The following is a 141,866-nucleotide window of genomic DNA, read 5'->3' on the forward strand; positions in this document are numbered from 1 at the left end:
AGAAACCAAGTGCTCAGGAGCCCAAAGAAGACCTTCAGTCTGTGCCCCCTGAACTTCAAGAACAGATTTGGGGCGCTGAACACTATTGACGGTGGGAGAACATCAAGACCATCCTTCATGAAGAAAGTAAAAGGTGATTAAAAGGACAAGGAAGGAAGAAAAGATCAAAGTGGAGGTCAGAAAGGACGCTGGAACTTGCTCTGAATCATGGAGGAGCTAACGCAAACGGAAGAAAGGATGAAGTCAAAGAGCTGAATAGAAAATTTCAAAGAGCAGTGGAGAAGACAAAGACAAATGTTACAATGAAATGTGCGAGGACCTGTCCTTAGAAAACCGAATTTGGGAAGAATATGCTCAGTATACCTGAAACTGAAAGAAGTCAAGAAAAAAAATTCAAGCCCCAAACTGCAAATTTGAAAGATTCTAGAGAGAAAATACTGAATGGTGCAGGAAGCATGAAGAGATGATGGAAAGACGACGTAGAGTCGCTGTACCAGGAAGGGCGAATGAACATCCCAGTGTTTCAGGAGGTAGCACATGAGCAAGAACCAGTAGTGCTGAAGGAAGAAGTCCAAGCTGCACTGAATGCATTGGTCAAAGACTCGGCATGGTTCATAAAGCTGAAGAAGCACTAGTTCGTTTATGCCAGGGAATTTGGAAAACAGCTACATGACCAACTGACTGAAAGAGATCCGTATGTGTGTGTGCCCATTCCAAAGAAAGGTGACCCAACAGAATGCTCAAACTATATCACTGATATCACACACAAGTAAAAATGTCCTTAAGATTATCCAACAACGGTACAAGCAAGGCATTGACAAGGAACTACCAGAAGTCCAGGCCGGATTCAGAAGAAGACATGGAGCAAAGGACATGATTACTGATGCCAGATGGGTCTTGCCTTAAGGCAGAGAATACAAAAAGATATCTACTTATGTTTCACTGACTGTGTGGTCAACTGTAGATAAACCTAAGAAAAATGGGAATTCCAGAACACTTCATCATGCTCATTTGGAACTTGCACTTGGATCAAGAGACAGCTGTGCAAACAGAACACGGGAATGCTGCATGGTTTAAAATCAGGAAAAGGTGTGTTTCAGGATTGTAGCCTCTCACCATACTTGTTCAATCTATATGCTAAACAAATCATCGGCGAAGCTGGATTAGATGAAGAAGAACGAGGCATCAGGAATGGAGGAAGACTGAGTAACAATCTGCGGTACACAGATGACACAACCTTGTTTGTCGAAAGTGGGGATGATTTGAAGCTCTTGCTGATGAAGACCAGGATTGTAGCCTTCGGTATGAATTACAACTCGATGTAAGGAAGACCAACATCCTCACAACTAGACCAATAAGTAGCATCTTGATAAATGGAGAAACAGTGGCTATCTTGTCAAGAATGTTTTTGGATCCATAATCAATGCGCATGGAAGGAGCAGCCAAGAGATCAAAAGACATGCTGCCTTAGGGAAATCTGCCGCACAGGACTTCCTTAGAGTACTGAAGAGCAAGAATGTTTCTTTGAGTCCCCGGGGGTGCCTCACACAGGCCAGTATTCTCCATTGCATCGTATACCTGTGACAGTTGAACATTAAATGAGTAAGACTGTAGAAAAGATGCATTTGAATTGTGATGCTGGAGAAGGATATTTAAAGCACCACACCCCAACAGGACAAACGGATCTCTAGTGGAAGAAGTAAGACCAGGGTGCTCTTTTTTTAGAGGCAAGGATGGCAAGATTTTGTCTTACAAACTGTGGGCATGTTGTCAGGAGAGACCAGTCCCTGGAGAAGGACATCCTGTTTGGTCAAGTGGAGTGGCAGCCAAGCCGAGGGAGACCTTCAAGGAGATGGGCTGACACAATCCAGGGGCTCAGGCAGAGGCACAACTGTGAGGAGGCACAGCAGGACCGTGCAGTGGTTAGTTCTGCTGTTCATAGGGTCGCTATGGGTCACAATAGACTCAGTGGCACCTACAACAACAATGACATAGAATTTGCCATGTGATAAAAATGCTACTGCAAAGTACACCAACATCCGTGATCCAAGGATTATACATTATATCATCCAAATCCAAAGGAGGGAGTAGTGTCAGAGTTTAAATTGTGAGCTTCTGGTGTGCAGAAGGCGATGGCTGACAGTGGAAACCCAAAATACCTTTGCAGGGTCCACACAGGGACTAGGCCTCCGGTGATTTCCCTCTAATGTTAATGGAGGGATACGTTGAAGTGGTAATACAGTGGTTACACGTTGGGCAGATCCTCTTAGTCAGCAGTTCTAACCCACCAGCAGCTCTGCAGGAGAACTGGGCTTTCTACTCCTGTAAACTGTTGCAATTTCAGAAACCCACAGGGGGTCAATATGAGTCAGGACTGACTTGATGGCAGCGAATTTGGGTGTTTTTTGGTTTTTTGTTGTTGTATAATTGAGGGATGGGATTAACCTGGTTAACAGACAGAGAGTATTGGGGGCATGACTGGAGCAGATTAAAATGATAAATCTCATTTGAATGGTAAAAACCTTGTCAATTGACCTCCCTTCTGGTACATTTGGAGCTTGATCTGGTTTTTAATATTTTCTGTGGGTTTTTTTTCATATTAGGGTTTATCTCTGTTGCACTTTGTCATTGTCAGTTGCCTTCTTGACCCTCTGTTATGTTTTTTCACATTTGAAAACCAGGATAAGGTGACTCCATAGAAACAACAACTAGAATAAGGGTTCTTGGAAAGTATGATGGGGAGAAATGGGGGGTGGTAAGGGGAGTATGATGGGGAGAAATGGGGGGCGGTAAGGGGAGTATGATGGGGAGAAATGGGGGGCGGTAAGGGGGAGTATGATGGGGAGAAATGGGGGGCGGTAAGGGGAGTATGATGGGGAGAAATGGGGGGCAGTAAGGGGAAGTATGATGGGGAGAAATGGGGGGCGGTAAGGGGAGTATGATGGGGAGAAATGGGGGCGGTAAGGGGAGTATGATGGGGAGAAATGGGGGGCGGTAAGGGGAGTATGATGGGGAGAAATGGGGGGCGGTAAGGGGGAGTATGATGGGGAGAAATGGGGGGCGGTAAGGGGGAGTATGATGGGGAGAAATGGGGGGCAGTAAGGGGAGTATGATGGGGAGAAATGGGGGGCGGTAAGGGGAGTATGATGGGGAGAAATGGGGGGCAGTAAGGGGAGTATGATGGGGAGAAATGGGGGGCGGTAAGGGGAGTATGATGGGGAGAAATGGGGGGCGGTAAGGGGAGTATGATGGGGAGAAATGGGGGGCGGTAAGGGGGAGTATGATGGGGAGAAATGGGGGGCGGTAAGGGGAGTATGATGGGGAGAAATGGGGGGCAGTAAGGGGAAGTATGATGGGGAGAAATGGGGGGCGGTAAGGGGAGTATGATGGGGAGAAATGGGGGCGGTAAGGGGAGTATGATGGGGAGAAATGGGGGGCGGTAAGGGGAGTATGATGGGGAGAAATGGGGGGCGGTAAGGGGGAGTATGATGGGGAGAAATGGGGGGCGGTAAGGGGGAGTAGTGGGGAGAAATGGGGGGCAGTAGGGAGTAGGATGGGGAGAATGGGGGGCGGTAAGGGGAGTATGATGGGGAGAAATGGGGGCAGTAAGGGGAGTATGATGGGGAGAAATGGGGGGCGGTAAGGGGAGTATGATGGGGAGAAATGGGGGCGGTAAGGGGAGTATGATGGGGAGAAATGGGGGGCGGTAAGGGGAGTATGATGGGAGAAATGGGGGGCGGTAAGGGGAGTATGATGGGGAGAAATGGGGGGCAGTAAGGGAGTATGATGGGGAGAAATGGGGGCGGTAAGGGGAGTATGATGGGGAGAAATGGGGGGCGGTAAGGGGGAGTATGATGGGGAGAAATGGGGGGCGGTAAGGGGAGTATGATGGGGAGAAATGGGGGCGGTAAGGGGAGTATGATGGGGAGAAATGGGGGGCGGTAAGGGGAGTATGATGGGGAGAAATGGGGGGCGGTAAGGGGAGTATGATGGGGAGAAATGGGGGGCGGTAAGGGGGAGTATGATGGGGAGAAATGGGGGGCGGTAAGGGGAGTATGATGGGGAGAAATGGGGGGCGGTAAGGGGAGTATGATGGGGAGAAATGGGGGGCGGTAAGGGGAGTATGATGGGGAGAAATGGGGGGCGGTAAGGGGAGTATGATGGGGAGAAATGGGGGGCGGTAAGGGGAGTATGATGGGGAGAAATGGGGGGCGGTAAGGGGAGTATGATGGGGAGAAATGGGGGGCGGTAAGGGGAGTATGATGGGGAGAAATGGGGGGCGGTAAGGGGAGTATGATGGGGAGAAATGGGGGGCAGTAAGGGGAAGTATGATGGGGAGAAATGGGGGGCGGTAAGGGGAGTATGATGGGGAGAAATGGGGGGCGGTAAGGGGAGTATGATGGGGAGAAATGGGGGGCGGTAAGGGGAGTATGATGGGGAGAAATGGGGGGCGGTAAGGGGAGTATGATGGGGAGAAATGGGGGGCGGTAAGGGGGAGTATGATGGGGAGAAATGGGGGGCGGTAAGGGGAGTATGATGGGGAGAAATGGGGGGCAGTAAGGGGAAGTATGATCTGGAGAAATGGGGGGCGGTAAGGGGAGTATGATGGGGAGAAATGGGGGGCGGTAAGGGGGAGTATGATGGGGAGAAATGGGGGGCGGTAAGGGGAGTATGATGGGGAGAAATGGGGGGCAGTAAGGGGAAGTATGATGGGGAGAAATGGGGGGCGGTAAGGGGAGTATGATGGGGAGAAATGGGGGGCGGTAAGGGGAGTATGATGGGGAGAAATGGGGGGCGGTAAGGGGGAGTATGATGGGGAGAAATGGGGGGCGGTAAGGGGGAGTATGATGGGGAGAAATGGGGGGCGGTAAGGGGGAGTATGATGGGGAGAAATGGGGGGCGGTAAGGGGAGTATGATGGGGAGAAATGGGGGGCGGTAAGGGGGAGTATGATGGGGAGAAATGGGGGGCGGTAAGGGGGAGTATGATGGGGAGAAATGGGGGGCGGTAAGGGGGAGCTGATATCAAGAAGTTCAAGAAGGAAGAAAATGTGATGAAACTGATTGTGGTAGCAAAATTGTATAACACAGCTCAATATGGTTGAACTATGGAATGGTATGATGTCTGGATTAGCTCCCAATACAATGGAATTTTTGTGGGGGGAGGAGGGAATGCTACTTCCAATTAGTAACAAAGGTTGAATTATCCCAACAGCTGCATCAGGGGAGCCTGCCAGCCATTTTGGAAAAAATTAATGCCATGCCCAGCCTCACTCCTTACTCTGAAACAAAGTGTAAATGAATTAAATTTTGAATGAAACTATCAAAGCACAGGAAAAAAAATGAGTAAATGCTTCTTGAACTTAAAAACACTAACACAAGAAGGTCATGGGCCATATCAAAAACCCTAAAAGATCCGTGTATATGCTTGTCTGCACTCAAAAATGTTCCCAACTCACCTAAAGGCATCTGCCATGCAGATACAGATCTGTAGAATTAAGAGGCCAACATCGAACTGTGGAAATCATTTGCAATATGAATGATGGTGAGTTGCTGTCACTGATATACTAAGAACTACGATACATCTACCAAAAAAAAGACCATGTTTACAAACATTTCTAATGGAGATAAACAAAAAATTCCCCAAAAGTGGGCCACAGATGCCTGCAGACATTCAAAAAATGTCTAAACCTACAAATAATAAAAGAAATGCAAACTAATCAGAGAAAGAGCTCTCATTTTTGTCTTGTCAAAATGGATAAATATTTCAGAGTGTGACAGTGTCAGTACCCAGGATGAGAGCAGGGAGATGGAGATGGCGATGGAGACATGGACCAGCTCACACACTGTTAGTATTTGTGTGAAAGAGTAAACGCACACTGGCCATATTTTTAAAAAACACCTCACCACCATCAAGTTGATGCCAGCTAATAGCAACCCTCTAAGACGGGGTAGACCTGCTCTGAGACTGTAACTATTTACAGGAGTCGACAGCCCCATGACTCTCCCAAGTACTGAGTACATTTGCCTTTAACTCCAGAAATACCATCCTCAGGAACTTAGTCTAACGGGTCAGGATGTATAGACAAGGATTTTAATGGCCACATTTGTTCTAAAAGCCATGAATTGGGAGCCACCTAAATGCCCGATCCTCTGGAATCCTTAATTAAATCTGCCATCACATGAAAATCTGTCCTCACACGCTATTAAGGGACTACGCGAGCAAAAACGATGAAATGCATGTATGATAGAAGTCTATTTTGGTAAATATAGTTGCATAGACACAGCAATAAATTGTTGTTGTTGTTATAAGGGTTATAGCTTCATCTTCAGCAGTTTCATTTTTTAAGGAAAACTTAGAATTATTTTATTCCCATATGATTGTGCATACAGAACACGTAATATTATAAAAGCAAGCTTTAGAATTGATAAGTGAGTTTAGTAAGGTGGCAGGATAAAATTTTAATATACAAAAATCAATTGTACTTCTATATTGGAAGTTCAACAACCATTAACAAGCGCATGCACAGTTTGTAAAGTTGGGTTTCCCACTCGCCCACCTTCCTGGGATCCACCCACTCTGCTTTACCTGCAAGTCTGTTTGTCGTCAAGTTTAGGAAATAGAAATACCTATTACATGAGACATATCTATACTGAAAGTGTACTTTTTGTTTATCTGAAACTCCTATGTCTTGGATGGCCTGTATTTTATCTGGCAGGAGAAGGGTCCTTCTGATGGAGCTGATATCCAGAGGCTACGGGACGTGGTGTGACATCTGCCCCGCCACAAAGAGCGAAGCAGTTCTTCCAGGGTCACTTTGCTGGGCTTGCATGGTCTGTCACACACACATCCAGGTAGGCCTCCTCAGGGACCTGGCAAGGGATGAGGTCGCCAGGGTGGTAACTCATAATGTCATACATGCCCCCCCCCTGTGGGTTCCTGCAGAATCAGACCATACGTACAGAACCCCTCAGTCATGTTTATTACCAAGTTTCCTGGTAGAATAGCATGTGACATCACTGTGATTTGCTTAAAGGCAGTATTTCTCCAAGTGTATGAACACTCACAACACCATTGTCAAATCTTTGTGTCTTGAATCAGAGTAGTATTAGTAGCAGCAGTATTACTGGGAGGGAGCCTTTCTCTTTCTCCTCCTTTTCCTGTCACCACTGCTTCCTGCTCATGAGGGTTTCTACTCCAGTAAAGATTCACAGCGTCAGAAAACCACAGGACAGTTCTGCTCTGTCCTGCAGGGTCTCTATGGGTCTGATTCAACCCCATGGCAGTAAGTCTCAGAAAAGGTATCGACAGGGGTTCTCAATTAACTATTCCCACAGGAATGTAGTTAAAGCGCCAGAAAACTGGACAAAATCACCAAGTATAAAAACACCGACAGCAAAGAAAACAACAGTGGTTGCTTGTAGCGGGTGTAAACGAAACCAGGTGGTCGGAATCGTCTTTGTCATTAGGTGGGGTAGCTAGTTAATGGTGACAACCTGGCTGATAAACACATGTGGAGTTAATTGAAGGGCGGAGTGATAAATGGCTCGGTGAGTATTCCCTTCGAATTCTCAGGTCTCTTGCTTTGTGATGGTTGGAGTAGGGTGCAGCTGCCTTAGCCAGTTCCCTGCTTCAGCTGGCAAGGCTCACTTCCTGAAGGACATCCCCGTGGAGAAGTCGCATGTATCTACCCCTGTGCAGCCCTGGGTGCCAGAGCAGCTGTGTGGAGACCCCTGCCAACGCCGAGATGCTTACACATTCACTGACTCGGCTTTCCTCCTGCCATCGGCATCATTTCATGTGTTTTGTGAGATGGAGGAGGACTTTGTGGATTGGTGTCAGACATATGGGTTAATGTTGAACTTGTGGACTTAGTCAGCACTGGGTTGGGATGTTTTCTTGATGTGCACTTACCCTTTATATAAAACTCTCTTATACGTGAGTTTCTGTGGATTTTTTTCTCTAATGTACGCAGACTAACACATTAGGTAATAATGACAGTTCTGGCAGGGGCCCATTAAAAGGTAAGTTAGCATAGAGCTTTGGCCTTATAGATATATTGATGTATCTAAGCCGAGCTTATGAAAAATGGCTTTGCTGTTAAACCTAACTACAGAGATATTGTCGTTTAAAATAACGACTCACTGCTGAAACAGTAGACAAACATTTTACCGATGGTCATTTTGGTATCACTCCTCCGACAGTGTCACCCTGTGCAGGCTACACGTTCAGCACCACCACCACTCAGGATGGACATTGTGACGCTGGTCCTTCTGTCACTAGCCAATGATGTCATCAACTTCATCAAACATCTACCATAGGTTCAAAAGGCTCATTGCTATCCAGTCAGTGTTGACCTTTAATGACCCTGCATAGGGTTTCCCAGACTGCAGATCTTGACAGGAGCAGACAGCCTTCTCTTTCTACCACAGGGAGGTTGATGGGCTCAAACCTCTGACCTTACAGTTGGCAGTCCAACTAGAAGCCATCACTTACCCCGTAGCAACACCTGAGTTGGATGTCTTCCAGTGTAGTATCTCATTCAACCCTCTGGCCCAGCGAGGTGAGTAGTCCCATGATTATTATGGATTGAATTCTATCCTGAAAAAAAGAAAAAATGTGCTGAAGGCTAACCCCTAATACTCACGAATGTGAAAGAGGGTTCTTGAAGACTTATAAGTTAGCATGAGGTCATGCCAGGTAGGTCCTAATCGAATATACCGTAAGTGATGTCCTTATAAAAGAGGAAGAAAGACACAGAGACAGGTACACAGAGAAAGCAGACATGTGGCCACGGAGGTCTGCTGTAACTCCCAGCCAAGGAGCACCTGCGGCCAGCCTGGAAAGACCAGGGACGATCGATCTTCTGCTGGAGCCTTGGGAGAGACCATGGCCCTGCCAGCAGACTGATTTCAAATCCCTAGCCTCCAGCACTGTGAGTCGATAACTCTGTTCTTATCAGCCACCCTAATTTGTGGTCCTTCACGATGGTGGCCCTGGGAGACAGTACAGTGTCAGCTTTGCACTGATTCAGACAGGCCTGAGTTAGTGAGAGTTGCTCAAAGTCACCACACACACAGAGAGAGAGAGAGAGAGAGAGAGAGAGAGAGAGAGAGAGAGAGAGAGAGAGAGAGAGAGAGAGAGAGAGAGAGAGAGAGAGAGAGAGAGAGAGAGAGAGAGGTAAAGTCTCATCTTCTGTCTCCACGTGAGGGCTCTTGCCAAAATAGTTCACTTGGGTCCTGACTCCCTGCTCAGCCAGAGGGCTGGGATGGATTTGGCCCAACTCATTTTCCCATCATTGAGTCGTTTCCCAGTGATAGCATCTCACTGCCATCGAGTCAATGCTGACTCACAGCGACTCCTTGTGGGTTTCTGAGACTGTGGCTGTTCACCGAAATAGAAAGCCCAGTCTTTGTCCCAGGCAGCTACTGGTGGTTTTCAATTGCCGACCATGAGGATGGTTGCCCGGCTATTAACCACCACACCACCAGGGCTCACAGCCATAGCAAGATCAACAGTTCAAAGCGACCAGCCGTTCCCCAGAAGAAAGGCGAGGCTTTCTACTCCCATAAAGAATTGCAGTGTCAGAAACTCACAGAGGCAGTTCGACTCTGTGGGGACGTGTGTCTTGTATTGACTAAGGGGCAAAGACCTTGGGGCCGGACTGCCCAGGTTCAAATCAACCGATGCTACACCCTAGCGGGGTGGCTCTGAACAAGGTCAGCCCTCCCCTGCCTCCTTTGCTCATCTGTACTTGCTTTGACTGAGGGATTGGGGGGGGGGGGGTCCATAGGGTGTGTGAAGATCAAATCACTTAATTGATCGAAACACTTAGAAAGAACAATGTTCCTTCCCTGACGTTTTCTCAGCCTCATCCTAATAATCACAAGTCGCTAACAAGAACAGGCTCCCTAATAAAAGATCTTTGCTGAAGCAAGCCTGATTTAAGAGGTTCGTCTGGGAAACTCTGCCCTCTGGGAAGAGGGCCAAAGCTAACAGTCATAGGGGAAGGTCCCTCTCCAGGTGAGAAGACTGTTGAAGAAGCTCCGGCTTGTTCTTTTTTCTGATTTCTAAAGGAAAATCGGCATCCTGAGTCCTTCCCGAGAGCCCTTCCCACCCCCACTCCCACCCACCCCCGCCGCCGAATGTGGCCCTGGTGGTGGTGGGTGGCGGGGAACTGAGGCTGCGACTGGGTCTGTCCCTCCCCCGGAAATGTTTCCCACCCCAGGACTGCAGGACGGCCAGCTGTGTGTGTGTGTGTGTGTGTCCCCACTGGTTCCCATGCAGGAAGATGGTGTCCTCCCTCCCCACAGCTGAGCGCTGGCCCGTCCCCGATGCGAACGCCGCCGCTTGGCCCGAGCGAGGCCGCTGCCCTCTGCGGCAGACGCGGTGCGCGCTCCCCGGGCTCGCCCGCCCGGTGCGGCGGGCCCTGTGACGTTCCCGGATAAATGCCGTGTAACTGTGTAGGCGAATGGGAGCTAAAAATAAGAACGGAAAATCTATCATTAAGGTATCATTGCGCCAGCGCAGCTATTTGAAGGCTCCCATGGTCCCCGGCGCCTGCGTTTGAAGCCCGCCTTCAGGCTTTGGGGGATATTTGCAGAAAACTCCCAGCAGAGGCTCGCCAGTCAGACCTCAGGGCGCAGGGGGTGGCGCCGGTAATTATGCTCAGAATAAAATAAAATACACCTTCCCCTCTCTCCGGCGCACCTTCCCCCTGCATTGTTCTCAGGTCGCTGGGGGAAGCGGCCAGGATCGCGACTAGATGCGGACATGAACGTGACCTGGTCCGGTACGCCGAGATCAGGGCTGGAAGCGCTTACCAAGCGACGTGGGCCCCCACCTGCCCCGTCCACCTGGAATTAGGGAAAATAAAATCCGAGGGGGGTGGGGAAGCCTTCGGAGGAGAAAACAACAATTGGGATTTAACCCCCCCGGGGCGTCAGTGCGCCGCGATGGGGCCCAAAAATCCAAACTCCCTGATTGGCGAGTCTCGGGGGTTCCTGCAGTGGGTTAAACGAAAATTGATCTGATTTGTTTTATAAGCATCCAAAAGGGGAAGGAGGGGAGATCCAGACAGGGGTTGTGTGTGTGTGTGTGTGTGTGTGTGTGATTCTGTGTGTGTGTGTGTGTGTGTGTGTGTGTGTGTGTGTGTGTGTGTGTGTGTGTCCGTCCGAGGAGGAAGGGGGAGGGAGCCGCCGAGGTGCAGCCTGCCAGCGCTCTGCGCCTCGCCGGGGCTGCGTGCGTGTGTCCCGATCCCCACTGCTCAAACGGGCTCTTCGAGGGATCCGCGTCACATGACTCCGCCTGCCCCTCGCCAGCGCGCAGTTCGCCAGTCCCTCAGTTTGCCCGGCGCCCGAGGCGGGTCGGACGGCGCATCCCGGGCCCGGGGAGCGAAGGAGAGGTGCGGGCGGGGAACAGCACGTCTGGACCCGGGAAGCCGCGGTCCCGCGCCAGGCCCGGGACTGTAGCCATTTGGAGGCCCCAGGGAGGGAGGCGACCCAGCGGGCGCCAGAGAGGGGGAGCGCGCGGCGCGCGCGGGCTGGGGTCTGCGGGGTGCCGGGCGGAGAAGATGTAAGCGCGTGGGGTCGCGCTGGCCTCCGAGCACCATGCAGAAGGGGATCCGGCTCAACGATGGCCACGTCGCGTCCCTGGGACTGCTGGCGCGCAAGGACGGTACGCGCAAGGGCTACCTGAGCAAGCGGAGTTCGGACAACACAAAATGGCAAACCAAGTGGTTCGCGCTGCTGCAGAACCTGCTCTTTTACTTCGAGAGCGACTCGAGCTCGCGGCCCTCGGGGCTCTACCTGCTGGAGGGCTGCGTCTGCGACCGCGCGCCCTCCCCCAAGCCGGCGCTCTCGGCCAAGGAGCCGCTGGAGAAACAGGTGAGGCGAGCGCCGCGCCCCGACCTCCGGGGCCGAGACCGCGGCCCTGCGGCTGACCCGTGCGCCCGAACTTTGGCGCCCTGACCCTCGCCGCCCAGGGCGAGGAAGGCGGGTGGGAAGCAGCCGGAGGAGTGACCCTGCGGCGAGCAGAGGGCGCAGGGACTGCGGGAGCAGAGTAGGTGCGGGCTGCGGCTGCCCTGCGCCTGGCGAGCTGCACCCGTGGGAGTCAGGGGCAGAGAGCCCGAGACCCCGAGAGGCGGAGGGGGATGGGGTCCGAGGGATCCGATAGAGCCGATGGATCCGGACCCAAGTCCAGCCAAACGTGGTCCTTCCCTACCCTCCCGCCGGCTCCCCGCAGCCCGGGGCGTCTGGCCGCAGCGAGCCGAGCGACCGCCCGCGCCCGGGCTCGGGGAGGGTTCGCCCGGGGCGTCCGAGCGCCGCGGCCCCCTGCCTAGCCGCAGCGGGGTGGGGGTGGGGGTGGAGAAAGACTGCGCTAGCTCCTCGGAGTTGGGGGTTGCGGAAGCCGGAGGGCAGGTGGGGTGCCACCGAGCGGCGGCGACAGGCGCCCCGCCGACTCGGGGCGGGAGCAGCAAACCGTGGGGTTTGGAAGAGTGCGTGGACGCGACGGAGCTGGGACGCGGGCTTGCTGCGGAGGCCGCGGGAAAAGTGGGCGCTGGGCCCTCCCCCGCCCCCTGCGCCGCCGCCGCCGCAGTCGCCGGGGTGCACAGCCCTGGCGTTCACCGCGCTGCTGGGCTGAAGGGCCAGGCCTAGCCCTGCCGGGAGCCTGGACCGGGTGGGCTGCGCCTTTGGCGGGGGGAGGGGGGCGGGGGGGAGGGGCACCTGTAGTTGCGGCGTGGGAATAGCCAGACCCGGAGAGAGCAATGTCTAAGCTGGATGCGCTCTCAGAAGGCACGGAGCCCAAGCTCCTGCCTCTGGGAAGGCCAAGTAAATAAGAGTGGATCCCAAATGCCACCGCTGGGAGGGACCTGAAATGGGTTGAACTCAAGTAACTGGTAATTGCCTCGAGGAGGACGATGAGGCCGGAAAGAGAGAAATTCGCTGGCTCGAACTTAGGGCCACCTCGTGAAGGCAACCCAGCGCTCCAGAACCTGGCAGCGCTCCGACTGCTGCTGATGGGTTGGTTGGAATAAAGTGGGGTTGGAAGTCCCCTGTCCTGCGGATCGACTGCCCTCTCGTCTCACAAAGAGCCCAGTTCGGTGGGCTCACACAGGCATAAACACACACACACACACACACACACACCTCTGCCTGCTGGTGTTGGGAAATGTTTTCGAGGGGCTGGGAAACAGGCACAGGAATTTTTGAGGGTGGGTGTTGGGGATGGCAAGCCTCGAGTGGCAGGCGGGGGCCTTCCAGATGGCAACACGTAGGAGAGAGCAGGCAGCTCCCTTGCGCTTTGAGCACAGATGGGGCCTCTCCGCTCTGCAGAACACTGCCGGCCCTGGAGAGCCAAGGTCCACGTGTACCTACCAGTGACCTCCAGCCCTCAGCTGAGCTCTTAGCAGGCAGGGAGGGAGAGCTGGGGGCCGCCAAGTGGGCAGTGGGCTGAGAGCATCAGTTCTCAGCAGCCTGGACACAAATCAGGCAGGCCTGAGACTAAATCTCAAGAGTTGCCACTTCCTGGCTGTGTGACCTTGGTTAACTGCACGCAATCGGCCAAATGGTGGTAGTAACACCTACTTTCTGACGTTTGAGAAAGCTACATGAAATACTGTATGTGGCAGTGTACTCAGAAAACATTTGAGCTGAATCTAAATAGATTTTAGTGGAATCTGAATTATACTCACCTGGGCAGTTTAAGACCTGGCAGGTCTCCTTTCCTATAGAGTCCCTATGAGTCGGAATCAACTCGATGGCCTTGGGTTTGCCTTGTCTCTATTTAGTTTGAACCCACCTGTGGAGAAGGATGAGGCAATCTGCTTCATAAAGATTTGGAAGGAGGGGTGTGGAGGGAGGGGGGAAATGAGGTGCTGACACCACGGGCTCAAGTAGAAAGCAAATGTTTTGAGAATGATGAGGGCAACATGTACATGATACAATGGGTGGCTGTATGGATTGTGCTAAGAGTTGTACGAGTCCCCAACAAAATGATTTTTTTATTAAAAATTTTGGAAATCCTAGGGAGCAGGGTCTTTGATCCTCTATCCAATAGGGTGTCTATGAATCAGAATTTATTCCGAAGCAGTGATTTGGGGTTCTTGTGTTTTGTTTTGTTTTTTTGTAGCATAGACACTGAAGACCTGAGTTCATAGAATGCCCAAGCTGAAAGGACCTGCAGAGCTTGTCCGACCGGTCTTCCCAGTTTACAGATGAGGAAGCTGAGGGGAGAGGAACTGAGGACCATAGAGGAAAGGCCATTTCTGAGGTCACGCAGTACATCAATGGCAGAATCAGACCGAGAATTCATAGAATGTCTAAGAATTTCTAAAGACGGGTCTCTCTATTGATTCCAAACGGGCCGGGTACCCAGGAAGCAAGATAAGCATGGGCTTATTTGTGCTTACTTGCTAACCTGTAGTGAACAGTTCCACACGGGTTTCACATCAGCGATGTAGCACTGTTCCCTGTAGGTTTCTGAGGGAGCGTAGGTGAGTCCGTGCTTACCTTACTCTTTGGGTAAGCTGACACTGATTCTAAATCCTTCCATCTTGGCTCCAGGATCAAATCTTGTTAGCAGTGGCTCATGGGAAAGACGGGAATGCAAAACCAGCTGTAGACTGGCACACCTTCTGAGCCAGAAGGGTTGCCCCAGAGCACCAGCAAACTCCTCCAATGCCTGCACGTGGGTAGCCCCCTGCCCTGGTGCACAGAACAGTGTTGAGAGTCACAGGTGCCAGTCCCATGCTGTTCAGGGAAGGGATGTCTTCAGGTCTCATCTCACAGGCATCAACATCACATCCTGCCCGAGCCAAAATGTGGCATGTGTGGAAGAGTAGATACTGCTCCCTTCGCATCTATGTCTATGCAAGAAAATCATGTCCTTCCTAAATACTTACATAAAATCCACGGCCTCGGGGCTGCTCTATGTTTACCCCTGACTGGGGTGCCCACCGCTGAGCCCAATGCAAGAGGCCCAGCTTCAGGCTGTTCTATGACCAGATGTGCCTTGTGTTTGGGCCCATGGGAAACCTTGACTCAAACCTGCTGGGCATCGGGCAGAGTGCCAAAACAATGAAGCCTCAAAGAGGTGGCCGACTGGACTGGACTGGCTAGTATCTACAGGTTCATGGGTGGCACAGGAAGTTTGCCCGTAGCTGATCACCAGAAGGTTGGCAGTGACTCCCCTCTACCCCACCCCACCCAGTATGTCCCATGGGAGAAACGGTCTGCTGATGTTCCATCATGATGAAACCGGAAACTACACACGATGCCACAGAGTCGATTCTGGCTCATGGTGACACTATAGGACCGAGTAGGATTGCCCCGTAGGGTTTCCCAGGCTGCAATCTTTACTGAAGCACACTTTCACATCATTCTCTCAAAGAGTAGCTGGTGGGTTCAAACTACCAACCTTTCCATGAGCAGCCAACACTTAACCACTGCGCCACCAGGGCTCTGGCATAAAGATTTACAGCCTAGGAAAAACCCTCGGGAACTCCTTCACCCATTGGGGTCACCATTGGTTGGAATCAACTCAACAGCACAAGACAAGTTAATATCTGGGGGAGGGGTGGTTTGGTAGTAGACTTTGCACCCTCTATATGAGGAGCTTTCCAGTGCAGTGGTTATGTATTGGGCTGCTAACTGCAAGGTCAGCAGTTCAAAGTCACCAACTGCTTTGTGGGAGAAAGACAAGGCGATGAGTTGGAATTGACTCAATGATAATGAGCAGTTTGGGTTTATGTGGGCGACTAAGGTGGTTCCCGCGGAGAGCACCTAACTCAGGTGCAGCCACCACCCAGCTGTCTGTGGCGGCTTGCATGCTGCTGGGATACCCAACGGGTTTCAGCAGAGCTTCTAGCCCAGTGGTTCTCTACCTGCATCATGCCGTGACCCTTTCATACAGTTCCTCATGTAGTGGTGACCCCCCAACCATAAAGTTCTTTTCGGTGCTACTTCATCACTGTAATGTTGCTACTGTTCTAATTCAGGTGACCCCTGTGAAAGGGTTGCTCGACCCCAGTCCCAACCCACAGGTTGAGAACCATGTTCTAGACTGACAGATCAGGAAGAGAGGCCTTTGATCTCAAAACTCATTCACAAGTCGATTCCAACTCATGGTGACCCTGTAGGACAGGTAGAACTGCCCCTGTGGGTTGCCAGACTTCAACGCTTCACAGGAGTAGAAAGCCCCATCTTGCTCCCAAGAGGCAGATGATGTTTTGAACTGCTGACCTTGTGATTAGCCGCAGCCCAACATGTAACCACCCAGGCTCCTTGCCTTGTAATCAGCTTCCTAGCGTGAGCCACGGAAAACCCTGTGATCACAGAGATCCATCCTCATTGTGTACTGGGTTGCTGCGTGCCAGCAGTTTCCTGGTTGGCCACACCAATGATGAGTTACTATCTGGTGAAGATAGGGCCATACAGAGACATCATGTTCACCTGCAGCTTCCTCTTGGAAGACTCAGAGATGGTTTCCAAAGGACTGGAAACCAAGTTTGGGCTGGGCACCCATCCAGTGGCCAGCAAGGATGCTTTATTACCCAAGGACAAACAAAGCACACAGTTGGCCCCCGGTACTGACCACGCTGGACCCGGTTGTCATGTGTTAGTGCCACATTTCCTTTCCAGGGGACAGACTGGGTGCCGTGCCTCAGACTTAAGAGGCTGATGGTCACAGGCCCTGGTGCCCTTAGTAAGACAGGGGCAGCTCAAGGGGAAACCCAGTGCTGCAGAGATGTGCTGCTAACAAGTCATACAGGTGCCCTGGGAACCCAGGTACAGAGTACGGGGTTCATCTCAATGTGATGCAGTCTGGCCTGGTTGCTCCAGGACTGGTCCATCTCTGCTGGGGCAGCCACAATGTCCTGCAGTCCTGCCTGGTCCTCAGGCTTCATAGAGTCAAACTGGTACAGCCATGCCCCCCATGCTCACAGCCAGCTACAGGACCCCTCCCTGGGCTGAACCTCCTCCCCTCCATACCCTACAGCCTGCGAGCCTTGCCCCTAGAGCTTCAGTTCCACTTCCCTCATCGTTGGCCCTTGGTCTTCGATCCCCTGCTTTTGCGTGGTCATCCTATACTGGCTTCTCCCACTGTCATTGGAAGCCCCCTGAAGTAAAACTTCCAGCCAGATCCTTGGAGTGGGTGGCAGAGGTCACCTGAAATAACCCCAGGACACCCCCAGCTCAGGAGTGGTCAAAATTGGGGACCAAGTTCCTGATCCACTTAGGACAGAGGCCAGACTTTGAAGGGATGTAGCCAAACCCCCCTATGCCAGGCTGAGCCTCCCAGTGATGTGAGTGGTAACACGGACATTAAGAGCCACCTGACCAGTTGCCGTGGAGCCTTCCTGGCCCTGGGGGGTCCCCTGTGTGTCAGGCCGGACTGTGCACACAGGATTTGCAGTAGCGCAGCCTTTGGAAGTCGATCGCCAGGCCTTTCTCGCAAGGCACCTGTGGATGGAGTTGGCCCTCCAACCTTCAGAAGAGCGGGTGAGCACATTAACCACCTGGACTACACAGGGACTCTGGGAGCCACAGGGATCCTGCTGCCTGCCTGGCTGGAGCTTTTCCTCCCAGGCCTGGTCCTCAGTCACAGTACATGTTGCCAGTGGGCCAGGTCCACATGGATGAATCCAAGCCCTGAAGCTATGACGGTGTCCTCTATTCTGTGGTAGAAACTGGGCTCATTCTTTGACTTGTCTCACTCTGCTACTGGGCTCTTACCACTGCAAAGCACACCCTCCTGACCTCCCTGAGGTGGTGTGGTCAGCCTCTCAGCCATCAAGAAACACCAGCTGCACGGTAGTGGAAGAAGGTAGCACTGGAAACTGCCTGCATGGGGTGTTCATTCCCTGCTCTACCCCCAAGCGTCCCTACAGGTGGAAGGGGCTCAGTAATTACACCTTGAAAGAGATGAAGCAGTATCAGGTCCTTTTGTCTGGTGTCAGTGGGACCAGGACCAAGGACAGATGACAGTGGACCAGGGACAGGTGGTACATGCACGAGCTGAAATGGAAAGTTTAGTCTTGTGTAGTCACCCAGTAAACCTTTCATTGCTCAGCACCATGTCGGGGCCGGATCCTGCAGATAATCTTAGTCTTACAAGCCGTCACATTGTAGTGCAGAACTCTCTTCTAGATTCTCCCCCCCCCCCAGTAATAACAGCACCACCCCCCCAAATTTTTTTTCAATTGAAAAGCAGGTTCCGTTGAGTCGATTCCAACTCATGACAACTCCACGTGTGTCGGAGTAGGAGCGTACTCCACAAGGCATTCAAAGACGGATGTCTCAGAAGATGGTCACCAGGCCTTTCTTCCAATGTGCATTTGGGTGGGCTTGAAACACCCGTTTCCTGGATAGCAATGAGGTTACACTGTTCACATCACCCAGAGAAATGGAAAGGCTGGAAGACACTGGAAATTCGCTCTCGCAAAGACTCAGACTCGCTCCCCGCTCCTACCTCCGTTCGGGAGCTCCTTGGGCCACTCTTGATTTATTGATCAACCACATCCTGGTCCCACAGCCGCCCCTCCTTGCTAGCATTAAGTGCCTCTGTGGTCTCTACAGATGCAAAGCAGCATCGTGGTCCTACCCCATCAGGAGCTCCCCAGTGCATTTTCTGGGGGCTGGGGCATCCCACCTGCTAACCAGGACCTGCAGGACCCAGAAACCCCAGCCTCTACCTGCCTCTAGCACTATCCCTCCAGCCACTGCCCTCCCTCCTGCGCCCTGCTCAGGATGAGTCTTTCTGCTCCTCCCCATACTCCTCTTCCTACCTCAAGGCCTTTGCAGACGCTGTTCCCTCTACCTGGAATGCCTTCCCACCACACACTGGGAATGACCAGCTCCTCCATTCTGTTAGGAAGATGGATTGGGAAGATGAGCATCCTACATAGTTAGTCCTGGAGACCCCTTGCCTGTCAGTCTTGCTGGCCTTTCCATTGGTGCAGGGACCCCCTAGTCTGCAGGGCTGGCCTCCCCCCAGCATGGGGTGAAAGTAGCCCCATGCCTCCGTCATGTTCGCCAACAGCAAGCTTCTCTTCCTTCCTGTCACTTGCCACAGTCGGCTATGACTTTATACAGATCTGGCCCGTTGTTTGTGCTTGTCTCTCTTCGCCTCTGGAACATAAGGCCCAGGAGAGCGGACTGAGGGGCAGGAGGCAGGAGGCAGGGTTCGCCTCCAGGGGCTGCTGCTGTAGTGCTCCAGTGAGAGATGCTAAAGCTCTGAAAGGATGGAGGAATGAAGGGCTGTATGAAGGCTTTATCAGGGGCAACTCAGGCACCAAATTGGAAGGGTTTACGTCCCATTCGAGTCCCACTCCAGCAAGGAAAATGCTTGAGCCCTAGGCTTCTAACAGAAAGGTTAGGGGGTTGGGGCTGGCCAGTGGTGCTTCGAGAGAAAGGTCTGGCCATCCATCTCTGGCTCATCCATCCCTGACCACTTTTGGGAGCATGGTTCCACTCACGGTTCCACCCACGTGGATTTGCCATGAGCTGAAGCTGACGCAACAGCAACTGGCGCTGTGTGTGTGTGTATGTGTGTTTGTGTGTGTCGGGGGGAGGGGTCCAGCTGAATGTAACAGAGGAAAGGATTCAACCTTCTGTCCACGTGCCTGCAGGTGCGATGCAAAGCCTGACCCACAAAATTGAGAGGCGGAACAGGTTCAGGGGGGTGGGAGGTGATGAGCCCCGTTTTGGAGAGTGTCTTAGTCCGGGTTCTTGAGAGGATCTAGTGAAATATTTACCTCCACCTAGGAAGATTTACTTCCAGGAATCAGCCCACACATTGGTGGGGACTGTCGTGATTCGGTGCCATCGAGTCAGCTCCAACCCAGAGCGACCCTGGTCACAGCGCAACGAAACACTGCACGGTCCTGCGCCAATCCTTGCGATTGTTCCCACAGACGGGTCCATTTGGGACTGTCAAGTCCCCAGTCCCCAGGTCAGGTGTGGGACTGCCGACATCCGCCGACTTACAGATCCCAAGGACAGGAGGCAGACGTGTGCACGATGTTAGATGCTGTCAGATTGGCTCCAACTCATGGTCACCCTTGTAGGCAAGAGAACTCTGAGAAGAATAAGGGTGAAGAAGGAGGTTTACCAGAGCATCTCTACAGACTGGGGACAGCCCACATCACCAAGGATACAGCCCCTTTCAGCCGACTGATTAAGCAGTCCTGGAGGTGATTGCATTCTGCTGCATTACAGGGGTGGGGCTGAGGGGAGGAACAACCAGTCCACTGCCTGACAAGCCACTGAGAATCACAGCTAAGAGATGAGCCATCACTGGGAAGTCAAGTCCGAGATGCCTCAGAGCACCAAAGGGCTTTAAGATGTTGATCAAGGAGACAACGGCAGTCCCATACGGAAAGCTGGGGAGCGCACTGAAGGGTGTGTCCAGAGGCTGCAAAGGTGGCACCCTGTTGCCCAGAGCCCATGGGGTGAAGTGATGGGGCTGCCAGGTGCACGGCAGGGGAAGCGCAGGCTGGCCGCGGCCAGTGCCAGCTGGGCAGAGCCTTTGTGTAGTGGCGTTGGGGTCAGCCTGCTTTACACACTTGCCGAGCCTGGCTTAGCTAGGTCCCTTGACTTCCTCTTCTCCGAGTGCAGCCACCAGGGGTGGGGGGGGAGAGGGCATCACATTGGGATAAGGGGGCTTCCTGTGGGCCGAGTGCATTCTCTCTCTCCTTTCAGCTTCGCCACACTGCTAGGAAGATGTTCGCTTCCCTTTCAAGGGAGCCCAGGTGGTGTAGTGGTTCCATAGTGGGCTGCTAGCACAAGGTCAGTGGTTTGAAACCACCAGCTGCTCCATGGGAGAAAGATGAGGCTTTCTACTCCCATAAAGAGTTAGTGTCAGAAAGCCACGGGGACAGTTCTGCCCTGTCCTATAGGGTCACCGTGAATCAGAACTGAGTGGCGGACAGAGCGTTTGTTGGTTTCGGCTTTAGCTGAAGTGCCTTGGTGGCAAGGTGGGTTCGGCATTGGGCCGATAACGCTAAGCTCAGCGGCTTGAACACCCACCAGCGGCTCCTCAGAAGAAAGATGAAGCTGTCTGCTCCCGTAAAGATGGACAGTTGTCAGAATGGGCTGGATCACAGCGGGTTTTGTTGTGTCTGCTCACAGATGGAGGACAGGGAGCCTGTGGTCTTGCCAATCTACCTGCCAACAGAGGCCCTGAGCCTTGTTACATCACAGTGGCTGTACAAGTCACTCAACTTCCCTAGTCTGCCATTTCCCTGCTTCCAGAGGCCAAGTGGGTACAATCACACCTGCATGTCCATCAGGCCAGAATAAGCCTCAACTATTTTACATGTTGTCATTAGGTGCCAGCTAATCAGCTCCAACCCAAGGTCACCGGGTGCATCGAATACCACAGACCACTGCCCAGCCCTGCACCATCCTCATGATTGTGGATACATTTGAGCCCACGGTGGTGCCTACTGCATCGTCCACCCAACTCATTGAGGGCTTCCTGCCCCTCCGCTTCATATGAGGTCCTTTCTCACAATTAATCTTGGCCTAATGACGCGTCCAAAGTCTAAGCAAGATAGGGTTCCGCCATCCTCGCTCCGAGGGAGCATGCTGGCTGCTGCTCCTGGAAGACTGGTCTCTCTGCTCTCGTGACGCCACCGTTTAGCCAACGTCTCATGCCGGTGAGGTTGCCAGTTCAGTGTGAGCCCATGGGACAGAAGAGTGCCGTCTCGGAGGGGGTGGGTCTGTCATCTTGACAGGATCAGCACACCACGCCTTTCTCCCACCGTCCCTGGATGGCTTTGAACCACCGACGTTTCTGTCAGCCGCCCAAACACCTAACCATTGCACTGCCGGGCTCCTTCCACGTGCACGCAAGCGCACACACGTATGCGAGCGCGCATGCACGCGGTCTTTAAAACGCTTGTGGGCAATTTACGTCCATGTTTCTGTGAACTTTCTGAAGCCCGTCGCTGTAGATCAGTGAGCGCTGGGGGCGAGTGGGTGCTCGATGGGCTGCGGACCAGGAGAAAAACGAGGCTTTGTACTCCCGTCAAGAGCCACAGCCTTGGAAACCCGCAGGGGCGGCTCTCCCTTGCCCTCCAGGCTCGCAATGAGTCGACGTTGGCTGACGGCAGCGAGCGAGCGATAGATCAGAGTGGACACTTCCACATACGTTTGCCATTCGCCAGTAGGTGTTGCTAAGCGCCCCCCAGCAAGGACACGCGGGGCATGCGGGTCTTGTCCCAGGGTCTTTCAAAGCAGGAGACCAAAAGCGCTGGCCAGATCCGCAGCATGTAGCAAGCACCTGGGCGGGAGCAGGCACAGCCGCGCACGCTGGTACATACAGCACTCCCGCAGTCACCCCGCCGGCCCCGGGCGCTAATCACGCTCATGCCCATCTCAGGGATGGCAAAACCAAGGCTCCGAGACTTGAGGTAACCTATTCAAGGTCCCACAGTGAGCTCAGGACAACGCTGGCTCTCAGCCCGTCTGTCATCAAAACCAGGGCCCTTCAGCCACAGGCAGCGCATGCTCTACAGCCCCGGGCTGGGGACACTGCTCAGCCTGCCAAGACACACAGAAGGAAGGGGACAGACAGTGGAACGTGGCACAGGCTCTCCCTGTACGTTTCTGCTTGGGTGGGAACCTCTAACCCCCCTGAGCACCAAAGAGAACCATCAGGCAGTCAGACGGACAGGCATCCACGCCCTACGGTCCCGTTTCCCTGGAGTCCGGGGGAGTCTCACCCACGGGGGAGCCGGTGACTACATGCACACTGCCAAGAACAGGACTCAGCACCCCCATTGTTTACGCACGAGCGCAGGCGATGGGTGGACTCGATGGGCCCAGAGCACTGCTGACACCCAGATGCTTCCATGAGGGCGACTGTCCTGCACAGAGCAGCTGGGAGACTCGGACACCCCCGGCTCAGCGAGGCGCACGCAGCCCCCCCAAAAAAAGTGCAGCCTTGATTTCCAGCCTCCCACCTCATTCATTGACGGAGCTCGGCTCCCTCCTAGCTTGGGAAGTCCAACTCTCGTGCCTCCGTTTCCTCAGCTGCCGTCATAGCCTCCAAGAGCGGTAAACTTGATGAGGCTCAGACGGCCCTGACAGCTCGGTCCCTGCTGGGTGCCATCGAGCCGACTTCCGGCTCAGAGCAGCTCCCAGGGCCCAGTAGAACTGCCTCACACGGTTTGGTCGCTGTGATGGAAGGAGGCCTCATGCTGCCCAAGAGCTCAGCCGCTGCAGTTTGAACCCCGCAGCCACTGTGTGGGACCAGTCACCGTCTGCTTTCCTGAAGTTGCAAACTGACGCCAAGCCCTTGGCCATGGACTCGTCTACCCACGGGGCCTTTACAGCCTCAGGAACCCTGCAGGGCAGTTGGATTCTGTCCTGTAGGGCCAGTGTGAGTCGGTCCCAGCTGGACAGCCATGGGTTTGGTGTAGGAGGTGTGGGGGGGAGGAGGGGAGCGGTTGGCAGTGTTTGTTGCTGCTGTCGTTGACCTCTGTGCTAAGTTTTACCAAAGCACATTTCTGGATCTCCCCTCGGGGACTCGTGAGTGGGTTGGACCTGCAACAGAGAGCGGATCCGCTGCACCACCAGGGGTGCTTCACAGCACAGAGAAGATGTATTTTAGCCACCGTGGCTTCAGCTGTCACCGGCATGACAGGGCTTGTCCTCCATGCAGCATTGGCCCCGGGCACCCAGGTCCCTAGCACGTTGGAACCAAGACATCGGCAGCCTCACCCTGGGTCTAAAGATAAGATAGTAGATCTCAGCTCCCAAAATCCCTGTGGGTTCCTGACCACATGTGAGGAAGTCACAGCCTTCAAAGGACAGCCACAGGCACCTCCTTTTCCTTCGGACCATCCCCGGTGCTGTCAGTTTTACCTCCTAAACGCCTCCCACATCCACCATTTCTCCCCGCCGCTCTGGTCTAGACGCAGCCATTGCTCATTGGAATCCCCTCGGTGGTGTACTTGTCAGGATAGGCCGGGCAGTGCTGCAGTAACAAACAGCCCCAAACCCCAGTGAATGCAACTGAGGTTTGTTTCTTGCTGGTGCCTTCTGTCCCTCGCAGACCGGCAGGGGACTCTGCTCCTCAGTGAGAGGGGCTCCATCCTGACCCCTGCTTCCCAGTCTACAACGGAGGGGAAGGACAGTGGCAGGCCCTCCCTGGCCCTCTGTGTATCCACACAGAAGTGACCCACTCCCCACCCAATTCACTGCACAGGCAAGTCCCTAGACTGGATGTCAGGAGGTGGGGACAAGCAGACCTACCCTGAACCTGAAAAGCAGACACACTGGATGGACAGCAGTGACATCACCCACCCTCTAAGTCTCCCTACAGTCCCCTCAACCCCCGGCTCCAGCACCGCTTATCTCAGCTGCCCATCTGATTGTGTCACCCATGCATACACAGTATTGAAGGAGAACGGGGCACAGGCAGGGAGGGGGCTGAGCATGCTGCTCTGGCATCTGTCATCCTGGACCAAGTGTCAAAAGGAGCACTTTGACAACTGGGCTTCCTCGGATCTAACAGGAAGTGGGTTTTGAAGGCTTAGCTGCCACAGGAAGGATGGAACAGTCTCCACCAGTAGTGTTCGCTCAATGGGGACACTAAGGCAGTGGGATGATGCTTGAACTGCGACTTGTCACAAGGCTGATGGTTCAAACCCACCAGCCACTCCTCGGGGGGGGGGGGGGGAAACTGAGGCTTTCTGCTCCCATAAAGATTTACAATCTCAAAAACCCGAGGGAACAGTTCTATTTTTTCCTGGGGCCCGCTGCCTCGGAATCAACTCAATGGCTATGAATTGGTTAGGTCCAAGGGACCAGGTCCCTAGTTGGAGCAAACGGAAAGGTAGAACATTCAAGTCCACCCAGAGGTGCCTCGGAAGAAAGAGTTGGTGATCTACTTCCAAATAAGCAGCCCCTGAACGCCCTGCAGAGCACAGTTCTGTTCTGAGAGGCACGGCGTCGCCATGAGCTGAGATACACTGTTAGCGTTGTTTGTCTGCTTGCTTTTGAGGGGCGGGGTTGGTTCAACTGTGGTGACCAAGGCCTGAGTTTGGGGAGTGTCCTGGTCACTGAGGGCTGCCCTCCACTCCCATCCCAGCCTGACTCAAATTCTCATCCCACAAGGGCATAACAAAGCAGTATGACCAACCTAATGTATGTCGCGGAATGGTGCATGTGAAGATTCTTGAAACAACAAATATTTTGGGCATAATTATTGCAATGAGAGGGGGGGATGCTCTCACCTTCAAAACCCCCAGCTTCTGACCGCCCACCTCCTTTCTCAGCCATTCATGCAGATAATGCGCTTGACCAGTACACAAAATCCTCCTCACGCATGGCATTCAGTGCAGGAGCCTTGGTTCTGTAGTGGTTACTGTCTGGCTGCTAACTGCAAGGTCAGCAGTTTAAAGCCAACAGCTGCTCCCCGGGAGGAAAATTAGGCTTCCCACTCCCATAAACAGTTACAGTCTTAGAAACCCACAGGGGCAGCTCTACACTGTCCGATTGGGTCGCTGTGAGTCAGAGCTGACTCGGTGGCAGTGGGTTTGGGTTTCTCTTTGTGTTTTGTTTTAATATCCTGCAGGAACGTCCCTTCTACACGAGAGCAGATGGACTCCTCCCCCGGGGTGTGAGCTGCAGATAGATGGTGTTTACTCTTCCCACAGACACTGACTGAGGGTGTGTTTTGAGTCGTGCACTAAGCGCTTCTAGGTCTATGTCCTTACGTGGAGATTCGGGGCACTGGTTAAGGTAGGTGATGTCTACCTTACAGAAGATGCCCTGGGGCCACAGTCGTCCATTGCGCTGCTCTAAGAAAAGGCAGCAGTGCACACTACCAGCAGCTCCTTGGACGAAAGGCTGCGTCCATCAGAATGACAGTCTGAGAAATCTACCCTACGGGTCAGTTCCCCTTTGTCCACTAGAGTCACGCTGAGTCAGAACTGGCTGCATGATGCACAGATTAACGACTATTGTCAATGTGGGACGAGACAGTTGAGTCAGCCTGACCAGCACGGGGGGATCAGACCACAGTGCTCCATCCATAGGGTTTTCATTGACTGGTTTTCAGCAGTGGATCACCAGGCCTTTCTTCCTCATCTGGAAATTCCACTGGACCCTATTTGATCTCCAGCAAAGAGCCAACCTCTGCTGACAGACTGCCAGTGACCTCTCAGTCTCACTGCCCTCAAGTCTATTCTGACTCCCAGTGACCTTACACTACAGGGCAGATCTCCCCTCTCCCCTCTCCCCTCTCTCCTCTCCCAAGACTGTAACTCTTTACAGAAGCAGAAAGCCTCATCTTTCTCCAGCAGAGCAGGTGGTGGTTTTGAACTACAGGGAGATAAGCAGGTACTGGTGACAGAGATGAGGACAGGGGTGTTTCTGGATCCTCCTCCCATGCTGGGTCTCCTGGTGAGACCTGAAGGCAACAAGAAGGCTGGGGATTGGGGCAGGGGGCATCAAGCTCCTAGAGAGCTGGGAGATAAGTAGATGCTGAAGTCAGGGGAGTCACTCTCTGAAAGCTTTTTGGGACTGGGAGGGTGATGGCCTTGTGTGAGTGCCCAATGGAAAGATACAATCCTTTGAACCAGGCAGGAGCCCTTGTATCCCTGGGTGTGTATAAGGGTCACCAGCAAGGAACAAATACTGACGTAGAGGATGGAGTTGCTGCAAATCCCAAGACTTTCCCCATGGACAGGCCGTCGGCTCCCAGAGGAAGCAGAGGCCACTCAGGGAAGACCACTCTCTGGAAGGTCAGAACATGGGTCCAAGGATGAGCATCGTAGTGACTGGACAGTGCAGGGGACAGCTTGCAGGATGGACAGCATAGGGGTAGCGGTCACTACATCTCTCAGACAGATATTTAAGTAGCCCCTGTCTTCCATCATTTTTACACTGTAGAGTTGGTAGCGTGTCCCCATGCTTCAAGAGTCAAATGGCACAAAGTGCCACCCCAGCCAAGACTGCACCACTGCCAGCAATTTAGCTGTTCTTCCGGGGTGACCTGGGGGTCTCAGTCAAACTGTTCCATATGGTTTCCAATGGCTGATCATATCTATGTGACCCCCAAGGTGTCCCTGCAAGGCACCCCTGGGTAAATGTGAACCCCATTCTTTGGTCAGCAGCCAGGGCATTCACCATATGCCCCTTCCAGTGACTTCCCAAAGCCCTGCGCCTATTAGAGCTTCAAAAAGTTCATGGGGAAAATGGAATTAAAAGATACTGAAATTTTTCCATCAGCTTTTTGAAGATGTGCACATAGGCATGTGTCTGTGTCCATGTCACTCACTCGCCCGCCATGGAGTTGGTGCTGATTCACAGGGCAGAGGAGGACTTGCCCCTGTGGGTTTCCAAGACTGTGAATGATGCCAGGGCTCAAGGTCACTCTTTCAGCCACAGACAGAGACCAGGTTAATTCGAGAAACTTCTAAGGATAGTTCTGCAAGCGTTACACAGAAGCCTTCTCTTCCGCCTGTGGAGCAGCTGGTGGTTTTGAACTGCTGACCTTGCTTACGGGGAGCAGCCCAACACGTAACCCATGACACCACCAGGCTGCATCACGGGTATGTCCCATCAGAGTCTGGGGCTCTACACTTAACACGGGGACAAAGCAGAGGCCCCAGCAGAAGACCTGGGAGACTCAGACGTGAGGACTCAAATGAGACCACTGGGAATCAGAGGAAGGGTCCTAGACTTCTATCCAGGCTCTGGGGAGCCTTATCAAGTAAAGTGGGCGGGGGGGGGGTGAGAGCAATGGGGCAGGTATGTCTTTTCTGGTGTGAAAGCACCCAGGGGCTGGTGGAAGCCAACACTGCCATCACGTGAGGCCCATTGAGGAAAGACAGGACCCAGTGAGAGCTCATCAGGGAGCCAAGGCCCAGGGCAGTGCAGTTTGAGCTGGAGAAGAACCAGCACGCACTGTGCTGCAGAAGCTGGGAGGGCAGCCAGAAGATCCTCATGGGTGACCCTGCCCAGGTAAGAATGGGCCAGGGGGCTGAGAGGCTTCCTCTGGGACCCTAGAGATGAGAGGGGTTCAGGGAAACCTGCGGGGAACCTGCATGGGTGGTCATGATTGAAGGAAACTGTGGGAGCGCTGCCCCAATGGCTGGACTCCAGGCCAAGGCAAGCACATACATACAGAGATAGACACGCATGCGCACACACGCAGACATGCACACAGGGCTGGAGCCACATCACATTCCCTCTAGCACAGCCCCATCCCTAGACTGGAACATCAGGCACAAGGCCAGCTGATACCTCCACCATAAAGGTTGACCAGGGACAGGGAGCTAGGACGCAATAAGTGAGAAGTGGGCCAGCCTGGGAGAGAGCTGAGTGGGACCCATAAAGCATGAGGGTAGTCCCAGAGTGAAGACTTCCATCAACCCTTAGAGGATCCCAGCCCACCCCTCTCTTAATGGAGGGGAGCAGAGGCCCAGGCGGCATGTCCAAATCCTAGCCGAGCAGCATGAATTGAAGGAGGCAAGACTCAAGCTCAAGCTCACTGCCGTCAGTCAGTGCTGACTCCTAGCGAGTCTGTGGGGGCAAGGAAAGCAGACGGGAGCTGTCTTGTAATGGGAGAGGATGGGGGCTTGGAGTAGAAGATGACAGTGAGGATGGGAGGAAGGCATGGAGTCCAGAGATATTAGAAAGGAAAACAGGAGAGCACTTGGTGACCAGTAGACGATGCTGTTATTGTTCTTCTTGTAGTTAGGTGCCATGAAGTCGGTGCTGACTCAGCAACCCAATGGAGAACGAAAGGCAACACTGCCCGGTCTTGCCACATGCTCACAATTGTTCTGAGTGAGCCCACTGATGCGGCCACTGTGCATTTGGCCCACTCGGAGAGCAAAGGCCATCTTATTGAAGGCCTTCCTCTCCATCTCTGCCCCTCGCCTTTACCAAGCATGATGTCTTTCTCCAGGGACTGGACTCGCCTGACAACATATTCAGAGTATGTGCAACGAAGGAAATAAGAAATAAACAGGAGCTGAAATGATGGAGAAGATGCCAAAATAAGATCTGTAATAACCCCTAGATCCAGGCACAGCGGTGACTTCAGTTTATAATACCTCTGCCCCGCGTGGCTGGGCACACACGTCTACTTCCTGGTGATTTTCCATGGACAGGTTGATGATCATGTGGGCCTTGCAAGGATTCCATTAGTTTCAAAACCATTATTGAACCCACATTTTAACTAAGAGTTTCACATTAACTTAGGTTTTTTTAATACTTTTATTGGGGGCTCTTACATCTCTTATCACAATCCATACATTCTTCCAGTGTGTCAAGCACATTTGCACATATGCCGCCATCATCATTTTCAAAGCATTCTTTTCCCTCTTGAGCCCCTGATATCCACTCCCCATTTCTTCCCCCTCCCTCCCCCACCCACCCTCCCCCCAAACCCTTGATAAATTATAGATTATTTTTTCCATCTCTTACATCATCCTCTGCCGCCCCTCACCGACTTTTCCGTTATTTGTACCCCCGGGAGGGGGTTCTAGGTTGATCCTTGTGATTGGTATAACTTTTTAAAATGCCACCAAAGTGGGTCGCATATCAGTTCCAGTTGGTGACAGAGAAAATGCTTCCATGGGTATTAAGAGGCATCTCCAAGATCCCAAGCTATATAAATAAATAATAGATGTGAGCCCAAATTGACTCCCAACTCTGGCTCCTCGGGTTCCCAAGTGCACTCTCCTGAACACCGGCTGTGTGGGATGTTGGACAGAGCCTCCACACATGCAGAAATGCTCCCCAGAGACAGAAGCTTCATTGGCGGGTGGGCTCAGGGCCTTTGCTCTCTGAGCGGGCTCCCACACTCCTAGAAAAGAGTCACAGGGGGCTTCTACAAGGCTGGTCGGCCATGCCACTAGCTGGAAAGCCTGTCTTCCCTGTCTCCTGCCAACCAGCTCAATTGCCCGTGCCTGGGGCGCAGAGTCCGTGCCTCCCTCGCTGTGTCTGTGTTGCAAACTAACTCATAGGTGCGGCCCTCTCTGTACCGCAGGGACAAGACACTGAGGCTCCCACTCCACAAACCAGGCAACTCGGTGCCCAGGCGGCCTTGGTGGCAGGTGCCCCGGGTATTTCTTGATCAGGCACGACTTGAAAAGAGCAGGAGTCCACTACAAGCAGCTTAAGCACAGCCGAGGGCTCTCTGGGGACAGTGGCACTGGTCACTCATGGACTTCCAGGGGAAGGCGTATGTCTGGGTCTCCAAAGCCTGGACCAGAACTGTTCCTCTGGCCCTCCCCTCCTCCCTCCTCCCTCCCTAAGGAGGAAAGGTGCAAAGCCCTTTGGTTTTTATTAATGACCCCTGTTTATAGCTGCTTGCCTGCCATTGAAGAAACCGGGGCTCGGAGAGATGCCACTAGATACCAAGCCCAGTTGTTGGAGTGTCTACCTGCTCTATCTCCCTGTAGAGTTGCCAAGCATTTGGGTTTTCCCAGGATGGCCTCAGCTTAGCAGGGAAAGTCCTGTACCCCAGGAGACCCCACAGTCCCCGAGCAGCCCCACGCCCTGTCCGTGGTCTTCCAGTCATGTTCTGTGAAGGCTATCTTAGCAGGGGCTAAGCAGATAGGCGCCAACCCCGCTCAGCTAGCTGGAGGTTCAGTGCAGCTGAACCTGCCCAGTGCGGTCCTGCCTATGCCCCTGGCAGTTGGTGAGTGCCTTCAGAGGCTCCCATCCCATACAAAACAGCTCAAGCCCAACTCCCCTCAAAAAAAACGGGAGCCATTGTTTGGGCTTTGGATTCCACGTCCCGGATTCTGGTGATCTGGTGACGGGGTGGGGGCGAGGCTGGGCCTGTTTCTCGGCAGTGAGATTAAACCCCAGTTACGGCCCAGGTTTGTTTGTGCAGCTAGCCTCCAGTCTCGAACATGGATCATATGTGAGTCCTGACCCGGCTGGTGTCGGGGGTCCTGGGCCGAGGCTCTGTAGAGCGTGGAGCACAGGATTGGGCAGTGTTTCGCTCTCTTGGAGGTGGAGTTGCTGTAAGCCAGAACAGCCTCAATACCCCCACCTCAATACCCCTGTCCCCAGGGCTGTGCGAATGCTGCTGTTCCACAGACGCTCCACCTCTGATCCCACGAACACAGGGGACCACACGGTGTGGTCATACTAAATCACAAGGGTTATTCTGGGGCGAGTCTGTCTTCCCCACTCTGAGAAGCTGCCAGGTGTCTCTGGCTGGTCTCTGCTTCATTCTCAGGAAGCCCAAGACCTGGCCTGGTTCCCTCACATGGGACCCCAGGGGGAATCTGATTTCACTCTGCAACTTTGGGAGAACCTGCCTTTGTACTTCGACCCAGCCCTGTCACTCTAGGGACCTTTGGGTGTGACTTGGATTCTAGCTATTTCATCCAGGTTAGTTCTCCTGTCTGGAAGCTAGGACCCCATCCCAGACCACCACCCTGTGGGTCCTTAAGCAAGAAGCCATTGCGAGCGATGGAACATTCTTGAAGGCCCTCTAGCTTTGCCTCCAAGAGCCCTAACAGTGTGGTGAGTCACTTCAAGGTCAGCAATTTGACCCCACCAGCGGCTCCTTGGGAGGAAGATGAAGCGTCCCACTCCGTACAGATTCCCAGCCTCAGAAGGCCAAAGGTACAATTCTACCCTGCTCTCTAGGCCATCAACTATAGATATCGATAGGTCAGAATCAACTCAATGGCAGTGAGTTGGGTTTGGTTCCAGAGCTTTGACTCCAGGGTACAGCTCCGGTGGGTGAGTGGGGACTGCCCCCCTCCACCCTATTCCCCACCCTAAGGCTTCTGGGGCTCATGCTTCCTCCCTCCTCCCTAAGCCATGTCCCAAGCACAAGCCTGAAGCTTCAGCTTTAAGGAAGTTTGGAACCCGCTGCAAGTGCACGAGAGCACTGGAGCCTGGGGACACGTGTGCAGGCTTCTGGGTAGGGGAGCTTCGACTGCCAGTCCCCGGCCAGAGAAGAGGCAGGAAGCTGGAAAGGCACCGCCAAGGGCCAGGGTCTGGGCTGCTGCTCAGATGGACAGCAGCCTGGCAGTGGATGGAAGCAGGGAGAAGGGTGAGGAGACACATGGGGGTGTGAGGGAGGAAGGCCAGAATCAAAGAGGAGGCAGAAAGGAGCAAAGGGAAAAAAGAGAGAGAAAAGAACGAGAGAAAAGAAAGGATGAAGAGAAGGGAAGCTGCCGTTTGCAGGCTCCCAAGACCACCGAGTGGTCTCCTCTTAGAACTCTGGCCCAAGCAGCCAGGAACCCCTGCTGCCTCAGCTCAGCACCTAGGCCCTTTGGCCACAGCCAGGCTGCACACCTAAGCCTGGATCCCAGCCACAGCCTGATAAGGAAGTAAGACTAAAAACGCACCCAGGGCCTCCCCAGGGCCACAGGTGATGGGAACCCATTTGAGGCCACTCCGCAATGCCAGGGAAAGACCCAGAGCACACGCTGTCTCATCTCCTCGATCTCCATCTCTCTCTCCTCCCCCACCCCCGTCTCCATCTGTATCTCGTCTGTGTCTCCTTCCCCTCGTGTCTGGTGGTGCCTGGTCCCACCAGCAGCAGTGTTTCAATCGTGTGGCTGCCTGCAGTCGGGATCTGTGAGAACTCAGAAGGGCTGGGTACTAGTTTACTTTCTCTTTGAGAATGCTCTCCACTAGCTGATCAGGGCTCTGTGGTTGTCTGAACCAGACATCAGGAGAAGGCTTACAATGATGGGGTGGGGAGTCGGGGGTTGGGGGTGTCACAAACTGCTCTTGAGCCATTTGAGGCACTTACATTCTGGCTCGGGCCCCTGAGGCAGTGACAGCCCTACCGGGCTGAGAGCAGCCAGTTCTGGCTTTACTTATTCCATTCCTTGGCTGGGAGGCTCTGAGCAAGCCACTGTCTTGCCTCCACTACTTCCATGATATGGGATAATGTACTATCCCCAGTGAGGTCGCGAATGCTAAGAGCCTGGTGCCATGCCAGGAGTGTAGTAGGTCCTCACATTTTCCTCTCCCTTCCATCTTAGGGCAGTCCCTGTGTGGTGTTAGTAATTAACACACTCAGCTGCTAACCGAAAGGTTGGCAGTTCAAGCTCGCCCAAAGGTGCCTTGGAAGAAAGCCCTGGTGGATCTACTTCCAGAAACTCAGCCACTGAAAAGATGGAGCACAGTTCCAGCTCTGCCGCTCCTGGGGTTGCCATTGGAAGTCCACCAGATGGCCTCTGGCTCAGGCACCCCCAAGCCATCAGGAGAGCAGAACTTTAGCCCTGGTCCCCAAAACGTTCTGATCATCCCCCACCTCCCAGCCCAGAGTCTGCAGCCTGGCTACTAAGAGATGCTTGTGGAGAACTTCTCAGGAGCCCTAGTAGCATAGCGGTTAAACGCATTGAGTTGCCATCTGCAAGGTCCGCAGTTCGAAACCACCAGCCACTCCTCAGGACAGGGCTTTCTACTCCTGTAAAGAGTTACCATCTCAGAAACTACCTTGTCCCAAAGGGTCGCTATGAGTCGGCATTGACACTACAGGGTCAGGACTGCCCTTCACCCTACACTTCACCTCTGCTTCCAGCCATTGGTCCCTCAGGGCCCCCAAAGAACAGCGGTCGATTGCTTGTTGGTAGGCAGTGACATGGCCCAGGAGAAAGGTCCTAGGCCTAACCTAGAACCCTGGGAATGGAGGGGAATGGAGGGGAAGCCAGCCCAGGCCCAGTGGAGGAAGCAGGTGACGGGGAGGAGCCAGGGGAACCTCAGTTGGCCTGCTCCAAGCTCCCTGCAACCTTGGGAGCCAGGATACTGGTTGGAGGAGCAGAGAACAGAGTTCCCACCTGCCAGAAGTCAGGGTCTTTGGTGACTGGTTTGGGCCTGGGGACTGCCCTGCATGCCTCCCCAGGGGGCTAAGGCCACAGGGGGATTGGAAGTACACACTCATGGCTAATAACCATTTGCTTGTCCAGCAAGCAAGGCCACTTGGGAAGAAGCCAAGCCCACCACTCCCTACAGCCCAGCGAGGGGTCTCAGAGCACCCTGCCCTCCACCAGTAGGAGAACACACTTGCCCTGGGAACTGAGTCCAGTACCACGAACAGCACCTGCAACTCTGACATGCGGTTCTTGGGACTGGGGGACCGGGCGGAGGCATCACCCCCACAAACCCCAGAGAAGGCCTGTGTGGACTAGGGAGTGCCTCGTTCTGCGTTAGGATGGTGAGTCTCCGGCTCCTGGAGGTGCAAACCTTGCCAAGGTGGGGCTGGCGTGTGGAGTAGGCACTCAGTGAAGGCCTGTTCTTCTGACCTTGGGCAAGTGGTCCCGCTTTTCTGAGCGTCAGGAGACGGCATCTACTCCACTTGGTTAACTCGGGCATAAAGGGGTATCACCGCCTTTGAGAGGCAGAGAAGAGCGCAAGGCAGCCAGCAGCCACCTGTAGCTCTGCTCTTGACCCGCATCCTCCCCACTGGGGGGCAGGAGGGGGGCCTGGAGGCTCCTGAATTCAGTTATTTGAGGCTGCAGCTGACAAGCTGACATTTCATTCTACAGCCCCAGCTATCGTTTCCTAGGAAACAGGAGAGGCATTGACTCTGAGACACACACACACACACACACACACACACACACATATAGGCTGCCACTGAGACTGACAATTAATAGAAATACAATAAATGTCAGCAGAAACTAAAAAATTCACACCCCAAATGTCATGCTGCTGCCCCCTGAGACTGGGCTCTGAGGGACAGAGGACAGACAGCGCCCTCTCTAGCTCAGTGCCCTGTCCCACGGCTGGCCCACAAGGGCACCTTCTGAGTGTGCAGGCTGAGGGCCCACTCTGGCCCCACCTCTGCGTGCCTCTTCCTGCATCCCAAGGCCAAACCCAGGAGCCCTCAGGGCATGCCCACTCACTAAGGGATGCCACTTTCAGGGTCCCTTTCTGCAACCTGAGGGTCAGGAGCCAAGGTTACTGGAAGTGCTCACCGACGTGGTTTTCCAACACTCTTAGTCTGGAGGCCCCCTGGAAGCCACCCCTTCTCCTGCCACCCTCAGCTATGGCACTCCCCACCCAGGTGCTCAAGCCAGAGACCTGGAAGCTGCCCTTCCATTCACTTCCCGGCCCAGCCGGCCACCCAGTGCCCACACCAGCCTCACCCCATGCTGCCCACCTGCCACCAGCCTGCGCCTTTATTCCTTCTGCACCGCGTACGCACACATGCGCTTCCATCCAACTACAGTCAAACCCAGGACCAATGCTCGCCCTCCAGAAGCCCTCCCCGACTTCCCCAGGGCCAAGTCCCTGGCTTCTCTGTGGCCCCGACATGGCCAACCTAATTCCTTACTTCCGTTGCCACAGTGATAGCACTAGACTCACCCTTACAGCCAACCCTGACTTCGTGCTTCTCCGGTGCCAAGCGCTGCCCCAAGAGCTTTGTGTGACCATGCGCCTAGAGTACTGTTACCTGAGTGTCTGATGCCCGGCTCTTCCGCTTCCCTGCGAGCTGGGGCTGGGGCAGTCACCACCCTCCACCAGGCTTTGGGTCCCCCCAGCCCCAGCACGGAGGTGGGAGGTGTCCCCGTGGGCTCTCCTGGGCTGTGTCAGTATCCACTGCTCCACCCCCAGGCCCAGGGAGTGTGATTTTGTGGAGCAGCACCCAATCCCCAGTGGGCGAGCTTTCTGGATGCGCGTTCTGGCCTCCTCTCAGCATACCTGATGGTTTAAAACTGGCTGTGTGTGTGCGTGTGTGTGTGATTTGTTGGTGAATGGGGCTCTGTGTGTTGTGTTTCCGTCGTAGCGCACCTTAAGCATAGGTTCCGTTACATCACACAAAGCCTGTGTTAATCAAGAGCTAAGCAGAGCGGTATCCTGACAATCACACATGATGAGTCTGAGCCCGGCTGACGGGGCCTCGGGCGATGTGCAAAGCAGCCGGATTGCTGGCGGGAGGCGGTGCCAGCTGTGCGGACACCCTGCTGATGGAATATCTCTCTCTCTCTCTCTCTCTCTCTCTCTCTCTCTCTCTCTCTCTCTCTCTCTCTCTCTCTCTCTCTCTCTCTGGTACAGCATTATTTCACGGTGAACTTCAGCCATGAGAACCAGAAAGCACTGGAGCTGCGGACAGAGGATGCAAAGGACTGTGATGAGTGGGTGGTGGCCATCGCTCATGCCAGGTAAGACCACCCCACCACGAGGGGAAGATCCCACCAGCCAGGCAGAAGAGACCAAGTCCAAGGAGCCCCGTTCTGGAGCAAAGCCAAGCCCCAGGACGGCAAGGGCCAGAAAGAGCAGGAGAGAATCAGAGGCAAGATGCCATAAGGAGGAGCTCTCGACAGTACCCACTTCTACATCCCTTAAGCCCTCAGCTCTGGGGCTGACCCCCCACCCCCCAGGCTGCCGCATTGGTGAGAGGCCTCTGAAGTCCTGCTGTGGCCTCCCAAACCTATCTCTGCTAGTGTCCAGTGATACTAGGGAGTGAGTGAGGCTTGTTTTGACTAAAGGGTTTTATAGCCACCACAGTCTAAGCCAGGGGGCGGAAACATCATCACTCCCAGCAAGGAGAGGCAATCCCAGCCATCACATTAGGGGCGAGTTAATGAAAGGTTTGAACATTATGAAGCTGGAATTTCATAACAAAGTTATAACTGGAGTTTCATAACATTATGACTGGAATTTTCAGCGCTTTGATGTTCAAAGAGTCTAGATATGTTCTTCCCACATCCCGGCAGTCCACACTTCTCTTTAGGGGAGACCGGATGGGGAGAAAGGCAACAGGCTATACCTACTAGAGATTGTGGGCCACCAGGCTAGATGGAGACCTTTAGGGATTCTGGGGAAATTGGACTTGTGGGCTAGGGCTCAGCTGCAGAGCTGAGTATTGTCAGGGGACGCAAGGGCTGAGACTCACTGCTGAGCCTTGAAACCTTGCCCAGTAATGCTGTGTTTCTGTGTCTGCCTCCCCGTGAGAGTGTGAGCTTTTTCAGGAGGGGCCAGGTGTGATTCTTTATACCCCAAGAGTCTGATAAAGACCTGGACAAAGTGCTCAGCAAATGTGAGTTGAAAGAATGTCCTGGGGAGTAAGTGGATGAACGATGGATATTGGTTTCTAGGCAGATGATGAGTGGATGGGTGAATGGAGAGCGGATGAGGGTTCCAAGTAGGTGTGGATAACAGACGAATGGATGGATGGACGGATGGACAGATGGATGGGTGGGTGGGTGGGTGGGTGGATGGATGGATGGATGGGTGGATGGATGGATGGGTAGATAGATGGATGGGTAGATGATAGATAGATCAATGAAGGATGATGAGTGGATATGGCATCCATCATTGTGCAGGTAGGTGGATAGATAGATTAGCCAATCAAGCAATGAACCGATCAAGCCCAGGGCCCTCCCTTCAGTTTGGGATTAGTCCAATTGGGCTGGGTCCTGAGGTAAGACCATTCCCATACCTGGCATCAGTAAATGTCCGGTATAACTATAGTGACCAGATTCTCACATGTGAATCAGTAGAGTCAGGCTCTGTTCTGAGCAGACAGAGATGGATGTAACAGACCACCCCACCCCAGGGAGATCCCAGCTCAACCAAGAGACACGGGTGCAAATAACCTTGGTGCATAAAAGCTGTATTGAGTGCAAAGCACCATGGGTAGATGGAGAGAGCAGGGTCCCTTCCATCCTGGGGGAATCAGGGAAGCTGGGAATGGGATGGCATTTAACCTGAGTGTGGGGCATCAGGGGCAGATTTAAGGGATATAGATAACAGCGTTTCAGATCCTCTCCCTACTTCCCCTCCAAAAGGTGCCCGGAGCAGAGACACAGGAAAGCGAATTCTAAGGATAACAATGAGACACCGTCTGGGTGCCTACAGGTAGATGAGCTTGACAGTAGGTTAGGTTAGACCCGTAGCTGGTCTTGCTTACCTGCCAGAAATGTTGGACAAACCAGTGGGGGCTGTCGGGGGTCTTTGTACCAGAGGAGTAACCTGGCCAGATATATATATATATTTGCATGTGTGTATGTCTACAAGGAGGCTTCAAAAAGGTCCTGGAAATTTTTGAGTTGCCTTTTAGCTCCATTTTTCCATGAGCTTCTAGAAGACCCCGCATCTACACTGCTGCTTCACAAATGCCCACAAATAGAGCAGCATAAACCACCACGCGCTCGTTAGCTCCTAAGTCTGAGACAGACACGGGCATGGTCGGGCTCTCCCTCAAGGATATCAGAAGGCTGTAATCAAGGTGCCCGCTGGGCTGGCCTCTCAGCTGCAGGCTGGGGAATTCTCCGCTTCCATGCTTACTCTGACTGTTGGTGGGATTCACTTCCTGTGATCTTAGGGCTGACATTCCATTTCCTCGTCAGCTGACAGCTCAGGGTATCTCTCAGTTTCTACGGTGGCCCACACCCTTAGCCGCACGGCCTCTGTCTTCAAGTCAAGGGAGCCCTGATTGCATCGTGGTTACTTACCCCTTGGGCTGCTTACCAGAAGGTCAGCAGTTTGAAACCTACAGCGCTCTGGGGGCAAAAGAGCAGGCTTAATAACACCATAAAGAGTTACAGTCTCAGAAACCCACAGGGCAAGTTCTACCCTGCCCCATGCAGTTGCTAATTGGCAGTGAGGTGGCATTTTTTTGTTTTGTTGTGGTGATGGTGGTTGTTGGTGAGTTTAGTATCTTCAAGTCAGCAACATCATGCCAATTCCTTCTCCTGCCAGAAGTACTACATTCTTTCTTTTTAATAAATCATTTTATTGGGGACTCATACAACTCTTTTCAATATCCATATATACATCCATTGTGTCAAGCACCTTTGTACATTTGTTGTCATCATCATTTTCAAAACATTGTCTTTCTACTTGAGCCCTTGGTACAGCTCCTTGTTTTTTCCCCTCCCTCCCCCACCCTCCCTTCCTCATGAACCCTTGATAATTTAGAAAGTATTGTTATTTTCCATGTCTTATACTGTCCAATGTCTCCGTTCACCCACTTTCCTATTGTCCATCTCCCAGGTTATATGCAGATCATTGTGAGGTAAACTTTAAAAATGTGAAAGGGGCATAGGGAAAAAGCTTCTGTATACAAACATTCCTGGGATGAGGTCCAGGTAGTATGGCAAGGGCCAAGCCAAATCCAGGGATACATATGGTAGCCAACTAAAAAGGAGGGGGGAGGGTGAAAGAAAGGGGGGGGGGAAAGACTTGGATAGCAGGGTGAACAGGGCACTAACCCACCAAGGGGAGGGTATGTTTATATAACTGATCACATTCTTGCAAGTAGAACACTGTTTTCAAAGGCTTATGCGGTAGATAAGGCCCACCAACTAATCTTCCCACTTTACATTCACCTGCGCATCAGGCCCACCTCCTTATCTCCCAATCTTACATTCACCTGTGACACGCGGAAACCCTAATAAAGGAGCAAAGCCCATCGTATCCCTAGTTCCAGGACATCAGGCCACCAACTAATCTCCCAACCTTACATTCAGCTGTGCATCAGGCCCACCAACGAATATCCAAATATGCCATTCACCTGTGCCTTGCAGCGTGCCCTAAGGAGGGACCAAACCCCATTGTGTACATAGCCCCAGGAGCTCAGGCTCACCAACTGAGCGACCTTCCATGGTTGATCGGGCCCACTGATTAATTTCCCAACAATACATCCATCTGTGCATCAGGCCCACCAACCACTGTCATAGCATGGCATTCCACTGCTCACCAGGCCCACCCAGTACACGCCCAACACCATGCAACCATGCATCAAGTTCACCAACTGATCTCCCAATCTTACATTCAATTTTGCGATGTGGTATACCCTAATGTTGGAGCGAGCCTATTGTCTCCACAGTGCAGGTTGACCAGGTCTAGGACTTAAGTGTTGACATTGAATTTACCTGGGCCACATGGCATGGCTTTATATGCAAGCAAAACTAATTGTATCCATAGTCCCAGTACATCAGGCCATGGAATAATCTCCCAACATTACATTCACCTGTGCCACTCAGTATTGCCTATTGAGGGAGCTAAGCCCATTGTAGCCAAAATTCTACTAGATCCAGCCACAAACTAATGTCCCATGCTTCCATTCACCTAGGCCAAGTAGCATGCCAGACTGAGGGAGCATGCCAACTATACCCATAATTTCAGTAGACCAGGCCTACCAACTAACCTATCAACCTTACATTCACCTGTGCCACAGACATGCCCTAATGAGGTAGCAAACTCCATTGTATCCATATTCCCAATAACCAGGTCTCCAAACTACTCTGCCAGCAGTAAATTCACCTGTGCCAAGTGGCAGGCCCTAAGGAGGGAGCACCCCCTTGTACCCATAGTTGTAGTCGACCAGGCCCACCATTACATTCAACTGTGCACCATGTTCAACAACAAATCTCCCAACCTATTATTCAAGTATGCCAAGTGCCATGCCAAGTGGGAGCAAAGCCCATTGTGTCTCCACACTCCCAGTAGACCAGGTCTACACCCTGAATTCCCAACATTACACTCACCTGTGCCACGAAGTATGGGCTCTGGAGGGAATAACGCCCATTCTATCCATGGTCCCAGTAGACCAGGTCTACAGCCTAATCTTCCAACATTACTTTCACCAGTGCCACTCAGTACACCCTCATGAGAGGCCAAAGCCCATTGTATGCAGAGTCCTAGTACATCAGACCCACCCACTCGTCTACCATCATTACAGTTGTTGTGCCACTCAGTCTGGCATATTGAGAGAACAAAGCCCAGTCCCAGTGGATGAGGCCCACCAACTAATTCCCCACATTTAAACTTAACTGTGCCACCTAATGAGGGAGCAAAACCTATTGTGTCCATAGTCCCAGCAGACCAGGCCCACTGACCAATATTCCAGCCTTACATTCAACTGTGCGTGAGGTTGACTGTCTAATCTCCCAACCATAATTCAACTGTGCACCAGGCCCACCAACTACTCTCCCATTTACCTGTGTCATGTAGCATGCCCTCATGATGGAGCAAACCCCACTGTATCCAGAGTTCCAGCAGACCAGACCCACCACCAAGTCCCCAACCTTATATTCAACAGTGCACCAGGCCCACCAACTCCTCTCCCAACCTGCCTTTCACCTGTGCCAGGTGGCATCCCCTAGCGAGGGAGCAAAGCCATACCATAGTCCCAGAGTCTTTACAGGGCATGCAGGGGGAGCAGCATTTGGAAACAGGAAGTTGTAATGGTCACCTCAGAATAATGCCTACCATAAAAGGAGAATGATGTTTCATCTAAGTGAATCACTAAATTGAACCCTGCCTCTATTGAGCTAATAAGCTAGCAATCAGTTCAGCCAATGCCGGCTGGGAGTCTAACAGAAAAGGTTTCATATCGAGGGCGTGGCTACCGCCCAGATCATTCACCCCACACTCGTGGCTGTAAGGCTCCAACACACCGGGGGCCATTTGCTGCCAGGGACAACTCAGTTCCTTTAGCCCCAGGGAGACCCCGTGTTACACAGGGTGTGGGGGTCTGAATAAAATTGGGCCCCCTGACCACCGCACCCCCCTGTGTCAAAGTCAACTCAGACTTGAAGCCTGCTCACCCAAAGGGGGCATGGCGATGTGCATCCATACCACCTACTTTTGAGCCCAGACTCTGAGCCCTGCTGTCCTTTGAGGAGCCAGGTGAGAGAAAGTGTTTGCTTCTCTTCCTTGCTATGCTTGGGCTCTGAGGGGCCTGGCGGGCCAGAAAGATGGCCACCGGTGAGGGAAACCGAGTCACTACATCACCTTCCCTCAAACAGTTGCCAACATCAGCCATCAGACGCTTCCTTGGGAAGCTGGCTCTATAATTACAGAGGAAACTATAAATTGCGCTTTCTTGATGCCAAGAACTTTATTTAACCTCAAACCTAATGCATCGTGTGTGCACACGCGCATGTGCAGGCCTCCGGGGAGAGGAGAGGCTGGCTCTCTTCCACAGCCATATTGAGCACTGGGTATTTTTGCACTGTGCTAATTTAGTCTTTATTTATACAGGTCTAGCGATACACTGTATACACGGAAACAAACCCTGCCGAGTATATTAATACTCCAGCCCAGAGAGGCACCGTGTCTTTACTAGTCCGGTGTTCTGGGAGGCCTCCCTGGGCTGCCGATAGCCATGTATGAAACCCCGTGCAGGGTGTGGTTCAGGGTCTGCTTGTCAGTGAGGGCAATCGGATGCCAAGCTAGATGGCCAATGGGGGGAGATGCGTAACGAAAAATATGGTCAGGGGGCGGAGCCGGATTCCAGCTCCAGTTTTGATGTGGATTGATCCTTGTTTGGGAGCAAAGGATTTCTCCTCTCTGGGCCTCGGTTTTTTCCTTTATAACCCGAGGAGGCTGGTCGTTTGTGTTTTGAGTTCCCTTCTAGGCTCTGGGGGTCTACACATGCAGTGCCCTCCCCCATTATGGGATGGAAGAGAGGGAGAGAGGGAGCGAGAGGTGAGGGAGAGGAGGAAGGAGGCACAGAAAGAAGAGAGAGAGGGAGAGAGCTGAAAGGGGACCAAGCCCAGCTGAGCCGCTCTGACTCCGATGCCTGCAGTGCAATATGCCATTTGCAGAAACAGAAGGAGGCGAGAGAAAGCTAGGAGAGGTGTGGTGGGCTCCCGAGCACTCTCCTGTGCGATTCAGTCTCTTGAGAAGTTAAAACAACAACTTTTCAAAGCCTGTTGTTCTGGTTAAAGTTCATTTTAGTAAGAGAAACATAGGACTCGGTATGAAATCAAAACGCGTTAAAATCACAGTAGAATTCTCTTACCGCCTGTTCCTTATCTTGAAGGTGGAGGCCAGCGGGCAGTGCCTGACTGGGGGAAAGGTTCTTGAGGGATGAAGAGGGAAAGGTGGGTTGAGAGGATAGAACAATGGTTGGAGGCTCTTATGTCAACAAACTTCCCATCGAAGGAGAGAAAGGAGTGATCCTCTAGGGCTGGGTAGATCTGCCCCGTTGAGTTTCTGAGAGGAGAGAAGGAAGACTGGGGAGGACGGAGAGCTGGGGAGGGAGGAGGACCGGGGAGGACGGAGAGCTGGGGAGGGAGGAGGACCGGGGAGGAGGAGTTATGGAGGAGGGAGAGCTTGATTTTAACCTATGAGAGGAACCATTTAAACCGCAGAAACTTAAAACCAAAGCCACTGCCCTCCAGTCTGTCTGACTCAGGGCGCCCCTAAAGCAGAGTAGAGCTGCCCCATAGCCTTTCTGAGGCTGCCATCTTGGCAGAAGCCTTTGTGGCCTAGTGGTCATGCGTTGGGCTACCAACTCCAAGGTCAACAGTTTGAAACCACCAGCCGGTCTCATGGAGAAAGACAAGGCTTTCTGCCACCGTTTAAGAGTTACCGTCTCGGCAACTCAGTGGGCAGATCTACCCTGCCCTAGAGGCTCACTATGAGCCAGCATGGGCTCGGTGGCCTTGAGAGACTTCTGACATGCGTAGACTGCCTCCTTGGTAGCAGCCCAGCACTTCACCTGCTGCACCACCTGGGCTCCTTAGAGCAGCAGGAGTGGCCACTAACACAGAGGAGACAGACAGCGCCGCAGGGACAGACTCCTGAGGAGGGGTCGGGCCTCTGGGGGAGAGGAACTGCAGTTCCTGTAGCTCATACTACGGGCTCTGAAGGCCTGAGATTGCAGAGGAAGGGGTTGAGGTGTGGCGTTGGAGTTGTGGTAGAGGTTTGGGGTGCTAACAGGGACGCCTGAGCGCCCCACTGCTAGGGACTGAGAAGAGACGCAAAGGTGGCTGACAGAGGTTCTGCTGGCAGGAGGGAGACGACAAGTGGTGGGGTGGAGGGTGGGAGCAAGCAAGCAAAAAGCAAACACAGATGGGCCCAGTAGAGGAGCAGAAGCCTTTAAACCAGCGGTTCTCAAGCTGCCTAATGCCAGGGCCCTTTCATACAGTTCCTCATGTGGTGGTGACCCCAACCATAACATTAATTTCGTTGCTGCTTCATAACTGTCATTTTGCTACTGTTATGATCCATCCTATAAGTATCTGATATGCAGGATGTATTAGGCGACCCCTGTGAAAGGGCCGTTCGACCCCCCAAAAGGGTCGAGAGCCACTGCTTTAAACTCTGCCCCCAAGTCAGTGCCTGAAGTGTCCAGCTGGGCACCTCCTTCTGGGAAGCTGGGGTCTCTTTCTCAGAACTTCTACGGACCCTGAGGTTGGGAGGGCCTTTCAGCCCAAAACGACACCTTCAAATCGCCATGCTGGTTGTGAGGAAAGGGGTACAGGTGGGGGGAGTGTCAGGGAGAGGCCCAGGCCTGGGATACGGGGGTCTGAGTGACCTTGAACAAGTCATGTAACTACTGTGGCTTTGGTAATCTTCCAGGTCCCCTGGCCTACAGCAAGAGGGAGTCATGGCCACTCATACAAATCCTGGGATGACCACTCCCCCTTGTGCCCATCCCATGGGGCTCTCCCTGGCCTAGACCCACGTTAACTACCCAGCCTCACCACCAAGTACCCCCAACACAAGCTTTCCACCTGAGCCTGTGTGTCTCAAGCATAGGTTTTGCAGTCAGACGGCCTGTTTTCCAATTCAAGGGCCGCCTCCTCCAAGAAGCCCGCCCTGATAACAAGTCCTTGCTGCTGACCCTGCCTTCAACCCCACCACGCTAACCTATGGCATTCCGGTCTGCTGTGCAGCTTCTGCAGATGCACCCTCAGGCAGTCCCTAGCTCCCGCGTCTCCCAAAGGACTTGCCACAGCCATCCACACTGAGCACCTCCTGGTGCCGGGCGCTGTGCTCAGGAGCATGGCCCTGCCCTCGTAACTGGGCACCAGCTCTCCCCCCAACCCCACGTGGATCCCAGGTGCTGAGAGGACATGCAGTTGGGTGGAGGGGTGGTAGCAGGGAAGGTTTAGACATAGCATTTCAACAGGACCCCAGAGTTAGCCTGGAAAGAGGTGGGCGCAGCCCAGGAAAAGACAGAGGGAGGAGGCGTGTTTCAGGTCCAAAGCCTAACTGTACCAAGACCCACAGGGGTAAGGGGGGGAGACTGGGGGCAGGGACGGGCCACACTAGAGCAACCAGAGGTCCAGGTGGGTGGCAGAGGCTTGGGAAAGGACCACAGCAGGATCCAGCAGCCCCCTCACCTCAGCAGCCAGATGGGGCCCTGAGGGCCTAGTCTGGAAATCAGGGCTTTTCTGCTAAGTGCAGGCAGGTGGGGGAGGCCGTGTCCTACCTGTTTGTCTGTCTATCTGCAGCTACCGAACCCTGGCCACGGAGCACGAAGGGCTGATGCAGAAGTACCTGCACCTGCTGCAGATTGTGGAGACAGAGAAAACGGTGGCCAAGCAGCTGCGGCAGCAGATCGAGGACGGGGAGATCGAGATCGAGCGGCTGAAGGCGGAGGTGACCTCGGTGTGGGTGGGGGGACCTGGCTGTAGGGGCCCATAACCTGCTGGGTCAGGCTGGGCAGGGGCGGGGAGGCAGCTCCAATCCAAGATGGACAGTCGACCACCAAGAGATTGCAATGGGGAATGGATGAAAGACACCCCCTCCTGTGAGTCACCCCCTCACCATGGGACACACCTAACCCAGCGCCCAGGCAGAGGCCAGCCATGGAGCACAGGCTTCCTCCTGCTGGCCCGGAGGAGAACTAGCATGGTCATGGGGAGGAGCTGAGGGGGTGGACATGCAGGTGATAAGGCTCCAAGACCTCGGGCAGGCTCCAGCATCCCCATCAGACTTCACTTACAAAGTAAAGTGATGGAGAATTTCAGGTGGAGGTCTCAGAGCGTTAAGCCCCAAGTTAGGGGGCCCTTCTGGGCATGGGACCCTGCCAACCCTGCCTGGTACATGTCACAAGACCCAAAGCCAGGTTGTCCATCAGCAACAAAGCCCTGATCCGTACAGTGACAGAGTGACATCCTCTTGGGCCTTTAGATTCGGTGTCCTGCCTCAGGCACGGCATCAGGCCCCTGCCCAACAAGTTTCATGATTCAGCCCTCCCTGCCACCCTGGCAGGCTCACTCAGGATCCTTGTCCATGAGGAGCCAGGCCAGAGGTTCTCCAAGGCCCTGCCCAGGCTCACACAGCCCAGAAAAGGCAGACCTGGGATTGTCACCCAAGCCTGTGGCCACTTTGCTAGTCTTCCCACAACACTCTTCTCCCAGGAAGCCCAGCACAGGCCTGCATGCTCTCTGAGCCTCTGGGTTTGTTCTGGAATCCATCCTGGGACCAGCCCCAGGGGTAGGCCAGCACAGGCCCCTCCAGCCACATTGAGCCCCTGAGAGGGGCGAGGAGAGGCGTCCGGTGCCAGGTCCGGGTTATTTACTCTGTGATAAGGCCATATGCACGCATACCTTCCTTCGTTCACTAAATTAGCACACCTGACCACCTGCCACAGACCTGGGGAACCCTGGTGGTGTGGAGCTCAGTGCTCGGCTGCTAACCAAAGGGCTGGCTGTTTAAACGAACCAGCGTTCCCTGGGAGAATGATGTGGCAGTCTGCTTTCGTTACAATTTAGTCTTGAAAACCTTCCAGGCGGTCTGACTGTCCTGTGGTGGTGCTGTGCATCCAAATGCACTCAACAGCAAGGACCCCCAAGCACCCTCCTCTCTGGTGACCCATGCCTGGCTCCTTAGGGTCACTGTGCACAGCCACCTCTAGGTCTTTGCCCAGGTGAAGGCTTCTGCTGGGAACTCCTGCCCATCCCCACTTGTCCCCACCAGTGAAATCCTACCACGTCAGATGGCTCCCCCTGCAGACACCTCCACCCTCTGTCCTCTGACATGCCCACACTCACAAGCCACTTCAGAGCCACCTCCCCGTGTGTCTGCCGCCTCCTCTCACCTGGCAGGAATTCCTAGCATGCCTGGTCACCCTCTACCTGGCCCTGGTAGACAGTAGTGCTGGGGGGAACGGGTGCACAAATCCACCAGGTCCTGCGGTGGCCTCAAGGGTCCCATCACAGGGGGAAGGGTGCTGTCACAGTGCTGCAATGTGGCCCAAAGAGAGCACAGATAGGCTCTTGTGCCCTGTGGCCTTGAAGAGTCTGGGTGGGGGGTAGGGAGGTTGTAGGTCAGAGAAGAGGTGATTATAAAAAAACCCGAGAGCCCCCTGTGGTGTGGGGAGCAGCAAGCAGGTATGTGAGTGAGTGAGTGAGTGAGTGAGTGAGTGAGTGAGTGAGTGAGTGAGTGAGTGAGTGAGTTAGGCACTGAGCTATCAACTGAAAGGCCAGTGAGTGAAACCCACCAGTCACTCTGTAGAAGAAAGCTAAGACTGTCTGCTCCAGTAAAGCTTCATAATCTTAGCAATGATGTCCTTCTGATACCCAATAAAATGTCTCCAGTCCCCCATTCCATGTATGCCTGAGGATGCCCACCTCGCACGCTCAGGTCCTGCCCTCCTGGCCCATCACGTCACTTCCACGGCCGCTGTCCTCTTCCCGGCCTGGACTCCACTTCATCCCACGGCTGTCAACATGGACTCGATCCCGCCTCAATGCTTCATGGCTTAAAACACCCCCCGCTGATGTGTGCATGACTGCTCTGGGGTTCTACTAAGGACCCTGCCTCACCACACGCCACCCCTCTCAGAATCCAGGACAGGGGCGGCTTCCACCATCAGGAAATTCTCCATCACAGGCCAGCTGGGGAGAGGATCTTGGTGAATGACACCTCTACTCGAGTCTCATTGGACAGTGCAAGTCACGTGACCGTGCTCAACTTCAAGGTCATCTGAGGAACACGATCCTGCCTTATCCAAGGAGAACCAGAATATCAGCAAAGGCCCTAAAAACTAACACCTGTGGCTCCTCCCAGGCCCCTCAACTCAGGCTGTTTTATGTAACAGACTTCTCTAAAGTTCTGTGCACCAAACCAAAAACTAAACTCACTGCCATCAAGTCAATTCTGACTCATAGAGACCCCATGGAACGGAAGAGAACTGCCCATGAGTTCCCGAGACCATAACTCTTTACAGAAAGCTTCGTCTTTTTTCCTTTGGACCTGACTGATTGTTTCGAACTGCTGACCTTGGGGTTAGCAGCCCAACACACAACCACGATGCCACCAGGCTCCCTAAAGGTTTGTATGCAGTGGAGACATATTCCACCACAGACGGACAGACGGCTTGGAAACACTGCAAAGACATGTCCCTGCAGCAAGTCTTTTAGGCTGTTCTGGGGCTGCGGGCTGCCATCGAGTCACCCTGACTCAGGACAGCCCCGCACACAGTGGGATCAGATGGGGACGATCCACAGAGTGGGCACTGGCTGGCTTGCAGAAGTACATTGCCAAGTCTCTCTCCATAGTCCGTCTTAGTCTAGAAGGTCCACTGAACTCTCAGCATCAGACACTGACGGTGGCAGGGGGCAGTGCATTGGCTGGCAGTCAGACCCACGTGTCCACGTGGAAGGCAGGAAGTGGACCTCTGGCCCTCTGCCGCCCTGTCACATCCAAGGACTGCCCGCTGGCCTCCCCTGTCTGCACATCCCCCTGTGCCTTTTTTGTTGTTTGTAATCTCTTCCTCTACCGAGACGCCCAGCCTGCGGCCGGTGGTGTGCTGGGCCCAGCCCCTCCCAGCTTGCAGGAGCCGATGGTTACGTTTCTAAGAGTTTGGTTGTTAAACCATTGGTCGCCTGAAATGGGCCGTAGTAGGAGTGTTTACACCATGGCTATTGGCAAGCTCTGCCAGTTCGTTTTCTTTCAGAGAGCTGACGTGTAGCACCGACCAGCCTAGCGCTCAGTCTGCGTCTCTCTTCAGGGCCAGTTACATAATCTGTGGAACCCAGTGCAAAGCGAAGCGGTGCCTCTGAATAGTGGTTGGCAAAGAAGATCCAATATGCCTCCTCCTGAAGAAGAAGGAGCCCATCTGTCTTGGAAGAAGTCCTGTCAGAATGCTCCTCGGAGAAGGAGGACAGCGTGGCTTCCTCTCGCAGGCTTTGAAGATATCATCAGGAAGGCCAGTCCCTGGAGAAGGACACCGTGCCTGGGAAAGCGGAGGGGGCAGCGACAGCAAAAGAGAAGACCCTCGACGAGATGGACGACCCCGTGGCTGAACCCCGGGCTCAAACATACCAGCTGTGAGGCCGGCGCAGGACAGGCGGGGTTTCCTTCTGCTGGACACAGGTGGGGTCGCGGTGAGCTGGAACCTACTGGGAGACATCTGACAAGCGCAGAATGGAAATGCCCTCTGGGCTTTCAAGGTGGCGAAGGACGGCATGAAGCCAAGGGTTGGGTCCTTCTCGGTGTGGGTCTCTGGGAGACTGCCCAGGTCAAGGGCTCATCAAGCCTGTCTCCCCCCATCTACGCCTTCCCCACCCCGGACTTGCTCCACGGGGACCGCAGGGGCTCACACCCAGGCCCGGTCATTCTATTTTACAAAGAAGATAAAGTCTTGGTCTCTTTTCCCCCGCATCTACACCATTCCATCAACTCTCGCCTTTCATAGCCCAAACCTCAATCTAGGAACCATCCAGACCCAAGGAAACAACGACCTCAGAGAAGAATCCTCCCTCCCAAGAAATGGTACTCAGTCTGGGACCACTTCATTTTCGGAAAGCCAGTTTTCTCCTGGCTGTGATTGGAAATGAATGCGCAGAGAGGAGTCACCGCCCCCCCCCCACACACCCCACCCCTGGCAGGGTCGTGTAGGCCTCTCGTGAGTGTTGGGATAATTTACGGAGGCACTCAGGTCCCTGGACAGGCGAATCTGGAAGAAGCTGAAGAGGCCTCTAGCTCGGGGTTCAGGATAAAAGCGTAGTCGTGGAATGTGTTTGCAGACAAACTTGGCCGTGGAACCTCTAGCTATACGATAAGTAAACAACGGAACTGCTCTGGAGAAGTAGGGAAGGAAGGTCTAACCCCTGCTCACCCAGTACCTTCCCTCACCAAGGCCCACCACCCATGCCCTGACCCCCTGCTCTGTCTCTACGAGCCCCCCACCCCACACACCCACTACCCTGACACATCCCCTCTACTCCATTTCCCTCCCACAGCCCATAATTTGAACTCCTGCATATCCCTCAAAACCTCTTCTGGGACATCCTTGCCATGTCAATGGGCGCAGCCTTGTTGGTCGGGTTGTCAATTACCTATGTGACTGGCTGACCTCCTTCTTAGGGGAATGTGGCTAAAAGTCCCCCAAGGGCTAGGCTTCTTAGGGGAGTGTGGCTAAAAGTCCCCCAAATGACTTAGCCACCTCTGGGCTATTTGACCCAGCACACAGACACCATCAGGACATGCTGAGGGGTCGGCAGAGAACAAAACAAAAGCATGTGCCTCCTGGGCTTGGAGGAGACTAGAGGGGAGCAAGCCGAGTTGGGTGGCAGCATGGCAGCTGCCTAAGAAACAGGGAATGCAGAGATCCTGAGCAAAGTCTGGGCTGCTAACAGAGGGGGGCGGAGGGAGCCTGGATTCCTTCCATCATCCATTACTGCCCTCAATCAACCCATTCCAAAGTGAAGAAAGACTCTCCAGAGAGGGCGGGGCCAGCATCCATGGGCGGTGCCCAAAGGGGGTGTGACACGCCAGTACTTGACCCAGACAGGCAATGTGGGGAGCGCCCGCCTGAATGGCAGGGGCCACCCCGATGCCACTTCCTGACCCCACCATGGAGCCAGGCAGCCATTGCTGTTCTGCAGCCGGTGCATGGGGTTCTAAAGCAAAGGTCACCTCCATTAACCTTTCAACCGAGCCAGGCCTGGATGGTCACCAAGCAAAGCAAGCCCAAAGCCAATCATCCCCTAACATCCCTGCCAAGGAACAGGGCTGGCGCTTCCACAGCCACCCTGGGGCTGGCGGCATGCAGGGATGGCCTTCGGCTTGGCGGGCCCCCAGGCCCAGTACTCACCAAAGCTTTGCCTAGCCAGCCGATCCAGAAAAACTCAAGAGGCTGCTGGTGCTGCCTGGGCAGGGAGCAAAGCATCTGACCTAATTGCATCTATTTGCTGCCCTGGTCCCTGCCGAGTGGATGTCCTGGAGCAGGGTGCCGTCACTTGTAGATACAGGCTCTCGCTCCCCACAGACACATCACCCTCTGAAAGAGGAAAGGATGTGCAAATCCCAACCCGGAGGCACACGAGCTGAGGAGCTGAAGGTGCTAGTCAGCCACCAGCTGATGGTGCTGATGGTGGCCGTGTTGCCTTCCTGCATCCTGGAGGGGGGTGGTGGTGGTGGTGGTGGTGGTGGTGGTGGTGGTGGTGGTGGTGTGTGTGTGTCCCTTAGCCCTGCAGAATACAAATCCAAAAAATCAGCCTTTATTTCCATGTGCAAATGTTTTCAGAGTATGAGAGAGAGAGAGAGACAAAAGACGAGCGCGGAGAAGCCTAGCCTGTCTGGAGCGCTGACTATTTCTCCGTGAGATATTTTCAGCCACTCCTCCAGCAGAGGCAAGGGTAATTTTAGTAAACGGGGAGTGGAGAGTGGGTAACGGTTCCATTTTGCTTTCAAAGTGCTCAGGGCGCTCAATTGTGAGAGCCCATTCATCCTGCGGTTCAGCAAGTGGCCTTCAGGGGACAAAGCCATGTGTTCTAAAGAGGCCACGGTGCCGGCTTGGTGGCAGCGGTGTTTGTGGGATCCCCTGTGTGGCTATCTTTAGATGTGTGGGGCGCCGTGACTGTGGCTTCTCTCCCGGTGGAGGTTCTCGCGGCTGCTGCAGTTCTGGCTGGCTGACTGGTTGAATTCACTTACTTATGTATCTAGGAAGTGTTGTGCTGTGTGCCAGGCACCGGGCGAGGCGCAGGGCTCTGTGGCACAGGGCTCAAGGCCAAGATGGCAGAGTAACTAGGCAATTCCAGCACTTCCCAGGAGGGGCGCTGCACAAAGCGCCCTGGTGAAGGGCGCTCAGCAAAAGACAAGACTTGCAGAGTGGAAGGAAGGTGGCTGGAAGAAGGCCAGCACCCCGCTGCAGGGCATCTTCACAGCGCCTCTTTCCATGGGCACCACCCCTTGTTCTCACGGTCAACCAACTCCTCACGTCCCCAAATGAGGCAAATGGGGATTCTTGTTCTCACTGCCATCGAATTGATTCCGACTCGCGGCGACCCTAGGGGGCAGGGCAGAACATCCTTTGTGGGTTTTGGAGACTGTAACTCTTTATGGGAGTAGAAAGCCTCGTCTTTCTCTGAGGAGCAACTGATGGTTTCAAACTGCCCACTCGGGGGTCAGCAGCCCAACTCCTAGCCAACCCGCACCAGGCACTTGCCTGTGAGCAGCCCCAGCTCCTGAGAGCACAGTGTGGCCTGGCCCTCGGCCAGTTCTCAGACGTGGGATATTGGAGCCCATTCCTGTGGCCACTGGGTCTGCCCACCTCGTGGAAGGATTCTCCAGTTGGAGCTGGCCCTCAACTTCCGCCAACCACAGCCGGCGCTGAGAGATTGGTCTTTCTTGCTAATGTGGCCAAAGTCAGTGAGTCCAAACCTGCCACCTCGCCAGCGACTTTTAGGCTGCACTGGGAAGGGCCTCGTTCCAGGAGTGCTTTGGGCTGCCCAGCGAGTAGGGAGTCCTGGGAGCAGGGGGTGCCCCCAACCGTGTATTTTTATCAGATTTACATCTTGAGGTTCTAGGCCAGGTTTTGTTTTTAAAGGAAAAGGAACAAGTGGTGTGGGAGGGGATAAAAGGGGGGAGTGAGAGAGCCACCCCTCAGGGCAGCCAGAGCTCTAAGCACACCCACCCAGAGAGGGGGGGTCCCCACTGTTCCACACTCAACGACGGCCATGGAGGTGACCCCAGAAGACAGGGTCGAACTGCCCCTGTGGGTTTCTGAGACTGAAACTCTACAAGACAACAGAGCCTCGACTGTCTCCCACGCAGCAGCTGGTGGTTTCCAAGGCTGGCCTTGCCCTGAGCAGCCCCCACGCACCCACTCCGCAGCCAGGATTCCTGTTGCCCTTCTCTGGGATGTGTCTGTCCAAACACTTGAGATGTGCGAACTAGGGAAAGAAAAGGCAGGGTCCCCCCTGCCCTGTCATGTCTGGGGGCTACCTGCTAGTCCACTCTCGGCCGCTGACCTGCGTCTCCGTTGCAGATCGCCTCCCTGCTCAAGGACAATGAGCGCATCCAGTCCACCCAGACGGTCACGCCCAACGACGAAGACAGCGACATCAAGAAGATCAAGAAGGTCTGTACCATCCCCCCACCCCCCCAGGAGCCCTGGTGGTGTAGCGGGTTCCTAACCGAGATCGGCTGTTCAAAACCAGCCGCTCTGCGAGAGGGATGAGTCTTTCTGTTCCCCTAGAGTTACTGCTGCTGAACCCCACAGAGGCCATTTGACCCGCTGCTGCAGAGCCTCTGGGAGTTAGAATTGATTTGATGACAGGGAGTTTAGTTCGTTTGTTAGTTTATTTTTGGACCATCTCCTGGGCTGGTAGAACTGCCTCCAGGGCCCTGCTGGTATACGCCGGGGTCTATCCTGATCCACTTTGTGCCCAGGGCTTATGTTCCACACACCCTCAGGTCCAGAGGCAGAACCTACGGCCTGAGTCACCTTGTCATGTCTTCTGGTTATTCCTTTAGATAGGGCGAGTCAGGCCCATTTTATAGGTAAGAAAACTAAGGCTCCAATAGATGAAGGAGGGGATAGGGTCAGGACCGGGTCCTCCCTGCCCTGTCATGCCTGCGGGTTGCCTGCCAGTCCTCTCTCAGCCATGGAGCCTTGAGGATCTCAGCTGAGAACTCTCCTCACTGCACCCTATCCAGCCTCACCAAGACCCCAGGGCCATCTTTCTTCAATTTCACCCCACCTTTTGGTCCTAAGCAGACCTCAGCACAGGACCCCATGGTTGACCCCACCATTTGGCCCCAATACAGAGTCCAGGGGCGGGCATCTTAAAAGGCAGCAGGAGAACCCACCAAGTAACCAAAAGAGTGACCACACCATGCACCATCCTTTAGGTGACTGACCACCAGGGGAAGGTATGGTTTGGGTCTGCACCTTGCCAGTCAGGAACTGGGGAGCCTGATTCTCCCTCCTAAAGACCCAGGAAAGCAGAGGGTCCTCTGTGCCCACCCCACCATGCCACACAGAGCCGAAGCTGAAAGGTGGCATTCCAGGTGTCAACTTCAGCCTGCCTGTATGTTTGAGGGGATTAAGCTCACACAGTTGGGGGCATGTTTTTCTTTCTTTTTCAATTTGTTGCCAGTGTTTTGTTTTTTTTCATTGTTTTATTAGGGGCTCATACAACTCTTGTCACAATCTATACATACATCAATTGTGTAAAGCACATTTGTACATTCATTGCCCTCATCATTCTCAAAACATATGTTCTCCACATAAGCCCCTGGCATCAGCTCCTCATTTTTCCCCTCCCCCCCTCATGATCCCTTGATAATTTATAAATTATTATTTTGTCACATCTTACACTGTCCGACGTCTCCCTTCACCCACTTTTCTGTTGTCTGTCCCCCAGGGAGAAGGTTATATGTAGATCCTTGTAATCAGTTCCCCCTCTCTACCCCACCCTCCTTCCACCCTCCCAGTATCACCACTCACACCACTGGTCCTGAAGGGATCATCTGTCCTGGATTCCCTGTGTTTCCAGTTCCTATATGTACCACTGTACATCCTCTGGTCTAGCCAGATTTGTAAGACAGAATTGGGATCATGATAATGATGGGGGGCGGGGGAAGGAAGCATTTAGGAACTAGAGGACAGTTGTATGTTTCATCGTTGCTACACTGCATCCTGAGTTGTTGCCAGTGTTTTAAAAGCAAAACATCTCATGTAAAAATCTAGATTTCTGATTCCTCTGGAGAACTTAAAGAGTGAACACAGCCCAGGCACTCTGCTAGGTGTTTGTGGAGATGAATTCGATATTTGGGGGGCTTATGCTGGTCTCCACTTCCCATACGGGGAAGCCGAGAGGTGGAGCAGCAAGGACTTGCCAAAGGTCACACAACTGATAAGTTTGCACAGTCACGTTCCCAGCTTGGTCATCCAGCTCCGGAACTGACGCGCTCAATCGCTGGGTGACACAGCCTCTTGGAGAAGCCCCAGGTCACCACCCCCGCCCCACCCCCCACCCCCACTGCCTCCTAGCCCATCCAAGGGGCTGGTCCCCCTTTGCTCAGGCATTGTTGGGCTTCCCAGATTAAGGTGACAAGACGACCCAATTGGGCGGGACAGTCTGGATATTTTAACAATTTTTCCCATATCCCGCGACGTTTTAAAAACGTCCTGAGTTTTGGAAAGCATGCACGACAAGCTAAGGTATACGGTTTTCGGCTGCCATGTGGCCATATCAATGGTGTCCCGCTTTTGCCAATGTTAAAATCTGGTCACCTTTCTTGGGGCACTTTTTTTTTTTAAAGACCAACCACAATCCAGCTCCCATCACTCTGAGATCACCTCTGAGAACCCGGGGATGGTACAAACGGCTCACACGCCCAGCCGTGACTGCAAGGTTGGAGAGGGGAGCTGATCCAGAAACACTTGGAAGAAAGGCCTGGCTTTCTGCTTCTCAAAGTCCAGCCATTAAAGACCCTGTGGAGTGAAGTCCTACTCTGCCGACAGGGGGTTGCCATGAGTCAGGGGTGACTGAACCACAGCTGGTTTGGGGAGCCTCTGGGAAAGCCCAGCCCTCTCTGAGAAAGCCCCTCTACCTTGGGAGGAGGCTGTTGGGGTTCCCATCAGGCCTCCCCTCTCCGTGGCCAATACCCCTGGCCAGCTGGGTCTCTGCTGCTTGTGGCCAGCACCCCTTGGATGATTACTCTACCTGGTCCCCCCGCAGGTGATCCCCAGAGGAGCGCCACTCCAGTCCCCCCACCCAAGCTCCATCCGCCGCCCTTGTTCTGGCCTCGCCCCAACCCCCCACCTGACTCCCGTCCAGGACCCCCTACCTGTGTGGACCCCAAGCTTGCACATAGTTCAGGAGTGGGGTGGCGGGAAGCCAGGCGTACCTTAAATGACTCTGTGGCTGGAAATCGGGGCCCTTTCCCAAGTTCTTGTCAAAATGAGGCCACTTGACAAGGAGCGAAGTGCCCATCATTTCCCCCACCGAGGCAGGGGGAGAAGCTCCAACTCTGGCAGCACTCAGAGCCGCTGAGCAGGCCCAAGCATGAGATTAATTAATTTGCCGTTTTGTGTTCAATTTGATAATCACCCTCTCTCCAGACGAGCTTTCATGGAGACTTGTGGGCTCTGGGAGCTTTAGACAGAGAAGGTGTGAGCCATGCCCAGCACAGCCTGGCAACCCTCGATCCATGGGCAAAGCCCTCTCTCCTGGAGGCAAGGGCCCCGCTGCCCCCACTTCAGCAAGTGCTTTTCATGCAGCCTGAGGGCTCTGGTTAAAATGCAGGGTCTAATCCAGGTCTGAGATGCTGCAAGCTCTCAGGGGAGATGCCAAGGCTGCCCCATCACGTTAACCCCCTTTACAGATGGGACAGTCGTGTCAGAGGGGCCAAACCACCTACCTGGCGTCATGCGGGCAGCCGCACAGGGCCTGGTCCAGGTCTGAGCTCTTTCCCTGGCATGCCCCGCTGTGGAAGCACACACATGTACACAAGCCCGATGCGGTCAGCCAGTGTGGACTCATCACCACCCCCTACCAGGCTTCCATGGCTGACCTCTCAGGAGCAGGTGGCTGGGACTTCCCTCTGGTGTGGCTGGGTGCCCTCCAGTCGATCCCGACTCATAGGGCCCTATGTAACAGGGTAGTACAGCTCCAGAGGGTTCGCCAGGCTGTTGTCCTGACAGGAAGGGTCCCTGGTGGCGCAGCTGTTAAGCGCTCCGCTGCGGAGAGGTTGGCATTCTGAACGCATCCAGCCGTTTCACCACAGAAAGACCTGGTCACCTGCTCCCCTGCAGATGACAGCTTAGAGACCCCTGAGGGTTACTGTTGTCAGCCTTCTGTTTGGGTGTTTTTTTCTCTATATGAAATCAGGATAGGTAAATCTATAGAGACTGGATGAGTGGTTTCTTGGGGGCATGGCCAAGGAGGTTGGGGGGCAGAGGAAGGGATAGGGGGCTAGTAACAGCACGTGCAAGGAAGAAGAAAGTGGTCTGAAATGGATGTGGTCGTGATTATACCAGGCCCCCTGATGTGTTTGAACTATGGGATGGTATGCTGTGTGGATTACGCACCAATAAAGCTGTTTGCAAAAGAAAGGAAGGAACCTACAAGGTGCTCCGCCTGCTCCGTAAGGTTCGCTGTAAGTGGAAAGCCACTCAAGGGCGCCCCGACCACGACGCCCCTTATGGCGGCCGAACCCCGGAGCCACGGAGCGCGTAATCATGGCGCCTCGGGGCTCCTGTGTAGCCCCAACATTGCACCCCTTGGGGCTCCCAGCGGAGTAACGGGCGGTTCTCTCTGTTGGTCGGGGCGCCAGGTGCAGAGCTTCCTGCGGGGCTGGCTGTGCCGTCGCAAGTGGAAGACCATCATCCAGGACTACATCCGGTCGCCACACGCCGACAGCATGCGCAAGCGGAACCAGGTGGTGTTCAGCATGCTGGAGGCCGAGGCCGAGTACGTGCAGCAGCTGCACATCCTGGTCAACAACTTCCTGCGCCCACTGCGCATGGCCGCCAGCTCCAAGAAGCCCCCCATCACCCACGACGACGTCAGCAGCATCTTCCTGAACAGGTGAGCCCGCCCCAAGGTGAGCTCCCCGTCGGGGCCTCGGCCAAGGTGGGAAGGAAGGGCCTAGCCAGCAGCTGAAACGGCAGCAGTCTCAGCTAGGACCCAGGGAAGTGCAGCGAAGGAAACTGAGGCCCAGAAATGAAAGAACTTTTAGCCCAAGTTCATGTAGCTAGAAACTACCTGCCCCCAACAGTTGGGAGGTCTGGTGCCAAATCAGAACCTTGCTGGCACATGGGTTCTGCATTGGGCAACTCAACGAAAGGTCAGCAGTTCAAACCCACCAGCCACTCTACAGGAGAAAGCTGAGGTTTTCTGACTTCAAAGAATGACAGTCTCAGAATCTCCAGGGGCAGATCTATTCTGTCCACAGGTCACGGTGAGTCACAACTGATTCGATGGCCGTGAGTGAGCGAGCCAGGCAAACTCAGTATTTCTGAACGGTGATATAGTTCCCTCTGCCTCCCAGGGTAACAGGCTTTAGCCTCATGGAACCTTCTAGAAATCCTGGATTGGTAACTCTGACAATGTTCCTCATTAATATACATGTTGAATTATCTTTTTTATGAAAGCAGGTACCCCTGGCCCCAGACTTTCAGACTCCAGGATTGGAGATTCAGCTGGGCAATGTGAAGCTCTTGGTCCTGTCTTGAATAAACCATGGTCGGTTCGGCCAGGTCTGGGGAGACGTTCTCTCACTGGACTCTCCTCAGTTCGGGTCTAAGGGGGAGCCAGGTCAGCAGGTGCTGCAGAGGCTGCTGCTCCTGGTCCACCCTGCCCGGCTTGAAAGCACCCTGCCTGCCTGTGGCAGTGGCTGGGCCCTGGCCAGGTGTTTCAGGAATTCTTTCGGAGCCCTTGTCATCCTTTCCTGTTAGTCTGTATTTTCCTTCTAGACCATTGCTGCTGCACACTCTGAAGGGCTCGTGCTCAGAATCACCCCAGCCACAAAGGCCCTCCTTGGCGTGTATGTCTCTTCCCGTAGCTTCGCTAAGACCCTGTTGATCTCTAGCATCCCTTTAGCCCAAAGCCTTTGGCTAAGCGTGTTCACGCCAGAACGCGTTTGTTCAAAAGCTGTTTGAAAACTCACCCCATGGTTTTATACCTTGATCTTATAAAAAAGGAGTGGATTCTGGTAGGATGCCTTTAATAGCGAGTCAGGAGGAGGGAGGGAGGGGGACCTCTGTCTGTCGGCTCAAAAAGTGCTGCTTTCAACACCAACCCCAGAAAATGAGCTTGGAGGTGAAAACTACCCAAGTGTTTATGAACAAAGGGTGTTAGATGTGAGGGGGTTTCAAAGAGTTCCCGGGAAATGTGGAATTAAAAGACAGTATGACCTTTTTCCCCAAAATTAACACTTTTAGTAAATCAAGTTTAAAAAGGCCTACTTTGGAAAAGCAACAAGGGTTTTAACAAAACCAATACACACCTTCCTTATACCATATATGTATAGATAAGCAGCAAGCTACTTCTGAGATTTCCTGTTATGCTCTTTAATTATTTATTTTAAAGAAAACGTGAACGGTGTATGTTTAGTAGGGATGGCAGCTAATCCAGTCTTCATCCTTTGTTCTATGATTTGGGTTTTCCAGAACAAGGAACTTCATGATTCTCAATGATGAGTACTAAGAACTCAGTTTTGACTAAAAGTAGTTAACCAGAGTTGGCCCACCTACTATTTCATAGTCACACACTATCTTTGAGAACAACAAATAAGCATGATGATGGGATACCTTGCATAAACTTTTTGAAGCCTCCCTCTGAGTACAATGGAATAATTCTCCGTCATAAGGAGAAATTAATTTCTGACATACATACCACCTGGATGAGCATGACCTGCCCTGACAGAAGGTCATCCAGACCAAAGAAATCAGTCGGTTTTTTTAAAAATTATGTCCTGAAGGGATGCTGTACGTGGTATGTACACCAAAGCTAAATATTTCTTTGTCAGTTTTAGTGATGAGCTGGGAAAGCCAAAGGCTAGCCTGTGAAGGGCTAGATTAGTTTTAGATTTAGAACTGAAAGGAATATATTCAACATTTTAATTATAAATAAGTATTAGGTAGGTAGATGTTAGATAGATAGATGTAGGTAGGTGGGTGGGTGGATGGACAAATGGATGGATGAGTATATGAACGGATGGATGACAGACAAGTAGATACCAGAACGCTTCAACAAGTTTTTGGGGACGAAAATGAAATTATAAGATGATGGAATTTTTCCATAAGCCTTTTGCAGCCCCTTGTAGAGAGAATATTGATACCCAAAGATGGAAAGAAATAAGAAATGAGGAAGAACATGTAGCAAAGTAAAACATAAAGGAAGAGGGGGAGCTCACGTCTCTGGATCTCAGGCAACTACCATGCTTTCCTCAACTTCAACCCAGACCCTACACTTAAACCAGCCCCAGCCTTGCTGGACGCCCCTTCATAGACCCCTGAGACTGGAACTCATTCCTCAGCTGAGTGTCTTGAGGGGTACTAACTAACTCCCTCCCAAAGAAAGAAACCGAGAGAGAGAGAGAGAGAGAGAGAGAGAGAGAGAGAGAGAGAGAGAGAGAGAGAGAGAGAGAAGCTAGATCCATGAAGCCTTTGCTCACGAATCGGATCGATAAACCTGTTCTTCTCTTCCTGTTGTCCACAGGAAGCCAGACTGTTAAAGGACCCCAGCGGTGATTGGGGTGGAGGGGAAGGGTTGGGGGGCAGTAGCGCCACCAAAGTCAGGGTACTCATTCACTCATTAAACACCAACAGGTCCACGTCTGTGGTCCTGGCTGCATGCTGGGTCCATAGATCCAGAGGTGGACCAAGTGAGCCCCCCCCCCCCCCCCCCCGCCATCTCCATCTTCCCTGCTGCCTCGTTAAACAATGAGAGTGTACTCCCCCCTCCCCCACACCGCCCTCCCCTCTCCAGACTGAGGCTATGACAGTGCAAATCTCCAATGTTCTCCCTCCCGCTCTCTCTCTCATGCTTGCCCCATTAGATAACATTCCATTGCAGGTGAACCCAGCCTTCCCGTTTGCTCCAGGTGCTGTGGGGACCCAGAGCTTGCCTCTCTCCAGTCTCCCTGCCTCCGACCACAGCCCAAAGCTCTGCGCATTGGCCGCTCGCGGCAGATGCTTTTTAGAAAGTGCAGCAGCACGTAGTATTGCCTTGGATTGGCTTTTAGGCTGAAATGTACGGCCACGTTAAAAACCTGGTGCTAATTTGGTGATGTCATTTACTGGAGCTCATTAAAAGAGGTCCTCGGGAGGAGCCAGGCCTCCCTCCAGATTGGCAGATTCATCAAGGAAGTCACAGAGCTGAGGAGGGTGCTGATTGTGTCCTTTATAAATCAGGGAGGAACGATTTTTGAGCTAAACAGCTGCAGCTGGCTTTGATTAACCAAGACAAGAAGCATATAGACTTGGACAATTTCCCTTGAGTAAAAGCCACGCCCAGTTTTTGCACACCTCCCCCAAAATGGGAGGTGCCCATTGGTTTATATCTGATTGGCTGCCAGTGGCTGGAATCCTGGGTTGAGAAAGACAAGAAGGTCATATCCAGCTCAATGGGGTGAGTGCCACAATCAATTGGTCATGTCTGCATGGGCTAGGGAGTAGGGATCGACAGGATTTTAAACCCATGAGGACTGACTGGTAAAGGTATTTGGCAGGAGTTGGGACAAGAAGGAGGAGACTCGGATTTTGTCTTGCTCTGGCCGAGCCTTATACACCTTGAAGTGGCGTTGGGAGGGTCATGTCCCTTTCTGAACTCAAGGAACACATGGTGACCACTCTTCAAGTGGGACTCCGGGCAGGCCACTCATTACCTCCTCCTCCTTATTTAGTCTCTCCCTGGGTGGCATGCCCATAGCTAACTCCCGCCCCCACTCCCTTGCCTCAGTTACCTGGTGTCTCATGACTATGCACTCCCAGGGGCCCCTGTACTGCCCTGTTGGGGCATCAGGCAGATTTAAATAATAATTGCTTTCATGCCTACATTCCCCCCATAGACTCTAAGCTCCCTGTGGACAGGGCCAAAGTAGCAGAATACTGCCGCCTTTGCCACGCACTACACAATCCAGGAAGCACCGTTCACGTAGACCAGGAGTTGGCAAGCCTTTTCTGTGAAGGATCAGCAAATACGGCCACACAGTCTCAGTTGCAGCCACACTCCTCTGTCTTTGGGGCCTGAACACATTAAAACTGGAAAAAACCATCCTAAGCTTGCAGGCCATCCATGTACCGAGACAGGTGCGGGACAGATTAGGTGCCCGGGTGTTGTTTGCTATGCCCGGACATAGCCTAAGAGGCGTGTTCCAGTGGCGTTGGTGAGGACCGTGTGTTTGCATCCTGTCGGAGACCCATGTAGGAATGTCAATATCTGGCCAAGTGCCTGCTACCTAGTAAGGGCTCAGCTACCATGTGCGGAATGAATGAATGAGTAAAGTTCTACAAGATGCTAACAAAATACATGCCTCGTATGTGGCCTTTTATCTAAGCACCACCATGCAGGCTGTTCCACCTTCTAGCGGCCCCACCTTCTAGCAGATGCGCGCATGTGCTTTCATGGGCCGGAGAGCTGCACGGAAGCAGACCATCACATCTTTCTCCCATCGCCCTGAACCCCCATTCTTTCGCGAACTCAACCACTGCCCTGCTTACACGTCTATAAAAAAATTTTTTAAACCTCACTGCCATCGAGTCCATGCCAACCCCTTATCGGCCCTAAGGGACAAGGGGGAACTGTCTGTGAGTTTCCAAGACTATCACTCTCTAGGAAGCAGAAAGCCCCGCCATTCCCCTCAGAGCAGCTGGAGGTTTTGAACCACTCACCTTGCCATTAGCAGCCCAATGGGGAACTACTACGCCATCAGGACTCCTCAGCAGCTGTTGTTACCTATGGGAAATGTCCAACCCACCCATTGCAATGATTTTTTTTTTTTAGCAAATCAAACAGATGCTTTTTCTTCTTAAATGAGTAACAACGGTAATTTCAAGGTGGTTAAAAAAAATCTTTAAAAGTAGACGCTTCATTGACTGTATTTTGTGTGTGCTGCCTTAGGATGTTCCTGCTAAGCTGCTACAGAAGTCTGTGCGCACTTGGAATTTAGGGAAGGTTCCTTCCTCCTGCCTCCCAGTGCCTCCTGCACACGCCCCCCGCCCAGCCTTGCAAGGTCCTCTAGGTCTGCCTTGTCGTCAGAGGGAAGAGAATAGATCCCTGGAAGACCCCCAGGAAGGTCCCCTGACCCACCCCCAGCTCAGAGATCTGCCCATTCTGCTATCTGGCCTTGTCCGCAGATGCCACAGGGTGCCCCTGCACCTGGTGGCCCCTGCTCCCATGTGGAGAACCTAAGATGAGTGTGGAGCAGTGGGGGGGGGGCGCGGGGGGGCTGTCTTCCAGAGCTGCTGGGAGAGGGGAGAGCCACCCTGACAGCTTCCCGGGGCACCTCAACCACCGGGCACCTCCAGCAGCCAAACAGAGCTCAGGGAAACAGGAGGCAAAAGGAGCTGAGAGCACACCCCCCTGAGAACCTATTCCCAGGAGGGGCTGAAAGGAGACCTTAGGGAGAAAGACAGGTTCCCAGTCCTGCCCCCCTCCCCTCCACTGACTCCTAGGAGAGCCAGCCCTGCTCTCAGGGCCTCTCTGAGGAGCGGGCAGCTGTTTGGGGAGTTGTGGGAGCAAGTGGGAGAGTGGGGAGAGGGGCCAGGAGATGTAGCCCAGGCCTCAAAGATGTAGCCCAGACCAGCGCTAGGCTGCCAGGAACTTTGCAACACAGAGATTCTGGCTCCTTGTGTTTCTGTGACTCAGAGTCCCAGACGGGGATGGTGGAGGGGACTGGCACATTCCGGAATGCCCACTGAGTACTGAACACCCCCCTGCCCCTTTAGATTTTACACCGAAGACCTTGAGGTTCAGAGAGGCGAGGCATCTGGCCAACGGTCACACGGTTCAGAGGGAGCAGAAGGTGGATGTAAGCCTGAGCTAACTCTGCTTACATCCACAGTGGCTTTGACTCCATGTGCCCAGACCCTGGGTTCCTGCGAGAAGTCACGGGGGCATCCCCAGCAGGCGGAGGCTCCAGGAGGCAGGAGAGGCAGTCTGCCCCAGCACACAACCTGCACCACACCTCTGGGCAACTGATGGGCAGGGCTGACTTCCTTGAAGCTGGTTGGGCTTCAGCTTGATGGTCTCTTGGTGCCACCTTGAAGTCCTTCATAATCTGTGAACATGGGGCTTTCATTTGGCACAGTGGGATCTGCAGCGGGTTTCCGAATAAAGATTCACTTGGGAAGGCCATTTGCTGCTAAAGACTTCCACGGGAAGTGGCTCTCTGGCCCTGTCCCATGGACCCCTCAGCAGGGCTGGGCTAGGAGGGCCCTGGTGGCAGGGGGTGAGGGTGGGGGCACAGAACTCACTCCTTGGCAGAGCCCAAGCTTACCCATTGCTTCTTTCAGCGAGACCATCATGTTTCTGCACCAGATCTTCTACCAGGGCTTGAAAGCCCGCATCTCCAGCTGGCCCACACTGGTCCTGGGTGAGTACCACCTGCCCAGGGGGCCCCAGACACTTCCTACCCCCAAGGAGTCCCTGTTGAGGGCCCTCACACTGCACCTCAAGTCTGAGACACCTCCCAGCGAGCACTCGAGGGGCACCATGGACCCCCTCCAAGGGACCAGGCGAGAAAAGACAAGCTGGCAAATGGTACTCTTCTAAGAGGAAGGAGGAGCTCTATTTTTAGCCCTCACCCCCATTTCCCTTTAAGAAAAGACTGCCTACTGGAAAGATCTGGAAGTCCGGAAAAGTAGAGCACGTTTAAAAACACCAACCGGGCTGCTGTTTCCCAAAGGTGACCACGCGAAGACTGTGTGTGGTCGTTTCCTCCCGGTTGCTTTTCTCTGTTCTCCCCTTTCGAAAATTGTAACATTCTGAAGGGAGGATGGGAATCTTGTGTGTATCTCTCTGTGTGTGCCTGTGTGTTTGTCTGTGTGTCTGTGTATCTGTGTCTGTCTGTGTGTATGTGTTTGTGTATCTGCGTGTGTGTGTCTGTATATGTGTCTGTGTGCGTGTCTGTCTGCGTGTTTGTGTGTGTTTCTGTCTGTGTGTATGTGTGTGTATCTGCGTGTGTGTGTGTCTGTGTATGTGTGTGTCTGTGTGCATTTCTGTCTGTGTATATCTGTGTATCTGTGTATGTGTGTGTGTCTCTGTGTGTCTGTGTACGTGTCTGTGTACGTGTCTGTGTACGTGTCGTGTCTGTGTATCTGTCTGTGTGTATGTGTGTGTATCTGCGTGTGTGTGTCTGTATGTGTGTGTCTGTGTGCGTTTGTGTCTCTGTGTCTCTGTGTCTATATGTCTCTGTGTGTGTCTATGTGTCTGCGTGTGTCTGTGTGTGTATCTGCGTGTATGTGTGTGTCTATGTGTCTCTGTGTGTGTCTCTGTGTCTCTGCGTGTGTCTCTGCGTGTCTCTGTGTCTCTGCGTGTGTGTGTGTGTGTGTGTGTGTGTGTGTGTGCACCAACACCTCATAGCCTGGCCTTTTCTTCCTGGAAACTCCAGGCCGAGTGGCTATGTCCCATGCCCAGCGCAGTGGATGGTCCAATATGTATGTAGGTGGCTCCCTTCATGAGCTTTTGGGACTGTCCCCAACTTATAAATGCCCTTATAAATGTTCATATAATTGTTCTGATAAATGATCCTCTCTGCACCCAAAATTTCCTTCCTCCGTGGGCTCGCTTCTCAAACATAGAATTAACAAAGCTAAAGGCTCCAATGCAACAAAGGCTCCTGCTTCCTGCATGCTGTCACATTGGTCTCCAGGAGCGACATGCCACCGTCAGTGTACGAAAGGCCCTTGGCCACTGGGCTACCCAGCACAAGGGGCTTGTGAGGGAGTGTCGTTGTTGACCTCACTGTGGTCACCAAAGGTGACATCAAAAGGTGTCACTTTGAAAGGGCAAGCCAGCCCCCAGCCCTGAGCCTGTCAAAGCCTCTCAGCCCTCCAGCCTGGAGGTGGCCCGTGGGCCTAGGGGAGCGTGTGTTCTGCTCAAGTCTCAGATCCCTGCTTCTCTGGAAGGGCTGATAAGAAGAGGCCAGGACAGCCTGGTCTGCAGCAGCAGTTCAAGACCCTCCATGGGGCCGTGGGACGCCCTTTCATAAGCGCTCTTGTGCCACGTGTATCCCAAGGAAACTGTTTCTGTTTATTTCTTTTCTTCTTTCAATGAGATTACTAAGCAAGGGATTCAACTGGCTCCATCCCCTTCCCATCAAATGTGGAAGGGAAGGTTTGGGGAGGCGAGTTGGGCTTCCATCCAGGTAGCTGGAGGGTCAAGAGGCAGCTGGAGGGGTGGGCGAAGGGGAGGGCCTGGGGGAGGTCAGATGGTACCCTCCTGACTGAACCAGAGGGGACAGAACTGGGGACTTCTGTGAGAGAGGAGCAGATGAGCGAAGGAACAGGCCTGTGAAGGAGGGCAGGGGAGGGGGCTGGCCTTTATGTCCCCACATGGGACAGTCATCGGATAAAGGGTGACCTTCAACAGAGAGCAATTCCTGAAGGGGTCCCCAGCCAAGAGCCTTAAGCTGCCAGCCCTTCTGGGGGCCGGTCCTGCACGGGAGTCTGGCAGTGCACTGCAGCCTCCAGGACACTACTCTGACCTGAGCAGAGAAGTGACAGGCGAGACAGGACCCCCATCCCTAATCACGTATTCTAGTGTGATCTCGGCAGCTAGGGCCCTGGATTAGGCAGCCTTCAATGGCGGGGACCCCCTTACCGCAGGGGGTTGGGCTGGATGAGCTGAGGGCTTAAGGGGCATCGGTGTCCCCCGGCTCCCCAGCTGATGCCCACCCTCCTTCCAGCCGACCTGTTTGACATCCTGCTGCCCATGCTGAACATCTACCAGGAGTTTGTTCGCAACCACCAGTACAGCCTGCAGATCCTGGCGCACTGCAAGCAGAACCGAGACTTTGACAAGCTGCTGAAACACTACGAGGCCAAGCCCGACTGCGAGGAGAGGACACTGGAGACCTTCCTCACCTACCCCATGTTCCAGGTGGCTGCCAGCCCCACCTGCCTGGGGGTGGGGGGCAGGGACATGACCATGAGGGACACAACTGGGAGGGATCCAGGCACTGGGGCACTGACCCTACAGTAGGCCCAGCTCTGGGCTGCCTGGGGAACGAGCTTCGGGGCTAGCCTAGACCTGGCTGGGGGAGGACAAGCTGGCCGTGGCCCATGGAAGAGGTGGGGAGCCCCTGGAAATGACCACCGGGAGGCTCTGGATGCCCACTCCCCAGGCCCAGCTCAGGGTGCTGGTCCCCCAGGAAGATCCTAGATGTGGTCCACCATGAACATTCACCAGACTTGAGCCAACATGGTCCGCTTCTCTCTGTCCCTCTGCATGGCTGCTCTGTCTCTCCTCCTGCATATCTCTCTCTCTCTCTCTCTCTCTCTCTCTCTCTCTCTCTCTCTCTCTCTCTCTCTCTCTCTGCATCTCTGCCCTTCTCTTGCTCTTTGTCTCCGCCCCTGTCCTGTCTGTCATGTCCCTCTGCCCATCCCCTGCCCGCAGATCCCCAGGTACATCCTGACGCTGCACGAGCTCCTGGCCCACACACCACACGAGCACGTGGAGCGGAACAGCCTGGACTACGCCAAGTCCAAACTGGAGGAGCTGTCCAGGTGAGCCCACAGGCCAGGTAGCAGCCCAGGGAGCAGACCCAGCAAGAAGCAGAGCCAGCCCCCTCCAGGCAGGGTCCTGAGAGGTTTCAATCCAAGCCTTTTGGGTCCCCATGCTTAGGTGGGGTCCCTGGTACCATGAGAGTCAGGGTGGGTCCCTGGCACAGTGTGGGGAGAGTGTGGCTGAATGGAGGGGGTGGGGGGATTGGAGGCCTGGCACAGATGGATCCCAAGAAGAACCCCAGACTCTCGTGTGTCCACCTCTCGGGACAAGGATCTGCCTGGGGGACTCGCTTTCCGCTGTTCTTCGTGTCCGTGTGTCCAACTCTGCGGCCTTGGAGCCCCAGCCTGATCTTTCTTTGTCACAACCAACCAGCGACCCCTGCCCTGGACCCCGCCCCGGTAACACAGGAGAATGCTTTCCTGTCACCATGACAACAGCCCTCTCATCCTCCTCACCCACTCCCCGGGGAATCCTGGCAGGAAACCATCAGATCACCAACTCCAGCCCCAGTTGTGCTCAGAATCACTCCCTCTGAGAGCTGACTTGCCCCCAGCTCCGTCCTCGGTCCCACGATTTGGTCCTGAACCCCTAGACCCTGGCTGGCCCAAGTCATCACTTTGGTTCTCCTAAGAGCCTTCCCTGTGGGTCCCAACTGAATGGGCAACCCAGGCCTCCCCGCAAGCCCCAGCCCAGAGGGCAGCAGCAGGCCTCTCCCACCTAACGGGAAACTAAGGTCGCTCCTTTGGAATCGCCCCTTGTTTGCCACCGAACACAGCAAAGTCTCCTGATCAGACCAGCCGGTGGCCTCGGACTTGATCCCAGCTCCACTCCTGGAACTGCATTCCAAGGACGGCTGTGATGTTTCACAGGCCAATTCCCAGGTCTTTCCCAGGGAGAAAGACGCGGTGTCCCCTTACAGTGTTACATTTCCACAGGAACAGCTCTGCCCTGTCCTGTCAGACTGCTAGGAGTGGGCAGTGAGGTTGGCTTGGTTTTTCTTCCAAGCCCGGTCAAAATTAAGCACCTCTGCCATGCCCACAGCACAGGACACTAGCCTTTCCAGGAGAGGAGAGGGACTTTGCTTGAGTGGGTAGAGGTGGGGCTAAAGGACCCGTTCTAAATGTCCATCTCTGTTCTTTTTTCTTTTTTCCCTTTTTTGTATTTTTCTTGATATAAAACTCCCATAGCACACACTTCCATAGTTGAGTCACATTCAAAAAATGAGTCGTGTATACATCATCACAATCAGTCCTGATGCTCCCCCCCCACATTCATTGTTTGCTCCCCAGTTCCCCTCACCTTCCCCACCCCCGATAAGCCATCTCGTCAGTCACTGTCTTTTCCATTCCTCTGTGCTTCATAAGCTGGGAAACCTCACAGGAACAATAAAAAACTAAAGCAAAACAGAAAGAAGAAACCAATAATCGTATAAAGATAAAAGTAAAAAAGAAAGAAAAGACCACCAGCAACATATTAAAAGAGAAGAAAAACTCTGCACATCCCACTGCCTGTATCAAAGTGCCAGGCTAGTGGATTTCAGCCTGAATTAGAACAATAATAATGAAATAATATTAGTCCTTGGCAGCTGATGACTGCTACCTAGATTCAAGGGCCTATTCCAGGCCAAGCATTGAGCCAGGCAGGTGAAATGCATGGTCCTTGCCGTTTACAGATGAGGAAATTAAAGATCCAAAAGGTTGATCATTTGCTGCACGGTATGCTGATTCCGTTACTTACAAGGTTATCTTTCATCGACATGTGTGTAAATCGAATCATGTCATAATGGTACGAGTTTGTCGAGCAGATGAATTGGGGAGGTTTGGGTTTAGGAATAGCTGTGAGTGACAAGAATAGACCTCCATGTCCTCGCAATAACAATACTGAGCACGCATTCTAGTTTTCAGAAAGTCTTGGGAACTCCCTCACTTCTTGTTTCCGGACTGAGTATTAAAGAAGAAGAGAGAAATGACTATTATTGATCCTAAAGGCAGGCTGAGTTAAGCCCATTTCCTGCTGGTGACATCTTGGTAAGCAGTCCCAGCGCCCCTCCCCGGCCCATCCCCTGCCAAGCGGTGCCCAGCCAAATGTCCTCTCTCCCATAATCCTCAGACTACCATTTTAATTAAAATTTACCCTAAATAAATAAATAAATAAATCTCTTAACACCTGTGAGAGAGGTTTGTAAGTGACACAACACTGCCCGGTCCTGCCCCATCCCCACCAGGGTCATAGTTGAACCCATGGTCAGAAGCACTGGGCATTTCAGGCATGAGCAGACAAATAGCAAGATTTGTGCTTTGCTGGTAGTAATGAGTGGGGGGATGTTAGCATTTCCAGAAGACCCCCAGAAAACCACTCTCTAATTTCCTAAGATCCCTGGAAACCCATCCAGCTACAAAATTGGCAGTTCACAGAGCTCCTTGATCAGCACTATTAAAAATAAAGGCTAGATGGCACCGCCTTCTGTACAGGAGCGTTGTTGCAGCCGTCAAAAAAAAAAGCAGGCTGCCATCCAGTGAATTAAGAGCCACAGTGACCCTGGAGGACAGGGTAGAACTGCCCCTGTGAGTTTTCCAAGCCTTTAGCTCTGCACGAGAGTAGAAAGCCCTGTCTTTCTCCAGCAGAGTGGCTGGTGGTTTCGAACTGCAGGCCTTGGGGATCACAGCCCAAAGCCTGACCACTCTGCCACCAGGGCTCCCTCTTGTGGCTATTGTGATTCGGGGGAGGGGGGGCAGGAGGGAGGGGGACGAATCGGACCCTAGTCTCTATTCTCAGATCAAGGGCAGGCTGTGCCCTGCTTTCCTCCCAGACCCGCTGGGGCCAACTAGCTTGCCAGGGGGTCCAAAAATAGATCATCCTTGGGTCCAAATGGCAATTTAAAAATACACCCACATAAAGATTTGGGGAGCTTTCAGAAAAGGGAACAGTAAATGCCAAGGCTGGTCTGCACTTGCTTTGCTCTGGATGGAGTTACCGCAGCCAGCGGAGCGGGAGGGCATAGGATGAACCCCCTTCCTTCCCAGTGCTGCATCTGGTCTTGCAGTCTCCGCCACGAAGACTTTGAAATCAGACCCGCTTCCTAGTTCCTAAGTTCCGTTGTCCACCAGATAGGCACCTGCCTCTCCTGCCTCTCGCTGGGCCTGGCAGATGGATGACATGCAGTGCATGTGCGCATTCCACAGACGTCTGCCCTCCTTCCTCGGCCGGGGGGCCGGGAAGGGACAGCCCGGCTCTGAGGTGCTCCGCGTCTCCTGTCCCCACAGGGTCATGCACGACGAAGTGAGCGAGACGGAGAACATCCGCAAGAACCTGGCCATCGAGCGCATGATCATCGAGGGCTGTGAGATCCTGCTCGACACCAGCCAGACCTTCGTGAGACAAGGTGCGGGCCCGGGTCGCTGGGCAGCTGCTGCTACCAAAACCTGCCTGGTGGGCGCGGAGTGTTCGGGGCTGCTGGCCGAACAAATAGCTAGCTACCTGTCCATATCTAGACATGCAGATAGGACTGGTCTCTGCACTGCCCCTCACTCCAGCTAGAAACATAATTCTACCCAGGTGGCCTCGGTTGGTACTGCTTGTCACGGTTAGCATCAGCATGCCCCATCGCGGGCAGGGAGCAGGGTGACCTCTGGCTGTTGCCCTGTGAATCGCAGGCGTTGGCAGTGCCTGCGAGGAAGCTGGAGCTGAGCTGCCCCTTGGTTCCTCTGGGTCTCTCCCTCTTCTTGCCACTCTGGTTCTCACGGGAAGGTCCCCCGGCCCCTTCCACCTCGGCTTACTGCAAGCCCAGTGTCTGAGAGAGACAGCTGTGTTTAGAGAGGTGGTGGAGGCCCTTTGGGACTGAAGGGGATTAAAGACCCACAAGTGGAACCTCAGAGCTGGGAGATGTGTAAAGGTCAGCTTGTCCACATTCCATGTTCTGTGGGAAACGCACTTTCTCGCTGAATGCCCCACAGAGGTGGCCTCCCGCCTCAGAATGGGAGACTTCCCGCCAAAGTCCCTTCTGTGTCTAACTTGTTGCTGTCCAGTGGGTCCAGGCTCTGGTGAGCCCCTTGTGTGACACCAGAATTGCCCCATGGGGTTTTCTGACCATAATCTTCACAGATGCAGATGTCACTGGGTGGACCCGAACGCCAGCTTCACTCTCATCTAGTCGGTCTGGCTCGCGGGCCCTATAGGACAGAGCAGAACTGCCCCTGTGGAAAGGCTCGTCTTTCTATTATGGAGCAGCTGGTGGCTTCAAACTGCTGACCTGGCCATTAGCAACCCAGTGTGTAACCACTACACCCCCAGGGCTGCTAGCCTAAACTGTTTGGGCCACCCAAGGCCCTTCCTCCAGACCCGGGACTCCCTGACTAGATGACAACCCTACCAGAACCCCCCACCCCCACGAGACTGTGTAGCTACCCCTGGCCTCTGCTGCCCTGACAAGGGTAATTGTCCTGGTTTTGTTCCAAGTCACTGTGTGGGGCCACTCTGCTCTTTTCTAAGGCCCTTCTTGATCCCTGCTGAGCCCGAGCCAGCCCTGCCTGTATGTCAGCTGCCTCTGAGCTGTACAGGGCGCTCTCTATGTCAGAGGCGTCCTGAGTTAGCCTGGATAGACTAGAGAAACAAATTTATAGACACACTCATATATGTATAAGAGAGAGGTTTATATTCAAAAGCAATTGAATAGTGAGAAAACATCCCAGCCCAGTCCAGATCATGTCCTAAGTTCCATATTAGCCCATATGTCCGATACCAATCTATAAAGTTCTCTTCAGACTCACAAAACACATGCAATGATGCCGAATGCAGGAAGATCACAGGCCAGTGGGTGGGAAGTCTTGTGGATCCAGTGGTGTTGTAAGCATCTCAGCGCTGGCAGGGTCTCCGCATGGCAGGGTCTCCAGCTCAGGGCACAAGCAGGGCACTAGAGTAACTCCATGTGTCTTCTCAGCTGGAATGTCTCCCAGGGATTCTGGAGAGAGAGAGAGAGAGAGAGAGAGAGAGAGAGAGAGAGAGAGAGAGAGAGAGAGACTCGTCTCCAAGAGAGAGAGAGAGAGACTCTCCCGTCTCCAAGGAGGCATGCAGGAGTTCCCAGAATCTTCAGGAGAAGGCCATGCCCACACAGAGGCCTCATTGGCTATGACCTGATTGACAGGCTAGACTCCACCCCTTCACTCTTAATCCTCTCAAATTGACAAACAATTCTATAACTACCACATGTCCCCTCGAGTCAGGAGTTGGCTCCATCATCTCCTCACCTCCCATGGGTCTGGCAGTGAGAAAGTAGGGCCCAACAAGCCCCCTTTTCCTCCTTGTTCCATCTGCACCCCAGCAGCACAAGAGAGCATGCATGTTGTCCTGACAACAGTCGTCTCATCTTCCCAGACACTCCGGTGGGGATACCCTGACAGGAAGCCATCAGATAACCAGCCCTGCAACAAGCACCAAGACTGCCCTTCAGGGGGTTCAGGGGACCTGAGGACCAGGTCCTGCCCCATCCTCCAGACTCAGCTGAGAGGGCCTCCTCGAGAGATGGTCCAGGCCAGTGGTGGACATCAGCAGGAGGGAGTGTGGTGGCCCAAAGCAGGACTGGGGAGTCAGGGAAAGCCTTCTAAAGAAGGTAGCACTTTAGCTGGGGTCTTGAAGCATAAGTAGGAGTTCACTCGGTAGATAAAGTGAGGAGAGAACTTTCCAGGTCTAGGAGTGGCATTAGGAGAGCCACAGGCCTAGAACTAGATAGAAAAGGATGAGAGAGGGGGCCAGAGAGGTGGGCCTGACAGCTGAATACCTTGAATGCCTGCATCCTGAGGCCCATGAGGAGCTATTGAAGCATCCCGAGTGGGAAACGGAGAGCTGTGGAGCGTGTCCTAGGGACAGGATTCTTAGGCAGGTATAGCAATCGGGTGTCCACACAGGCACCTACTCTGTCTGCTCAGCAATGGCTTCCCGGAGCTCTATGTTGAGAAGAAGTGTGGGGCGCTGCAAGAAAGAGTGCACTGATCGATTGGTAATGTCTGCCGTGGCTGCACGTGGCAGCCTTCTGGCTCTTCCCAAAGCCCTTCATTCTCACCATACGGGCCACCCCTACCCTGGAGGGCTCCCTTTTCTCATCACGGCCATGGGGCATCAAGGAGTCCTGCGCAGAGCATCTGATCATCCCGCCTGCCACCTGGTCCTGAGGGGGCACTAAGAGGAAGGGCTGAGGGCAGGCTGGTGACCAGGGAACAGGAGTGCCTTGTCCTATAGCCAGCCGTGTCTCAGCCCCACACATGACCTCAGGCCAGAGGCAGGGTTATCCTTGGAGGTGGGCTCGGCATGTCCCTCATCCGTCCCCCCCACAGGTTCCCTCATCCAGGTGCCCATGTCCGAGAAGGGCAAGATCACCAGAGGGCGCCTGGGGTCCCTGTCGCTGAAGAAGGAGGGCGAGCGACAGTGCTTCCTCTTCTCTAAGCACCTGATTATCTGCACCAGAGGCTCCGGGGGAAAACTTCACCTGACCAAGGTAAGGGACCAGCAGGAGGGGCCACCGGGGAGACGGCCGGGCGCGGGAGGGCCGCGTGCACAGCACACGCACACATGCCGAGTGACCTGGTTTACCTGACTGGACCCTGGAAGGATCGTGAGAAATGGGGGTGGGGTGGGGGGGCGTGAGCATTGACACTCCCAGAGGCTCCCCGAGAGCTGGGCGCCTTGGCCTGGACAAACCCCCTCAAAGGCTGCTGGTGGTGGTGGTGGCGGTGGTGGTGGTGGTGTGTGTGTGTGTCTGTGTGTGCCTGTGTTGGGGGTGGGCAAGCATAAAGGACAGGGCAGAGGATGATCTCTCGGGAGCCTCTCTCTCATTTCCAAGCTAAGGGCTCTCTCAGCTCCCTGTGCCAGCCCAGGAACACTGTCGGGGGACCAGCCATGCCATCCCTGGACACAGTGCGGGTGTCACACACAAAACCCACCCTCAGGACTCAGAGGAGGCCCCACCTGCTGTCCTGACCCTCCCACTTGCCTCCCGAACATGGAGGCCAGCAAGCCTCTGCTCCTGCTTCCTCAGACAGCCCTGGTGGTTAAGGGGTTAAGTGCTGAGACCCCCCAGCAGCAGCTCCACAGGGGGCAGACAGGCAGCCTGCTGTGAGCACTTCTACTTGTAATCCACTGGTGGGCAGAGGGTTTGTTTGCATTTCCTACTTTCTCAAGGATCCCACCTGACTTCCACACCGCAACCCAGCCATGCTGCTCCCTGGCAGCCTCCCTCATGCCCTGCATGGCCTTCAAGGCCCTCAACCATGAAGCCTGCGCCCCAGCAGAGTCTACTGCCCCCAAGACCTACCACACATCGGGGATCGGAGCACCGTGGAGCCTGCCCCACTGCTGTCATTGACACGCACGTGACCCTGGAGCTCTCTGCACCCACCTCAGCTTCCCATCTGTAAAATGGGGAGAAGGGGCCTCACGGGGCCATGGTGCAGTGGCAGCAAGCCAACCAACGGTGGGTATCCATTTACTCTTTAGATCACAAGGCGCTTCCGTGCACATGCGCACACACACACACACACACACCACCCAGCTCCGTGGCCAGCCCCGTGGAAGCTGCCTGCGGCAGATTTCAAATCCATACCAGCCTCGGCCTGGGAAAGGCCAGAAGGTGCCCTTCATTAAAGCCAGAGCAGCGGGAAACCCTTCTCCAGGGCCTGGATGCCTGGCCCGCCACCTCCTGCAGCGCAAGGAGATCAAGCAATGACTTGGGGAATACACTGCTTATGTGAACATGTCGACAAATTAGTTGGTTGGCTGCACAAGGGGAAATTAATTTACAAATATTGAATACTCCAGTTTCAACCAATTTATGTATCCAGGAAGTCTTCCATTATTCATTAGCTCTGGCGCATTCTGCTGAAGCCTCTCTGTCCGAGCGCTGGAGAGGCGGCCCCCTCTGAGAGACTTTAAGGGCCCTTCCCGCCCACGCAGCGTGAAAGCACTTGTTTCGCTGTTGGATAGTTTTGTCTGGAGGAGCCTGGGTGGTGCGGTGGTTAGGCATTGGGCTGCCAACCACAAGGTGAGCAGTTTGAAACCGCCAGCCGCTCTCTGGGAGAGAGAGGAGGCTCTCTGCTTCTGTAAAGAGTTGCCATCTGGGAAACTGACACGGCCACCTCCAGCCTGTCCTGGTGGCTCCCTGTGAGTCGCACTCTGCTCGATGGCGGTGACCTCAGTTTGGGTTTGGGACTTTGCTTGAGTTGCTGTGTTCGCTTTGGGGTTGTGCACGCCAGAGCTTATTGGTGAGGAGCATGGGGTCAGATGCCATTCCGAGTCTACTGCTGCCACTTACCGGTGGGGGCCGTTACATACCTTACCAAACCTCGCTTTCCTTATGAGCTTCCTAGGACATACAAGCCCGCTAAGGAATAAGGAAGGCGGCCCATGCAAAGTCCACAGCCCAGTGCCCAGTACACAATCTCTCACGGTTTCCATGGGTGAGAACGTCGGGAGTGAGGGTCCTTCATGGGGGGTCCTGGCTCCAGGTCTCATGGGTATTTGTGATCAAGATGGCAGCGTGGGTCACAGTCAGCCGAAGGTTTGCCTGGGCTGGAAGATCCTTTTCCAAGGTGACTCACTGCTCTGGCTGCTGGCTGGGGGCTCCGTTCTTTATTCCTACACCTCCCCTCACCACTGGAGAGTTGGCTTCTCCCACACAAAAATGACCCACAAGAGAGAGAGAGATCAAGCAGGGCAACCAGGGCTATGATTGGGCTGCTAAGTGCAAGATCAGGAATGCAAACCCACAAGGGGAGAAAGCTGAGCTCACCTACCCTCATGCAAGCAACAGTCTTGGAAACATGAAGGTGCAGTCCTGTCCTACAGGGGCACTGGGAGTCTGGGTCAACTCAGTGGCAGTGGGTTTGTGAATTATTATTATTTTCTCCAGAGTTTTGCATCATCATTTCCTCTTTGTTTTTTTGTTTTTTATTTAAAAGCAAAACAGTCAGTCTTGTGCACACTCAAGGGAAAGGGAATTAGTCTCCTCCGTTTGAGGGGAGGTGTAGCCACGAATCTGACACACCTGTTGTAGCCACGAATCTGACACACCTGTTGCAGTTATTCTTCTTTCTCATTACAATCTCGGTACTCTCTCAAGGGATCTCACACACGAGACTTGGAGGTGTTGTCCCAGAGAGTCCTAAGAAGTGGCCACTAGGAACCGATCTTGGACTGGGGCCATTAGGCCCCCGAGGTCCTTTCTGGGCCTTACTGCTAACGTGCTAGGTGACCTTGAGTAAATCGCTTCAACTCTCTCACTCCAACTTTTTTTTTTCTTTTAAAAATCATTTTATTGGGGGCTCATACAACTCATCACAGTCCGTCCGTCCATCCATTGTGTCTAGCACATTTGTACATTTGTTGCCTTCATCATTCTCAAAACATGTTCTTTCCACTTGAGTCCTTGGTATCAGCTCCTCATTTTCCCCTCCCTGTCTCTACCTCCCTCATGAACCCTTGATAATTTATAAGTTATTATTTTGTCATGTCTTACACTGTCCAACGTCTCCCTTCACCCACTTTTCTGTTGTCCGTCCCCCAGGGAGGGGCTTCTATGTAGATCCTTGTGATCAGTTCCCCCTCTCTCCCCCAGCTTCCCCTTCCCCTCCTGGTATCACACTCTCATGATTGGTCCTGAGGGGTTCATCTGTCCTGGTTTCCCTGACTCCAACTTTTCCTCTGCAAAATGTGATGTGTTCCTAACACGGGTCTGCTTCCCTATCTGTAATCAGAGAGGTTGATCCAGAACTGTGTATGTTAAGCTGCTGCAGGCTTGAAGCCTCAGAGATGGCTGCGGAGGCAGGAGGCCCGGCAGATGGATCCTGACCTCTCCGGCCTCAGGCCTCCTGCAGGAAAGGCCTCCCAGAGCCACTCTCATTCCTTCCACTTTCTCGGTCTTCTTAAGTGCAGGTGAAGTCCTTCAACCTGGGAAACTAAATCTCTGTCTCTCGCGCACAGACACCCGGCACATAGCAGACAGACACGGGTGCCCTCCGAGAGCTCTTGAAGAGGTTCTGGGGTCCCCTTACTGGCCCGTATGGCAGTGCCAGCACAGGAGACCCTACACTCCAGGTGGCCCCCTGCTCTTTTCCAGAATGGCGTCGTTTCCCTCATTGACTGCACTTTACTGGAGGAGCCAGAGAGCACCGAGGAGGAAGGTAAGGCTGGAAGTGTCCTGAGGGTGTTGGGGGTGAGGGGAGGCAGGGGCTGGGGAGGGTTCTTTAGAGGAAGAACTCCCAGGCCTTGGTCAGCCTCTGGGTTCCTTCCCAGTTGCTCAGGTTCCTTCCCAGTTGTTCAAGTCCCTGGGCCAGTTGGGGGGAACCCAGCACCCCAGAGAGCCCCTTGTTCCCACACTCCAGGACTCTGTAGTCATGTGGTAGACACTTAAGATACACCCAGTTCCATCTCGGTCCCCAAGAGAAACTGTGGGTGTGCTCAGGACACATGGGTCCCCCAACAGAGGATATGCAGGCTGGCATCCTGCAGGGGGTGGGGTTGGGACGGTCATGAGGGGAGGGAGGCAAGACCTCAGGGAGGAGGGAGCACAGGGTGTGGCCTCAGCACACCCAAGGGTATTGGGAGGAGAGGTGAGAGAAGGCTGAGCGTGACTCTTGGAAGGCCTCAGGGTGCGAAGTCTTTCTCCAGATGCTAGAGCGGGAGGTCACTACTGCCTTTTGATCGGGACCCCTGTCTCCCTCATTCGCTGCCCCCATTCAGAGAGTGTCCCTGGCCTGTCCTGAGTCGTGTCAGGCCAGAACTCGTGTCTGAGCTGTTCCCCAGGACAGGGTGCGTCACCCCAGCACCCCCTTTCAGCGTGGCAGGATGTAGGGGTTGTGGCGGGTGGGGCTGGCTCACGCACACATCCAACGACCTTCTTCCCACCACAAACACCTACTGCTAATTGCAGCTGCTAATTGCAGCTCCCTCCACTAAGGGCCACACCAGAACCCCACCCCCACCCCAGGGCTTTCCCCTGGGTTACTCTTGGCCAGAGTGGGCCCCTGGGAAAGCTTAGAGTCCCGTGGGAAAAGCTCTTTTACCTCCTGGGCCCTGAGGTAGAGCTGTGGGCCTGGGGCTGTGAGGGAGATGGCTCCCCATGTCAGAGCAGCCCTGACTGAAGCACCCACAGATGCAGCCGACACCTCACCCCTCCAGGAGACAGTGCAGAAGGCACTCTCTGTGCGCAGCAAAGCATCCTAAAGGGAAGACGGGTGGGGGGGGGGGTCTCAGAACCAAGCCCCCTCCTGGCTGTACTGGGCTTCTGAAGCCCAGAGAGAAGGCACTGCCTCCAGGCCTTGCAGCCAGCAGCAGACCAGAGGGAACCAGAGAGGGATGGCCTGCATTCCTAGGGCTGGGCGTCTCCAGCTGGGCCCCTGGCAGACCCTCCTCACCCTCCATCGTGTTCTGTATGTCTCCAGTCAGGGCAGGGGCATTGAAAGGAATTCCCAAACTTGGGTTTGAGTCTTTCCATAGACGGCCTCCAAGAGTTCAAGGGACTTTCCAGGTGAACAGCAGTTGTGAACACACCTACAGTCGCCTGCACTTCGGGAAGCTCCAGCGTGAGTGAAAGTGGCCAGGCAGTCAGAGTTTAAGACCTCGGCATTCTTACCCTGGCCTCAGGAATGAGAGAGGTGGAGTGCTGTGTGTGTGTGTGTGTGTGTGTGTGTGTGTGTGTGTGTGTGTCAGGGGGGGCAGAGCGTGTCTCTCAGAACCTCAGCTCCCTGAAGTGAGAGCAGAAGGCTAATTCATTCAGTGCCCCCTGTGTGGTCAAAGCTCCTCTGTGTGCCAGGTCTCAGTTTTTCTGTCTTTGAAATGGGCATTCTTCCCTCTAGAAGAAAAGCAAACTGTCCTGAGAAGGGCCAGTGGCCTGGCCGCTCTCTCCATGCAGGGGGACAGGGCATCCTTCCAACGGTCCCCAATTCAAAAGAGCCCCTCCCCACACATCTTGCTAATTGCGTCTTTTGCCACTGGAAGCCAAGGGATCCGGCCAAGATGTAGAGCACTTGGACTTCAAGATCGGGGTTGAGCCAAAGGACGCCCCGCCCTTCACGGTCATCCTCGTGGCCTCGTCCCGCCAGGAGAAGGCGGCGTGGACCAGCGACATCAGCCAGGTGAGCAGCGCCGCCATTGTGCGAGCAAGCAGTTCCTTCCAGCCAGCCCGACCCTGCTCAGCTGCCCTGCCCTCTGCAGAGTCCCCGGGGCCAACCTCACAGTGTGATCTGGGACCTGGGAAGGGGATTATTTTTTTTTATTCAGATTCTTGGGCTTCCCAGGCCCAACCTCCCATAAAACCCAAACGCCAACCCGAAGTGTAAATCTTTACAGGGGCCGACAGCCTCCCCTTTCTCCAGCAGAGCAGCTGCAGCGGCGGGGGTGGGGGGGGCAATGCTCATCCCACAGCGCCACCAGGGCCCCCAGACTCCCTGGTCCAAACCTCCGGTTTGAAGCCCGATATGCTCGTGTTCATCTGCCGCCGGCCATGGGTTGTGCACAGGAGGCTTGAGAGCCTCTAGACAGGATGGCCAAGGTTGTCGAGGGAGGGGACGCCGGGGCCCCACGCTCTCCAGTGAGTCGGGGCGAGTTCCTGAGGCCGAGCCCAGCACACTGCACAGAAGGAAGATGGAGCCTCTGCCTTTGCTGCTGTAAAAAGTGTCTTGGTGGCATCGTGGGTTACGTGTGGAGCTGCTTAACCGCCAGCCTCTCAGAAGGAGGAAGATGAAACTGTCTAGTCCCACAAAGACGCGCAGTCCTGGAAATACTGCGGCCAGGGGCTCTGTGTAGCGAGCCACTCAATGGCAGGGCGGCGGGGGGGTGGGGGGGGAGGGGGTGTGCCATGAGCAGAGAGACGAGAGGGGAGGCGTTAGGATTGGTGTCCTTACTGGGAGCTTTAGCAGGACATGCAGCCCTCTCCAGGTCGGTGGGCACAGCCAGAGGCCCAGGAGACCTGCGGTTCAAGGATGGGCAGAGAGGTGATTCCAGAAAGAGGCTGTGGGTAGTACCAGGGCTTGGATGCCAGGTCAAGCCTTTCTCCAAGCATGGCATGGGCCTCTATGAAGTCCCCAGAAGAGGGACAGTGGCCTATTTCCCCAGACCCTCTGCTGCTGCCACGAAGCTCTGGCCACCTCCTGCCCTAGCTCCCTCATCCCAGAACTGCGATAGATAGGGCCAGCGCCAGAGACTGAGTGCGGAGAGTTGGAGAGCTGGGCCTGGGAGATACAGACAGAGGCCCATCGTTCTGCAGGCTGCTTTCAGGAACCTGCTTTGAGGAACTGGCTTTGAGCAGGAAGTAGGGCCTAAGGGCACCCACCACCCCTGGCCTCACCTCTCAGCTGCCGCTTGCCACTGAGTTTGGCTCCACAAACACCCTTAACATCAAAAGATCCCTCCATGTGTCCCACGGAGAACGCCTACCCCTCCATTCCCACCCATAAGGAGCCTGCTCACGGCACCACGTGCAGGCACGGGGCAGGGGGTGACAAGCGAGGGAAGCCATGTACACACACACACACAGCCAGGAGAAACTCGTGTGGTAAGTTCCTTTGAAGGGTGAATGTACAAGTAGCTGGGCCCTCCTGCAGCAGCTGGAGCAGCCCACACATGGGTTTTGATGTGTGGCATCAGAAGGGGCATCAGAATCCCAGTGGGCAGAGGACCGAGAGTGGCAGGGCAGCAGGTGCCTGTGGGAGTGGTGGAGGGGGGTAGCCCGCTGGGCTGCCTCCCAGAGGAGAGGTGCGACCCCACCCTCACACTGGACCTCCAAGACCAGCAACAGAGTGGCCCGTGGTGGACACAGCCATGTCCCAAATACCCCCAGGAGGCAGGAGGCAAGCAACCTTATGCCCAGTTTGCAGGTGGGGAAAGGAAATCTAGGGCCCAAGAAGGTCAAGTAGGGCCCCCACCGCCACTACCACCCAGCCAGAACTTGACTTCCTGCCCAAGCTCTGGTTGGCCCCGCACCACACACTTGACTGGGCTTGAGGGCGCGCGTCGGCGGGCTGGGGTTCCCTGGGCAGGCCTCCTGCAGCAGAGAGCCGAGCCCTGACGCCAACGGCTCTGTCTCTTTGCAGTGTGTCGACAACATCCGGTGTAACGGGCTTATGATGAACGCCTTTGAGGAGAACTCCAAGGTCACCGTGCCACAGATGATCAAGTGAGTCCCGGTGCAGGCACACACCGACAGCCCGGCACGGGGTTGGCCAACAGCAGGCTCAGCGCGAGGCTGCTTCATCTCCGGGGGCTTGTTTCTTTGCCTCGAGTTGCTACTGCTGGGTGCACGATGACTCTGGCTGAGTTTTACTTTTGTTTGTGTGAGCGCCTGCATCGGCTGCTGAAAACCTAGTCTTTTGTTTTTGTTTTAATATTTGTTTTCCTTGTGGGAACTATAAACTGAATTCAAAGAACCCTCCAAACTCACAGAATAGGTAAAAAATGCAGGCTCCGGGGTCACTGCACTTGGTTGGGAGATTCAAGCCAACCCAAAGGTGAAGGATGAGGCACCCTGCTGAGCACAGCCCACCCACCTCCACCCCTTGCTGAGACCACTGTAAGCCAGCCTCTTTCCCTGTTCCCCCACAGGCATGAATATCCTCTAGGAACCTGTCCCCCTCACCTCTCCCTCCTCCTGCCCCAACCCTGGACACCCACTGGCCCAGCCTCCATCAGAGCCAGATGCCCACCTGTCCCCCCAGCCTCTCTGCTGCTTTAAGTGCATGCTAGGGGGAGTCGCAGACCCCGCCGCACTATCTAGCACCAGAGCATCTGCATCACCCCCAAAAGAACCCCCGTATCTGTGAGCACTCAGTCACTACCCCCCACACCCGTCTTCTAACACCACCCATCAACATTCCGTCTCAATTGGCTCTCCCATTCTGAGCATTGCAATAGGCCGTACGCATCAATGACATCAAACTCTGTGTGTCCTTTGAGACTGGCCTCTGCCACCCTGCTTCCAAGATTCACCGTGTCATGGTATGTGTCAGGACACCATGCTTTTTCATCACCAAGTAATATTCCACCATCCAGAGCATTGATATGTCCATTCATCCGATGGCGGATGCTTTCCGCTTCGGGGCTGTTGGGAATAGTGCTGCTCTGGGCATTCGTGTGAACAGATGTCCCTGGTGGCTTGTGAGCTCCACAGTACCTTTGAAAAGAAGCCCCGTGGTATCTTTTATCCAAGAGCTCTCTTGGCACAGTGGTTAAGCACTGGGCTGCTGACCGAAAGGCCCATGGTTCAAATCCACCAGCCTCCTGCCAGGAGAACAGATCAGCAAGCTGCTTCCTGTAAGGCGCTCAGCCTGGCAGTTCTACTCTGTCTGAGAGTCACTGTGAGTTGGAATCCATTTCCTGGTACACAACCCTCTCCCCAGTATTCCTAGGGGTTTGTAGTGTTAGGGTTTTCAGGACAATGCTGGGAAGAAGTCGCAGCCCTTTTGCCAAGGCCCTCCTAAGATTTCCTGGCTCCCTTGGGAAGATCACTAGGCCTTCAGCAAACCCTCTTGGCTGTTGGCCATCGGGGAGTCTGTGGGGCCTCAGACAACATCAGACCCCCGCCCCCCTTGCTTCCTCCCTAGGTCGGACGCCTCCCTATACTGCGATGATGTTGACATTCGCTTCAGCAAAACCATGAACTCCTGCAAAGTGCTGCAGATCCGCTACGCCAGCGTGGAGCGGCTGCTGGAGAGGCTGACGGACCTGCGCTTCCTGAGCATCGACTTCCTCAACACCTTCCTGCACTCCTACCGCGTCTTCACCACGGCCGTGGTGGTCCTGGACAAACTCATCACCATCTACAAGAAACCCATCAGTGCCATCCCTGCCAGGTGGGCCGGCCTCCCCCCACTGGAGCTCCCAGGTGGCCGCCTCGTCCCATAGCCACAGAGCTGACAGGCCCGGGAGCTGTCAGCATCAGGGGGTGGTCTGGGGAAGGGGGCCCTGGAGAAGAAGCTGGGCATACTCTGGGGTGATGTGGACCCCATACACATGCTAAGGAACCAAGCCAGCTCTCTGCAGAGGGGCTAGGGCAGGCTGATATACCCGGTGTTCACTAGTTCACTTGCTAGTTCTCTCTCTCTCTCTCCATTCCCCACCACCGCTGCCCCACCTTGCCCCTGGGCTTGGGGGAGCACACTTTGTTCTGTCTTCCCCTGGGCCCCCTCACGGAGGCCCAGGACCTCACCTCTGCAGAGCACTCTGTTTCCCCACTGTCTCAGGCTGTTATAACACAAATCGTCCAAGAGGGTGGTATTAACGAACAGACATTTCTTTTCTCAAGTCTGGCTCCCCTGTGGGAGAAGATCCCAGTCTCCCAGTGTCCCCCTGTTCCTTGGAGTGTCTTCACAGAGCATCCTCCCCAGCCCAGCCTGGGCTCCCTTGTCTCTGTGTCTCTGTTGCCGCTTAGGCCTCAGAAGTAATTAGGTGTGGGACCCACCCTGCACTAGCATGGCTTCACTCCTACAATAAAGACTGACTATCTTACTTCCAAACAGGATGGCAGCCCCAGGAGTCTGTCACATATTTAGGGAGCACGAGGGACACCACTCGATCCTTAATCACCACCTTTCCCATTCAAGAAAGTGAGAGCCTTCCCCTTGCTCTGCTTCCCTCCACCCTGCCAAGGAAGGGGGTAGCCCTTGAGAGTCGTACAACAAAGGGAGGCCTGTCCTCCTGGCCTCATTCCCTATCCTACCATCACTGCTCACCCCACTGCCAGAGAGCCAGCTGGGACCCAAAAGGGCAGAGAGATGTGCCCTAGGGTGCCAGGCAAGTTTATGGCAGGGAGGGGCCCTGAACTCAGGACCTGATGTCACTGAGCACACACTGGAGCCCCCTCATCCTCCACGCTTCCCTGCTCCACCCAGCATTCAGCTGTCCACCCCCAGCCCTGGCCCACTGCAGCCCCAGCGGGGTCACTGTGAAGCAACTGTCCCTATGATGTAAGACCCCTGGGGGGAGGTGCAGCGCTGGTCAGTGCCGAACCTAGATAAGGCTGAGACACCGCAGGGCCCAGCCTCAGATCTTCCCACTGCAACCACTGGGCACCCTGAATCTTGACTCCACAAAGAACGCTCTTCCCTCCCCCACCCCACCCCCACCCCGTCACCCATCTTGCCCTCTGATGCCCTGGGGGGTGGGGCATATCAAACCAAGCCCCTGCCTGCAGCGAGTTTGAGGTGCACCAGGAAGTGCCTTTCCCGCCTCATGTAACAGAGGGAGGCAGGGAGGCCCCCCAGCTGTGAGCCAGTCCTTGGGTGGACCCCTTGGACTGCATCCCTTGCCTGTAACTGCCAGGACACCCAACTCACTTGCCGTTGCCCTTGAGCCTCTGTGAGTCCTGCCGCCCCGGGGGTGCCAGAGCAGAACAGGGTCCCCACGGGTTCTCGGGGGCTGCTTTTGGCTGAAGTAGACCTTGCTTCCCAAGCACCTCTGCATGGACTCAAAGCCATGAGTGTTAACCGTTTGCCCCCCCACAGACGGCACCCAACCCTCAGAGCCCAAGAGCCTCCCTCTGAATGCTCCTTCCTGGCAGGCTGGGGCCACCATCTCAGCCCTAGGCCTGACTGCGGCACAGCTCTTGGGGCAAGCAGATGGCCCAGAGGGACACCTGGGACTGGGCATGAGGTGCTCTGACCACCCCTCCCCTGCCCACACCATCTCCCACCTTCCCAGAATGCCCTCCTCAGACCCCACTGGTGCTCCCTGCCCAACCACCTCAGGCCTGGCCTGGCCTTTCTGCCCTGTGCTTCTGGAAGCCTCCACGGCCCCAATCCCCAAGCCTGGAGAGGGCAAGATGGGCTTGCCGCTGACAGGCAGACAAGGGTATTCAAAGGTGGCCCAGCAGAGCCTCCCTCTCCCTGCAGGCAGTGAGGGACCAGCCATTGGAAGAGACAGGTGCAGCATCCAGCTTTCAGCCTGTCCCCTGGGCCAGTGCCCTTCGCCTCTCTGAGCCCTGGTGGCCTATCTGAGAACAGGACAAAACACACTCCTTGTCCTCCATTTGATTCCAGCTCCTAGCAACAGACCCTGTAGGCAGAATGGAACAACCGACAGAGTCTCCAAGACTCTCATCTTTGGTAAGGTGACCAGATGTATCGCTTTGGGCGGGACTGTCCCAATTTTAAACAAATTTTCCCGCATCCTGCAGCGTTTTTAAAAAGTCCCAATTTTTGGAAAGAATGCACAAGCTAGGGTATACGGTTTTCAGCTGCCATCTGGCTATTTCGCCAGGATATGAGTTTTATCAATGGTGTCCTGCTGGTGTCCCGCTTTACCAATGTGAAAATCTTGTCCTCTTATTTTGGGGGGCACAGCCTGCTCCATCCTTCTCCTGCCGAGGGCTTCCAGGCTTGGAGGCAGCCACTGAGTGCTTAACCGCTGCACCCCACAGGCAGTGGAGTAAATACCTCCCATGTGGACCATCGGGCAGCCCTGGTGGCGCAGTGGTCACGCATTGGGCTGCTAATCACGAGGTCTAAAGTCCTAAACCGCCAGCCTCTCCAAGGGAGAAAGGCCGCTTTCTACTCTGGTGAACAGTGACCATCTCAGAAACTCACAGGGGCAGCTCTGCCCTGTCCCGTGGGCTCGCTCAGCTTGATGGCAGTAGGTGTGGTTTCCTGGGGCCTTCGTGAGGAGGGAAAGCAGGAAGGCCTGTCCCAGGAGAGCAAAGCATCGGCTGTTGCCTTAGCAACCGAGCTCGTGTCTTCTGCCGTCTCCAGCCTGGCCCGAGACTGTGGCCCTGGTGTGACGAGGGCCAGCAGGAGCGTGCCAGGATTGGTGGAAGACCCCATTCTCAGCCCACCTTCCCCACTGTACACCTCAGTGGACCGGACACTCGGCTAAGAGTGGACATGTGGGCATACACAAGTCACCTCCCACCTCGGAGCCTCAGTTTCCTCATCCGTAAACCACCCCTGGGGAGGTCGGTGAGGATGAGGTCAGGCCCCAGTGTGAGATGATGGCAAGCCATGGCAGATGGTGGCCTGATGCTGCTGCTGACTGGCTGGGAGGCAGAGGAGGGGGCACAAGATATGCCACGAGAGTCCATGTTTTCCCCCCTACACACACACCCCAAAATCAGGATGCTGTGTTCCAGGACACTGAATCAATGAGCCCTCTGGCCTGCTCAGAGAGTCAACACAGACATCAGGAGTGGTGACCAGGAGGCCACCACGGGTGCAGTCCGAGCCCCTCCAGAGGTGGGTCACCCCATCCTGGGTGTCAGCAGGTCCCCGCTGACCACTCACGTCATCCCCTGCCCTCCAGGTCTCTAGAACTGTTGTTTGCCAGTGGCCAGAACAACAAGCTACTATACGGTGAACCCCCCAAGTCCCCACGTGCCACCCGCAAGTTCTCCTCACCGCCACCCCTGTCCATCACCAAGACGTCATCCCCGAGCCGCCGGCGGAAGCTCTCCCTGAACATCCCCATCATCACCGGCGGCAAGGCCCTGGACCTGGCCGCGCTCAGCTGCAACTCCAACGGCTACACCGGCATGTACTCGGCCATGTCGCCCTTTAGCAAGGCCACCCTGGACACCAGCAAGCTCTACGTGTCCAGCAGCTTCGCCAACAAGATTACGGACGAGGGCGATACGCCCACCGAGAAGGCCGAGGACCCCTCCGCTCTCAGCAAGCAGAGTGAGTGTCTGTGTGGCTGCCAGGCCGCCAGATTCCTTGCAGCGCCCGTGGGGCAAGGTCCGAGGGCTCTGGGCTCCCAGCCACATCACAGACGCAGTGCAGAGGGGGGTCAGGGCGGCCTCTGGGAGCCTAGGCTATGGGGGTTGGCAGGCAGGGCCTTGGCACCCTTCGATGAAGGTAACCCCACCATGGAGTGGACCTCTCCTGGGCACCGGTTCAGGTCCCCAGAAAACAGAGTCAGACCTCATTCCTGCCCTCTGGGGGTCACAGCCAGACCAGACAACCTCGCTCCCGGCTGTGCTTGCAGGACACAGAGGGTGACATGGGGGTACCACCAGGAGAGTCCGAGGAACTTCTCAGAGGGGCAGGAGAACATTCTAGACAAAGGGAACAGGTGGTACAGGAGTGGGGATCAAGGAGAAGTGCCATCTGTTGGGGGCCAGCCGAGACTCAGCAGTCGGGGGCACCCAAGGCTGGCAGTAGCAGAGATGGCGATGGAGCGCAGCCTCTCCTGCCCTTTCCTGAAAGGCCTTGTTTGGGAGGTAGGTCTGGTTCTTTATAGATCAAGACACCTCTCTCGGTTAGCACACCCACAGCCACAGCCACCACAAGCACACACACACACACACACACACACACACACACACATGCGCGCACTGGCCTGAAGGCCCAGGCTTTGAGGCAAAGACCTTTGAAAAGCCTTTGAGGCTGCTCAGATTCCTCTCCGCAGGGGTGAGAGGAGAGGAGGCAGAGGGCAGTCGCAGCAGAGGGCACAGGGGGTGGGCAGAGCCCCCAGGAGGCTCCATCACCGAGTGACATTTACTGTGGCTCATACAGCACCGGGATGACACACGCAGCTAAGCCGGTAACCAAGGGAACAGGCTGCCTGAGAGTCCCGCATGCCACACTGCAGATGCTGAATGTGGGATCCCAGTGGGGGGTGGGGGCCGAGCGGGAGGGCGGGCAGAACCCATGTGATATAAACCTAGGGTGACCCCCATTCTGATTATCAAATGTGATGCAGGGCTGTCCTGAGAAATCCGGCCCTGGCCTTCACAGGGGCCTGTCAGAGAGAGAGAGAGAGACCACAGGAACTTTCTTTTTTAAGAGAAGACCTGTGACTTTTGGGGCTCTTTAAAGAGTCAAGGTTAATGTCCCTTATTTGATAGTCATCCCTACAAAACTGAGTCCCAGAGAGGCTAAGTGTTTGAGGCCAGGATCTTAGCTGGACTTTCAGTGTAATCCATCAGCTCTGTCTCCAGGGTGTAGACCATGAGTCGCCCAGGTGGTGGTGGTGGTGGTGGTGGTGGTGGTGGTGGTGGTAGTGGCTGCTGTGGAGATGGCTGCAGCTCAAGGCAACCTTACGTGCCACAGCCCAGTGTGGTCTCCAGTGTAGTTGAGTCTGCTATTGGGCGATTGTGTCGATCCATTTCACTGACTCAAGCCATACTCACTGCCAGCACATTGATTCCGACTCACAGCGACCCTATAGGACAGAATATACTTCTCCCTGGCTTTCTGAGACTGTAACTCTTTACTAGAGTGGGAAGCCTCATCTTTCTCCCTCAGGATGGCTGGTGGTTTCGAACTGCTGAACCTTGCAGTCAGCAGCCCACCAGGTCACCATGCCTCCTTTCTATTTCACCGACTCAAAACCCAAAGCCACTGCTATGGAATTGACTCCGACCCATAGCAGCCCTATAGGACACAATTACCCCTGTGGGTTTCCGAGACTATAGCTGCTTGTGGGACTGGGAGCCCCACCCCACCCCCTGTCTTTCACCTGCGGAGCAGCTGGTGATTTCAAGCTGCTGACTTCGCAGTTAGCAGCCCAGTGCGTACCACTATGTCCCAGGGCTCTTTCTCGTCTTCCTGAAGGGCCTTTAGTTTCATTGATAATTCATTCCCCAAACTAGGATGGCCTTGAGGATGACGATGGACACAGGGGAGCCGAGGGGAAGCAGTGCAGTCCTGGGCGAACTAACAGTGCTGTTTCACCAAAAGGAGGGGAAGGGGGCTCTGCTACTCCCAGGGTGGTCTGTGGCCCTGCTGCTTGGGCATCAGCTAGAAGCTTGTCAGAAATGCAGCCCCCCCCCCCAGGTCCCACCCAGCCCTCTGAATGGCAGTCTGCCTCCTAACCGATGCCCAGGTATGTGCATGAAGGCTTGAGGAATGCCGACAGAGCAAAGAAGGCACCCTGGTGGCTCAGTGGTTAAGGACTCTGCCGCTCACCCAAAGGTCACTGTTTCGAACCCACCAGGCGCTCTGTGGGCAAGACACATGGCTGTCTGATTCTTTAAAAAGATTGGGGAGGCAGTTCTACTCTGTTCTGCAGGGGGGTTCCCAATGAGTCAGAGCCAATGGAGGGGCCACAGGTTGTGCAGGGCTGGCTTTGTTGAGAAAAGGCTCTCTCAGTGACTTTATTAGCATGGGAGAGGGTGGGTGTAGCAAAGAAAGCTATGCATGTTGTTCCACAAATTTGTTCTGGTTTGTGTTGGTGACAGACACATCAGTGAGTAGTGGAGGCAGGTGAAATCCTTCCCCCTGTCCCCACCCCCACCCCCAGGCTCAGAAGTCTCCATGAGGGAAGAGTCGGATGTTGATCCAAACCAGAGCGACGACGAGGCCTCACCAACGAGATCTCCACCGACCCCCAAATCCATCAAGAGCAAAAACTCGTCAGGTACAGCTCACCCCGGCTTCTCGGGGGCGGGAAGGGGAGGCGCAGATGACGGGGTCATCCCTTGGGCTTCCTGAGGGACTCCTAAGGACAAGAATTCTGAAACTCCAGAGCCTAGAAGGGAGACTGGGTACCCCAAATTGGCTAGGCAGACCCTACTTGTCAACTCACCCTAGTCAGCCCCCATCTTCACACAAGGAGAGCCCCTGCGTCAATCTGGGGAGACTAGAGAACCAAATCCATGGACACACCTATGTGTATAAGAAAGAGATTTGTATACAAGAGCGATTGAGAAAACTTCCCAGCCCAGTCCAGATCAAGTCCATAAGTCCAATATTAGCCCATATGTCTGATACCAATCTATAAAGTCCTCTTCAGACTCACGAAACACATGCAATGAAGCCAAATGCAGGACGATTACAATCCAGTGAGTAGAAAGCCTTTGGGTCCAGTGGCGTTGTAAGCATCTCAGTGCTGGCAGGGGTCTCTCTGGCTTCTCCAGCTTCAGAGGTCTGGTTGCACCTATGTGGCTTGTCTTCTGCAGTGTCTCCCAGAGAGTGACAGAGAGAGAGAAGTGTCTTCCGCCTCCAAGGAGGAAGTACCAGATTTCCCAGAATTCTCAGAAGGCCACACCCACACAGAAGTTTCATTGACTATCTCCAGATTGACAGCCTAGACTCCACCCCTACACTCTTACTCCTTAAATTGACACCAGATTAGGTGACTGCCACTGCCCCCCAGTATCTTATTCACAGAACATCCAGATTCCTAATCTCTGGTTTCACCTCTAACTCATGCCGGGCCCCTTACAACCTTATGAAGTGGCTACCTGGTCCCATTTTCAAATGAGGACAAAGACCCCAGAGGAGACACTGTAACCGGTTCACCCACCCAGTGCTTCACACCAAGATCCTGAGAATCTCTGGGTGTCCAGTTCCCATAGGCACCTCACCACACAGGTGCTGGGAGACACCCAAGGTGGAGAGCATCCTCACAGGGCCTCACCTCCAGGGCAGCTCCCCAGCCCTACAACTGCCTGCTCAGAAGCTCTCCTCCTGAGCCCCAAACTCCCCCAGCAGAAACCCCACAGGTAACCAGATCACCAAGCTTCAGACAAACTGCAACCACAGAGAAGCCGATCCCATGGGGATCCAAATTTCAGAAATAACATTTAGGTTTTACAAACAAATCATTACAAATAATAATCAACGGCAAACTATTAAACATGGGATTCTTTTAAAAATGAATTAGTAGAGAAGCAAAGAACAAGCCATTTATTCTTCAAGGCGTCGGGGCGCCCACTTTGTCCTGAGCACCGTTGCTTCCCGGAGCCTAGTGAGCCGGCCTCGGACGGTCCTCGGTCGGCGAGCAGGACCATCAGCAGGGGTGCTGTACCAACAGCAGCCATACTCCCTGGGTGTTCTGTGGCTGTTCACCTGAGGCAGTGTCCTGCCGTCTCTGTCGTCCAGGTGTTGACAGCCCCACGGTCCAGAAGCGATCACCGAGGCTCAGAGAGGTGAAGTAGCGACCTGAGGACCCACAGGCAGCTAGTGAGGGGGCAGGGATTAGAGTTTTCCCGGAGTGCCACTGCCCTCTTCCTCGTACCATGCCGGGTCCAGGGAAGGCTGAGGCCGGCCTCCATCCTCTTCGCAGAGTTCCCGCTCTTTTCCTATAATAATGGAGTGGTCATGACTTCCTGCCGGGAGCTGGACAGTACCCGCAGTGCCCTGTCGGCCACTTCCGCCTTTGCCATAGCAACCGCAGGAGCCAATGAGGGCACCCCCACCAAGGAGACGTACCGCAGGATGTCCTTAGCAAACGCAGGTTCGTATGGTTGGGGCGGTGGTCGGCCTGACAGGGCCCTCCCCCAGGCAGCCGCACTCTGGGCTGGGGATGGACCTCCTTGGGAGGCACAGGCCCCAAGAATTTGCACCCCTGCGTGGATGTAACACGCCTGCTTATGAAACTAATGTTCTCGCACCCAGAAGCCAACCGTCGGCGAGGCGGGGCCGCAAGGTTTGGCTCTTCCACAATCCTTCCCTTGCACCAGCACATAACCTGCCTGCCCCACCCCCTTGCTCTGGCCTCCCACCCTCAGCTCCATCAGAGGAGCATTATTTGTCCCCTCACTCCACACAAGCCCGCCCTAGTCTTCAGCCACCCTGAGCTTACTGCCCTGCCCCATCCTTGGCCACTGCTGCTGCCTGGAGCCGCCTTCCTGCCCATGACCCCCCTTTCTACTTAGTAAACTTCTACACAAGCTTCCCAGCCCATTGCCCTGGGGAGCCTCTGTCACCCCATCACCCAGGGAGGACGCAAACTGTGTGTGTCCACCTAGAAGCCGGGCTGCTCAGCCGCCCTCCCCGCCCCCCACCCCCCGGGGTGTTGTGAGATATTTGATGCCCCTGCCCACCACTCTCCCCATGAAGAACAGCCCCAGTCCAAACCCCCACCCCACCCCCGCTGGGGTCCAGATGCAGACATGAGCCAGGCTCTGTTTCTCATCAGCGTGCCCCCTCTCCCCTCTGCCACGCGCGCTGCCAGGCTTCCCCCCAGACCAGCGGAACGGCGACAAGGAGTTTGTGATCCGCAGAGCAGCCACCAACCGCGTCCTGAACGTGCTCCGCCACTGGGTTTCCAAGCACTCACAGGTGGGTGGGCCCCTGCCACCCTAGATAGGGACGCTGAGGACCCAAAAGCAGGTGCCCTCTGAGAGCAGAATGACCCAGGGGGTCATCTCAGGGTGGCAGGAGGGAGGAGGCGTGAGGGTGCCACCCCGATCTCCTTGGGGGGAGTGGGGGAGGAGGACCAGAGCAGATCCCCTGGGAAGGACGAGGCAGCTGTCTCCCTACCTCTGTGTGCAGCAGGGCCCAGGGTCCCAGTGTGCCTCCCAGGGTCCTGCCCGAGGGCTGCAGCTGCCTTGGCCTGGTCTTGTTCCTGTCCTCGTGTGTTTCACCCAAGGACTCCTTATGTCCCGCCATACACCCAGCAGAAGGGAAAGCGGGGCAGGCCCGCTGCATGGGCAGATAGAAACCATAACCCCCTCCCCTGTCTTGGGCAGGCGGCTTGAGTAGCCCAAACCACCCAGCATGTCTTCCCACAGGACTTTGAGACCAATGACGAGCTCAAATGCAAGGTGATCAGCTTTCTGGAGGAGGTCATGCATGACCCCGAACTCCTAACCCAGGAGCGGAAGGCAGCAGCCAACATCACCAGGTAGGCCAGGCCTCTAGCCCTAGCCCCTGGGCCAGGACAGGGTTGGGGTGGCCAGGCAGAGCCTGATCCTCAAGGGCTCCCTGCCCAGATCTAGCAGGGACAGACACATAGCCAACCCACTGGGTGAGACCAGGTCTGAAAAGGCAGGAGGCCCAGGGTGAGGTAGCCCTAGAAGGGGGCCTCACCCACTCACCCGGCCTGGAGGGTTGGTGAGCTGAGTGCTCATGGGTGGCCCATCAAGAAGCCAACAGAGAAGAAAAGGGCAAAGGGTCTCCCAGGAGCTTCACGGTGTGGGGGCGACTTTCAAAGCCCTCCTCTGACTGGGGCAGGGGGCTGCTGGAGAGGTGAGGTCCAAGGGCAGGCTCATCAGCGTCCTTGTTCCCAGGACTCTGACGCAGGAGGACCCGGGCGACAACCAGATCACCCTGGAGGAGGTCGCACAGATGGTAAGTCCGGCCCACCCTCTCGGAAAAACCACACCTGTCCTCCTGGGTGGATCCCCACTCCCTCCCCGGAGTGCTGGGTGCCCTGCCCCAGAAGGCAATGTTAAGGGTAGAAGAGCCCCCCCTCCCCTGAAGATGCTTCTGTGGGGACTTCTGTGTGGCGAGTGCTTCTAACTTGTGGAAGGACCTCCCAAGGAGCTGTCCCTTGGCGCCTCCCCTCAGTGGCATATGCCATACCTGCCACGGGGCTCTGGTGTCTTGCTCAGTGGCTCCTGACTGGTCCTTGATCCTCCAGAGCACAGGACCTCTGTTCCTTCCGTAGCTGCCAGTCCCTGATGGGCCCCAGAGTCCACAGAGGGCCTGTGGTGCTAGAGCTATGTGAGGTGCCCCAGCGGCCTCTCCAGAGAGCAGACGGGCCTCGGGAGGTAGAGTAAGGGCTGGGTCCCTGACTCAACTTCCAGATAGCCCTCCTTCCTAGACCACATGAAAAAGGGGGCAGAAGCACCAGCTCCACCTTCCCCAGGGTGCAGGCTTTGCAAAGAGGGGCCCCATCCTCCTCACCCCAACCTCTCCAGATCCTCCTTGACCTCTGCCCGCAGCCTCTCCCCAGACCAGGACGGGCCTTGCCGGCTCTCTGAGTGCAGCACCAAGTCACCAGCTCAGGACACAGGAAGGAATATGGCTGAGCTACCTGATGGTCATGGTGGTCAGCCAAGCAGAGCATCAAAGGAGCTCGGGAGGGAGTCCCTCCATGACTGTGAGGGTGGCGCGGGAGCAGGCGGTGTTGGTGCCAGTGGACACCGCAGCTCGATGCGTAGGAACCATAGCCCCAACAGCCCACCTGCTAGCCTGCCTTCACCTGCTTCAGAGGCCAGGGGCTCCCGCAAGTGGGCGCGCACACAGGTGTTCCATCCCCGGGGTGCAGATGGCCCTGCTGCTCCCGCCCCATGTCCCCTTGGCACCTCAGAACTGTATTAGTCTGGGTACACTAGAGAAACAAATCCACAGATACACATATGTGTATAAGAAATATTTATATACAAGAGCAATTGAATATTGAGAAAACATCTCAGCCCAGTCCAGATCAACTCCATAAGTCCGATATTAGCCCATATGTCCGATACCAATCTATAAAGTCCTCTTCAGACTCACACAACACATGCAATGACGCCGAATGTAGAAGATCACAGGCCAGTGGGTAGAAAGTCTTTGGATCCAGTGTCATTGGAAACATCTCAGCGCTGGCAGGGGTCTCTGCATCAGGGTGGGCCCATGTATCTTGTCAGCTGCTGTGTCTCCCAGGGTGTGAGCAGAGAGTCTCCCACCTCCAAGGAGGAAGTACCAGATTTCCCAGAATTCTCAGGAGAAGGCCATGCCCACACAGAAGCCTCATTAACCATGATCCTATTGACAGACTAGACTCCACCCCTTTACTCATAATCCTCTCAAATTGACAATTATATAACTACCACAGAACTCATCATTCCCTGAAGCAAGTGTCCCCTACACCCAAACCCCTGATTTGGGTCATTCTTGACAGGCGTTGCACCCCCACGCACGCTTCCCGCTGCACCTGGCCTCTCTGTACCCGCTGTTCGCTGTAAGGACATTACGGTAACACATGTGGAGAAGCTGAACTGCACTCTGTCTCCCTCTCCACTCACATGACTGGAGTCTCCTTCATCGGGAGCTGCCTGAAGCCAGCGACTCTCTGGGGTCTTGTTCCCCGTCTGGCACAAAGCTAGACACTGACCGTTTGCTGAGAAAATGCAAGAGTGGGAGGGAGGGGGATGCTCAGTCTGGATGTTCTCTTGATGCCATCTGGACCCTACTTCCTTTGTAGCAGGTGGGGAAGGGCTCTTGGGCGGGCACACCGCCAGACCGCTGAGGCTTCTGGGCCAGTGGAATCATGGGGACAGAGACACCACAAAGGCAGAAGCAGTCCCGGCCATGGTGTCCAGTGCACTGATCACCCTCTAGTATGGCCAGTGGGCCCTGGAGACAGGAGAGGGGTCCTTGTGCCTGATTCGACCTCAGGGGGACACAACCTTCCCCTGTTTTCTCCACCCCCCCTCCAGCCCCCACTCCCCCCATCCAACAGGCCACCCCTGAGGACTTTGTCCCCCAAGACCACCTCTGGTGGGCCCTGCTGTGGGCAGCGCTGGGCTTCTCTGAGGCAGAGTCCCTGAAAAGTGATAACCCTGGCTGAGCCTGGCAGGTTTCAGACACATGGTCACCACAGGAAGACCAGAGTGACTTCAGGCACAGGACTGGTGCACTGTGGGAATAAACACACCTGGAGTCCACACCTGCTGCGGGGTGCTAAAGGGAGGATTCATGGTTGAATCATGGACCCAGAGAGAACCTAACAGGAACAGGAAATCACAGCTGGGAGTCAGGAAACCTCAGCCTGTCCAGGGGAGGGGCTTGGCAAGTCAGTCACACACAGCACACGCACAGACATGCACAAAATGTACACACATCACACGCACAGACCACACATGCACAAGCATACAAAAACACACAGCACACTCACAGACACGCACGCATCACATGCATAGACACACACATGCACAAGCATACAAAAACATATACACAGCACATACATCACACTCACAGACACCCACATACATACAGCGGGTACAGAAACAAACACCAAACACACATGCACAGTGAGACACAAACGCACCATACACACATATCACATGCACACGCACAAACATAGAAACACAGAGCACACACACATACACAGATATACACACAGAAACAAACACATCACATGCACATACACACCAATCACACATACACACACACACATGCACAAACATACACGCACATACACAGAGAAACAAACGCACCACATGCACACATCACACACACACACAGGGGCTTCTGATTCTTCGATCCACTTTCCTTCATCCCTCCATCCTAGTCCCTCAGAAAAGCCTCCCTAGTCACTGTTGTCCACTCCCCAACCAGTCAAAGCGTCCCACGGAGAAATGACCAGAGCCCAACAGCGGCCCCTCCCAGACCTGACGCAAGCCCTTGTTCCGCTCAGGCTGAAGGCATGAAGGCCGAGCCTTTTGAAAACCACTCAGCCCTGGAGATCGCAGAGCAGCTGACCTTGCTGGACCACCTTGTCTTCAAGAAGATCCCCTACGAGTAAGTCGGTGCACGCCCGGCTCCCAGCACCCTCTCCTGGCTCATCCCTGAAGCAGGTGCTGTCAACTGCTAGAGTGCCAACTACAGTGCTTAGGACTGCAGGGGTGAGGGAAGCCTCCGCCCCCCTTGTCCGAGGTCCGCTCCTCACAACTCACTCTCTCTCTATCTCACACACACGTATCCAGAAGCACCTCAAACTCCGAGCTCCGATTCTAGAATATCTGTTGAGAACAGAGTGTGTGCTTGAGGATGCACATAATCCTGTGAGTGAGTGAATGTGCACCCACAGGCGGCGGCAGCACACACCCCACCGCCTGAAGTGGAGTGGGCCTCTTGGGAAGCTGCTTCGCTCGGGTGAGCACTGGAAACCTCGAGCCACGCTGAGGATACAGATGAAGCTTTCAGCCCTCATGAAGGGTTACAGCCTCAGAAACCGGCAGGGCAGTTCTGCTTTGTTCTGTGGGGTCTCTGTGAGTCAGTCAACTTCCCAGAAGTGAGGGAGTCAGTGAGTAGAGTGAGTGAGTGAGTCCAAAGCCGGTGTCACAAACCCTTGCCTGTTGTCAATCGCCCCCACCCCAGTATTCCTCACTGTAATCACACTGCTCCGCTGATCCTGCCTTCTCATGGAACAGAACTGCGAACCCCTTTTCAAACCAGTGCACCCTCTTCCCTATCGCTGCACTAGGCCGTGAGCTGGTTTCAGTTTCTCACGTTCATACTTAAAGCTGGGGCAGGCATTCTCATAACTAAACATTTCCCTGAACTTCTGGCAGTTTCCTTTCCAGAAGTGGGACCAGCAGACGTGAGCCCACGCACCCTTGTAGGGCTTTCTATCCCCACCTTCCAGAAAGGCGGCCTCACCTGCGTGCTCCCGTGTCCTGACCAGCACAGGTGTTGCCTCACCTAGGCTATGGAGCCAGCACTCTGGAAGCCTGCCACATCAGGGCATGCTCCCCCTAGAGGGAGAAGTGGAATGTTTTTGCAAGCGCAAATCACCTCCCCAGGGACTCTTCCTGCCCAAGGGACCCGGCCCAGGTCACTCTCTCAGTCACTGTCAAAGGAGGAACTTCTGAGAAGTACGAACCCACCTGGGACTTTCCATGAAGTCACCGCCTTGACTGTCAGGCTCTTTGTGTGTGGCCTTCTTGCCTCCCAGCTCCCCACAAAGGCAGCCTCACGTGACATCCCGGGCCAGAAAACAAGACCCACAAAACCTGATGCACCCACCACACGTCACCCTCTAAGAGGCTCCCACCGCACCCCAGCTTGCAAGGTGCCTTCCCAGGCTTAGCTCCATTCATCTTCCCGGTAACACGGTGTGGCATCATTATTCCCATTTACAGAGAAGGAAACTGAGGCCCACCTCCGGGATATGACTAGAGCTGAACTTGAACCCCGGGTCCCTTCTGCTTCTGCAAGCTTCTTCAGACAGTTCACCCTCAAAAAGGACCACCCCCAGCCTGGGAAACAAAGTGACCAGCAAGGCAAGCCTAGCCTAGCCCTCCGACCTGGTGTTTCTCCCTTCCTTCCCACAGGGAGTTCTTCGGGCAAGGCTGGATGAAGCTGGAGAAAAACGAAAGGACCCCTTACATCATGAAGACCACGAAGCATTTCAATGATGTGAGTAAGGCCCGGCAGCACCTTCTCACGAGAGACTCTCAGGAGAGCTTGGGCTACAGGCCCGGCCAGGCCCCTGGTCCATCCCAGTCCACCACCTGAGTGGCCTTTGTCTAGCTACTTCTCCTAAATCGGTTGCTTCTACTAGGCGCAGAGTGGTCTGTATAGGTGATCAGGGCAAGCATACAAAGGCGCTGGCTCTTCAGCCTAGACCATTGACAAACAACTTGCTTCTAATGTGTACATTCTTACCCAGAAACCTCTGAGCTCCTGAACTTGGGGCTCTGAACTTCAACTCCCCTGGAAGGGGTGTTTTGACACCCCCTCCCCCCCATCGCCCTTTCTTGCCTTTTGCTTGGGGTAACATTAAATAGACCAGAGGCCACAGAGCTGAGTCCTGACCAAGACTGGGTTTCAGCCAAGGTCTCATCAGGGTGCCTGAGTAGGATCAGGATAACACAGTAGCCATTGCTCCCACCCCCTCCTTCTAGACCCCCCCGCCCCAACTTTCCCCAGCAACCTTGAGCTGAAACCCAAAAAGCAGCCCCACGGGCGTTGCTGGAAGGGCCTGGTTGACTGATTAGGACACTAAGCCCTGGCTCCTGGAGGCCCTCAGGAAAACATGAGGGCAGCAGAGAATCGGAGGTCACACAGGGCATGGGGCCTCTGGCATAGCGGCCACCCCCCACTCCACCCTCATCTCCCACTCCCAGACAAGAGTCACGCCTGCCGGGAGCATTCGCAAAATGACCTCACAAAGGAATGGTTCCCCCAGACTCCGCTCTGTGCCTCACGGGCTTTGTAATCTCATTGAAACCTCACAGCAACCCCAAAAGGTGGGGACTGGTGTCCCGTTTTTGATAAAGAAACTGGGGGCGCAGAAGCACACGTGGCCAAGTTCTCAGAGTGTGTGTGGCAGCTCGTAGTCTCCTGTTGCTGACTGAGACATATCTATAACTCTGCAGGCCACTTGCCCAGCTTTGCCCAGACCTAACCCCCAGAGCCACGGGACCACGCCTGGCCCTATGCCAGCCTTGGTGGGATGTCAGCTTCCCTGAACTTGCTCAGCAATGCGAGGAAAGCGCCTCGGGGGGCAAGATTCCACTCAGTAACTGCACGGAGGGCTTGCTGGCCCTCGCTCCCTGCCAAACACACTGCATCCTGGGAGGGCACCCCCACCCACCCACCATGACACTGCAGCCCAGGAGAGGAGCCCTGTGGGGCCTGTCCCACTGCCCCTCAGTGAACAGTGGTTCCTGTGTACCGAGCTCATCATGAAAGTGAAGACCCACGTGTCTCCAGCCCCCAGGAAACCCACGTGAACACCAGATCTGACCACACGGCACACACCAACTTGAACACAACTTACACACACCTTGAACCAGGCCAAAAAAAAAAAATTATCCCTCTCCCTTCCACCATCCAAACTGGTACCCAGGATTCCAGTGACTGAAAGACAAGAATCCGGCATTCCCATTTGATTGGCCTTTTGCCCTGTGCTGGCTCTGTGCTAAGGGCCCCCGAGGATCATCTTGTTTACTCTTCTTCATCTCCTCTTGTGAGGAAGAAACAGAAGATGCTCTGCGGCAAAAGTTCATCCCCAAGGCTGCCCAGCAGGAGACAGGTGCAGTCAGCCTCTGAGGCTGTCCTTGTGTGTTAGTCTGGGTGGACAAGAGAAACAGATTCCTAGACATATGTGTGTAAGAGAGAGCTTTAAATCTAAGAGCAATTGTACATTAAGAAAACATCCCAGCCCGGTCCAGACGAAGTCCAATATTACCCCATGTGTCCATACGAGTCCATAAATTCCTCTTCAGACTTGTGCGACCATGCAATGAAGCCAAATGCAGGAAGAAAGATCACAGGCGAGTGGGTGGCAAGTCTTGTGGATACTGTGGTGGTGGAGGCATCTCAGCGCCGGTGTGGGTCTCCACATGGCTCCTCCAGCTCCAGCGCTCTATCAGTGCAGCTCCATGTGGCTTGTCAACAGGAATGTCTTGCAGGGAGTGAATGAGCTATTTCTCTCCTTTGCACATGAGGTCATCGAGCTGCAACCTGATTGACAGGCTGGACTCCACTGCTTTGCAAGTTGACAGGCGATTATGTAACTGCCACACCTTGTAACTACTTGGCCTTTGGGCATCTCTCTTAAAGTCCATTCTCTCACCCCCACCCCGCCCTGTCCCCAGAATGTGTGCCTTCATGCAGAGATGGTCGCGGTGGCCTGAAAGGCTGCTTTGCAGTCTCTCCCAGCAGTTCAACTTGTCTTCTTTCTGCCACCCTTACACCTTCCCATCATTGTCTTCGTAAGCGCACTGACTGGTATCTTCCGTGCGAGGGCCAGGTCTAGGGTGAGGCAAGCAGGGAGTGCAGCAGCCAGGCTTTAAGGATCCTCTCATTGTTTAGGTGCCTGTCCTTGCCTCCTAAGAGCCCAGGTAGCGTAGTGGGTTACCAGTTAGGCTGCTGACTATAAGGTCAGCAGTTCAAAACCTCCAGGTGCTTCTCAAGGGAAAGACGAGGCTCTCTGCTTCCATAAAGATTTACAGTCTCAGAAAACCGCAGGGGGCAGTTCTACCCTGTCCTGTAGGGTCGCAGTCAGTAGAATCAACTCGATGGCCTTGAGGGAGCGAGCACTTGTGTTCTTGGGTGCTTCGTTCCCCCCGCCCAAGCCCCCACCCTAACAACCCGGCTGGCAATATGGGTTAGGCATTGGTAGTTAGTCCCCCAATCCCCACCCCAAGGGAGAAAGATGAGGCTGCTGGCTAGCTCCTGGGAAAATTTACAGCCGGGAAACCCAAAGGAGCAGTTGTTCTCAGTCCAGAGGGTTTGCTGTGTGTCGAAATCGACTTGATTGGTAGTAGGGTGCCAGGCCCAACCCTCTGCAAACAGGGCTGAATGGAAAGGGTGAGAATGAGTCCTGTTCCTAATGTTAAAGGGATTGCTTTTAATATATCTCCAATTAGGATAATGTTTGTTTCTGTATCAGGTGAAGGAAATTCTTTTCTATCCTTGTTTGCTAATAGCTTTATCGTGAATGAGTGCTAAAATGTATATATGCTTAGATCGATAAAGTCTGCATCTGTTGAGATGATGTTGAGATCTCCTTTGTGGATATGGTGAATCCCCCTAACACTCCATCTTTGCGTTCCGGGGGAAAATCCACTATGATCATGATATAGTAAACAACCTTTAGTATGTGCCCATAACTTTTTATTTTCTCGTGTAGCATCCTCTTTCCTTTTCAATGAATTAACTTCCTAGGTAGTTTATAATTCTGATTGTTATTTTGAAGGTAATCTCCTTTTCGTTGTATTTTCTAATTAGTTGTAGTTGATGCAGGAGCCCTAGTGGCACAGTGGGCTATGCAGTGGACTGCTAACTACAAGGTCAGCAGTTTGAAACTCCCAGCCGCTCCACAGGAGAAAGATGAGGCTTTCTACTCCCGTAATGAATTAGTCTCTGAAACCTACAAGGGCAGTTCTACCCTATCCAAATGGACTCAATAGCATTAAGTTTAAGTATATTGGGGGGAAATGGAATTGAAAAATATTGGAAATTTTCCACGGACTTTTCAAAGCCCCTCCTACAGGAAAACCTTTCATTTGTACATATTGAGTATATGAGTGCATTGAGCATATTACGCTCTGTGATTTGATCTAGTTGTTTTCCACGCCCTTCTTTGGGGTTTTCGTTCAGGCAGGCCTATCGTCTGCACATAATGCTCTGTATTGTCTTTCCAGGACTTAACCTTCTCTTACTCTTTCCTGTCATTGCATTGGCTTAAAGATCAGTAACTTGATCGCTTCAGAAATCATCCGCAATGAGGACATCAATGTCAGGGTGAGCGCCATTGAGAAGTGGGTGGCTGTCGCCGACATATGCCGCTGCCTGCACAACTACAACGCCGTGCTGGAGATCACCTCATCCATGAACAGGAGTGCCATCTTTCGGCTCAAAAAGACATGGCTCAAGGTCTCCAAGCAGGTGCGAGCAGAGGGGGCTGGTCGCACTGCCCGCTTGGGGCTAGGCTGGGCCTGGGACAGGGAGGCCAGAGGGCTGTCCGCTGGGTATCCCCTGGATGAAGGACAGAGCTAGGGGCCAGCACTCCCCCACGGAAACGGGGAATCTCTTCCATATAACTAGGGAGTGGATATCAGCCCCAAGACCTGGCACTGGGATTCAGGACACTTTCAATCCCAACTTCATAATGAACACCCGCAGTGGGTGGAATAGGGCAGTGATTATTGATCCCATGGTCTCCTCCTTGAGTTGGGGACAGAAGAGTGGTACCTTCGTGGGGCTCTGCAGTGTCACTGAAAGAGGGGCCAGATGACCCTGCAAATCTCTTTAATGGTTCTTCATTTCACCAGCCCTTCTGGCCACCAGAAAACGAGTCGGTCCTCGTTAGGCTTTGGATCGTTGATCTTTCTTCATTCAGACATGGTTCTGGAAAACCTTCTAGTGGATTCTTCTCTGGCGTTCCCTGCACTGGGGCCATGAGAAGCAGCTCTCCTGGAAGGAAAGCACACTGGGGGGCTGGGGCCACATGGTACCTGTCCCAACCCCAGTCCATGTGGATGGAGGAGGCTAGGCAAGTCCCCCAACAGACTGAGTATACTCCAAAGGCATTGATTACTTAGCAGTCATCTCTAGAGTCTCCAGGTGGGTGAGCATGGGGCTCTATCTCCTCCGGGCCAGTCTGGATTTGCATACTGCGTATCCCTCATTGTTCTCTTGGTCACCAGGTTCTCACTAACTCCCCCCACCTCATGCCAATGGTAGCTCAAGATCGCCCCCCACCAAACAGGCAGATGGTCCTCTAACCCTGTCTATTTAAATAAGCAGTGAGGCTCAAGATAGCTCTCTGGTGTGCCTGTCTTTTGTGTACTCCAGCCAGTAACACCAGGGCAATGATTTCGCTGGTCTTGCACCCCCATAAGGATGGTCCTCACAGAGAATCTGGGAGCAGAGGAAGCACATGAGCTGATGCCACTCTTGTTAGTGGGCTTCTTCTGCAAAGAGCAGAGACTGGGAGCCAAGGAGCTCAGCCCTGCTGGCACGTCGGCCACAGAGAGCATGTGCTGCTGTGCACTGAAGTCAGGAGTTGAGTGAGGCTGCTTCCAGGCCTCAAACTCATCTGGGCCGATTTGGCCTGCCACGGTTCAGGCAGGCCTCCTTCGGGGTTCCAGAGGCCCACTCGGGGCCGATGGCTTGCTTGCTCTGCGCTCTGCCATCCTGATGATGCCATCTTTTCCTGAAGCGTTCTGGTCTGACTCCATGTTCCCATCCCCCTGGAGGGTGGTTTCTGGACATACACACACACACACACACACCCCATGTGATGAATACCTTGGCCGCATTCTCTATCACTATTCCCTTCCTGGAATTTGGAGGACCCACCGTGGCCCTCTGAAGATTTTTGCATTCTCTTTGGAGAGTCAGGGCCTGTGGCTTCGATCTTCAAAGTCCCTGTGTTAATAGTGTCACATGTGTGTGGCACTTGGCTTCCAGAGCTCCGTTGGTCCCAAGATCCATGGTCACGGCCTGGTCAGCACCAGCGAGGGATGGCTCCCCGTCTCCCTACAAGCATTCCACAGAAACTTAGGACCAAGAGAAAATGGTCACATTCCCTAGAGGCCCTGAGAGGTGCCCTGGTGGCATAATGGATAATCCGTTGGGCTGCTACCCTCAAGGTCAGCAGTTTGAATCCATCAGGCACTCTGTAGGAGAAAGATGAGGCTTTCTACTCCCATAAAGATTTACAACCTCTGAACCCCACAGAGACAGTTCTGCTCTGTCCTGAAGGGTCGCTATGAGTCGGAATCAACTTGATGACAATACATGGTCCGGACCTGAAATGCACCCCGAGTATTATCGCTCTTTGAAACGTGCCAGCTGAAACCAGAAAAACGTGATGTCTAAATCCAGCCCCACCTGTGACCAGAGAGCTAAGCAGTCGGGTTCCAGGTGGGACTTGCGGCTCCATTCCTTTCATCTTCCAGCCCCGCTCTGTGCTGTATCTGCGCATACAACGTTCCCTTGGAAAGGATCCGGTGACCATCCTCCGGGGGGGGGAGGGGGACGGGGGGTGCAAATGGCTAATAGGGTTTTGTGCATTACCTCTCCCAGAGACACTTGTATTTTGGTGGAGACAAAGGTGCCTCTTTGGCCAGCAGTCTTTTTTTAACCTTGTTCCCCGCCATTGCCTTCTCATGAATTTGGGAGAGAACAGCTCTGGTCCTCCTGAAGTTGTCCCTTGGGAGAACAAGAAGGGGCGGGTTGGGAAACCACAGGATCATCTTTCTTCCTGGCACTGCCTCCATAGGCCGGCTCCTTGTGGTCCCCAGCTTCAGGGATGTCTTCCCGGGACCCCCTATCTCTGCCCACTGACTCACGTTGGAACACACATTTTTATGCTTGAGCTCTGCAGTCTCCCCAGCACCACAGCTGCTTCCATTGACAACCCGGGGGGGGGGGCACATGGAGCAAGTAAGAAGGTGAGAAATCCAGGTCTGCTCAGCTAAGGGCCACAGATTGGCCCCAGGTGTATTCAGAAAACCCACATGTTCATGACCTGGAAGCATGGCAACACCTCACCCAGGGTCACCTGGCCACCAGGGCCTCCGGGTCTACTCAATCACTCACAGTTCTAGGCCAGCTGAAACAGCACAGCCCTCAGGACCTCGCCTCCATATTTCCAGATATGGAAACTGAGGCCCAGCAGGTGAGAGGTGTGCTGGCCTGCCCATGGGTGTACACCAAGGGTGAGGGACAGAGCCCAGTGAGACCCCAGTCTCTGGGCAGCTCACTGCTCACATCTAAGCTCACACCACGCTGAGTCTTCTCCGCACGTGGGTGGAAAAGACGAGGGGAGAGGGACACAGCTCAGACCCACCACCTCCTTCTGGAGGAACATGGATAGCTGGGCTTCCAGCCTCTCCCTCTCACCTGAGAGCAGGTGTTCCCAGCAGACGTAGCGGCGTCTGCCCTGGACTCGAAGGTCTTCTTGGCTCTAGGCTCTCTTGACAGTTCCAGAACAACGTTTTTGTTCTCTTTCAGCCGGGTAAGTCCAAACTAGCTGGCTATCTTCCTTCTCCTTGTTGGTAATGGACCAGGTGGTTCCCTTGGCCCTCCCTGGTCCTGGAAGGAACCCACGCTGATCTCTTCTTCCATCAGAACGATGAGTGACTTACACTTCCTATGGGCAGATGTTTAGGATAAACATTTCACACACACACACACACACACGAAGTGTGTGCTTGACCCCTACGGCCAGCGTCCTTTTCAGACTGAAGGGCATTTCAGGGCACCTGGTACATCACCCTCCTTCGTCATGGTCTCCCCATGACATTCTGCATTCTGACTGCTGAACTGGAGAGGAAGTCAGTGGATTGATCGTTTCACAAAGGAGAAAATTGAGAAGGTCAGGGATGGAGGCCTGCCCCCCCGGCCCCCCAGGGAGAGGTGAGCAAAGCCACACCGGCCAGCACATTGTCCTTGCCACACACAGCTGACTTCTAGACAGTTGCCATCCACCGGAAACTCTGCTTCAGGCCATCATGGGCAGGCAGCCCAGCTGGTCACTTAGCAGATTTTGTGGTGGGCGTGCCCTTCTCCAGCAAGACCTTTTCTTCCTGGCTGACCAGATGGGGGGCTCATCCTGCCGCTTGTCCTCTCAGTGATGTTGCCAGAGGGTGAAATGGAAGTGTGAGAGGACCACCAATCCCCTCCCTGGAGGGTAGTTTCCTGAGAGTGAACGTGCTGGTGAAAACTCAAGTTGTGTATCAGGCCCAGGGTCCCAGGCCATGACACCCCCCATCCTTACTCCCGTGTTTCTGAGAGGCTAAATCCAAAGCTCAGGTCCCCACGGCCCCTGCCCGTGGGTTGCTCAGTGGTGTGTGCAGGAGCAAAGGCACGTTGACCAAGGAGGCCAGGGCCCCGGGCCCCAGAAAGCCCCCCACCCAAGACCTGCCGGGCCCTGCACAAGGCAAAGCGAATGAGGTGCGGCTCCCCCTCGCCTGCGCCGTGGAGGGGAGCATGCTGGAGCGTGGGCCAATGCGGGAGCCACGTGTGAGTAAATGCTTCTCATTCCTTCTAGACAAAAGCTCTGATTGATAAGCTCCAAAAGCTTGTGTCATCAGAGGGCAGATTTAAGAATCTGAGAGAAGCTCTGAAAAAGTAAGTGTGTGTCTTTTTGTCACTGACCTTTCTAAAGCCTAGAACCACCCTTGCAGGGCCATGCACAGGCTGCAGCAGGAGGTCTGTCTGTCTGTCTAGCCACTTGACCTCTAGATGCCCTTGCCCCAAAGCCCAGGTCAGCTTGGCCCCCCCACCATCTGCCAGGAAGTTCCAGGGCCCCGGTGGGGGCAGGGCGGTGTTCCTGAAGAGGCACATGCGCTGTGGGAACTCTGGGATCCCAGCAAGCTGAATGACCATGCTCCGCATGCATGATGCCTGCTTCCTTGATTCTAGAATCCACATTTTTCCCTTTACATCGTAATATTTCTGACATCAGGTTGTCTCTGAAAATGGCAACGTGTTCACTGATTGGGACTGCCTTCCCTTGTGTATTTGAGGCACAGTCAGCAAATCCAGAGAGCACTCTCTAAACAGTGGCATCTTGGAATCAAAAAAACACCATTTTTCCAATAGTGACTGCAGGTAGTTTACAAAGAGCATCCTGGCCACCCCACCGCATTCTCTGGCTGGAAGGGTCCCTTCCCCTTACAGAATGGTCCTTGGGCCACGCTAACGCTTCGTCCTGGCCACTAGCAGCCCTCTCCAGTCGGGAACAACAACACAAATATTGAAGACATTTCAGAGGTCACCTGGGCAGAGGACCAAAATAGCCTCCATCATGGAGAGCCAGGGCTACAGGGCAGCTTCTCAGAACACCCTGTTCTTCAGCCCAAGAAACGAAGGTCTCGTGCCAGAGTCAAGGGGCATATGACCGAGTGACCGAACTAGGACTGAGCCCAGGCCAGCCTCCAAGGCCGGTACCCTCGCATTACCCAGGCTGCCTCCCCTAAGGCCCCAGGAGAGCTGTCCCAGGGCAGTCCAGCCCACTGCACACTCAAAGGCTGCGCTCGCACGTGAAGCATGGAATATACATTTAGCACTCCCGTTCTTCACGTGTTCCGGGCTTCTGAACTCGAGAATTACCTCCTCTACCTGCAGCCCCTGAACACATGTTCCCATTGGTTGGTCCCCCACCTGCCACATTGGCTGCTCACTAGGCCTCGGAGGGACCCCGGAGACCCCTGGGCTTCCCTCTCCTAACTATGGTGAGGAAGCCAGAGAGCCCTGCAGAGTTCGCCTACTTCCCACAGCTGGGGGTTGGGACAGTCAGACCTGCCACCCCGGCGGAGGTTAAGGAGCACCGCGCCCCCCGGCCGCTCTGCCAGCGGGCTGCCTGTTCTGGTCTTCTTGCTATTCTTGGTCTGTCCTGCGCCAGCTCTGTGTGCCATTGCCTCCGACCATCTCCACCCTGTGTCCTGAGACAGATGTTGCGCCCATCTGTGCTGTCTGGCCATCTCTCTTCCGCCCGGGCTCCCTAGAGGCCCTGTGGACTGTGCTTGTGGGGAGCTGCCCCTCATGCATTCACCAACTTGTCCGTCAGTCCGTCCGCCCCCTGGGGGGCGTGGCAAAGAGGGTGCTGCTCCATCTGCCTCCTTCACATGCTTCCTCGTCTGCCGCAGCCTCCACCGCTGCCTCCGTGGTCCCCATTCTGACTGTCTGCCCCCTTTCAGGGTACCTTGGAGCCTGTGTGAGGGCCTCTCCCAGACGCCCTGGTTCTCCCAACACAGGGCAGAGGTGACCTCCAGGCGCTCTGGGAGCTGAGGGCTTTATGCAAACCAGGTTCTTGCCTGTGGAGACTTGGGAAGACGGGGAGGAGGACACGTGGGTTTGCACCTTTCTCCCACGGCGCTAAGGTCTTCACGTAGCGACGGGCGGACACTGCCCTGGACCTAGGGGTCTGCTGGCCTGGCACGGGGGAGTGGACAGAGGGATGGAGGCTGTTGTCTGGCAGCCATGGTCAGTGTCCCATCTGGACAGGGAGCCCTGAGATGGGCCTTGCCAAGTGGCTTCTCAGCCCTGTTGCTATGCCCCAGGCATCGTTTCCTGCCTGGCATTTAAAACTTTATTTTGTGCATGTGCCCCTATTTAAGATTGGCCTTACTGCCTTTACCACCCAAGGCTTCACCCCCAAATCCTCCATCCTGCCTTCCCCCCAGCCACGCTCACCAATACTAACTAGTCCACCTACAACCCCGTCTGCATCCCTCCTTCCCCCAAACCACAGCGTGGTGAAGGCCATTCAGACCAGGGCCTCCCCTCACTCTCCCAGTGACCAGAGCACCCTCCTCGGCTCCACACTGAAAATCCGGCAGAAAGATGTGGTCCTGAGCACTTCCGGCACTGAGTCCAGTTCTACCGGCCTCATCTCCTATCAACCCCACAAACAGTTGAATAGCCTTTCGCTTGAATAGAAAGCTCTTGATTTGGAGAAACAAAAGGGACAGGGGTTGGGGCCAGGCTGCGGCATGAGAAGCTTGTCCCCAGTGAAGGATGGGACTACTAGTTATGGAGGACGGAGGCAGCCAGCTGACCGTCAAGCCCATCCCCGAGGCAGCCCATCCAGCCCAGTGGCTTTGTGAGTGCAAACGCTGAAACTGTAGAGTGTTGGGTTTTCAGGGGCTCCCTTCCTCTCGCCGTTTCTAGCTCATCTTCGGCCTCTGGTCAGGGAACAAAAGCCTAACAAGTGAAGCCATCAGTGTCAGGCCTGCCTGGGAGAGAGTTTGGGCGTGGGTGCAGGAGCATAGTCCAATAAAGCAAGTCCCTCCTCTGGTTGGGTTTCCCAATGTCTATCAAAGGCATGCTTACCTTCCGGGGTGAGGGGGGCAGGGGGGCTTCCAAAGGGCATAGGGAAATTCCATTCTCGTTCACTTCCATTTTCCCACAAACTTTTTGAAGCCCCCTTGACCGTGGGTGTCTTTGGAAAGGAAGTATCAATAAACAGCCTTCTGGCAATATTGTGAGAATTCTCCGTGAACACATGCTGTGGGAGAGATGTCGCTGATAAGCCTTTAACATTCGATTGCCACATGCCTTTCGCTGGCTTCTTTAAAAATACATTCTCTTCAAAGAACCAGAGGAAAAATGAGGCGTGGCTGAGAGATTAAGATTGAATTCCACTGAATTCTTCCTCCTTCCGCATTTCCCCATTTTACGGCCCTTTCGATCGATCGCAGAGAGGCACTGTGACTGCCGCAGGTTAAGCACTGTAAAGGCCAAGGTTTGAAACCACCAGCTGTGCCTTGGGGGAAGAGATAAGGCTTTCTACTCTCCTAAATGGTCCCTTCCTGGAACCCTTGGGCGCAGTTCTACCCTGTCCCAGAGGACCTCTGTGAGTCCCAGTGAGGGAGAGAGTGCACTGCCCTGCACTTCATGTCAGAACCTTGACCCTTGACCCCCAGGGACACAGCCCACACAGTCCCAAGTGCTTCCTCTGCTCCTCCCTGAGTGCCCTTCTCAGGGCCCCAGGTGGGAACAGAGAGGCCTACCAGAGGCAGCAGAGCCTTGCAAGACAGAGCAGCCTGCCCCACCCTGGGGTGAAGAAGGGACGGGAGGAAGGTGACATGGACACAGTCGCTGGTCCTCTCCTGGGGTTTGATAGAAGGGGTGCACTTCTTGCTTGTGGTAGCTGACACCACCTGCTCTCTGCCATTCCACCCCACGTGGTCAGGAGCTGCTTGCTTCTGGCTAAATAGAAATATCAAGTCAGGGTCGGGAGGGGGGGTCTCCAAATAGCCACAGGCAAGACCTGGGCACGGGTCACCAGACCCTGCTGAGTCCTCTTCCTCCACTGCCCAGAAATCCAGAAGCAACTTTGAGAACTGGGAGGGGCGTGGCTTTCTCTCTGCTCCCTAAAGCGGCAGATGGAGGCAGCCTGAGGGCTCTGCCAACCAAGAGGAACCCCACAAGGCAGTTCTGCTGGAGGCGGGGTCCCATCGGAGAGAGGAGGTGCCCACACAGGGAGCTCAGAGGCAGCCGGAGGCTGCGGCTAGGAGGCCTGGCTCCATGACACCCACACTCTGCTTCCTGTTCATTCAGGTGTCTCAACCCCTACGCCACCCCAGACACTCTGAACTGCACTTCTCAGGGTTTTGTCCGATTAAGTATGGGTTTGCCGCGTGCGTGTGTGTGTGTGTGTGTGTGTGTGTGTTGATGAGCTGTGTCCTCTCAGACGCCTCACTGAGAAGGTAGAGAACAGACACAGAGGTTTGGTTCTGGGCTACAAGTGCCACTTGCAACCGTTACAAAGTGGCAAATCCATTGCCTTCCCATAGTCACCTTCCCACAGCTGGGTGATGACCCCACAACCTCAGAGAAACCCACCTCAGCGATCAGCAGAGCCCCGTGGTAAAGTTTGGGCAGTCACAGACCCCAGAGGCCTTCCATCCATCGTACAGGGTCAGCTTGCCACCACTTGCCCGCACATCTCCCTTCCCCTGAGGAGAGAGGTCCTTTACACGCATGGGCACATGGAGAAGGCCGCTCGGACCCTGCGGGCCAGCAGACCGGCTCAACCTCCCAGCTCCAGGGTGACATCGCACACTTTTTAACACACTCCACCACGAGTCTTGTCCTTCAGACCTAGGGGCAGATGGCGAGGAAATAAAAGCTAAGTGTGTGATCGTCATGGGCAGTAGCTGCCAGAGGGACCCTGAGAGATCTGGCAGGAACCATGTGATCCAGACTTCTTTTAGCACAACGTACAGCAAGGCTGCATTGGACACTGTCATCCCCGGTAGACCACGCCCAGACACATAACGGACAGCATTGCACAGAATGACTGTATGAGGCACCGCTACTTTCGGTCCTAGTCAATTCCTTTCCCCTTTATTAAAGGTCCCATCAAGCCCCACTGATTAAGGTGATTTCAACACCCATGAGAGGGTCACACCCTACAACTTGCAAAACGCTCTGCCCGCCCACTGTGTCCCAAGCATCACGTGTCCACCTCCTCCTTGGCTGTGCTGTCCCTCTGTGCTGTCTCTGTGCTTCTCTGTGCCTCTTTCCGATCAACTCCCTGCTTTCCCCAGAATCCACTGGCAGCAAAAGAAAGATCTTCTAGCCGGTCAGGGAAAGGGACAACCAGCGTGCTGGCCCTGAAGCCAGGTTACCAGAAAGCCTTAAGAGGAGTGAGTGAGCTGAGAACAAAGCAGTGGCAGGGGACCGCTTCTGAGGCCAGCCGCTCTTGGCTGGGTTTTAAATGGGAAGGAGGGGCTGGGTAAGTGTAAATGCCAAAGGCAAAGGACTGACCCCCAAAACGAGGCTCTGCCCTTGAGCACGAGTGGAAATCTACTCCCTTGGTCCCCAAAGGAACCAATGGTATGGAGTCAATGCTCAGGCCCCCTGAAATTGTCTCAGTGCTTTGAAGGCTGGGGGCCAGAGAGGGAAAGCATTGGCTCAGGATCGCACAGTGAGCGAGAGAGGGGGAAGCTGGCGTTCTGCGCCTGCTCGCCCACTCCTCCTGCCTCACCTTCCTCCGGAGTGGTAGGCAAAGGACAAGAGGCCATGAACAGGCAGAGATGGGACGGTTTAGAAGGAGGGTCACCTCCATCCCTGAGCTGAGCTGAGAGGAGACTGTGGTACTGGGTAAGGAGCCTTCTGGAAGTTGCTAAATGAACCCAACCAGAATAGATTGACTACTGTGATTCTATCACAGAAGTGCCCTCTTACCCAGCACCCACCTAGGGGTGCCAAGGCAAGCACTGTCAAGCCCAGAACAGGACGGTCCCAGCAGCCTCTGCTTCAGAGCCACAGTCAGAGAGGGGGGTCCTGTGTGAACAGTGGAAAGGGGAGGCTGGATAGGGTAGGGAATGAGAGGGATTCGAAGGGACAGGAAAACTCTCTGTGGGAGCTCCTGGGGTGGGAGGGTGGAGCATTTCTGCTAAGACTGAGGGCCCAGCTGGGCTAGAGGGAGCTGATAACATCACATCTCTTAGTGACAAAGGGATGGGGTCTGAGAAGGAGGGAGGGCAGAGAGATCAAGCAGGACCTCTGGTGGGAGGAGGGCGGGGACCCCTGACCAAGAAGACCCAGCCCGTGTGAGACCCCAGTTGAAACCAGAGGCCTGATTTTACAAAGCCAGGCTCAAGAGCCCACCTTCTTTTCGGTAACCCCTTTGCTTCCAGCAAAGCAAAACCAAAGCCAGATGTTCTGGTCTTCCTGGAGTCTTGGTTTCTGAGTGGAAAAGTGTCATTAATGCCATTTGCTTTGAAGTTGTGACCCTCCCTGTGTCCCTTACCTGGGGATGTACCTCACCGACCTGGCCTTCATCGAGGAGGGGACGCCCAACTACACGGAGGACGGCCTGGTGAACTTCTCCAAGATGAGGATGGTGCGTTCCCCACAGCAGAGGGTGCGGGGTGGGGCTCAAAACCCGAACTCCAGCCCTGGGCCGGTGGGTTTGAACAGCCAACCTCCCCGTCAGCAGCACCAGCTCCAACCCAGACATACCACCTCCTGATCAATAGCTTCGCATGTTTCCCTGGGACATGGGGCGAGCAGATGCCTCTGAGCAGAGAGCCTCCACCTGCCTCCACTGTGTGCATTGGGTTTGCACCTAAGACTGCGGTAACGGGCGTCTGCTGTCCAGCAGGAAGTGTGAGGGGCTGGCAGCTCTGGGCTTGTCTTGCTCACAGTGAATACTTGGAGAGTCGCAGCCATCGTTAAGGTCTGTTCCAGCACCATTGGGGGGTCTGTGCCACCCTGGGATCCTCCCCGAATCCCGCTCAATCACGGGGGTAACGGACCTGCGGGGTCCTGATGTGATGATAATCCAGACAGCGGTTCGGATCTTCCCCGTGGGTGCCTTTCCCGAGTTTCCGAGAGGTGGGGGTGGTCCTGACACACGCTGTCTTCTAAAGCCCGCCTTCCTTCCCACAGATCTCGCATATCATCCGAGAAATTCGCCAGTTTCAACAAACGGCCTACAAGATAGAACACCAGGCCAAGGTGAGCCGGCTGCCCCTCCACCCCGGCCAGTGGTCCTCGCTCCTTTCTGGGCCCCAGCGGAAACTTCCCCTTCCTGAATCCTCCAGACCCAGCTCGGACGCTCTTGCTTTAAGGAAGCCAGCCGTGTTCCCAGCTTTGTGCACCCAAGGGGCGCAGCGGGCTAACTGCACAGCCAGTGGTTCAGACCCACCAGCTGCCCCTCAGGAGAAAGTTGAGGCTCTCTGCTCCTGTAAAGATCTACAGCTACGGGGCCAGTTCTACTCTGCCCTGCAGGGTCCCTGTGAGTCTGAATGGATGCGGTTTTGTTTTCATTTGTTTATGCTTGTTGACTCTGCCACGGCTTTTCCTCCCATCTCCTTCAGGTAACCCAGTATTTACTGGACCAAACTTTTGTCATGGACGAAGAAAGCCTATACGAGTCATCACTCCGAATAGAACCCAAGCTGCCCACCTGAACCCGTCCCCGCTCCGCCCCAGCTGCCCCTGTGTATACTTGCTAAATGATATTGTACATACGCGTTTGGTGTCTCTGGATTTTCTTCCTTGGTATGTGCTGCTACGAGGATACCAGCCTGTCCTTGTTCTTAGATTCCCGTAGACCCGGAATATGACTCTCTGCATCGTTGAAGACTCCGCCGCCCACTCAGGCTCTGTCCCCACCCCGCCTCCCTCGGGGCCGGTTTCTTTTAACCCGCTCCCACTCCCGAGTCGGCTTCCTGGAGCCTCCCTCTTCCCGGAAGAGGAGAGCCCATGTATACACCAACCTTAAGCACCAGCCCCGCTTCTGTCCAGCCCCAGCCCAGGCCCCTGGGTTGAGTCGGCCACCCAGATATCCACCCAGCATGTCCCATATAGTTGTTATAACTGGGGGAGGGGGGTGGGAGGGAGGCGGGAAGGGGGTGGGGGGGACACCATACCCTGAAGTCCGGTCATTGACAAATCTTTCCGCTGATGGTGATGCTAATTTCTAAAGCAGCTTGTTCAGCCAAAATTCCCCAGGGTCTCCAAACTCTCCATCTCCTAGTGGCCCGGATGGAAGGGGGGCCCCTTCCCCTCCGCTGAGCACCACGCCCCTGGACGCCAATGCCGACCTCCTGCAGGCACCCCCATGTGGCTCCTCGCCATAGGGTAGCACCCAACCGCATGAACCCTAACCGCCACCTCCATCCAGGCTTCCCTAGGGAAATGGAGCCCCAGCACAACGTCAGGGTGATTTGGACTGCTGCCCCGCACCCACTGGAAGTCGGGGACACGAAAACCTAACTGTCCACTCTTGTCACCGCCTAACGGTCCCTCCAAGCTTTGGTTGAGTTGCTCTCAGTGTGTATCCCTTGTGACAAGTGCACCATAGAATTAGGGACCCGTAACCAAGTGTTTTTATGGCATATACTGTAGTCCTGTCTAAATGCCTTCTAGCAGGAATATAGTACCGTAGTGCTTATTCTGTGAATATTATCATGTATTTTTTACATTGTACAGTATAGAAACTACAGGTTAACCCTAAAGTGGCAGGCATGCTCCACTCTGACCAATACACCTTTTTGCTGTGAGCAATACCTAGTGGTATGAGAATTCTATTTCAAGTCCTAAAATATCTCAACTTACAGCTTGTTTGGGGGAGGGGGGGAACAAATGAAGAAGAAATTTCCATTTTTGTAAAAATATATGTTTCCTGATTACCTCTTGCTAATAAATCTATTCTATCTCAGGGTGAACGGTGCGTTTGGATGAGTGTCATTCATTCACTCCAGGAAGTATTGGCCAATCACACGTTCCTTCCCATGTCCCGGGGCGGGGGGTGGGGGGCACCAGAGATCCAGAGGTGACAAGGACAGGGTCCCTGGTGACTGTTCCTTCTGTCTATTGCACCAAGAACTTAGAGGCCCAAAGGAAATGTTTCTATTCGTGCGCCCTGTCCGTGGGTTGGCTGGACTCAGTTGGCTGTTCTCGGTTGCAGCCCCCATGAGGTTCTAGCACACGTCAGCTGTGCCCGAGTCATTCGGAGGCTCCTCTGGTCTGAGTGGCCAAGATGGCACTCCCACGTGGCTGGAAGGAATGCTGGCTGGGAGCTGACCCCGCGTTACCCAGCCAGGCGCTGGCCTGGCCTCTTCAGTGGAGTGGGGCCGCTGTGTTTGAGGAGCAGGCAGAAGCTGCTGGAACACCCAGAATGGCATCGTGCCCACAGCATTCTACTGGTCCCACATGTAATTCCCCAAGACCAGCGCCCTTAGGAGGAGAGAGGAACCCGGCTCACGCTCCGTGGGCAGAGGGGCAGGTACAGGGGTGACTGCTAAGCAGACAGGACAGCCAAGAACACCCATGGGGCAGAATGGCTTGCCAGCCCCCAAGAACAGTGGGAGGCTGGAGATGGAGAGAGTGACTCTCAACAAGTGGGGATTTTGCCTCCTCGGGTACACTTGGCAATGTCTGGAATGAGTGTCTGTTCTCATCACAGGGAGGGGCTGCTCTCAGCCTCCAGTGAGGACTCCCCCCACCCCCATCCCCTGAGCTGTTAAACTTCCCACCACGCACCACGGTCCTACTTTCAACATCCAGCACCTGCCAACAAACACCTCGAGCCAATGGCTTTAACAAACTGAAATGGCTCTGTCACAATCTAGAAGGTGACAAGTCCAAACTCAGGGCACCAGCTCCAGGGGGAGGCCTTCTCTCAGATGCCGGTGGGGTGGGAGGGGGTCTTGTCCCTTTCAACTTGCCTTCCTTGGTTCCTTCCTGGTCTTCACATAAGATTCAAAACTCACTGCCATCAAGTCAACACCGACCCCTGGTGACCCTGTGGGACAAGGTGACTTTACAGGACTGTGACTCTGTCCGGAAAGGGAAAGGCTCGTCTTGCTCCCTGGCAGCTGCTGGTGGTTTCCAACCGCTGACCTTGTGGATGACAGCCCAATGTGTAACCACAGTGCCGCCAGATCTTCCCGTGGGGCAGACAGGGGCAGGATGCAATTTGTGTAAAAATGAATTAAAAGATAGTGAGACGTTTCCATGCGCTTTCGAAGCCCTCTGAAAATTGAAACACCCCAAACACCGCCCCACCCCCCGCCATCCCTTGACAATGACCTCTCTAATAAATCAAAAATGCTCTTTTCCCAAAGGGGATGGCATCTCGTGGTTAAAGGTTAGAGAATACAATTCAGTCCATACAAGCTCTCTGCTCCCTCCCGCCCAACCAAGACCTCTTCAACTCAAATGTCACTGGTCCTGAGGCCGAGAGACCCTGCCCTGGTTCAAATCTCAGCTTCGCCACTTAGGACCTGTAGGCCCTTTAGCAAATGACATCATTTCTCTGTGTCTCCATTTCTCCCTTGTGACATGGGGACAATAGAAGCACTACCTGCCCAGGTGCTGTGAGAGTTAAGTGAGCTGACCAGCACTGACAATGGATTGGTAGCCATCCACTCTGGTTCTCCCCACCCCCAGCCCCCCAGGGAGCCCTGGTGGCACCGTGGGTTAAGTATTGGGCAGCTCACCACAAGGATGTCCGTTCAGACCCACCAGTTGCCACGTGGGAGAAAGCTAAGGCTCTCTGGTCACATAAAGATGTACAGTCTCAGAAGCGCGGGGGAGTATTCTATTCCGCCCTGCAGAATCGACTTGATGACAGTGGGGTTTATGTTGGGTTGACTTTGCTTTGAGAGACCCTGGTGTTGCAGCGGTTAAAGCACTGGGCTGCCAGGCAAAGGTGGTTGCTTTAAACCCACCAGGAGCTGTGAAGGAGAAAGATAAGCAGCCTGCTCCCGAACAAATTTACACCCTTGGAATCCCTATGAGGCAGGGATTCCCACTGTGTCCTGTTGGGGTCGCTAGAAGTCAGCATTGACGTGATGGTTTATATTATAACAGACCTTAGCTTGGAGGCGCAGGCTTTACAGAGGAGAAAGCTTTAGGGTGGGGCGGGGGAATTGATGGCCTAGGAGAGAGACAAGTCCCACGAGGCCAATCAGGACACGGGCGGGTTGACTGAAGTTGGGGTGTCTACGCCAAAACCCACATGATATGAGTCCCTGTGGCCCAATGTTGGTGAGGTTGAGAGGTGCCGGCTCACCTGAATGCAGGTGTGGGCTCTGATCCTGCGGGTGGCACTACTAGGCAGTTCTCAGACGTTCTCGGGCAAGAAAAAAGCCCACTTTAGGAATAACATTTAAGGGGGGAGGGAGAGGGGAGGGGGTTAAAAGCTGCCTAAAATATCAGTAATCACGATACATCATAATTTTGTTTGTTTTCTTGTTTTTAGAAACAAGAAGATTTTAAAGTAAGTTTAAAAATAAACCAATGATGCTCACACATCCGGTCATGGCCATCGAGCTGTTCAGCCCTCACCCAGAAAAGCAGCTCAGAGGCCCCTCAGTGCTGAGTCCTCCTCTCCCCATCCCCTGCCTGCCCCTGCTCACCTCTCCCCATCCCCTGCCTGCCCCTGCTCACCTCTCTCCATTCCCTGCCTGCCCCTGCTCACCTCTCTCCATTCCCTGCCTGCCCCTGCTCACCTCTCCCCATCCCCTGCCTGCCCCTGCTCATCTCCCCATCACCGGCCTGCCCCTGCTCACCTCTCCCCATGCCCTGCCTGCCCCTGCTCACCACGAAGGAATGACCTGGGTGTGCCTCTGTTGTTGTTATTGTTCCATGGGTTGAAGTCGGTGTGACTCACAGTATCCCACGTATACTGGAATGAAACACTGCCCAGACCTGTGCCGAGCTCATAATGGTTAAGTTTGAGTCCATAATTGTAGGCACGCTTTCTCACTGCCCTTCCACTCTGCTAAGCATCATGTCCTTCTCCAGAGTCTGGTCTCTCCGGATAACATGTCCCCAGGATGTGAGATGAAGTCTCACCTGCTCTCTTCCAAGGAGCATTCTTCTGGCCCCCTTTCTTTCCAGACAGATTGGTTTGTTCTTTAGGCAGTCTATGGTACTTCCAAGATTCTTCGCCAGCAGCATTCAAATGTATCGATTCTTCCGGCTTCTTTATTCCCTGTCCAACTTCCACAGCACGTGAGGAGATTGGCTTGCATCAGCCACACATTAGTCCTCAGAATGACATTCTTGTACTTCAAAGTGGTCTCTATTCACTTGCTTGGAGCCCTGGGACATACTGAATTACACCTCGGGCTCCTAACCACAAGGTCAGCAGTTTGAACCCACCAGCTGCTCCTCAAGAGAAAGACAGGCTATCTAGCAGGGAAGCAACAAAGCCCACATGGAAGAAGCACACCAGACTGTGTGATCATGAGGTGTCGAGAGGATTAGGTATCAGGCATTGAAAGACCCAAAGCAAACAGCCATTTTGATGTGAATGAGGTGGGTCAAAATGGAGACCCTAAGCCCATCTGTAGACAATTGGAAATCCCTTTACAGAAGGGTTACAAAGAAGGGATGATCCAGTCAGGGTGCAGTATAGCACTGATGAAACACACAACATCCCTCTAGTTCTTTAATGCTGCCTCCCCCCACTATCATGACCCCAGTTCTATCTAACAAATCTGGCTAGACCAGAGCATGTACACTGGTACAGAGAAGACCTCAAAACACAGGGAATACAGGACAGATAAACCCCTCAGGACCAATATTTCGGGTAGCGATACCCTGAGGGTAGGGGTAAGGTGGAGGGAGAAGGGACAGAAAAGGGGGAATGGAATGCAATGATCAACATACAAACCCCTCCCCCCAGGGGGACGAACAACAGACACATGGATGAAGGGAGACAGCAGATAAAGTAAAATATGAAAATAAAAAAATAATGTATAAACCATCAAGGGTTCACGAGGGTGGGAGGTGGGGGAGGGAGGGGGGGAAAGAGGAGCTGAAACCAAGGGCTCAGGTAGAAAGAAAAATGTTTTGGAAATGATGTACATACGTGCTTGACACAATGAGTGGATGTATGGATTGTGATAAGAATTGTATGAATCCCCAATAAAATGATTTATTTTTTTTAAAGATTACAGTCCAGGAAGCCCTATGGGAGAGACCTACTGGGTCACATAGGGCGTAAACTCAAGTCAGAATCGACTCCATGGTGAAGAGCAACCTCCAGGTTGAAGTTACTTCCTGGGGAGAGAGGTGGTGAGATTGACTGGCTTCTTTGTTTGTGGATGTGTTCGGTGTGCTGGAGTTGGAAGATCCCGTTCCCTACAACTTTTAAAGGATTTCTTTAGATATAAAGTTCAACACACCAGGAAAGGACTGGCCCGTTACCACCTGCTGGCACCTGGCTGACTTGACCCCTCATCGGCTTGACTCTGGCCCTGTGAAGGACCAGTGTAAGCTCTTTCCCAGCAGTGGAGGCCTCTCTGGCTACCATGGCACAAGCACCTGGAGAATCAGGCTGGTGTTGTCCCAAGAATATGCAGATGCCACCCAGACCCACCCACTGCCCAAGCACTGCTTGAGCTCAGGCCTGGTGCATAACTAGGTAGCAAGCATCCAGCCCGTCCCCTGACCTGACCTCTAGCGCTTGTGACACACTGAGGAGGGAAACCCACAATCCAAAGCACTCTCATTAATTCTACCGCCAGCCCAGTCCTCCCGCCAGGCTCCAGGCCTATACAGCCAATTCCTTAGAGACTCTTTCCACTGGTGATTCTACTGCCATGTCCACTCACTGGGCCAAACTGACCTCATTACCTTTCCCTCCGCACCTGGACTTAGCTCAGGGCCCCACCCGTATGCCCAGCCATGCAAGCCAGGCCCCCATCTCCCATCTTTCCTTCATTTCCCACTTCCACTGAGGAGAAAGCTCCAGCCAGTGTTAATTATCCCGGAATTATCCCGTCAGCCAGGCAGTGGCTCTCCGTCTGCAGTCCTCAAACTCTCGCTCTAGAACCCCACTGAGTTGCTTGAAAGGACAGCTGAGCGCAAAGAGCTTTTCTCCCTGTGGGTTCTGGCTATCAGTACTACCGCCTTACTCGTGAAACCACTGCTGTCCAGTCTGGCTCCAAGTGCGTCAGAGCCGAACTGTGCTCCATTGCGTTTCCAAGGGCCGACTGTTCGGTAAGTTGATTGACGGGCCTGTGGGTGGGTTTCAACCTCCAGTGTTTGGGGGAGCAGTCAAGACATTAACCATCTACAGCACCCAGGGACTCCTGTCTTACTGGTAACGTCTTTGAAATAAAAACAGAGTGAATCCTCTATCATCCATTATCTATAAACTCATTTTTCAGTGAACGACAGTAGACCCACTGTGCATTGGCATCAATAAACTCTTTTTCATGGAAAATAACCAAATTTGTTAAGTATAATAATGTGGTAAGAATGGCATTGCTTTCTAGTATAGTTCTCTCCATGCCAGTTGGAATAGAAGCAGGTGGGGGCGCACAGCTTCTTCTACATGCGATCTGCTGTAGCCCCCATAAGACAGGGTAGAACTGCCCCCCTGGGTGTCCAAGACTCTCTCTATGGGAGTAGACAGTGCCCTCTCTCTCCCGTGGAGCAGCTGGTGGTTTCCGACCACTGACCTCTGCTCACAGCACAGCCCACCACCACTACCCCAGTAGGTCCCGACATGCCAGGGAGACCTGGCAAACTCTAGTATACGCTCAGAAAAGAATGAGTGAAACAGGCAAATAGCTCTTAATATTATTATGAAAAGGCTTTCCAACTCATAACCCTGTTTTGAAAATCACTGCTCTAGACTAAGTCACTAGCACACCTTGACTTACTTAAAAAAAAAAATCATGACCATCAAGTCAACTTCAACTTCTAAGGACCTTATTGGAAGGACAGGGTAGAAACGCCGCTGTGGGTTTCTGAGATTGCAGATCTTAAGGAGAGGAGGAAGCCTCGTCTTTTTCCCTTGGAGCTGCCGACCTTACAGTTAGCAGCCCAATTTGTAACCCACTACACCACCAAGATTCCTTACTCTGTGGCTAACCGAGTGTAATCAAACCTTCTCAACCCATCTAGGTTCTACATTCTCTCGTGGGCATGTGTCCTTCCCCTGGTTGATATTCCAAAGAGACATCAGTGGCTCAGTGGTAGAATGCTTGCCTTCCATGCAGGAGACCCAGGTTCAGCGTAGCCGACCACCTATCTGCCCATGGGGACTTGCAGACTGCAGGCCTCCACAGAGAAACTGGATTCGGGAGAATATCTTGGCCACCGACTGCCGAAAATCAGCCAATGGAGCATTAGAGATGACAGCAGTCCAACCGTGTCGTGTGTGGTGTTGCCATGAGTCAGGGCCAACTCAATGACAGCTAACGAGCCCATTGTCCAATGACAGCCAATGTGATGGTGTCCAACCCCAGGTCTGTTCTTCTTCAAATTCTTGAAAGGCCTCTCATCGCTCTCAAAATCCTCCTTGTTGTGGCTTTCAAAGGCCCCACCCCACCCCACCCCTGCCCCACTTTCCCTTCCCCTGGCTCTCAACGCACCAGACCCTTGCTGTGTTTCCAACCACACTTCTTGACACCCCAGGGTCTTGGTTCATGCTGTTTCCTCTTTTCCCGGAGCCAACACGCACCCGCCTTTCAGGTCCTGCTTCCCCAGATGGCACCGCCTCTGTCATGCATTCGTATGTCCTCTCTTCCTCTGCTTGGCGGGACGCGCCTTCGTTCCTGTCCTGCCCTCAGGTCTAAAGCACAGCAGCAACACATGGCTCTTTTCATCCATCACTGCCTATCACAAAGTCAGGGGCCCCCTGGGGGCGTGGTGAGTTAGCTACAAGGTCAGCCGTTCAAAACCACCAGCTGCTCTGCAGGAGAACACTGGGGAAACAGAGTCTTGAAAACCCACAGGAGGAGTTCTACTCTGTCCGATGAGTCAGAATTGACTCGAAGGCAGTGAGTTTGTTTGTTTGTAGTTTTATCACAAGGTCTGGCACACAGTGAAATTCCACAGTAGATCATCTGTTGAATGACAGAACCTGATCTTGTCGACTTAAACCAGGGTTTCGGGACCACAACATCAACATTATCTGAGATCTTGGTAGAGATATAGAATCTCACTCCAGACCTACCCAGCTGCATGTTCACAAGGTCACTAGGTCCGTCATATGCCTCTGACTGTGGTAGCAGCGCTGCCCTGGAGAACGCATCATGGTCTAGGCCAAGCAGATGCCCTGCCAGCCCCTGAGACATGACCACGTCTTAACTCCCCAGCTTCCTCATCCTCTGATACCACGCCTGCACACACTCCGCTCTGTGAACACAATTAGAATTCATGCCACCTGAAGCTTATTTGGCACTACGGAAAGTAGAGCCCTCCCCCAACACATCCCCGCCCTCATCCCTGGAGCCTGTGAATATGTCTTGTTCTATGGCAAAAGAGGCTTTGTGGATTAAATGAAGGGTACAGACTTTTAAAATGAGCCAAGTGAGCTCGATCTAATGGCATAAATCCTCAAAAGTGAACCGCATTCTGCAGCTGGAGGCAGAAGGAATAGAGCCGATGGGGAAGTCAGAGAGACGTGATGCAGAAGGACTTGATGTCGCCTCTGGTTTTGAAACGAGGACCTCAGAATTCAGGCCTACACTCACAAGGAATTGAATTCTGCCACCCACCTGAACAGAGTTTACAAGCGAATCAACCGACTCCTTGGCTGCAGCCTTGTGACACCTGAGCAGAGGGGCCAGCTGAGCCCACCCAACCTGCGGCCCGCAGAACCACAAGATAAAGGATTTGCATTGTTTTCAGGTTCTACTGTGTGTGGCAACTTGGTCCAGCAGCAGTAAGAAACCATGGTGCACACGCACCATGCCTGCCCCGTCACACAAATGCCAATATGGCAGGCACCGCGGTCCCCGTTTTACATGAGAAACAGACTGGCGCACAGCAAGACTCCATCCCGCCCAGAGTTACAGAGCAAATGCTGAAAGAAGGTGCTGGCAGAGCCCAGTTCTCCCCACCTTGACTGTGGGGGTGTCTGTCCGTGGTGGCCTGTGTGTCGCTGTGCCGCTGGAAGCTGTGTCCCCGTATCTCAAAAACCAGCTGAGCTGCTCGGCTAAGACAGACTGGGGGAAAGCCTGGTGTGGTACCCCCAAATATCCCCCCCGAGAGACTAGTGATCACAATACACGGGGCTTCGAAGCATTTGTGGGGGAAGTCCATCTTCTTTTCAGTCCATTTTCCGCGAAATGTTTTTTTGTCCCATATAGTGCTAGAAGATGAGACTCCTGGCTGGAAGGCACCACACAGTGGATTTACGCAAGTGGTTGATGACCACGGAGACGCAGCAAGGCCAGCCAATGTTTCTCTACCGTGTACAAGTGAAATCGCACATGTGGAGGGACCACAAGCAGGGTGTCCGCTCAACAGCAGCTAACGCCAACACTCTCCACTTCATAGTCCTTCCCGCCCCCGCCCGCTGCCTGGGTCAGCTCTGGGCCCTCCACGTAGGGCAAGATCTTCTCGCTCCTCTCCTGCCTTTCTAAATCCCCCTTCTTCAAACGCCTTCCCATCCAGGAAGCCTTTCCGGATTGTCCCAACCACAGGGTTCATCTGTACCTCTCTCAGGTCAACAAGCATTTGCTTCCTTGTGTCACAACCTGTATGGTCTCCCTCCCACGTGATTCCAGGCAGGCCAGGCGCCCTGACTCAGTGGGTGTCTCCCAGCCCAGAGCCTGACCCTAGGAGATGCTCGGGAGTCAGTTCAGGACTCAAAATAGGGACACACACACACACACACACACACAAAGGAGGAAGAGGAGAAGTGATCAGAGAGTCTCAGAGGAAGTGTCTTGGATGGGACCTAGGCTGGAAGAAGAATGTTCTGGAACAAGAAAGGTCTGAGCGATGAGGCCAGCAGATGCCAAAGGGTCCTAGCATGAGAGGAAAAGGCCATGGGCAGATGGGCAGGCAAGTGGGGCTGGTGGAACAGACGGGGCGTGCCAGGGGTCCGAGAGTGGCTGGACACCGAGTCGTCCAGAGGCTGGGTGGGGACATTGTGGGGGCTCCCCTCTCGGCCTGATACCATGCTAGTTCAGTCAGACTCTTATCAGGCTTTATCACAGCACGTGCAATGAGATGTTTACCGTGCAAGTATTGCCCACACTCGGGCCAAGTGACTCATGACCCAGAAGGAGTCAAGTCCCACTTTGCATTGCTAGGAAGGACGTCTGGAATGTTCTGCTCACACAGGGCAGGGTGCAAGCAAATTGCTGATCCTCTCAGGTCTTGCCTCCTTCCGGCCTGGTGCCCCCCCACCCCCCGCCATTGCCCCAGTTGCTACTCTCTGTGCCTCCCTTCCACTGGCTCCACCCAGGCCTTGTACTCATTGACAGCACACACACACACACACACACACACACACACACACACACACCTTGCTTACCTGAAGTCCCCGCCAACACCAAATAGGAGGTGAGTGCAACACCTCCTAACAGGACATCTCTCACCCAGGACCTGCTGCCCTTCAAACGCCACCTCCAATGCCACAGGCCTGTTAGTGTCTGATCAGAATAAATAATGACACTGTAAGTAACAGCAACAGCGATGACTGCAGAGCCCCTGAGTGGCACAAACGGTTAAGCGCTCAAGACCAGTTAGAAGGCTGGTTATCTGAACACCCGGGAGGCCCCTCAGAAAGACAGGCCCGGGGTCTCCTCCCAAAAGGTCACAGCCTTGGAGCCCCCATGGAGCTGGTCTCCTCTGCACGCAGGCACCTGCCTGGAGTTGGAACTGACCCACCAAGAACAGCGCCAACCTAAGCCCCCACTGGTACCAGGATGCCCTGCTCGTGGGGTGTGCCGTCCTGGGCACTTCACCTCCATCTCACTGATGAAGGCCAGAGACAGGTAGCCAGGGCTGGTTTCCTGAAAGTCAGAGTATTTCCAAAATATTGACCCACCAGACCGGCATGGGCCCTGCCCCTCAGAGCTCACTCTGAACAGGTACAAAGTGATCGACATGACAGGGAGCCCTCAATGTGGTAAGGGCCTGAGCAGAGCAGCATGGGGAGCGGCTGGCAGCGCCGAGAGGTCAGGACGAGGAAGACTTGAGCCGGAGCGAATCAAGCGGGTGGTGATGGAATGAGAATGGGGAAACTGGGCAACAAGAATGGGGAAGGAGGCAACAAGAGTCAGGAGATGGTGGCAAGGCTGTGCCAAGCTCAGGGCACAGACCGGCAGGTTGACACTGAACAGTGGCAAGTGGCCGAGGGACAGCTCATGGAGGATCTGCAGTAAGCAGAGAAAGGAGTCTAAGCTGCAAGAATTTGTGAACAAGAAATGGAGAGCGGCCTCAGCCAGGAAACAACCGGAGGCTGACATGAGCTGGGCGCCGGCCTCCGCCAGATGCAAGAGTGAGGCACGCTCAGCTGGAACAGGGACTGATTGCAGGGGGGCATGGAGGCGCCAGCCTTACCGCCAGGTCCAGTTGACCCATGTGTGTCCACACAGGCATCCGTACAGCTAGCCATCCACAAAACCACGTACCCCGCCCTCTACCTGCCTGCTACGTAAAGTCAGCGCAAGTATGCGGAGAGCTCCCCACCTCCCAGTATCTCTACGTAACTTCCCTGTCTCACCCCCTCTCCCCAAGAGTGACCGTGCGTATGCTCACAAGAGCCTTCACAGGGTGGCTATGAGCATCAAAAACCAAAATCCATGTACATGGTAGCTCTCTGTGGCAGTGACATCATCTCCTGTCAACTTGAGTGAAGGGGTGGAGTCTAGCCTGTCCATCATGAGTCTGTGTGGGCGTGGCCTTCTCCTGAGGTTTCTGGGAACTCCTGTCTTCCTCCCTGGAGGCAGGACACACACTCTCTCTGCTGGGCATTCCTGTTGACAAACCACATAGAGCTACACTGATGGACCCAGAGCCCTGGAGCTGGAGGAGCCACGTGTAGACCCACACCAGCACCGAGATGCTTCCACTGCCGCTGGAGCCACAAGACTTTCCACCCACTGGCCTGTGATGTTCCTGCATTCAGCGTCATTACATGTGTTGTGTGAATCTGGAGAGAAATTTATAGACTGGTATCCGACATATGGGCTAAAATCGGACTTATAGACTTAATCTGGACTGGACTGGGCTGGATATTAATTACTCTTTGATATAAAGCTCTCTCTTCCACACATGAGTGTCCCTAGAGTAGGTTCTCTGGTCCCCCAGGACTAACACATGCATTGTTACTTTGAAGGGTTGCTATGATGGGGACTAGTGGTGCCCTAGGGACATGGTGGTTATGCATTGGACTGCAATCCTCAAGGTCAGCAATTTGAAACACCAGCAAGAAAAAGACAAAGATGGGGTTTCTACTTCCCTCAAGAGTTAGTGTCTCAGAAACCCCCTCAAAACAGTTCTTCCCTGTCCTCTAGGGTCGCTGTGAGCCGACAGCCACTCGATCTGGCAGTGAGCATGGTATTTCTGATTTGTGAGTGAGGGCAGAAATCAGTCTGATGGTAGAGTCGTTAGAGGGCAGAAATCAGTCTGATGGTACAGTCGTTAGAGGGCTTGGCTGTTCCCCTAGAAGTCAAAGGCACCATGGGAGAATGGCAGGGCAGTCGGCTTCTATAAAGAAACCCGACAGGACAGTTCTACTCGGACCCACAGGATCCCTCAGAGTTAGTGCCACGCAAAGGCAGAGTCTGGTGTGGTTTTGGGGTGTTAACGTGAAGGGACTCTGGTGGCAAAGTGGCCAAGCACTTGCCTGCTAACCAAGATGATGGCAGTTCAAAGCTGCCAGCTGCTCTCAGGGAGGAAAAAAAATGTGAACCTGCTGCTGTAAAGATTACAGCCCAGGAAACCTCAGGGGGCAGTTCCCCTCTGGCCTCTGGGGTTGTTATTGAGTCAGAGTTGACCCAACAGCAATGGGTTGGGCTCGGTTTCCTGGCAATGACACTGGTCACTTCAGACAACCCAGGGCCATCCCATTTCAAGTCATCTGATTAAAAAACCATAATGCCACTCGTAAAACCACGGTAGTACCCGGATTAGTGGTTGATGAAAAAACCAGGGGACAAGAATCTGTATAGAGTTCTGCCCACTGCCAACTCCCCATGAGAGTGTGTGTCGGTGGCAAAGGGCAGAAAGCATAAGCTTGGGAGAAGCCCACCAGGGCAGTGCCACGGGAGCTGGGCATTGTGCCAATATTGACACTGTCTCATTGTATGTAACTGCCCTGGAAGGCAAGGGGCCCTTGGCACCATCGTAAATGAGGAAATGATGGCAAGTCACTTGCCAGGTGTCACAATGGATCTCTGATTATCTACTGACTAGATCAGTGTTCTTCCCCCTCACCATACCAGCTCCTCCAGAATGGCCCATAGAGGAGGGTGCCTGGGAACCCAGCACATGGCTGGGTCCAGGCTCTGTGACTGTCCCTGAGCACCTGAAGGGTAAGTGGCCTTCATTCCAAGGCCAGCCAGTTAGTTTCCCAGTACCAGCCATGCCGGGTCTTTCCTGAGTCATCTCTCTGCCCAAAGCACCGATGACACGACCAACCCAGAGAGGCATTCAGACAGAGGCAGATTCGTAAACGGGCAAAGATATGCTTAATCTGAAAATAGTACCTGCTGACCCGACTGCTGGTTCCCGGGCAGACCCAGCGCCCACAGGGTACATGAATACACAGAGGGTAAGCACAGGCTATGTGTATGCGGATTCCTAAGCCCTCTCCAGGCCAACGGGAGGAACCCCTTGGCTTAGTGGTCATGCACTGTGCTGCTAACCATTAGATTGGCAGTTTGAACTCTTCCACCGCCCCAAAGGAGAAAAACGAGGCTTTCTACTGCTATAAAGAGTTGCAGTCTTGGAAATTCCCAGGGGCAGTTCTACCCAGATCTACAAGGTTGCCATGAGTCACTGTCAACTCGATGGCAGTGAGTTTGGTTCTGGTTTCTGGACCCAGACCCGCCAAGGAGCCCCGGTGGAGCAACAGGTACGTGCTTGACTACTAACAGGAAGACTGGTTGGCAGCTTGAAGCCCTCAGTGGCTCTGCGGGAGAAAGACCTGGCATTGTGCTTCCTGAGCACAACTGCAGCCAACAACCACACCCAGACCCACGAGGGCAAGTATCAGGAGAGCCCTCCAGGAATCTGCTTCCCCGGGGCCCTTCGCGACAGATCCTGGGAGGGGCCTGTGCATTGTTTGGCTGGAAATGGAGTTCATCTCCAGACCTGAAGGTTGACGAAGGCACAGTCTTGGCGGGTTCCACCAGTCTCTTTCAAACCAGTAAGCCTGGTCTATTTTCTGCTCTTGAATTTTCTCTGCAGTTTTCTTTCACCATATCCAGGACCTTCTGTGAACCCTTTCCGAGCTGTTGGTAGGGGACTAAGGCGAACAAGGAAATCTGGTTGCACTGTGGAGTAAGCATTAGGCTGCTAGCAGAAAGGACAGTGGTTCAAACCTACCAACTACTCCTAGGGAGGAAGATGAGGCTGTCTATTCCCATAAAGATTTAGTCAGGAAAAAAACCAACAGATTTAGTCAAGAGCACGATGAATTGGAATCCACTTGATGGCTGTGGTATGTAGGGACATTAACACCAGGGAAGTATGCATACACAAGAATAACTATTTGAGATTTTAAAAAACAAAGCAAAACTCACTGCCATCAAGTTGATTCTGCCTCATAGCATCCTACAGGACAAGATGGAATTGCCCCTGTGGGTCTGCGAGTAGAAATCCTCACCTTTCTCCCTTTGAGATCAAAAGGATAGCATTCACCCAGGGATAAAATATGGGAGGAAGACGAGGCTTGCTATTCCCATAAAGGGAAACCCTGGGGGCAGTTCTGCCCTGTCCTACAGGGGCGCTCAAGTGGGAAGGGGCCGATGGCAGTGAGGTTTTGGATTCAGATTCAGGAGGATGAGGAATGGAGAGATGGGATGTCATGAAGCAAAGTGTGTGTCAACTGCTGAATGGAAAAGGGAGCTGTCCTGGGAACCTTCACCCAATTGACGAGAAAAGGTGGTTGGGTCAGGCATAGTCGGACCGAGTCGGCTAGCTTCAAAAGGACTCTAGGACAGTGAGCCATCTCGTACCATGCCCACCACCAAGGCACCGCCCTACCTCAGAAGTTCACGCATGAAGACGGCTTACGCCTCTGCAGCTGCAGCTTCGGACCCCCTCCCTTCTTGTTTACCCTCCTAACCAGCTTAAAAACTTGCTCTTCGTGTGTGCGGAAACTCGCTGGGGCTGGCGGCCGGCGGCGGGGCGTACTGTGGAAGGGCTAATTCATAACTTCCAGAACATCTTGAGACTGAGCATCTACCATTATCTTTAAAAGCTACGAAAAGCCACACTAAGCTGGTTTGACACCTGACCTGTTGAATCTCCGTGATGCTGGGTCCTGAGGGAGGTGAAGGTTTTGTGGTCAAGCTCCGTGGCTTGCCGTGGTCTTGCTCGATTGAGGATGTGCAGAATTTCCTCTCTCAATGCAAAATTCATGATGGCGCATCAGATGTTCATTTCATCTACACCAGAGAAGGGAGACAGGGTGGCCTTTAAGACCCCAGACAGCTGTATCTTGGGACAGCTGGACACATCAGCTTTCTGTACATATGCACCCACTTTGTCTTCAGCGATCAGATCATGTTGGGAAGGTCTTGCCTGGCCATGGATGAGGAAGTAATCATGTAATAAAAAAAGGTTTGGGTTTAATGAAAAAAAGAAAACCTTGCTCTTCACCACAGATAGGTGTGACTTCTTGAGACCCTCCCCCAGCTGGGGGGGCCCCAGCTCAGGGCTCCTGTCTCTTTCTCTGCTTTCCTCCCCCCCCCCCCCCGCCCCCCACCCCCACCCCCACGCGCAGCGAGACTTCACTGACTCCTTGCTAAAGCCCTAGAATCTCGCCGGGGAGCGCAGAATAAACTTCTCCTTTTCCCTCTCTCTGGCCTCAGTTTATCTTTGCAGCGAGCCTAATATTGGTGTCTACGTTAAATTTAAAAGACAGCGCCTGGGCTGAGAACTTCTGGAAAATAATAAGAATTTTGGAAAAACACGAGAATTCCAAGGTCTTGAGCAAGGTCAGAATTCTGATCCTAAGCACCTAAGGCAGAAAGGTCCCCGGTGGGTGCAGTTAGTCAGTGGGGGCTCTGGAGGCAGGGAGAGGAAGTGAGATGGGGCTCTTGGGGTGGGGACAGGCAAGGTGCTGGCGGGGGTCTGGGTGAGGGCGGGAAGAGGGGTCTGGCGTCCTGGCAGACAGGACCCGGGCTCGGGGATGCGGGCAGGCAGGAAGAAGGCAGGTTGTGGGCCCCGTCGGTGGCGGCCGCGGGGAGCGGCGCTGCGACTCCCTCCGATGTGGCAAGGGCAGACGGGGGCCGGCGGCCAGCGCGGCCAGAGGCGGCTGGGGCAGAGGTCCTGTCCGCGGGGGCGCGGCGCCCAGGGCGCAGGCCGATGGGTGCCGGGCGGCCGCCCCGCCCCGCGGCCTCGCCCCGCCTCCCGCCTCCGGGTCGCCATCTCGCCGCCCTGGGAGCGCTGGCACCTGCGGAGCCGCCGCCGCGATGTGGGCCGTCCTGCCGCTGCTCTGCGCCGGCGCTTGGCTGCTGGGGTCCCCCGCCTGCGACGCCGCCGCCGCCCTGTCCGTGAGCTCCCACGGTACGGGAAGGGGGACGAGGGGGGCCGGGCTCCTGGGGGGCTACGGAAAGGGGGCGCGCGGGGCCGGGGCTCGGGAGAACTTGGGGGCGCTGGGGACCCTGGACGCTGCAGGCTGGGATGCGCAGGGGTCTCCAGCCTGGGAACCGGAGGTGGAGTCGAGCCAGGGCCGGAGAGGGTGAGCGAGCCATCGAAGGTTCCCCTTTGCCTGGGTGGCTCCCGAGCCTAGAATCTCGAAGAGCCCGCCTGTCCTTCTGCCTTCGTTTTTCAGCTGGCGGCTGAGAGAGAGGACTCTGACCCGCTCCTACCAACGCCCCAGGGACTTCCCGGCTGTTTCTACCCGCTTCCCCCGGACTTCACACATGGGGAATCCCCCTACGTGTCCCCAGAGGCCACCTGTAGAACAGGTTCCTCAGTGACCCCAGGTGGCCGGAAAAGCCCATTAAGCACCCCAAGGACCCCTGGGCAAGCCTCCGGACTCCCCCCTTCTCCAGGCAGGAAGGCTGTAACTGGTCCATCTTCATGTTGCTCCCCAGTCTCTGCTGCTGGGCCCCCAATGCTTCCCCAGGCTTGAGGGCAAAGAGCCTGCCCTCACTAGCCATCACTAGCCCCAAGGTCGAAGGTTCGAGCCCACCAGCTGCTCTGTGGGAGAAAGATGAGACTTTCTGTTCCCATAAAGATTTACAGGCCCCGGGAACCCACAGGGCAGTTCCCCTCTGCCCAGTGAGCTGGCCGGAACCGGAATCCACTTGATGGCAGTGTGTTTGGTTGGAGCGTCCATCCCTGCCGCCCCAGCCCAAAGCCCACAGGCTCTGAGCTCATGAGGCCACCTTCCTCCCTCACCCTGGGGACAAAAATGGGTAGGCTGGGGCAAAGGTGACCCCGGCTGAATTTTGTCTTGCTTCCTTCACCCCCACCCCCACCCCCTGCTTTGGGAAATAAAGCCCCAAAGGGTTAAAGATACCAAAGACTCCCACCGGAATCAGCCCACCCCGTTGCCATGTTGTAATTGATTCCAACTCGGTGATACAGTCCAATTTTGACCAGAGGTTTTCCTGGCTATGGCTCTCCGGAGCAGATCACCAGGCTTTCTGCCAAGGCGTCCCTGGATGGTAGCCCAATAAAGGAAACCCCAGCCACACCCAAGCAAGAGCCTAGCTTTACCCCCACAAGGCTGCCAGCACCCACAACGCCTGGGGCTGGAAAGTTGTCCCAGCTTCTCAACAAAAGACCAGATCGGAAATAGTTTAGACTTGATGGGCCCTGCAAGTCTCTGCTCTGACACCTCAGCTCTGTACCTGTGCGGGGCGGTCCTCCACCCACAGTGTGTGCTGTTCACCGTGTGGCTGTGTGCCAGCACACCTTTATCCAGGGACCCCAGCATAGGAATTTTATTTCATGTTACGCGTCACAAAATGCTAGTGTCCTTTGATCCCACCCCAAATTACCCCCCCCACACACACACACACCCTCATTTAAAAGTATAAAAATCAGCCCAAAGGCCTGCTCAGCTGAGGAAGGCTCAGAATGACACCCTGGATCACCACAAGTATGAAAGGTGCCTGGCTGAGGGAGCTGGGCCAGAGGTAGGGGAAGCGTCTCTGTGGACTCCTTGTGACTTAATGCCTAGGCATCTTGAACTTGGGTGGGAGATGTAATTTAGAGATGGCCCTAGGCGTTTGTTACCCTCACTAAACCCCCGCCCGCCTAGATAGTCCACAGACAGCCTACCACGCTGAGTACTCTTGAGAAACCACTCTTCCCAAAGTGACAACTGGATTCATTTGGGATTGCTACCACAGCCGGAGCAAATCCTTCTGGCCCCGCCCCAAAGGGCAGTCTCTTCCCTGCTGCCTGCTCTGGGTACCTTTCTCCCACCAACCTGCAAAATTCAAGTCCAGAGTGTCGACCCCTTCTGTTGCCTTTGAAAGCTCCCGAGAGGCAAATGCCAGTCAGTTGTCTTAAACTCCATCTCGTCTCCAACCACCCTCTCTTCCTGGGAAGCGATCGACTAGAGCCAGGCCTTTCACCAAGACTTGGAATCCCCAGAAGGCCTCCCGAAGGCCCCTGTTGGGTCTCTAGGAAAACCTCCGAGAGCCAGACCTCTACAGGACCGCCTGGTTTGTCCAGGTAGCTGAGGTGTTCTGCCTGCGACAGGACACAGTCTTGGTACTTGCTAGCCACAAGTTGAACATTGGAGTTTTTCATCTCGGGTAGGTTTCTACCTGACTCCAGTCCCACGCTCCTGGGTTTTGCTGGATATGCATTTTCCCCGGGGAAAGTCGACACTGCGTGGGTTTTCTCACACAACTCGGTCCAGAAAAAAAATCGATAAATGCTGTTGGTATGAGTCGTCCTCCCTAGGTTTTCCATGCATGTGACTTTTCAGAAGCAGCCCTTTCTTTTTAGGCACCGCTCAGTGAGTTTGAACTGTCAGCCTTCCCGTTAGTAATCAATGACTTAGCCATCTGAGCCACCGAGGGCCTCCCCCTGGATAGCAGTGGTCTTCACGCTGGGCATGGACCCTTGGGGGAACACGCAGACACGCCAACTGCTCAGGACACCGAGGTTGTGTTTCTAGACTTTTCCTTCCCAAAGCCCTCTCCACTGATCTGCTTGGAGACCGCAGGGGTGGAGGGGCCCCTCCTCAGACCTCCTCCATCTGGGCTGCCACTGCTGACCTCAGGGCTACGATCGAAAGGGCTTCTCTTCAAGTTGGTGTTTTCAATTCTTCAGAGAAACTGAAATTAAGGGAGACAGGACCCCGTGGAGTTGTCAGCTGATGAAGTCTAAACTTAGTTATGGATGATAGACCACCACGTGGTGTGGGTCACCAGACAGAATACAAGGAACTGAGTGACCCCGCATGAAAACCCTACCTTCCATTCCCAGCTGCTCATTTGATCGGTATTCTGGAAACTGTAGGTTTATGAAAATCAAATCTAGGACCAAAATAGGAGCCCTGCTGGTGCAGTGGGTTTTGCATTGAGCTACTAATCTCAAGGCCAGCAGTTCAAACCCACCAGGGGAAAAGATGAGGCTTTCTACTCCTGTAGAGTTACAGTCTCAGAAACCCTCACGTGCAATTCTCCTCTGCCCCACAGGGTCTCTGTGAGTCAGAATCAACTCAGTGACAGTGTGTGGGAAGGAATGCTGAACCCTGTCTCATTCAAGCAATACAAACTGGCATTGTGGTCTTTGGGTTGTGCTGCTAACTGCAAGGTCGACATTTTGAAACCATCAGCCGCTCCAGGGAGAAAGACGAGGTTTTCTACTCCCCAAAAGAGTTAAAGCCTCAGAAACTCACAGAGGCAGGTCTACCCTGTCCTATAGGGTCACCATATTACATTTTTTAAAATCATTTTATTGGAGACTCGTACAATTCTTGTCACAATCCATCCATCCATTGTGTCAAGCACATTTGTACGTTTGTTGCCATCATCATTCTCAAAACATTTGCTTTCTATTTGAGCCCTTGATAACAGCTCTTCATTTTTCCCCTCCCTCCCTGCTCCCCCCTCTTTCATGAACCCTTGATAATTTATAAATTATTATTATCATATCTTATGCTGTCCAATGTCTCCCTTCACCCACTTTTCTGTTGTCCATCCCCCAGGGAGGAGGTTATATGTAGATCCTTGTAATCGGTTCCCCCTTTCTCCCAGACCTTCCCTCCACCCTCCAGGTATCGCCACTCTCACCACTGGTCTGGAGGGGGTTCATCTGTTCTGGATTCCCTGTTTCCAGTTCCTATCTGTACCAGTGTACATCCTCTGGTCTAGCCAGATTTGTAAGGTAGAATTGGGATCATGATAGTGGGGGGAGGAAGCATTTAAGAACTAGAGGAAAGTTGTATGTTTCATCGTTGATGCCCTGCACTCTGACTGGCTCGTCTCCTCCCCAGACCCTTCTGTAAGGCGATGTCCAGTTGCCTACAGATGGGCTTTGGGTCTCTACACTCACCCTCATTTACAATGATATGATATTTTGTTCTTTGATGCCTGTTACCTGATCCCTTTGACACCTCAAGGTCACACAGGCTGGTGTACTTCTTCCATGTGGGCTTTTATGTTTCTCAGCTAGATGGCCACTTGTTTATCTTCAACCCTTTAAGACCCCAGACACTCTATCTTTTGATAGGCGGGCACCCTCAGCTTTCTTCACCACATTTGCTTATGCACACGTTTGTCTTCAGTGATCATATCAGGAAGGTGGGCACCCACTGATAAGAATTTTGTTCTTTGATGTCTGATACCTAGTCCCTTCTATACTTCGTGTTCACACCGGCTGGCGTGCTTCTTCCATGTGGGCTTTGATGCTTTTTATACCCAGTAATTTTATATATATTTTTTTAAAATGACAGCAACAACAAATTCATTGCTATCTAAGGTTGAGTCCTATGCAGAGGACGGAGTAGAACTGCCCCATAGACTGTCCTCTTTACAGGAGTGACTGTCACCTCCTTCTCTGAGGAGCCGCTGGTGGAGTCACACACCCAACCTTTCCGTGGGCAGGCGAGGGCTTACTCAGGTGCCACGAGGGTGTCTTTCATAATACATGGTCGATGAGGCTACGTACAAAAAGGACTGCTACCGGAGCCCCGGCTCACACAGGCACGGCTGGTTCCAAACAAGACCTGTCGAAGCACGGCTCTGTCACCCTTGGGTAGCTGCCGACAACGGCGCTCCGTGATACACTTGTCCTGCGCAGTCTCGTCGGAGTGCCCAAGCAAAGGGTCCAATCAGAATGGTGGCTTCCCGGGGAATCTGTTCCAGTTCATTGTCAGGCAGAGATCAGCTCAGACAGTTATGGCGGCTGTTTCTATAACCTTGATAAATTTTTCTGGAAGGACGCAGGCTGCTCGCAGGGGCCTGTGAGGAAGAGGTTCTGAGAAAACTGAAAACTGCACTGGTTACAGAAAGGACAGGAAAGTTGTACGGAGCACTCCTCCCATCAGGACAGGGCACCGACTCCTTCCGTCAGGATAGCAAGGGCTATGAGAATTTCATCGGGAAGTCACCCCATCCAGCCCACGGCCCTTGTCTTGCACCTTCAGATTTCTTTTTGTTCCTAAAAATCAAAGAGCAGTTCAAAGGCACATGACTGGAGTCTCTCAAGGATACCAAACACGGCTGATTCGACATGGCTTGAATCAAAAAGCAAAGACGGCTTTTCGAGAACACCACATCCTGCATGTGCAATTTGAGGGGAAGGATGCGCCGAGAAGCAGAGCCTCGCATGTGGATACTGCTGTGGGTCCCTATGGTCTTGCAGCAGTACTTTGGGCCACGCCCTAGTATTTACACATGTTGCCTAATTGCTGTACTAATTATAATTATGATGGCTTTTCTGTAAAGTAAGAGACCATTCACAAGAAATAAGTATAAATTTGCATTCTGTTGTTGATATTGTTGACAAGCATGTTAGGGTAACCAAGTATAAAAAATATTCTGCATTAGGATAAAATTATGTGAGATGAGGAGGGAGATGGGGGTTCAAGGAGGAAAAAGCAAAACAGAACAAAAACCCCTATGCAAACGGTCCAACTCCTAATGAAGAGGGTGCGCGTGTGATTGATACCACAACCAAACTGAACGCTGCCATCAATTCCGACTCCTAGCAGCCCTATCCGTCGGAGCAGAGGTGCCTCTGTGGGTCTCTAAGGCTGTACATTTTTCCAGGGACAGCAAGCCTCGTCTTCCTCCTGGGACCCACTGGTGGAGTCCAACTGTTGACCTTACAGTTAGCAGCCCACGTAACCCGCCATGTCCTATTGATGGTGGTTGTCCGATCGTGACAGTATCTAGATGCCGATCGATGGCCGGCACTTTGTTCTTTTTAAACTACCTGGTTAATAAGGCACTTGCCATCGCCGCACTCTATTGGTCAGCTTTTTTAGAGCGTGGTAACAGCCTGGCTTTAAAATGTATGGACGGCGATTGTACCCATTGACCGTATTTACAATAGGCTGGAACACATCATTTGAGATATTTACATTTAAAATAGAACTAGGGAATGTTAAAAGACACACGGGCTATGGATGCCTGGCCCCCTGTGTTTTGTTTTATAAATAAAGTTTTATTGGAATAGGGTCCCCACCCACATTTGTCCTCATCCTCCATGGCTGCTTTTCCACTATCACAGCCCAGCAGAGTAGTGATGGTGAGGACCCAGTGGGCTGGCACACCAGAAATAGTCACTCTCTGTCCCTTTAAAAAGGAAGTATACTTACTCCTGGGATACAGAAATTTTTTTAAATCATTTTATTGGGGCCTCATACAACGCTTTTTTTTGTTTGTTTTTTGGCTCATACAATTCTTATCACAATCCATCCATTCATCTATTGTGTCAAGCACATTTGAACATTTGCTTTCTACTTGAGCCCTTGAAATCAGCTCCTCATCTTCACCCTCCCTCCCCACGCCCCCCCCCAGATACAGAGATTTTTTTATTGACCTTTTCTTGAAATCAAACATCATACAGAGAAGTGTATAGAACGTCAGCAGGCATCTCCATGAATTGCCACAACGCAAACATACACTCCTATCAACTGCATTCGGGCAAAGAACTGGGGTGTCACTTGCGGCCCAGAACCCCCTTGCCGCCCCTCTTAAGGAGAACTGCTATCTGACTTACCACACCAAAGGGAGATTTAATTTTTTTAAAAGGGGGGAGGTTATCGTGAGCCACTCCTGGCTCATGGCGACCCCCATGTGTCAGAGTAGAACAGGGCTCCCTGGGAGTTTCTGGGGCTGGTTTTACTGAAGCAGGTGGCCAGGTCTTCTTCCCAGGTACCTTGGGGTGGACTCGAGTCACCAGCCTTTACATAGTAGCCCATCCCATTAACCATTGGTGGTAACCAGGGACACCTAATGCTACTTTTTCAAACACTGACTTGGGGTATAAAAGAAAGTGTGAGTTCCTGTCTGTAACCTGCATTAAACCACCCCACCATTTGGGGTGTTCTAAATTTAGCTTCGTTACACAAAATGCAAATAGGCTCGGTAATCGCCTACCTGCCGTAGACTCCGAGCGCTTGCAAGGGCACAACCTAATTTGTGTGGTCTTTGTTTTTGTCCTTTCCACAGAGAAGTTTCGCTTTAAGTCATGGATGGTACAGGTCAGTTCCGACTTCTCCTTTCTTATGTTTTACATTTCACAACTTTCCTATTATCAGCTCAAGCTCAACCAGAACTGAAACTGTTGGGTGGGGGGGGAGTGAGAGGTTGGTGGGGGGGGAGGCTTCTCACCTTGACAGGGGTGAGGGGGGCGGGGCTTCTCACCTCACACTCCTGGTTTCCTGGCACCTGAGAAGTTCCCAACCCCTGGGAAAGATACGGTTCACTTCTCCCCGACCATGTATCCCAGATCCACGTGACTGTGGCCTGGCAGCCTTTCAGACCTTGGAATCTGTTTCCTTATTTTGCTTCCAAATCACATTGTGTGCGGATTGCCAAATCACTCCTCGTACATAAGAGCATTTACTTTTGCAAACCGCTGCTTTGGTCTGTGAACTTGGCCCAGGGGCAAGGCACTCAGCAGTCTCTTCACCAGAGCCCATTGCACTGTCAGGACTTGAAGGCAGCCGTGAGCCCCCAGTCTGACCTTGGTCCCTGGAGGCTTGGGCCAGCTTTGCCCTTGACAGCAAAGACCCAGAACTTAGACCCTCTCAGTGATACAAATGTGGGTCCCAGACTGGTGGCAGAGGGAAATCCTCCATCCTTCCTCTTAGAAAACAGAAAAGCCTCCCTCTGAAAGCCGCAGCCCGGTTTTGTGACGTGTCGCCCATGTGTTTTTGCTTTAGCACAAAAAGAAATACAGCGCGGAAGAGTACCCTCGGAAGCAGCAGGTCTTTGTCAGCAACTGGAGGAAGATCCATGCCCACAATGCCAGGAACCACACGTTCAAAAGTACCGTGGGGTGCCTCCGGCCAAGCCTCTCGGGAGCAGGGAGGTGGGGGCAGCTCAGATCCCCAGAGAAACCACTTAGCGGCACTCGCTGATGAAAGGGTCCGGTGGGAGCTCTTGGGTGCAGTGGCAGTAACCCAGGCTTCCAGGTGGCCCTCAATCCCAGCTGTTATTATTGGCTGCCAATCCGCTTTCTGGGGGTTGTGAAGTTTATTGAGCTGTGTAGAAAGCCCCTGCGGTATTCCTGCCTGTGAGGGTTGAGCCCAGATGCTGGCCTCTGACCTTGGACGACTTTGTTCAAGAGCAACCTGGAGGGTCATCTGGCTTTCACTGTCAGTAAAGGGCACAGTGGCCACCGCTGACCTCCCCTGGCTTCCCGATTGCCAAGAGGCAGGGCTCCGACATGCCTCCACACCCCATCTTTCCTTACCTATTCGGACGCCAGCCAGTCTTCCCACGACACTCTCTGTCTGTGCTGCGTTCAGTGACTGGGCGCAATGGCCACACAGACAACCCACCATTTGGGGTTGGTTATTCGGGAAGTTAATAGGTTTCTACAGGGCAGCCTCAGTAAGCGGTCAGTGGTCCACAGCAGCACCTCTCCTCGGCCAGCAGCCAAGTCTCTCCTTCCTCAGTGTCTCAGCCACATGGTCCCTTGACCTCTGCCTCCATGTACCAGGAAGCCTGCTGCCACTCGGTCTCACAGCCCCATGGTCTCGGTGCTGCTCCTCTGTCTCTGTGCCAGCCTCTGGTGCCTCTGGTCTCGGCCGCTGCCACCGCAGACAGAGGTCTGGAACATGCTCTGCCAATGGACCTGGGCTTTCTCTCCTGCTGCTGCTTCAAAGAAGGCTGTCCTTCCAGCCAGGGGGGTGGTAAGGACAGCTGACCAAGCCCCTCTGTCAGTGTGAGGCCTTCCCTGTGTGCATCGTCCTACCCAGTCATTTCTTGGGAGTTCGAGACATGGATGGACTAGCCATATTGAGAAATTCCACTCCACCACACACCCACATAGAACCAAGACTCTTATGGAGAGATAGATGGCAGTGCCACCTATGTTGGTCATGTGGGCAATAGGCACAAAGGGAAGAAAGCTGGATTGGAATGCCAGCCACTGTCCATGACAGCTGTGTGACCTGGTCACTTTGCTGCTGTATAACTGCCCCATAGTTTCCTAGGCGGTCATCTTCACAGGATCCCTGATGGCACAGTGGGTTAGGACTCGAGCTGCTAACCGCAAGGTTGGTGGTTTGAGCCCACCAGCCACTCCTCAGGAGAAAGAAGAAGCTTTCTACTCCTGTAAAGAATTACAGTCCCTGAAACTCACAGGGACCTTTCCACCCTGCCTGGCAGGGTCGTTCTGAATTGGCTGACTCAGCACCAGTGAGTTTGGATTTGGAGAGTGACCTTCACAGGAACGGAGAGCCAGTTCTTGCCTGCTTCAGAGCCACCGAGGGGTTCACACCCACCTTTCCTTGGGGGTCAAGAGCTTCACCATTTGGCTGCCAGGGTCACCTGGTGTATCAGAGGGTCATTCATGCATGGGCAAGTTTACACAAGGCGGAGAAGCAGCCATGATGGCGGTCCTCTCCTCTCCGGGCTGTGGTGAAGGCGCTTGTATCAGGTGGAAAGGCGCCTGGCACCCACAGGCAGGGCTGAAAGGGCGCACTGCACTTTGGGGGCCGTGCAGACACCTCTGCTGTGTAAAAAGCTCCCTAGAAGATGTGATTGTACGTGCAGGGCAGCCAGCCACCAAACGAGTCTGGGATTGTAGGGCCTTGACAGCTGAGCCCTGTAGCGCACACAGTGCGTTGTTCACCACTGCAGCGTTAGCTGCAAGGTCAGTGGTTTGAACTACAGCCTCAGTCCTGCAGGCTCACTTTAGATCCTACAGGTCCACAGTCCATTTCAGAGCCCCCTCCCATCACATGGGTGCCAGCTCAGAACAACCCTGTCGCCCCATCTTCCTCCCGAGGATTGAGCCTTGTCGTTAGCACCCCGACACTTGCCTGAGAGTGCCACCAGGGCTCCTGTGGGTGAGTGAGTTGGTATATTTAATTTTTTTAAAAAGATTTAATGGAGCCAAGTTACAACACAAGAGCCCAGACAGTGCTGTGCGAGAGCACTGGGCTACAAACCTCAAGGCCGAGGGTTCAAGCTCACCAGACCCTTCAAAGGAGAAAGATGAGACTGCCTGGACCCAGAAAGAGTTATAGTCTCAGAAACCCTCGGGGGCAGGTCTACGCAGACTCGAGGTTCAAGAGTAACCCGAGAGCAGCGAGTTGGTCTGGGGTCAGGTGCAGCGACTGCAAGCGCTGGGTGAACAGGGGGGCCATGGCTTTCCTTGTGTTTCTCAGTGCTGCGCTTACATAAGGTCAACTAACTAATTATGAACCTGTTGGGGCTTTGTTCCTCAGTGGCCCTGAACCAATTTTCAGACATGACCTTTGATGAAGTCAAGCGAACGGTTCTCTGGTCACAGCCTCAGGTATGTATAGCCTATGGTCACTAAATCTGAATCCTGTCCTCTCAAACCTTTGAAGTAAGTCTGTAGCCAGGCCTGCCTCCAGTCGCATTCTTGGGGAGCCAGTGAGGTTGACCCCCAGCAAAGGCTCATGGACCCCCAAATTTAGTATTGCCAAATGAAGCACGGCGCTGATGATAATTTTAGTATAAATATATCCCAAATACTGTATGGGGACACACTTACATTTTTTAAAAAGTATACGTTGTTTATTCTAACCATATACAATGAATTGAATTACATTTCCCCAAAAATATGTGATATAAATTCTAACCTCCATGCCCATGGTTGGAAGGAACCCTGGTGGCATAGTGGTTACCAGTTGGAATGCTGACCTCCAGGTCTGCACTTCAAAACCACTAGCTGCTCCTTGGGAGAAAGACGAGGTCTTCTCCCATAAAGAATTCTAGTCTCAGGGACCTAAAGAGACTGTCTTTGTTATGTTAATGAGGCAGGATTCATGTAGGGTGTGTCTTGGTTCAAACTCCTTCAAGAAATGTAGATGAGAGATAGGTGGATGGATGGATGGAGATAGATAGATAGATAAATAGATAGATAGATAGATAGATAGATAGATAGATAGATAGATAGATAGATGTGTGTTTCACGGTGTAAAAGAGATTAAACAATTAAGCAGGAGGAGATGGGGAAGAAAGATGCGACACCACATAAATATCTCCCAAGAAAGGAAGTTCAGGCGAGATAGGGACCTTCCTCCTGAGCCAACACAGGGAGAGCCATCCCCTGAAGGTGAGCTTCTGGCACTTTAAACTGTCTATCTCACAGAGACCCTATAGGGCAAGGTCGAGTTGGCCATCAGGGGAGCCAGCCCCCAACAAATCATCACAGGTCCAGTAGGCGCAACTGTTCAGTGATAATAAGTAAACATTATAGTAAAGTCATAGATAATAAGAGAGATAGAAGAGATGGGGAGGGGAAGGAAGGCAAGGGGAGAGGGAACAGGGGAGCAAGGCCGGGGCCGGGGAAGAGAGACTTCTTTATTGCTAACCAAGGCTTATGCAAGCCCCCTATTTACAGGTAAAGACA

The 141,866-nt window shown here is 54.0% G+C and overlaps 2 protein-coding genes across 2 annotated transcripts in view; both read left to right on the forward strand.

Moving 5' to 3' along the window:
* Positions 1-11,608: 11,608 nt before the first annotated feature.
* Positions 11,609-113,356, forward strand: RASGRF1 (Ras protein specific guanine nucleotide releasing factor 1). Its single transcript, XM_075535770.1, has 27 exons — positions 11,609-11,884; positions 36,008-36,114; positions 45,151-45,298; positions 52,920-53,012; positions 57,218-57,471; positions 63,903-63,982; positions 66,296-66,489; positions 67,006-67,115; positions 70,380-70,498; positions 73,443-73,603; positions 77,219-77,282; positions 79,099-79,235; positions 81,192-81,274; positions 82,698-82,946; positions 86,386-86,759; positions 89,326-89,442; positions 91,093-91,263; positions 91,984-92,090; positions 92,543-92,655; positions 93,041-93,101; positions 96,157-96,260; positions 97,796-97,880; positions 101,664-101,861; positions 105,976-106,055; positions 112,167-112,284; positions 112,833-112,901; positions 113,264-113,356. Exons 1-27 carry the CDS (start codon positions 11,609-11,611, stop codon positions 113,354-113,356), a joined length of 3,765 nt encoding a protein of 1,254 aa, XP_075391885.1.
* Positions 113,357-130,300: 16,944 nt separating this feature from the next.
* CTSH (cathepsin H) overlaps positions 130,301-141,866 on the forward strand; it is a 25,157-nt gene continuing 13,591 nt past the window's right edge. Inside the window, exons 1-4 of the mRNA XM_075535718.1 lie at positions 130,301-130,394; positions 137,480-137,511; positions 138,196-138,301; positions 140,713-140,783. Coding sequence (XP_075391833.1) covers positions 130,301-130,394; positions 137,480-137,511; positions 138,196-138,301; positions 140,713-140,783 — 303 coding nt within the window. The remainder of the gene's footprint in view (positions 130,395-137,479; positions 137,512-138,195; positions 138,302-140,712; positions 140,784-141,866) is intronic.

This window comes from Tenrec ecaudatus, chromosome 17, assembly GCF_050624435.1.
Source record: "Tenrec ecaudatus isolate mTenEca1 chromosome 17, mTenEca1.hap1, whole genome shotgun sequence".
Lineage (NCBI taxonomy): Eukaryota > Metazoa > Chordata > Mammalia > Afrosoricida > Tenrecidae > Tenrec > Tenrec ecaudatus.

Excerpts from the sequence above, each read along its gene's own strand:
- RASGRF1 (XM_075535770.1), top strand. The coding sequence starts at position 11,609 with ATGCAGAAGGGGATCCGGCTCAACGATGGCCACGTCGCGTCCCTGGGA. Across the intron at positions 79,236-81,191 it reads GGACCAGCGACATCAGCCAG|TGTGTCGACAACATCCGGTG; the intron begins GTGAGCAGCGCC and ends GTCTCTTTGCAG. Across the intron at positions 96,261-97,795 it reads TTCAAGAAGATCCCCTACGA|GGAGTTCTTCGGGCAAGGCT; the intron begins GTAAGTCGGTGC and ends TCCTTCCCACAG.